Source organism: Microcebus murinus, chromosome 10 (assembly GCF_040939455.1).
Source record: "Microcebus murinus isolate Inina chromosome 10, M.murinus_Inina_mat1.0, whole genome shotgun sequence".
Classification (NCBI taxonomy): Eukaryota; Metazoa; Chordata; class Mammalia; order Primates; family Cheirogaleidae; genus Microcebus; species Microcebus murinus.
In genome coordinates this window covers 48050353-48194531 of record NC_134113.1, presented here as the reverse complement: position 1 = coordinate 48194531, position 144179 = coordinate 48050353, and positions in this window count along the sequence as shown.

The following is a 144179-nucleotide window of genomic DNA, read 5'->3' as shown; positions in this document are numbered from 1 at the left end:
ACCTGCCTCAGTTCCTCCAGGGTGTCTGATGGGAATATCAGAAGCGGGTGGCTTTCTCCTCCTTGTTCCCACACCCCAGCTTTTTGTGTCTCTGGAGAAAACAAGGAGAGAATGTGACTCCTGGGGGCAGAGGTGCTTGTACCTCTTTTTATAGTTATTTTGCTCAGCTATATAACTTGTTGAGTCCAGGGTAAAATGAAAACGAGGGACCCCTTTTTGAAAAATTATTAAGAATTTCACACCTTTCATACACAAGTGAGATTGACAGAAAAAAAAAAAAACTAAAAAAGAATTTCATGCCCTCAGACACTGCTGGTGGGAGTGCAAAATGATGCAGCCACTTTGGAAAATAGTCTGGCAGCTCCTTAAAAAGTTGGAGTTACCATACGATCCAGCAACTCTGCACCTAGGTATAGACCTGAGGAAATCGAAAACACAAAAACTCCACACAAAAACTCATACAGGGATGTTCATAACAGCATTATTCATAATAGCCAAAACGTAGAAACATCTTAAATGTCCATCCATTGGTGAATTATAAACAAAATGTGGCATGCAATGGATATATTATATACAGTATATTCATACAATGGAATATTATTCAGCAATAAAAATGAATGAAGTACTACAGAATGGATGTACTCTGAAAACATGATGCTAAGAGAGAGAAACCTGATGCAAAAGGTTAGATCGTATATAATTTCTTCTATATGAAATGCCCAGAATTGGCAAACCCATAGAAACCAATAGTAAATTACTGGTTGCCAGGGCCTAGGGAAGGGGGAATAGGGAATGACCGCTGATGGGCACAGGGTTTCCATTTGGGGTGATGAAAACGTTTTGGAATTAGAGAGTGGTGATTGCTGCACAGCCTTGTGAATATACTAAAAAAAGATGAATTGCACACTTTAAAAGGTGATTTTATGGTATATAAATTATATCTCAATAAAAACATGATGAAGAATTTCAAGACAGCAGCAGCAGGCGTAAAGCAGGCATGGAGCCCCTCTGGGTTGAGGTTTCTGTGCAGGGGTGTGGGCTGGTGCAGCCAACCCTGCCTTCGGTCTCTCAGCCCTCTCTCCCTGTGCCTCCTCCCTTGCTAACCCGTGTTGCATCTTGTCTCCCACATTGCATGCTGTGTTGGTTGTGGCATATAAAGCAGTTGAGGATAGAGTGGCCAACCTTCCTGGTTTGCCAGGCGCCGAGGGATTTCCAGGGAGCTGGGCTTTTCAATGCTGAAACTGGGAAAATCCCAGGCAAATCAGGAGGAGTTGGTCGGCCTAGTGGTACAGAAGCTTTATTTTACACTGTAATTTCTCCTAATTGAAATCCGAAACACATCTCTAGGCCTCTAATTTCTACCATTGATGACGGCCATGTGGTGCGTAGCATTGGTCCCAGGCCCCTCTAATCACCTTGGATGTTCGGTAGAAATGCAGAATCTCAAGCCCCTCCCAGGTTTATTGAATCAGAACTTGCACTGTATTAATAAGATCCCTAAGTGACTTACAAGCACTTTACAACTCTGTGCCCTGATGTAGAGGACAGATGATGGCTGAGCAGACAAGAGATCTGGGCTCTGATCCTGGAGTTGCACTAGTTGGCTGTGCAGATTCAGATAAGTTGCTTAACCTCTCTGGGCCTCAGTGTCTTCACCCGTGAAACACAGTGGACACATAAGTGTTTGTTAAATGCATCTGGGTTTGAACAACCCGGATCTACCTAACTCCCAAATCAGACTACTCTGCTTTGGTCATTTACTAGCTTGGTAACTTTAATCAAATGACTTTCAGTTTTCTCATGAGGCATGATGGTGGGGAGTAAGATAAACAGCATTTTCAAAGTCCCTGGCTCAGGGGAGACTCTCATTAAATGGTAAGCATTATATTTTGTGTTATTTAGAAGCTAAGCTTCTGATAAGACTGTGCCATTAGATACATTTTCATTTAAAAAGAGTTGGATCTGAATATCTTTTCGTAATTGCAGGAATCCTTGTGTCTGGAGTTTGAAGAGCACATAGACTCTTAGTGTTGTATGGGAGAATGTATTTAACTTCAGATTTCTTCTTATTTAGATGATTTTAGCTCAAAGCTTCCCTAAAAATTCAGTCTGCATCTACCTAACATAGATCTTGTATCTTAGGATAGAGCCATCAGTTACAAAGAAAATATCAAGAAAAATGTCTGCGAACAGGATACATCAATATGGTTTCCATGGTTAAGCAAATAAAGCTTTGATCTTTGAGAAACAATGGTGACAGAGGTTCAGAGCTTGAGGTTTTCTATGCAGGTTGGATTTTACCAGTTAGCCGAGGTATATGACAGTTCTGAGTCTCCAAGGTCTTTGTTGGATATTTTTCGTTGTTCTTTGGTCCCAGTGCTCTGTCAGATTTACATGTTGGAGATATAATTAGCCATAGACTGATTGCAAAGAATCAGCCATAATTTAAAAATATGAATTAACATAAAATGGCAAGCATTAAAAGTTAATGCTAACATGATGCTCATTTATTTTTGCATCCAAATGAGCCTTATTAAGTTAGTTAGTCCATCTAAACATCTGGATATGCTAAGTTGTGATAACAATTTCTTATATTCTAAACTCTGATAATGCTTTTGAAAAGTACAGGTCCAGTCTGCTGTTGAGAATCAGTTTTCAGTTTCTTCTGTGACTTGGTTTTAACTGACACCACTGCACAGTTTGGTATATTAAAGTCCAGAATGTTTTCTAAAGGGCTTTCTAATGGAAATTATATTTTGACTGCCAATGCCCTGTGGTTTCCTTCACTGTCAGCACGATCAATAGCTTTGGGCAGGTGGATGGAGTGTAGACGGGGATGGAATGTGTGGAAAAGCAGCAGGCCTGTGAGATGTGGCCTTAAATAAGCAAATCAAGCCAATTGGCTTAGAATTATGATGGTTGGCTTTCTAATGCATATTCAGGGAAGGCTGAAAAAATGTATGAAATTTAATTGTACCATAAAGCTGTCACCAGAAAATATATACTGAATATCAAGTAGGGTAGCACTTCTTCTTGAGAGTTAATCTGTGAACGTTAAAAAAAAAAAGTTTAAAGAATGTTATAGTTGAATAAGTAGTAGGAAGAAATAGGTGGTGCTAGGGACCAGTTTTTGGGACCAGAAAAAATATGCACAAACTCAAATATAATGGGAGAAGCATATGGGATATCTCATTGGCATTAGCAATTTCCCTATTGAATATGTAGAAAAATTTGGGAAGAAGAGGCTATCTTAACATTTTCTATGCCAAAAGTTTAAGGCAATATATCAACAATATTTAGATAACCATTAATTTTGTAATACTATATGCATTAGCATCAATGAATGGAGTTTTCTCCTTTATATTGAAAACACAGTGTTTCTATAAGTCATATTGAAAATACCTGATACTTCATCTAGTAGAAGTTGCTTCTCAAACTTTAATATGCGTATGAATCACCCTCAAGGTCTTCTTAAAATGCAGATTTTTTTTTGCATTTTTTATGGAGATAAAATTTCATATAAATTTTGTAAAATTTCATATATTTTAATTTCATATAAAATTAATCATTAACCATTTTAAAGTGTACAATTGAGTGGCATTTAATATGTTTACAATGCTGTGCAACCATCATCTCTATCTAATTCCAAGACATTTTCATCCTCAAGGAAACCCCCTACCCATTAAGCAGTCACTCCCCATTCTTCCCTTGCCCCCAGCCCCTGACGCCCACCAAAATGCTTCTGTCTCTACGGATTCTCTATCTATTCTTGAGGCTTCGTATAAATGGAGTCATACAATATGTGACCTTTTGTGTTCTGGCTTCTTTCACTACAATGCAGATTGTGATTCAGAAAGTTTGGGGGCAGAGCCTGAGATATTGCATTTCTAACTCACTCCTAGGTGATGCCCACACAGCTCGTGTCAGGATGGCTTTTGCAAGGGGCTGGGCTCCTAGGTGGCCAGGCTGTGGCCCAGTGAGGAGCCTGGAAGGCCAGAGCATTGACTTCAGCTGGGTAATGGCCTGTTGAACCACCAATAGAATCAAAGTGGACTTATTGGCTTGCTTATGCTCAGAGATACTGAGGATCTGCACTAGATCCACAGAATGTGTAAAACTTCAGAATATGAGCATTGCCATTTATGCTTTGTTACATTATTTCTGCTGTCAGTGTCTGGGTTGGCAAATGATGGCCCAGCAGGCCAAATACGGCCCACTGCCTGTTTTTGTGCAGCCCACCAGCTAAGAATAGATTTTATTTTTTAAAATGGTTGAAGAATAATCAAAAGAATAGTATTTTATGGCACATGAATATTTCATAAAATTCAAATTTCAGTGTCCATAAATAAAGTTTTATTGGAACATGGCCAACCTCATTTGTTTACATATTGTCAATGGCAGCTTTCAGGCTGTAACAGCAGAGTTGACAGAGACCATATGGCCCACAAAGCCAAAAATATTTACTGTCTGGCCCGTTTAGACCAAGTTTGCCAACCCCTGATGTATATGATGAGTTTGGACTGCAGGTACAGAATAAAGATAGCAAGATAATCTATAAAGCCTTTGCAGAGAGAAAGGCCTGTGATATTAGGTATATAAACCAGAAGTTAAACATTACCAGAAAAAAAAAAAAAAACAGCTCACAGAGATGAGTTTTACAAAGCAGAGCTTTTAAAGAAGTTCTAATTGTCTAGACAAAACAAAGAGCTAAAAATCAGGCTTCTGTTTCTGAGCAAGCATTAGAACATTTTTTCTTTTTGCATTTTTTTTTTTAAAAGGCACTCTTGGCCATGTCTTGTGAACCTCCTCACATTTCTATGGCTGTAAAGCTGTATGTGAAAATGTCAAGTGCTTTTTAAGAATGGATTTTACACTTGCCATTTTCAAGTGCAGTGGATTTACACTTCAAAAAGTCAGACACGACTTCATAATTGAATTGTACCTGATCTTTTCAAGTGCTGGGCCCCGGAACTTGCAGTCAAGGACAAGCTCAGAACTAGACTGAGTTTTTAGAGGTTGAATCTATCTTAAATTCAAGTCCTTAAAATGAATAACAAATGACTTGTGCAGGTGAAATTCAGCAAGGAGAAAAATAGTTTTGCATTCCAGCCTAAATTGTTGATGAAGATTCACAATGCTAATTTCCCGGGATGATTATTATTATTATTTTTTGAGACAGAGCCTCACTCTGTTGCCTGGGCTAGAGTGCCATGGCATCAGCCTAACTCAAAGCAACCTCAAACTCCTGGGCTCAAGCAATCCTTCTGCCTCAGCCTCCCCAGTAGCTGGGACTACAGGCATGCGCCACCATGCCTGGCTAACTTTTTCTATATATTTTTAGTTGTCCAATTAATTTCTTTCTATTTTTAGTAGAGATGGGGTCTCACTCTTGCTCAGGCTGGTTTCAAACCGCTGTCCTTGAATGATCCTCCTGCCTCGGCCTCCTAAAGTGCTAGGATTACAGGCGTGAGCCACCTCGCCTGGCCCGGGATTATTTTTTGATACTTAAAAAATAATAGGCTGGATGACCTAGGATTTATGATATACCCACATTTGACTGGCAGAGCCACTAGGGAAATCTCTAAGTTTTAGGGATTTTCTCAAGCTTTTACACTTAAAGATAAATGGACTAGAGGCTGCCATTATGAAAAGCCCAAGGCTGCCCCCCAGAAAGACTCAGTAGAAGTTGTTGGCCACCCAGGATGCCAACCATTCAGAAGACAGAAGTGCATACACATGTAAACTTTCACAAAAGTGTAGTTTTTCAAAATAGTCTTTGTGGCTGTTTTGAAAAAAATGATATGTATCTAAACCTTAATTTTCTAGGAAACCATTTTTTTTTAAGGAATAAATCAGAAAACTAAATGAAACATGTTTTTTTCCTGACTCACAAAAAAACCTGTTGGCCAAATATTTTGGCAAAATCTGTGCTTTTTACATCAAGGAAATGCACTGATATGAATACTTATTTGCTTTTGATGTAGTAGAGGACCAAAAGATTGTACTTAAATTTTTCTAAGGCAAAGCTACATGTAAAGCATGAAAATATTTGTAAATGTGCCCGAAGGCTATACCTTCTTTAGCACAGCTGTGCATCTTTGTAAAATCTGAATGTCGTATGCCCTTATTCTGTTAAACCTGGTGAGTGATGTTTGAAATCCAGAAGAACCACTGATAGAAAGAGACCCAGAGCAGGAAGTCTCACCACACATGGGGAGAAGTTCCACCAACACGCTGTCTTTTCTTCTTTCTTCTTCTAGTGCTCCCTGCATGGAGTTAGCACACGGCAAGGTCTGAGTCACAGTTCTCCATAGGACCACCCTCATTTATGATGCCAGCTGCAAGTTTGAGGGGTTCTCCAAACCATTCTCTGGTTCCATAATTCACTGGAAAGACTCACAGAACTCACTGAAACTGACAATACTCATGGTTATAGTTTATTACAGGAAAGGATACAGGTTAAAATAAGCCAAAGGAAGAGACCCATGGGGCAGAATTTGGGAGTTCCAACCACGAAGATTTTGTTGTTCTCAGCATGCATTGTCCTCGTGGTATCAGTGTGTGACACTACACATGGAGTACTGCCAACAGGGAATCTCACATGAGCTTTGGTGTCCAGAATTTTTATTGGGGCTTCCTTACATTGGCAAAATTGATTGACTGATTGCCTATGAGTTTGAAGTTAGTCACCAGGTCAACTGATACCATGTGACCCAAAACTCCCATCTTAAATAACATGGTTAGTCTTTCTTTTTTTGTTTTTTTTTTTGTTTGTTTTTCTGAGACACAGTCTCACTCTGTTGCCTGGGCTAGAGGGCTGTGGCATCAGACTAGCTCACAGCAACCTTAAACTCCTAGGCTCAAGCAATCCTTCTTCCTCAGCCTCCAGAGCAGCTGGGACCACAGGCATGTGCCACCATGCCAGGCTAATTTTTTCTATATATTTTTAGTTGTCTGACTAATTTCTTTCTATTTTTAGTAGAGATGGGGTCTCACTCTTGCTCAGGCTGGTCTCGAACACCTGAGCTCAAACGATCCTCCTGCCTCAGCCTCCCAGAGTGGTAGGATTACAGGCATGAACCACCACGCCCGGCCAAATAACATGGTTGGTCTTTCTGACAAGGCTAGCCTCCAACCTCTGAGATTGGCAGATGTGGCCATCAGGTTTGACATCAATTGCCTCCCAGAAGCTGAGACCAGACTTCTGTTTGGGTAAAACCACATTTTGTACTGCATACTTCTCTTTCAAAATAAAAATTAAAAAGTGTGGGTTTTTTTGGTGGGAGAGAGCCAGCAATCTCAAAGTGTTACCAGCCTTTGGAATTATTGCTCTCCTATACTTCCTTAGGCACTTTGTTTTATATTTGAAATTAGCAGGTGAATGGAGAAGAATAAGAGATCTTCTATCCCTCATTAAGACCCTCATCCATATACCAAAGACAGAATTTTTGTTATTTATTTAGAGAATGGTAAGTCCTTTTATTCTAGGTAGAGAGTTTCAAAGACAAAACAAATCACTGTAAAAAATGTAGAGATCATCTATTGTTCTAAATCCATTAGGATTATGTGTTCAGAAGAAGATACAAATTAAGCTTTTATCCTTTTCATTACTTACAACTTTTTGAGACTAATTTCACTGTTTGAAATGGTAACACATGCTCATTGTAAAAACTTCAGAGGATATTAAAAAAGAATAAAGAAAAACTCATTAGATATTTTATTACCCAGAGATAACCATGTTAATTTAATTCTTTCCTATCAATTTTTAACAAACTTTTTTTCTATTTGTTTTCTCATCTGTTTTCTTCACTAGACCATCAGATTTTTGAGGGCAGGAACCAAATCTCTTTTGTTTACTATTGAATCACTGGTCATAGTGTCTAGCACAATCTCCAAAGATTTGCTTAATAAATGATTGGCGAACACCCATCTAGTCACATTATTTATAGATACACATAGATAATTCGATAGCTATAGAATGTAAGATTCATTGGGTCAGAGCTTTTGGTATGTTTTGTTTCACTTGTATATTCCAATAGAACAGAACAGTGGTCAGCAAACTAAAAGCCAGGAGCCAAATGCATCTAGCAGCCTATATTTTTGTAAATAAAGTTTAGTTAGAACATAGCTACACTCATTTATTTATGTATTGCCTGTGGCTGTTTCATGCAATGGCAGAATTGAGCAGCGGCACAGGGGCCATGTGGCCTGCACAGCCTAACATACTTACTATACATGCACCTTTACAGAGAACGTCTGCTAACCTCTGCTGTAGAACAATGTCTGCCACTTAGTGTTTGTTTAATCTTTGTTGAATGAATGAATTTTATATCAATTCTATATACTAGACAACATGTTTCTTATTTAGCAATATTTTAAATATCCTATACTATTATGTTAAATAGTTGTTTTAAATTTTATTTGCATACCATAATATATTTGACTAGTTGCCTTTCATTTATTTATTTATTGAGACAAAGTCTTGCTCTGTCGCCTCAGGAAGAGTGTAGTGGTGTCATGGTAGCTTACTGCGACCTCAAACTTCTGGGTTCAAGTGATCCTCCTGCCTCAGCCTCCCAAGTAGCTGGGATTATAGGTATGTGCCAAGATGCCCAACTAATTTTTCTATTTTTAGTAGAGATGGGGTCTCTCTCTTGCTCAGGTTGTTCTCACACTACTGAGCACAAGCGATCCTCTCCCGTAGGCCTTCCAGAGTGCTAGGATTACAGGTGTGAGTGACCTCGCCTGGCCAGCTGCCTTTTATTAATATTAAATATTTAATTTTCTTTCTTTCTTTCTTTCTTTCTTTCTTTCTTTCTTTCTTTCTTTCTTTCTTTCTTTCTTTCTTTCTTTCTTTCTTTCTTTCTTTCTTCTTCTTCTTCTCTTCCTTCTTTTCTTTTCTTTTCTTTTCTTTTCTTTTCTTTTCTTTTCTTTTCTTTTCTTTTCTTTTCTTTTCTTTTCTTTTCTTTTCTTTTCTTTTCTTTTCTTTTCTTTCTTGTTTGTAAACTGCAACACGATGAGTGTTTTCTATGAGTGCCACTTTACCAGAGTAAATTTAGAGAAGTGGGAGTTCTAGGTCAAAGGATATTCACATTTTTACATTTCTGTTCTATTTTGGCAAATTGTCTCCCAGAAAGGTAGAACCAACTTACACTCTTAACAACATAACTGTACTGATTCCTGACAGTAAGAGCAGGATTTTTATCCTGGCAAGGCACAAACATGGAAAAAGACAGTCAGATGGCAATCACACTACTTCTAAGCTCTTTTGATAATAAAACTGACTTGGCCTGCCACAACGATGGGAGATATAAGTGGTTTTTACTCGCCAAATTAAAAGCATGGTGGTGCCCTTGATTACATTTACATTTACCACTAATTCCCTGAGCTCCAGAACACAGGGGAAAAATCATTATGATAATGAAGGCAGCTATTTTTAAACAAATATATGCATGTACATTTTAGAAATAGAAACGGTATGTTCTTTAAAGACTGAAAGAGGCTTATACAAAATTCATTTGTTCATGGCAAAACAATATCCACAATAAAATAGAACTAAGCTTTTTTTTTTTTTTTTAAAGGGCTCGTTTTTTCACCTTTAGAAAAGAGTAAGGCGGCAGTCCAATTTCTGGGTTCCTCATTGGCAGGCTCAAAGTGTGTACTGACAGTGATGTATTTGGAAATTACTCTGATTCAGGAGTCCACAAACCCAGGGCTGGGGTGCCTGCTGCAGTGGTGCGTTTCACCCCCTCAGCTTGCTCCTCAGTCTTGTTTGGAGGTGCAGAGAAGGCCTAGCTATGAGGTGTGGGGGAGGGTGGAGCGAGAGGGGGGGAGCCGTTCTGTCCTCATCAGCTCTTTTGAAAAGCCAGCCGGAAACTGAATCCAGCTCCATTAGAAGTGCGCGGGGAGGGCACGGAGGAAGGTTAAGTTCCTAGACCTGAATGCTAAGCTTCTTATGTTTTAAATCTTCTGTCAAGAAGATTACTGACCTTCCCTTTGATGCAATGCAAAAGTTAGCAGGTTGAGCAGTAAAATTTCAGACCTCTTAGTCACAGATAAAACTAGGCATTCAGAAGGGAGAGAAGCTCGCCTGCGAGCGGAGCTGGGGGAGCGGATAACTTCATTGTGCAGGTGAGGGCGCTCCCTCCCTCCTGCTGAATGACCAAAGGGGCCCATGCAAATAGACGACTGGCACGTCCTGGAATTTAGGTGGCACGGGAAGCAGGGAGGGGGACCGCGAAGGAGTCGAACGCCTGGCTGGGTGTCCTCAGTACGTGGTTCTGGGGCACCCAGCTATTCTGTGCTCCGCTGGATCGACTCTGCATAAAATGAGGTGGAGGGTTGGAAATTAACCGGTGAACAAGGCGATGAAGGAATTGCCACAGCCCAGCAACCGCCGCCGCCGCGCCCCCCCCCCCCCCCCCCCCCCCCCCCCCCCCCCGCCTTCGCCCCCCACGTAGATGTTAGTGCCCCAGCTTTCCTGAGGTGAAAGTTTTATAGGAGTTGTCACCTCCTGGAAAAGCACAGCTAATGCACAGAAAAGACTGTTTGCCTCGCTTGGACTTTCCAGCCCACTCTTCTTAGTCATACTCTGCAGATATTTCAACTATCTATTAAGGGGGGAGAAAATAATGGCTTAAATAATTAAAACTAACTATAGCTCTATTGATGAGATTCTGAATGCACGTGACAATTGTCACTACCAGCAGTGTGCTTTGCAGACTGGTGCCATAGAACATCTTCATTTCAAGTTTACTTATGGTTGTCTGTACAATAGAACGTGAAAAAGAATGTTAGCAATCACCTGGAAACTTTGTCAGTGGAAGTAGAAAATGTTCTGAACCGTCTAAAGGGTGTGCCACCACATACAAACCCCAGATTAGTTGCATAATTGCCATCTTTGTTTCTAACTTCCTCCCTTTTTCTTTTACAAATTACAATTGACAACTAGAACTTAGCCAGAAAAGAAAATCCATATGATTACTGATTAGATCACTCAGGAATAGGGAATATTTATTTGTTAAATGACTTCCAAAGGTTACTTGCCGAGAGATAGCTGCTATTCTGGAACTTCTAAATCAGGATTATTGACCTAACTCTTAGGCTCAGTCCATTAGAAAAACAAGTCAGCATTATAAACTAGTGGATAATTATATTAGACATAGACTAGATGGTGGATATGTGGAAATATCTCATTTTAATGAGATGCAGGTTGTGGGCAATTATTCAGTTACTTTAAAAATTAATCCTTCAAATAATTTATCATGGCAGATTTACCTGAAAGTGGGAAAGAGTTCAGTTAATTTTTCCATAGATGTTTTATTGTGATTGATTTTTTGGTAACGACAGCCTTTTTTCAGTTTCTGATTTTTTCACGCTAAAATTGCAGCGATCCAATTTTTTGAGTAGAATATTTTTACCTCAGTACAGGCATTCACGAAACAGAGAAGATTCAAGATTCCTTTCAAAGGAGAATTTTGTTTTGCCCCAAAATGTTCCCTTCACTCACTGTCAAGTGGAGGTGAAATCACCTTTCTGTGCTTTCAGGCTTTTCACTTAAGAATGTTAACTCTATCCCTAGCTCAACTGCCTGCTGGCGTATAAGGATTTTTACTGAAGTGACAGCATAAAATAGTCGTCCTTCAGTTAGTTTTTGAGCAAAATGCAACATTAAACTCACTGCTGTATGCATCGTCTCTCAAAAGCTCAGGGGGGATCAACAATATTCATGAAGGGTTGTGTGGAGGCCATGCAGTTTAAACACCCCTCTAGATAACCTACGATTACCCTTGGGTTAGGCCAGACTGGCAGAAATCTGTGTACCTGGGCTGATTCATATTGTTCCCCTGCAGACTTGCTTTTTACTGACTTGGAGATTGGAGTTGTACCATTGCCAGAGTGACCAACTGTGCTAGCCAGTTGCCTGGACAGTCCTGGTTTTAGAACTCAAAGTCCCATGTCCCAGGAAACTTTCTGTCCTGGACAAACTCGGATGGTTGGTCACCCTACCAGCCAGCCATCTATCCCCATGAAACTCACCCGTGCATCTAGGATGAGACTGTGAAGATCTTTATATGAACTTTCAGGAGGCAATTCTCTCTCTGGTCTTGGTTTCTCCTGAGCATCTTGGACTTTAACTAAACATCTTCAAGTTACTACGAATTGTAGGACTGATGCATTTAGTCTGTCTTGCCTTGGGAATAAAGAGCTAGATTTCCAGCCCAGCTAAAGGATTCATTTTTGGGTTAGCCACATGCCTGGCTCCAATTTATGTCTTTTACTTTGTTTTTCTTTATTTTTTATTTCTTTATTCTTTCTCTGCTACCTTTAAGGTGCTAACTGGTTGCATTTTACATAGCTGTGAAAACTACTTTTGATGCTTTCTTGTTAAAGAGGAGGAGGCATACATAAAAATTGCTATGTTTCATCACAAAACTAATATCGTAGGTCAGGTTTTCCAAGAAGCAGACTCTGATAGGGAAATTTGCTTTCAGGATCCATGAGGTGGAGGTGAGGGAAGAAGTAGGACAGGCAGACGCCAAGTTGGAGTTTGAACAAGGAAGGTGACCCTTACATTCCTTTTGCGGGATGAGTTATAGAATGTGGGCTGTCCCAGGAAGGGGTCCACTGTGGGAATGGGCTCTCTTCAGCTGAGGGTGAATCTCAGTGAGGTCTGATGGTGACAGCTGGCAGGCAGCATCAGTCCTAGAAGCTCCAAGGCTATGTCCCCCAGTCATCACAGTGTCTTCCACAACCAGCATTTCTGTCTCTCCATGATGATCCACTCAATCGAATGGCTGTGTGGAGTGGTAGAAGGAGCAGGGAAGTGTCACCTCTTTATCTGTAAAATAAGGATAGCAATATGTTCACTGCAGAATTTTTGTGAAGACTTGTCAGATCACGTATAGAAAGCACTTATCACAGAGTGTGGCATGTAGTAGATAAATAAATGGTAACCACTGTCATTTATCTCTCTTTTGACACTGAATCAATGTATGCTGAATAGATCCTTTGACTGAATGATTTGACTTTGTATGAAGGTAGGGGTAGCAAAAACCAATTTGGAATATGCATATCCTAATACTAGTAGTTATAACACAGTAGACTTTCTGAAATCAATAGCAAATGACATAAAACATTTTAGGTAGATTATTTGAAGGTACCTAATATGGGATTTCTTATGAGTCTCTTGAGCCTTTGGGATGAGGAATTAGGAGAAGCCAGAGGAGAGGTACAAAGGGGGCTGGGCAGCTTAAATACTTCTCTGGTTGTATTATGGGTTCTTTCCATTTTGAGCATTGCTATGACCCACTTTTTTTTTTTTTTTAAATCAGGCACTGTGAAAGCAAGAGACCAAAAATAGTAAGGCAAGAGATGAGAATAATGATGGATAAACAAAATGAAAGAACTTAAAGAAGGCAAGACAGTCTTAAAGCTACAAGGTTTAAATATAAGAGAAAGTAGTTACCTTATCACTGTGATACATTTTTAAATAAAATATTTTTAAAGAGCTAAGTGTAAAAAGATTAATGGGAAACTAAACCCATGAGGTTTAAAACCAATGAAATAATGCCAAGTTAAAAATAAATAAGAAATAACATTTGCAATGAGATAAACTAACAATACAGCACAGAAATACATGAAGTTCTTTTTGACTATTAGGACATAACATTTCATACATGTATGACCAGAAGAGTTGTTTTATAAATTTAAGATTAAAGACATGTAAATTAAGACCCAAAATCATCTATTTAAATTTAAGACCATAAAGAAGAAATTTAGGCCAGACACGGTGGCTCACGTCTGTAATCCTAGCACTCTGGGAGGCCAACACGGGAGGATTGCTGGAGCTCAGGAGTTCGAGACCAGCCTGAGCAAGAGTGAGACCCCATCTCTATGAAAAAAACTAAAAAATAAAAAATCAGCCAGGCCTGGTGGCGCATGCCTGTAGTCCCAGCTACTCAGGAAGCTGAAGCAGGAGGATTGCTTAAACACAGGAGTTGGAGGCTGCAGTGAGCTGTGATGATACTCCTGCATTCTAGCCCAGGAGACAGAGCAAGACCCTGCCTCAAAACAAAACAAAACAAAACACACATGTAAATATGTTCACTTTATTAAATAATTTCAAATTGAATGTCTGGTTCTTTAAGGAGTCATTTGATAACATTTACTTACAATGTGAATTTACCTAGGAAATACGAAGGACGGGTAGCTGAAGGTAGGCAGAGTAACAGGTTCAGTTTTCTCAAAAGATATTTGAGAGCTGAGAGGGCAGTTAGAAAATATAACTCGTCTCTACCACTGTTTTCTACCCCGCCCCCTCCAACACAGATTTAGAAAAGCAGAAGTTTGTGGCCCTAAAGAAGTGTTTAAATACCATGTGCAGATTATTTGTGGATCACTAGGGTGCTTGTTAAAGGCACTTTTTCTTAGATTCCTCTCCAGTTTACCAGATCAGAATTGCTAAAACTTGGGCCTGGGAATATGCATTCTAACAAATGTGCCAGGCAATGCTGATGTCCACTACGGTTTGAGAACCACTGTTTCAAATGACAGGACTAATAATCTGGCTGGGGAGTCGAGAATTCCTGATGACACCCTGTCAAGCAGAGCAACTGAGAGGCAGCGAAAAGGTCTTTAACACTTTACATTTGAAAAATCAGCTGTCGCCAAGCTGAAATTGACATAGAAAAGAGACAATCATATAAAGGAGGCTTATCAAATTTGTAGACAACTCAATAGAAGGAAGGGTTAACATGATAGATGATAGCATTAAAACTCAAAAGGGTCTTGACAGGCTGTGAAATAGGATTGGAATTAAGACGTTGAAATGGAACAGGGATAAATGCAAAATCCTATATTTGGGTTGACAAAAGAAAAAAAAATCCACTGCACAAGGTCAAGATGGAAGAAAGCAACTTAGTAAGAATTCATAAATGAGGACCCGGGAAATGTTATTGACTCCACCAGAGTGAAAAGACTGCTAACAAAGCTAAGATAATGTGAGGCGGGAGCAGGAGAGAGAGATGGAGCGATGAGAAGCCATCTCGAGTTGCTCCATGCTGGGCAGGGTTGTGAATGAAACAGTTCAAGGAGAACATTGAAGAACCAAAGTTCAGCCAGAGGAAGTGACCGGGATGAGAAGGATGGCAAAATCATGCTACTGAGAGATAGATAACTGAGATTTAATGTAGAAAAGGCAGGTCTCTCAAATATTTGAAGTTATCTGTCATTTACAATAGGGAACACCTCAAAGAACAGACGAGATGGTGAGAGCTTCAGGAAGCTAAAGGGTGGGATATGGAAGGATTCAGTAGAACCAAATAGAGCAGAGAGTTCTGGGACAATAAGGACTAACAAAAGGGAGATTTGATTTAGTATGAAGACAATCAGTTCAGATGAATGGTGGCTGCAGAAAATTAATTGATCGGAGATTAGGAAGGAAGCAGGTGGTGAAAACACGTGGAGGCTATGTTTGCAGACAGCTCACTCTAGAGTTTGGCAGAGAAGAAAGGGGAAGAAGTTGGGTTAGTCTCTAGAAAAAGCACTAAACTTAGTTTTGTTTTAAGATAGGGGAGTCCTGTGGATATTTGATCTGGTGACGGGATCTAGGTTTGCAAATTTATGTCTGTTGTTCCTTGGTATTATTAATATCGCATCCATTTTCAGCCTCAGAAATATCGTGGTGTTGACAAATCTCACGGTGCCACAGCATTTGGAGGCGGAGGGAGGTGAGCCAGTGGGGACAGAATGAGATGGAAGGTTTGGTGGTGGAGCAGGCAGAACGAGGGAACAAGCGCTGCCAGGTCCTGACTGGGGAGCGACAGGCTGGGCTCACCGGGGGGCCATGCTGGAGATGCAGTTGGATGGAAGAGGCTTTGGCAGGTGCTGCAAACCCAATGGCGGGAGGCCAAGTCCGAAACTCTGCTGGAACCAGCAGGGCTCCACGTGGAACCAGCAGGGCTCCACGTTCCGTTTGGCAGTAACGAAGACTTTTGCATTTCAATAGAGGATTTCGAGATGGGAAGCCTTCCAGGATCCCATGGAAAGGTCAGAGAGACACTCTGGAGCAGTGTCTGCCGGAGCCTCTGCACCAGAACATTCAAAGGCCCGTTACAAAGTCTGCTGGTGTTCAAAGGCCGCCTGCCAGCAGCTCCACGAGATGCTCTTCCGCTTTGATTTCTCTCTCCCCAGTGGAATGGGAAAGACTTGCTTCATTAGCAATAGACAAAACGTAGAGACCTATTAAACCAGAGTGAGTTGTGTAAGTCCAAACCTCAAAACCATGATAAATGTACCATCAATGAGGGCTTCAGACGTCGGGGCCTTTCTGTGAGTGCACATTTAATAGGACTCATGGATTTTCATGTCCCGTGGAATTCCCACTTCTAAAAGGGAGACTAAATGCCCTGGGCTTTTCAAATGCAAGGGGACCCTGGATTGTCAGCTGTCCTTTTAACTGTGTGTGTGTGTTTTTTTTAAATGAACTTCTGTATTTTTTTTTCCAACATGAAGCAGAGATGTGAACATTACAGTCTCATCTGTGGTTTAGAGCAAAGGTGTTGCAGTTAGAGAACTCTGGCTGGAAGCTCTTTCCATTACTGACCATTTGTTGTTTGCCTTTGGGCAAATGACTTCATGTATCTGAGCCTCAGTTTTCTCATATGTGAAATGGGGATAATGACAGTAAGTACTTCGTAAGTTTGTTGTGGGGATTAAATGAGCTAATGAATGTAATGTGATTAGCATGTTTAGCTTATTACATAGTGCTAATAAATAGTATCTTTACTATTTTTATTGTTCTTATCATGCTCGGTGAGGTGTTTGAGGAAAGCTCCAGATATAGTGAGGGAGTGCTTTGGTTTAAGTCTATTTAACAAATACGTACTGAGCAATTCATGGGTATGTGAAATACTGTGCTGTTTAGGAAAGTTACTTCTCCATAAAGAGCTTTGTTTTGTGCTAGCCTGGTGGGTACTGTCTGTGCACTTTGAGTGAGCCAGTCTCTCCATGATGTGGCTGTGGGTTATTGACTAATATTTAACAACAACAACAACACCTTACAGTTGTATATTGGCCGGCACGGTGGCTCACGCTGTAATCCTAGCACTCTGGGAGGCCAAGGCGGGAGGATTGCTTAAGCTCAGGAGTTTGAGACCAGCCTGAGCAAGAGCAAGACCCCATCTCTACTATAAATAGAAAGAAATTAGTCACACAACTAAAAATAGAGAAAAAAATTAGCTGGGCATGGTGGCACATGCCTATAGTCCCAGCTATTTGGGAGACTGAGACAGGAGGATCGCTTGAACCCAGGAGTTTGAGGCTGCTGTGAGCTAGGCTGACACCATGGCACTCTACCCTGGGAGACACAGTGAGACTCTGTCTCAAAAAAATAAAATAAAAAAAATAATAAAAAAAATAAAGTTGTATAGTGCACAGCCCCAGGGCAGGCCCCTAGTGACTTCCCTGAGTGTTATAACTCATGTGGACAGTGATTTACAGTTAACCAGTGTCTTCAAACAAGTGTGTGTGTGTGTGTGTGTGTGTGTAAAGGTTATTACCTCATTATAGTAGCCACATTGTGTGCGGAGGGCAGGTTTTGTTTTTCTGATTCTTTTGGTTGAACATGATTAGGTTTGTATAAGTGCTTTTGAAAAAGAGGGTGGATTGAGCAGCTTTTATGAGAATAGGCAAGATTACATCATGCTTTGTAAGCTTTAGTAATTTCCTCCCTCCAGGGGGTTACGAGTTCAAGTTTGGTGGCAAATTTAATCCATACTGCATGTCAGGACTGCAGATTAGTTAAAAATGATTAAGCCCAACAATGTTGGAGTTAGCAATTTCTTTCTACTCTTCAGGGCTAGAAGTGATGCGCTGGCCACAATCAGCATTGACTAATACCACCTTTTCCTTCCACCCTTTTCCCCCTTCCCCTTTTCTCCTTCTCTCCTGCCCTCCCTGCCTTTCTCAGACACTTATTTGGCTTCTATTGTGTGCAACTAAGAATTTGAATGTGCAGATCAATGTGTTTTAAAAATATACTTTAATTGAAAATATTTTTGTGTATAGTCATTTATCTTTCTAACTAGCCTGATTTCTTTTTCTCTAAGGGTTTAGTCTGTGAGTCTGGAGCCAATTTATGTAACTGATTAAAACGAGCCTAGATAGTTTGTGACCCATTTTCGTTAGAAGTTTTTCTCTCCCTCATCTACGACCACAGCCATTAAGATAGTTTACCCTAGCCTGGCTAATGATTCTCAGATTTGAGTCTCAGAGAACTGTGGGCATGAGGTCTTCAGAAATGCTTAGAATCAGTGAGTCTGAGGTCTCTCATCTGCGAAATGATGGCATTAACATTCTCCTGAAACACGAGAATTGAAATGTACTTTCTAATTCTCGGTTGATGGGTTTTTATGGTCCAAACTTTAGCCTATGTAATTCGCCTTAAAAGCCAAGTATGACTGACTTGATAACAAAGATTTCTAGAACCATCACTGACATTCCTTAATACTGGTAATGCTAGTGATGTCAGTGCTGGCAATAGAAAAAGATAGATGGAAAAAGACTTATAACTGTAACGGCATGGTAATTGACATGTCACCAGCAGTCGTTTGGCATTACAGCTTCAGGTAATAATGAAAATGTCATTTCAAGTTATTCTATCATTTATTAAGACGACGTAAATGAAGTCCTCAAAATACAGGTTAAGATCAATGGGTGTTCTTTGAGTCATTAGCTGCAGGGTCATTTTGACTTTAGTTTGGCACAGAGACCGTCTTGTGACTGTCTTTCCTGTCCCCACACACTTTGCAGGACAGTATGTCACAGTAAACTGGGCATGGGCTTTGGACTCAGTCATCCTGGGGTTTACATCTAGGGTGGTTTACTTATAAATCGTGTGACATACTTAGCTGTTATGAGTCTGCTCTCTAAAATGTAACAATGAGAATAATTATTCCTTCCTCAGTGTGGTTGTGAAGATTAAATGTGACAATGCTGAGAAATTCTTAGCACATAAATTGGCCACATTTATCAAGTACCTGCTCCATGCTTTTTACATACATTATTTTTAATCTTTACTCAACTCTGCTGGGTTGAAACTCTTATTTCCATTTTATAGATGAGAAATCAGAGTGGTTATGTGATTTGCTGATGCTCCATAGCGAAGAACTGAAGTTGGCTTCAAATCTGGATCTGTAATTTCTGCAATGTGGGCCTTTCTCCTGTTCCTTCCCATATGGTAAGTCTTCAGCAGTGGTGGTTATGCTCCTTTCGTGAAGGTTTTGTTTTTTTTTTTTTTTGAGACAGAGTCTCGCTTTGTTGCCCAGGCTAGAGTGAGTGCCGTGGCATCAGCCTAGCTCACAGCAACCTCAAACTCCTGGGCTCAAGCAATCCTTCTGCCTCAGCCTCCCTGGTAGCTGGGACTACAGGCATGCGCCACCATGCCCGGCTAATTTTTTTAATATATATATCAGTTGGCCAATTGATTTCTTTCTATTTATAGTAGAGACGGGGTCTCGCTCTTGCTCAGGCTGGTTTTGAACTCCTGACCTTGAGCAATCCGCCCGCCTCGGCCTCCCAAGAGCTAGGATTACAGGCGTGAGCCACAGCGCCCGGCCTCATGAAGGTTTTTGACTGAGGGTCTGAAATAAATACTTTCTTCTTGTTAAGATTGTAGATATATGACTTTCAGTGAAAATACAACCTTCTATACTGGCACTCTATGAGTTCAAGCTAGGGATTATGGATGCCATTAGACACATAATCCTACTGGCATTGCTCAGAATTGAAGGTTCTTGCTACATCCTTAAATATTCTTTTTATTTTCTTTTTAAAAAAACCCTTTTATTTTGATATAATTTAAACTTACAGAAAATATGCAAGAATAAACTCCTATGTACTATAAACTCCTATATATACACAAATAAACTCCTATATATACAAAAAACTCCTATATACCCTTTATCTAGATTCACCAGTTCTATACATACCTATTTTGTTCCACTTGCCTTATCATTTTGTTTGTGTATGTATATGTGTGTGTGAAATATACATATATAATTTTTTTTCTGAACCACTTTTGAGTAAGTTGAAGACACTAAATATGTCATGATCTTTTACTACTGTGTGTTCCTCTCAACAAGGAAACCTGTTACATAACCACAGTGTAATAATCAAAATCAAGAATTGTAACATTGACACAGTAGAATGACCTAATCCACAATCCATATTCATATATTATCAATTCTCCAAGACTAGCCCAGGATCACCCATTGTTTTTACTCAACATGTCTCTTTACTCTGATTCAGACTGAAACAGTTCTTCAGCCTTTATTTTGTGTTTCTTGACTTTGAAATTTTGATAGCACAGGCTGGTTGTTTTGTAGAATATCCCTTAATTGGCTTGTCTGATATTTCTTCATGATTAGATTTGGGTTACACACTTTTGGCAAGAAAACTACAGAGCTGATGTAATGTCTTTCTCAGTGAATGTCATCAGAAGGCACATGATGTTAGCTTGTGCCAGTATTGGTGATGTTAAGTTTTATCACTGGGTCAAGATGGTGTCCGTCAGGTTTTTCCACTAAGCGCTATTATTTTCCCTTTATAATTAATAAGTAGTTTGTGGGGAGATTCTTTGAGGTTTTGTATATATCTCACTCCTCATCAAATGTTCACTAACCAATTTTAGCATTCATTACTGATTTTCTAACACTTATCCTTTCTTTTATATACATTAGTTAGCATCTTCCTGTAGGGAAGTGTTTTCCCTTGTCCTCCATTAATGAATTAATTTATGTCAGTATGGACTCATGGATTCTTAGTCAACGATTCATAATTCATACTATCATTATTTAATTTGATACTTAAATTGTCTTGTGGTTGGTTGGTAGAAGATTCTTAAGATGGCTACTCTGTCTTTTTGGCATGTCCCGATTGTTTTTTGAACACTTCCTTCCTTTCTGGCACAAGATGTTCCAGGCTCATTTTTTATTTCCTCTGCCCAGTGGAATCAATCTTTTTCTTTAAGGAGTTTTGGTTCTTTGTAGGGGAGAGTGCTATGTAGAAACCTACAGCTGGCAGTCATTGATACCAGAGTGCTATTTACTTCTAGTTTAAACAGTTTTCATGTATAGAGTCAGGAAACACACACATACACACACACACACGCATTTACATTTATTTCTTATCTATCTATTTATATTTACCTATCTATCTACCTATATTTTAAAAATGATGAATTAATTCTGATACCAATTCCAGCTCAACACCACAGGGTTTCTATTATAGCCTCCCCCTTTCCATGTTTGCAATGTCCTTCTCCAACAGTAAGGAACTTGGCTCCTATTATCCCAAGATATTTACTAATTTATTCAGACTTAGAATACACAGAAATTAGTTTTAGAATTGTTAACCCATACCACTGCCAAAAGCAAACCTATGCACTAGAGTGCAATATTTATTTATAGTTTTCTGAGGATAAAACTGATATACAATGATAGGCATAAATCTTGAGTTCAATTTGCTGAGTTTTGACAAATGCATACACACTTGTGTATCCTGCATTCCTATGAAGATATAGACATTTTTATCATTCAGGAAGGTTCCCTTGTGCCCCATTCTAGGCAATCTTCCCTAGAATAGACCAATTTACAGATTTGTTTCATTATAGATGAGTTTGCCTTATAAGTGGAATCATAAAGTATGCATTTTTTTGTATTTCATTTTAAATTCCTCTAGAATTTTAGCTGTACTTCTTTTAGCATTTTTAATAGTGTGAATCTGCATGATTATTCTAAATCTTAATGCTTATCTTATATTTCAATGGAACTCTGCTCCTATTTAGCAGGATTGCTAAAGCAATTATAGCAAGACAAATTGTGGAATTGTGAGACAAAGAGTGGAATCCTACTGATTTTAAACTGAAAACTCTTGGAATTAATTTTTACAAGACCCCGTATAAAACTGATTGCACACATGAGCTTATAATGGTACCATTGAGCTACTGACCATTATTCAGATTCCTCAAAATCCACATCAATTCATTAGATATGCATTCATTTATTCTGGAATTCATTCACTCACTCAAAAATATTTTTTTTTTTTTTTTTTTTTTGAGACAGAGTCTCACTTTGTTGTCCAGGCTAGAGTGAGTGCCGTGGCGTCAGCCTAGCTCACAGCAACCTCAAACTCCTGGGCTCGAGTGATCCTTCTGCCTCAGCCTCCCGAGTAGCTGGGACTACAGGCATGTGCCACTATGCCCGGCTAATTTTTTTATATATATATATATATCAGTTGGCCAATTAATTTCTTTCTGTTTATAGTAGAGACGGGGTCTCGCTCTTGCTCAGGCTGGTTTTGAACTCCTGACCTTGAGCAATCCGCCCGCCTCGGCCTCCCAAGAGCTAGGATTACAGGCGTGAGCCACCGCGCCCGGCCTATCAAAAATATTTATTGAGCACATTCCTGATAGTTTTTCAAATGTTGGAGAACTAGCAGTAAAAAACAAAACAAAATCAATCAATCAAACAAACAAACAAACAAACTGGGTAAATCTATCAGAGCTTTATGTATGTATTCATTTCCAGTGCTCTTTTGTTTTTGTTTTTGGTTTAGCTCCAAGTTTCAATCTGATATTTTTATGGACTGAATGTTTGTGTTCTCCTTAAATTCATGTCTTGAAGCCCTAACCCCCAGTGTGATGATATTTGGGGATGGGGTCTCTGGGAGGTAATTAGGTCATGAGGGTGAGGCCCTGGTCTGATGTGATTATTATGCTCATAAAAAGAGACACCAGAGAGCTTGCTTTCTTCTCTTTACCATGTGAGGACACTGCGAGAAGGCAGCCATCTGCAAGCCAGGAAGATAGCCCTCTCCAGATCCTGAATATGTCCTAACCTCCAGAACTTTGAGAAAATAAATCTCCGTTGTTTATGCCACCCAATCTATGGTATTTTGTTATGGCAGCCTGAACAGACTAAAACAGCTATTATATTTCTTTTGTCTGAAGAACTTTCTTCAATAATCCTTATAGAGTAGGCAATGTTTTTCCCCAGTTTTTATTTATCTGAGAAGTCTTTCTTTCGCCTTCATTTTTGAAAGATACTTTTGCTGGGTATAGAATTCTCGTTGGCACTTTTTGTCTTCCAGCACTTTAAAGATGTCACTTCCTGGTCTTCTGGTTTGTGTGATTTCTGATGAGAAGTTGGCTGTAATTCTCATCTTTGGTCCTTTTAATGTACTGTGTCTTTTTTCTTTAGCTGCCTTCAAGATTTTTGCCTTTTTTTTTCTTTTCAGCAATTTGAATGTGATATACTTCTGAATAGTGCAAAAGGGAAATAGAAGCCATCTTCCTTGTATGTGGCAAGCAGATTTCACCAAGAAGTTGCCTGTTGTCTGACCCATGTTGATCCCTTGTCTATTTTCCTTATCTTAACCTCTAGTCCCCACCAAATACTATTCAGACATAAGAAACTAGTTCAAATTCTGTCTCTGTGAAGCCTTCATGGCTGATAGGTACCACACTGTACTTTCTTGATGTCCAAGCTTTCTCTTCTTTGGCCTAGACACATTTTAGACTAAATCCATTTTTTTATCCTATGAAATGATTCCAAGATGCTTCACCATCCATAATCTTTCCTTAGACATACTCTCCTTACTTCTAAAAATTAGCCCACGATTTAAGCAGGCTTTTTATTTTTGTTTGTTTTTTAGTACATTGTCAAGTAAAATCTTTCAGATCTTTCTTCTATTGGTATAATTAATGTCTTCAACTCACATGATTAATTATGTTTTTTCCATTTTTTTGTTTTGTTTTGAGACAAGGTCTTGTTCTGTCTCCTGGGCTTGAGTGCAGTGGCGTCGTCATAGCTCACTGGAACATCCAACTCTTGGTCTTAACTGATCCTCTTGCCTCAGCCTCCCAAATTTCTGTGACTATAGGCACACTCCACTGTGTCTGGCTAAGTTTTGTATTTTTTTTTTTTTTTTGTAGAGACAGAGTTTCGCTATGTTACTCAAGCTGATCTCAAACTCCTAGCCTCAAGTGATTCTCCCACCTCGCCCTCCCAAAGTGCTGGGATTACAGGCACGAGCCACCATGCCTGGCCTGTTTTCCTGTTTTGATAGGTGACTGGGAAGGTGAGGAAAAATAGACAGGTATGGACAGGGTGGCTTCATCGGTGTAGCCTGTGCAGTCACATGGGACCCACGCTAAGGAAAAATCCCACGCTTGATTTTATGCTGTGCTGTTGCCATCTTGAAATTCTTAATACATTTGAACAAAGGTCCCCACATTTTCATTTTACATTGGGTGGCCCTGAATATCATGTAGCTGGGTCTTAGGTATGTGATTGGAATCTCACTTGGGACTTTGGGCAGTCAGAAGGTGGTGTAATGTGCTTGTCTTGGACAGATAGGAAAGAGAATACAAGGAGGCAAAGCCACTCCAAGCCAACAATCCCAAAATATTGTTCATCAGGGCATTTCATTTATGTGTTATTTGTGAAAAGGCATTAGTAGTCAAATAAATTTCCAAAATATATTGAGAAAAGTTAGATATGTTTTATTAGAAAAGAAATTCTCACTCATTAATTTGATGACTGTTTTCCTCCAAAGACACAACAAAAACAGTTTTTAAAAGTTACAGTGATCATGAAATAAAAATAAAATTATAAGAATATTAGCACAAGATCTAGGCCACGTGCAGTGGCTCACCCCTGTAATTCTAGCACTTTCAAGGAGGCCGAGGCAGGAGGATAGTTTGAGGTGAGGGCTTCGAGACCAGCCTGAGCAAGAGCAAGACCCCATCTCTACAAAAAATGGAAAGAAATTAGCCGGACAACTAAAAATATATAGAAAAAATTAGCCGGGCATGGTGGCACATGCCTATAGTCCCAGCTATTCAGGAGGCTGAGGCAGGAGGATCACTTCAGCCCAAGAGCTTGAGGTTGCAGTGAGCTAGAATGGTGTCACTGCACTCTAGCCGGGGTCACAGACTGAGACCTTGTCTCCCATGCCACAAAAAAGAATATTAACACAAGATCTCAATCTCAGAGGAGGGTAATGGGTTCTTTTGTCACCAAAAAATTCTATACAAAGGAGAAGCTCTGTTAAAAAATAAAAAAAGAGGAATGTGAAAAATTTTTTCAGATTACTTTAATGTCTTCCATTTCTCAGGTCAGACACCGATTCTGAAGTGTGTTTTTCATACTTTTTGTCTAAAGTTTGCTCTATTGCCTATATCAGCTTTTCAACATTTAGTTCTCAGAGTCACTGGAAATATTTGTTGAAAATTCATATTCTTCTGCCTAACCCATATCGACTGAATCAAAAATGTAGGATAATTTTTTCTTATTTTTTAAAAATTTTCATTTGTAATTGGGCCAGAATTGAGAACCATGGCTTGAAACTGCATCATTATTAGATATTAAATATGCTCTGAAAGCAGAAAGCAATGGGCTCATAATAAAGACTCACTGGCAATCTACCCACTAACTCGTGCCAACTTCTGAACAGCTCCTGGTGTGTGTTCCCTCGTCTCTCTCCCTCCTCTTCACTAACACACTTCTTAGTGGTCTCCTGTGTGCTGGGCACAAGCTCCTTAAGTGCAGGCTCATTTTCAAGCTGATTTATAGAGCAAGGCTGATGGCTACATTAGAGGGCAATACAGGATCACTTACGGTGTTATTTCTACAGCTCCCAGACAGGGCTGGTATAACGAGATATGCAGAGCATGCTGTCCACGGGAATCTCCAAAGAGGAAGGGCCCCAGACTCTGGTCACTGCCTCCTTTTTTTCCTCCCATTTATTTGATGGTTGTATATATTCATGGGGTACAAGTGCTGTTTGGGTTCATTGATATATTGCGCTGTGATGAAGTCAGGGCCTCCAGTGCATCCCTCACTGAAGCACGCGCATCGTACCCACCAAGCAACCTCACATCGTCATTCAACCCGCACCCACGCCCACACCTCCGAGTCGCCATTGTCCTCATTCTATGCTCTGCTTCCTTGTTAACTCATTATTTAGCTCCTACTTACAAGTGAGAACATGCAGGATTGGCCTTTCTGTGCCTGGATTGTTTCACTTCAGACAATGGCTTCCAGTTCTATCCATGTCCCAGCAAAAGACATGATTTCATTATTTTTTACAGCTGAATAGTATTTCATTGTGTGTATATACCATATTTTCTTTATTTAATCCTCCACTGATGGACATGCAGGTTGATTCCATATCTTTGCTGTTGTGAATAGTGTTGCAATAAACATATGAATGCAGATAACTTTACCTCGCCCAGCTTCAGTTTTTATTAGGAGGCAAGCTTCCTAGGAGCAAGGGCAATGGTTGTAAAATTTTTGATTGCTTTATGCCTAGCATGGTGCTTCAAATATAGTAGATGACTAATAAATGTTGCCTTCCTCTATCCCTGCCTTCTTCTTTCCTTGATATACTGTCCCTCTTCAGATTGGATTCCCTCCAAATGGCTGGGAAACATTTCTAATAAATTCACTAGCCATGTGACTAACTCTTCTTTGGCTCAGGTTTCTTATGTGTTAAACGGGAATAATGAGGTTGGCCTGGTTATGCCATACATATTGCAAGGATAAAGTAAGATCACACATGTGGATGATATCAGGAAATGCTAGATGATTGCTAATACACATATGAAACGGATGTTCTGCCACTCCCGGTAAATGGCAGTAACAGACGCGCCACCATTCTGGTGTGCGTTTAATGTCAATTAACTCCACTTGAGGGTTCTCTGCCAGCCGAGGAATTCCTACATGTGGTAATACAAAGATGACCTTACTTGAGGGATATAAAGATCTATTAAATGTCCAACATGCATTTAAAAGGAGCGGGGTGCAGTGGCTCATGCCTGTATTCCTAGTGCTTTGGGAGGCTGAGGCAGGAGGATCACTTGAGGCTAGGAGTTTGAGAGCAGCCTGGGCAACATAGTGAGACACTATCTCTACAAAAAGCAATAATAAAAAAAATTGGCCAGCTGAATGCGGTGGTGCGTGCCTGCAGTCCCAGCTACTTGGGAAGCTGAGACACGGGATCTCTTCTTGAGCCCAGGAGTTCAAGGCTGCAGTGAGCTATGATTGTGCCACTGTACTCTAGCCTGGATGACAGAGTGAGATTCTGTTTCAAAAACAAAGATAAAAACAAACCCACTCCCCCCAAATGTATTTGAAAGAAAGCTTATTGATATGAAATGATATGGAAATATACTTTAACATGTATTGACTTAAACATAAACTGCCTACAGTGTAAGTAGTAGTTGAAAAATTAAAAGTATGTGTATGTGTGCAGGAAAGTAGATTTTATTTCTGCTTCAAATGTGTTTTAAATTAGAATTTATTATTTTTTCTGTAATTATATTTGAAATCAGAAGGTATTCTTACATTTCCTTCTTTTCTAATACTTTTTCTGTAACTTCAAGTTGGTGAATTTTTTTTCTTTGGGTGGGTAAGAGTTGAGTTTGAACATCAGGGTCTTATCTCATATGACCTTTTTGAAGGCATTTTATTAAATATACACAATTATAACTAATGCACAGGTTTTTTAAAATTTCAAACTATTAAGGGGGTACAAATGTTTTAGATTATGTGGATTGCTGTTGTAAGACTTGAGTCCTGGCTATAGGTGTGCCCATCATCCAAACAGTGTTCATAGTACCCGTGAGATAGGTTTCACCCCTCCCCTCTCCCCCTCCCCATTAGTTGATTTCTACTGAGTTTTACTTCGCTCTGTGTACATGTGAGTTCCTCGGTTAGTTCCAGTTTAATAGTGAGTACATATGGTGTTTGTTTTTCCATTCTTTAGATAGTTCACTTAGAATAATTGTCTCCAGTCTATCCAAATTGCTGCAAAAGGTATTAATTTTCATTAAAAGACACCTGCACTCGAATGTTTATTGCAGCACAACTCACAATTGCAAAGATGTGGAATCAACCCAAGTGCCCATCAATTCATGAGTGGATTAATAAAACGTGGTATATGTATACCATGGAGTATAGCCATAAAAAATGAATTAATAACTTTTGTAAACAGTTTTAAAAAAATGTTTGTAGCTAAGATTTCTGAATGCCTAACAAGATTGAATTCCATGAAGACATTAGGTGGGAAGTTTTGAAATCTTATGTTTTATCTTAAAAAGTCAGATGGATATTTGCTTTTTATAATATTTCTCTTGGCTTTGAGAAAAAGATAATATAAAAGTTGCTTATGCAGCTACTTGGAAGGTTGAGGTGAGAGGATTGCTTGAGCCCAGGATTTCAAGATCAGCCTGGGCAATATAGTGAAATCCCATCTCAAAAAAAAAAAAAAATTGCTTATGATCTGAGGAAAGATTTGCAAAAAAAAAAAGTTATCCTAGTATTTTTGACATCAGATGAAAAAAGATGAGTATAATTTAAAAATTTAATGGGGAAAAACATGTATATAATATATCAGGGTTTGTTCTGAATGGTATCATTTCTCCAGATACTTGATATAAAAGTCATGTATTATAACTTCTAAAGTTATACATGTGAGTTCTAAATTGTGGACTTAAAAGTTGGCTTGCAGATATTTTTAATCAGTATTATTTGGAAAATAATGTATATCTAACCACATAAAACATTTCTTATGAATTTAATATAAAGGTAATTAAAACGGTACTTATGAGTTAAATTGGTTCCCCTTTCCCCAAACCTACTAAGGTAGCTAGTCCAGGAAGAAACACCATGTTCATTTACACTGTGGCCGTATTTCCTGGAAGTACATGCATCCTTGCAGGAAAAGCACAGGATGGAATAGAATTCACGATTGTGTTCATTCTACTGGATTTTTTTATTCAACAACATTTATCATGCTTTTATTAGCAAATCATTACACTGTGCACTAATGATATAATCATGAATGTTTTAATGTGTCTAGTTCATTCCCTATATTAAACCCTTTAGATGTATTATCTCATTTTATCCTTTTACAAACCTTATTATGCATTATCTCATTTTTACTCACCCTTTTAGATATGAGGAAAGTGAGGTTTGAGTAAGCAAAGGAGCTTGTTTGTGTTCACACAGCTTGCAAGCTGAGGGGAGAGCATTCCAGCACAGGCGGTCCGACTCTCAGCCCACACTCAGAATTGTTAGTGGACAGAGAGCCAGTCATTTCATCTCATTATTCCAAACATTATGGCAATTTGGTTAATTTGGAAGGAGGGAAAGCTAGCCACATGCATGCCGGGCAGATGGAGCACAGTGTTTTTTTCCAAGGCTCATGTCTTCCCTCTATTCTGTACCGTAAAACTTCGAGCAGGTCAGCATGGCCTGAGTTTGGCTGGCTGTCCTTTGGGCTGGAGGGCCGTGTGGTCCCCAATGCTTAGAGGGTAAATGATTTTTCCTGTCTCACAGCTCTGACCAAGAACATGGGCTCTAGGATTTATGACTTGAGGTGGGCAAGGAAGGCCCCAGAAAAAGAGTTGTTTTTTTATTGCAAAGTTTTTCTTCCATTTAGATCTCACCAAAGATGCTCTTGTGAGAAACATTTTTAACTTAATAGTTAATATTTATTTGTTTAAATCATTTACAGCCATATTTTAAAAGGCATTGCCAAGTAGAGATGGATATCTACTTTGGTTAACATCAAGCTTTATTTTTCTAAGAAGTTTCAGATATATTGATTAGAATGAGGCTGTGATACTTGATTCATCTTAATGCTTTAAAAACTTCTTCTTAAAATCCTACACGAATTCCCTGTTGAATACTGTATTGGATTGATGCATCTCCATTTGACTTTCTAGATATCTTGCACTACTCTGGCTATCCAGCCTTTGAGGACCCATCACTCACCCAAGTAAATCTTGTATTTACTAGGACCAGTTTCCTCACTCTCCTATAATGGATCTGTTCTTTCCTGCCTCCTTACTCAATGTTTGTCCTGCCAGCCCTTTCCCTAGGCTTATTCAGAATAAGCCATTCCAGTTCTTGTCCCACCACCTCTTTTTATTTTTTGAGACAGAGTCTTACTTTGTCATCCTGGCTAAAGTGCAGTGGCGTCGTCATAGCTTACTGCAACCTCAAACTCCTGGGCTCAAGTGATCCTCAGCCTCCTGGGCAGTTGGGACAACAGGCATGTACCACCATACCTGGCTAAGTTTTCTATTTTTTGTAGAGATGGGGTCTCGCTCTTGCTCAGGCTGGTCTCTAACTCCCGAGCTTAAGTGATCCTCTCATGTTGGCCTCCCAGAGTGCCAGGATTATAGGTGTGAGCCATCACACCCGGCCCCCTACCTCCTCTTTGAACCTTTCCCTGGTACAATAGTGGTTAAGAAGGCGATCCCTGCATTTAGATATACTTGTGCTCAAAACCTGGCCAATTTATTTTACCTCTCTTAGTTCATTTTCACTCGTGAAGTGAGGATAACAGTAGCATAATAAATAGACTTTTAAGGTGGCTCCTATGGTCCCTGCTTTTGGTGTTCATGCCCCGATGTGTCATTTCCCTCCCTTTGGGTGAGGTGGGACCTGTGACTTGCTCCTAACCAACAGAATATGGCAAAGGTAACAGAACATACATGATTGCACTTACATGATTATGTTGCATGTGATTGTAACATCTGTTTTGATAAGAAACTCTCTCCCTCGCTGGCTTTGAAGAAGCAGGCTGCCAGGTTGTGGGCTGCCATAAGAGGAGGGCCACATGGCAAGGAACTGAGAGCAGCTGACAGTCACAGGAGACTGGGGGCCCTCTGGCAGCCTGCAAGGAACTGAATGCTGCCAATAGTCATGTGAGCTCGGACACCAATCCTTCTGCAATCGAGCCTCAGGTGAGAGCCCAGGCCTGGCCCACATCTTGATTGCAGCCTAACAGAGGCCCTGGCTAAGCCACACCTGGACCCCTGACCCACAAAACCATGAGAAGATCAAGTGTGTTGTTGTAAGCTTCTATGTTTGTGGTAATGCTGTTATGCAGAAATAAATAACTAATACAGATAGTATTAATATCTCCCTTATACGGTTGTTTTGAGACTTGAATGAAATAATGCATGTAAAAGCTTCATACTGTCCTTGGTGCACAGTAGACACTCAATAATTAAAAGCTTTGACCTCTGCCTTCCAGTTTTCATGGATACACCTATAGCTGGATCTCTGTAGCACTAAGCAATGTTGGAAAAGATGTTTATGTTTATTTAGTCTCACCTTCCAGCTGGCATTTACATTCTGCTACAGATTTCCTTTTTGTCTAGTCTTTACTTAACTAGCTCCAGGGACACACAGCTCCCTCTTGGGGCTTCCCCTTTTACAAGTCATGGCTTCAGCGTCCTTTGCTAATCAGGACCTACATAGACTCTCCTAGGCCCACAAGGTTGTCAGACTCACATCTCGATCACTTGAAACCTCTCCCTCTTCAAACATATATGCTGGAGCTTTATTACAAAGGAGTATATTCAAATAGCCAACGAGCGTTTTAAAAAGAGTTCGTAAGCTTCTACCTACACCCTGAAGGTTCAGTGCCATCTTAACCACCTGCCCAAGGAAAAGGTATTCTCTGGAAGGAAAAATGCTCCCTTTCTTAGAATCTCGTGCTAATTTTCTCTGTGATACTCAGAGCATGCTAGATAGGGGAAACTTCCCTGCAGCCACCCAAAATGTAAATGATACTTCTCTTTAATATGGATAGTTAAGGTGTTCTCAGTCTTGTAAAAAATACGAACAAAAGCATCTCAAACATTAAAAAACCGGTGTTCACCATCATTGCTCATTAAGAAAATGCAAATCAAAACCACAATCCCTCATCACTATAGCTACAATTAAAAGACTAAGAATACCAAATGTTGGCAAGTATGTGGGGAATGTGAAACTCCATCTCTGGTAGGTGTGTAGTTTGGCACAATTACTTGAAAAAACTGGCAGTATCTGCCAAAGCTAAACATATGCCTACTTAGCAATTCCAATTGTGAGTGTATGCCTAATAGAAATGTCCACTGAAATATATATGCAGAATGTATATGTATCTTTATAGCAGATTTATTCATATTGGTTCAAAATGGAAAATTTCCCCAGATGCCCATCAGAGGAGAATGGATAAACAATAGTATATTTGTACAATGGAATACTATACTGCAATAAAAAATACAAATTACTACTAATATACAACCTGGATGAATCTCTCAGACGTAATGCTGAGTGAAAGAAGCCAGACGTCAAAGAGTCTCTCTGATCTCATTTATATGAATTTCAACAATAGGCAAAACAAATCTGTTGAGGTAGAAGTCAAAACGATGGTTTCCTTGACTGCAAGAACATTTGGGAGTGCTAGAAATTTCTCAGTCTTGATCTACATGGTAGTTACATGGGTATACACTATGTAAGTGAAAAAATTCACTTAGCTGTACCACTGAAATTTTTGTATGTTACAGTGTGTAAGGTATATTTCAATAAAAAGGATATTTATTTATTTCGGCATCTTATGGGGGTACAAATGTTAAGGTTACGTATATTGCCCTTGCCCTCCACCTTGAGTCAGAGCTTAAAGGGTGTCCATCCCCCAGTTGGTGCGCGTTGCACTCGTTATGTATGTATATACCCATCCCCTCCATAAAAAGTATCTTTGAAGTGTCTGTTAGGTGCTAATCACCTGAATTTTTCTATTCACTAATCTAAAAAATAATAGATTATCATTAAAGGAAGGGTAGGTAACTGCAGGGAAAAAAATGAATTAGCTTCAGAATGCAGGTCTTTAGCTTTTATATAGTCTCTTGTAAGTCCCTAATTAGCGCAGGCATATAATCTTTTCTGCATTATTAACAAGTCAGGGATCATCTACAAAATATTTGTATAGCCCAAAGCACTTAGCAAAGAGCAGGGCACACATAGACTCAACATGGATTTCCTGAGAGGGATGCTAAGGCAAGGCACATTGTGGCTTGACTTATTTATAATCCGTTGCTCAGCAATCACTTTGTGGGGTACAGGAGTCTTTATCTCTCTGAAAACACTTGTATTTTTTTTTTGGTATAATTTTTCCTTAAAATTGATTTAATATGAAAATATGAATTGAGTTTCTATTTATTTAATTCTCAAACATCCCCTGCCTGATTATCACATTGTTTATTTAAACGGAATCAAAGAAGTTAGAGATAATAAGTAAACTCAGATTCCTTTTCAGGCTATGTGGAACATTTGATCTCGGAAACCCTCTCAGAAACAAATGGAGGGAGAACTAAACCAAAGCAAAGTACAGACAGAGAAAGCGGGGTAAGACCTCCTATCAGTTGATTCCTGTACACTGTGGGCTCTTTGTTTGTTTTGGTTCCCGAGACACAGCCCTAAAACTGGAGGCATAACTGCCACCCACAGAACACACGCCGCCAGGGTGGCTGTGACAGAAGCCGTTAGTCCCACTCTGCTCCCTCAGCAAATGTATGAGCTGGGATCTGAATGTCTGTCTTTACCGATAATCTTTTCAACAAGGAAAAGAAAACAATATCTATTTCTTGGAGGCTTGTGCAAATCCATCAGGGACTCCTTTAGGATAATATGAGTTTCCAAGTGTCTATTTCCTTGCAGCCTTAAAGTACCACAACGTAGTATTTAATGGATAAAGGGACTTTTCTTTTCAACTGAGCAGTAAGCAGACATGAGTGCAGAAACCCTCCCAGGGCTCCTAAGGCATGGAATTCCTTTTCTTGCTGTTACTGTTGGCTTTCTAACTCCCAGATTTACTGCCAGCGTGGATAAAAATGCCTCTGGTGCCTGGTGTCACCGTTCCATTAGCAGGTTTTGCACATTTTATTGCTAAGCAACAATTAGCAGTGTGAATCCTGCCTTCTGTGATTTCAATTTGGGCTTCGCACATGAAATTTTGCTTTCATCTTTGCAACACAGCAACAGTGTTCGCTGTTCAGCTAAAGCTGTTTTAGGAGAACCTGAGAGAAAAGATTGAGGAAGTAACAGCAGGTATTCAGCTATTCAGTGGCACAGTTTTGAAATGTTATTTATGAAAGAACCTTCTCTAATTAGATATCCAATCATTTGAAATTAATGCTAAAGGTTGGAGATAAACTCAAAGCAATTCAATTTGGCCTTAAGGGGGAAATGATAACAGTCGAATAATTATGAGAATCCTGAAAGAGAGAGCAAAGTAAAGGTCCACAGGAAAAAGAAAAAAATCTTTTACCAAAAAAAAATTTCTCATGATAATAATGAAAGGAAATGCTTTTCTTCCAGCCTCATACCATGCAGAATTCTTTTCATTGAGTTAATGGGATATGATGAAAATTTAATGGGAACAATAGATATAGAAGAAGAAGTAAGTAAACGAGTAGAGGAAACAGGAAAAAAAAAAACAGGAAAAAGCCTCCATTAAATTAAATGTAACCTAGTTCTTCTCTACTCATAAGAGAAGAAAAATGACCATGTTTCAGCTTAAATATTGGTTTTATCAAAGTGTAGTTTTTGTGAAATATTCTTGTTAGTGAAGCAAAATTATTAACAATTAAGCATTTGGTGGACATAAAAGCATGCTTATTTTTCTACATATATAAGAATATTGTTTAAAAATATTCTACTGGGTAACCATGTTTGCCTTCCCCCACTGAAGAAGAGAGGAAACTAAACCATTTAAGGAAAATAGGATCTAGACATTTTGCTCTTTTCATAATGAGAGGTCTATTTTCTAGTTTCCTCTTAGAATCTTTTTTTTTTTTTTTGAGACAGAGTCTCACTCTGTTACCCAGGCTAGAGTGAGTGCCGTGGTGTCAGCCTAGCTCACAGCAACCTCAAACTCCTGGGCTCAGGCAATCCTGCTGCCTCAGCCTCCTGAGTAGCTGGGACTACAGGCATGCGCCACCATGCCCGGCTAATTTTTTCTATATATATTAGTTGGCCAATTAATTTCTTTCTATTTTTTTATATAGTAGAGACGGGGTCTCGCTCTTGCTCAGGCTGGTTTCGAACTCCTGACCTCGAGCAATCCGCCTGCCTCGGCCTCCCAGAGTGTTAGGATTACAGGCGTGAGCCACCGCGCCCGGCCCCTCTTAGAATCTTGAAGAAAGACCCAGGGAGAAACATAATAGAGAAGAGCCATCACTGAAGACAGAGAGAAAGTTATATTTTTGGATTCTCTCTTGTAGCTTCTGGAGACACGCAAAAAATGTTTTAAGTGAAAAAAAAAGATTTAAAGAATATTAAAATTTTTTAATTAAGAGAATATTGGTTATGGATTTCTCACAATGAAAGAAACTCTTTGACTAAAAACCTTTGATTAAAGACTCTTTGACATAAAATATAGTTAACTCACAAGCATTTAGTTCTACTTTGAACAGTGGTTTCTTAAATCTTTGACTTTGGATTTAGTGAACAAAATTTATATCCCTTTAACTTCACTTCTATTTGGTTTTACAAACATTTATTGAATTTACTATGGAGTCTTCGTGTATTTATCTGAATAAATGAAAGTCTTCTTGTCTTCAAAGAACACACAGTCTGATGGGCAAGACAGGCAAATTAGCAGATAAGGTCAGTTTCGTTTAAGAGCAAGGTTAGAGAATGAACTAGTGCTCTAATGGCACAAAAGTAGCTACCTGAGCTCATGTGGAGGGCAGAAGATCAAGGAAGGGTTTCTGGAGGTCATGCCATGTGGACTGCTTGGTTTTTATATGAAGCTGCAAATAATTCAAATAATGAATCTATGAATGGACATACCTGGAATTGTTATTATGAACTACTCTGGAGGAGGAGAGATGGAGAGATGGAGAGATGGAGAGATGAAGAGGTTTGAAGAGGGACTATCATGGTTTGTTTATTCTATGTCCTCCTATAGTTTTTAGAATGCATCACAGTGAGAATATATTCATACCTAATAAAAAGCATACAAAGATTTTAAAAAGAGAGCATTTCTTCTCCCTTAGAATGGCCTTTCAAATATTTGAAGATGGATCTCCTGCTCCAGGCTAAACCTCAGCTCTCAGAATGGAACGGCATAAAGTATGTGAGGCACCTGGCAAAGTGCTTGTCATAGGGCTTAAATAAATGTTTGCTTCAACCCTCTTCTCTCTACCTCCTTCTGTCACCAGAAGAATAGGTCTGTCCTAGTCTTTCTCTTTGGGTTATGCTTTTGTTTTTTCACAATCCCTTTTAAGATGGAACCTATTTCTTCGGGGTGTCGATGGAACAGGTTTGACCACCGAAAGAGTATAGTTAGTAAATATGTAATCAGCTGAATAGAGCTCATTGTAAGGCTTCTAGGGATGCGCATTGGTTTTATTTGGCTAGGTAAAGTAGAAGAAACAAGAGAGATCCTAAAATGAGTTAAAGAACATAGAAGCTTGTTTCCCTTTCATGCAGTAGTCAGAAGTGAACATTCTAGTTGGTGGGGCATGCTTCCCACGTGGTCATTCAGCGGCTCAGGTGTCTTCCAGTGTGTTGTTTTACCATTCCCTAAGGCCTTGGAATTATCTTGATCAAAGCTGGGTAGCAGCCATGGATGGGCTCTAGCTACAAAGTTGGGAAAGACAGCGGGGAGAAGGCAGACCCACCCTGAGCCCAGAAGTGGCACAATCCCTTCCGGTTGGGTTCCACTGGCAAAAACTTCGTCATGTGACTACACCTGCTACAAAGGGTGAGGGGCTGGAAAATATAGTTTAGTTTTACTTTATAGATCATATATTTCAGAAATGTTTGAATTTTATACTTGACTCCCATTTATTTATCCATTCATTCAATTACTCATTACAAAATTTAGTGAGAGATTAGGTATGCTCGGTAAGCAAGTCAGATATAGTCCATTCCCTCACGGAACTTAGTGCTTAGTGGCCAGAAAGTAGAGCCTGGTGGGCAAATGTAAGAGTTCTGGAATCAGAGCGCTTGGATCCAAATTCCAGTCCATCACTAGTTATTTGAAGTTCTTTAACCACTCTGTTCTTCAGTTTCTTCATTTATTAATATAAAATGGGGATAATCACTGAACTTCCTCACCTCCATGCTTGACTGGGTTGTTATGAGGCTTTAATGGAAAATCAGTACATAAAACATTTGATGTAGTGCGTAGAATACAGTTTTTATTGTGTCTTAGTAAAGGAAACAGACATTAATTACATGTTCATACAAGTAAATGTAAAGTGGTAATTGTGGCAGGCACTTCACAGAGCGGTGTGGGGTGCCAAAGAGAGGACAAGAAACTGCAGATGGGAGACCTGATTGGGTCAGGGAGGTATTTCTAAGGAAGTGATGAGTGAACTATGAGTTATTTATGAGAAAAGACAATAAAGCTGTTGAAATCCCTTCTACAAAATCCCTGAAAAAGATAGGCAGTGAGCAAGGCTGGATAGGAGGTTGTTTGATTGATTGCCACTTTGCTAATATCTGCTGGTTGTCTGAGCTTTTATGCAGAGTGGTCCTTAGTGGATGCTATGAGGGACGTGAGATAGAGAACATGGCTCAGGAGAAAGGGTCAGAGGGAATAAAGTGAGGGGACGGGGACTCCAGTCTGTCGGTTGCAATAAGGTGGGTTCCATTCCCATGTGGGCAGGCTGGACACCCGTCATGAGCTTTGATGCAGAGGCTACAGCTTGATGCTCTCAGGGGCCCTTGTGTCCTAATTCCAACATCAGGATATTAGATAATAATAATCTACACAGAAGCTGCAGACTATTTCTAGGTCAAATGTGTTATTGGGGAAGAAGCTACATTAGAATGTCCTCAAAGAGTAACAAAGTATGCGCCAAGATAATAAATATATTGCATTTAACAGGAGTTTTTAAAAAAAAGTTTTTATAAAAGGGTTTATAAAATATGGCCAAATTTATGCAAGTATGTTTATTGTAAGCATTTTCAAAACCTTTAATATGCTAATGGGTATTATGAATCTCCTAGTGAGAGTTTCTCAAATTTAAAATATGGGTCCTGGGCCTGGCGCGGTGACTCACGCCTGTAATCCTAGCACTCTGGGAGGCCGAGGTAGGATGGAATCCTCAAGGTCAGGAGTTTGAAACCAGCCTGAGCAAGAGCGAGACCTCGTCTCTACTAAAAATAGAAAGACATTAATTGGACAACTAAAAATATATAGAAAAAATTAGCCGGGCATGGTGGCGCATGCCTGTAGTCCCAGCTACTTGGGAGGCTGAGGCAGGAGGATTGCCTGAGCCCAGGAGTTTGAGGTTGGTGTGAGCTAGGCTGATGCCACAGCACTCACTCTAGCCTGGGCAACAGAGTGAGACTCCGTCTCAAAATAAAATATGAATCTCCTTGGTCATGGACTGTGTGGAGTGTCTTGCAGCTCTCATGATGGGAAATATCCTCATATGTGATCAGGACTGACTCTCAGTGGCCCATGGACAAACACGTCTATGGCACGGAGAATGAGCCTGGAAGGACCTCATGGGTCAGGTGGGGCCAACTGGACCATTGCTAAGACCAGACAAGGCCAGAAGAGGGCATCTGTGAGGACAGGGCTGGGGGTAGGGGGGCATCCGGAAAGAAAAGTTGGCTGCAAGAAAAACAGGGAACATATGCCCCAACTCCCAGACGCCATCAATTATAAGCAGACTGCACTTAGACCCAGGGAGCACCGTGCTGGAGTCTGTGAGGGCCCCTGCATCTTGTTCTATGAGGTTTTGGAAATGGTCATGACCAAGGCAAAGCTCACATGTAGCTGAGTGATGGGCAGAATAAAGCTAAACCCGCTCATTTTCTATTACTTTTTCCAAGTTTTCAAACCTATCAAAATCAAGAGTTGCCCTGAGATAGAGTGCCCAAGGGTTTACGATTCCCATTATTTTGAAAACCAGAGTTTTCTGGCCTCTTACTTAATGTTTACGAGTCCTTAGGTGTTACTGATGCTCGCTCCCTCATTGCCAACTCCTGGATCTGGACTCTTGGCCTCGTTTAATGCTGGCTTGAAGCTGCTTTACACTAGCTTCGAGTTCCTAGGGCTCCTATGTTTGCCTTTCTTTTTAGTTTTCTACTTCTCTTTCCTGCTTATAAAAGTAACAAATGTTCATTGTTTGAAAGTTCATAAAAATATAACATTGAGCCAAAAAACACCCACAATTTTACCAATAATCAACACCCACCTGTGTTGGCAGATGGCCATCTGGTATTTTCTTGTCTGATTTTATTTTTTCATAAATCAAGATTATTTGTGATTCAATTTTGTGTCCTGCTATTCCCCTACTTAATCTTATGTCATGCTTTTTTTTTTCATGTCATTAAAAACTCTTTAGAAGCATAATTTTTAGTGGCTGCCTAATATGTTAAAGATGGAAATCTTGTAATTTACTTAGCTGTTCAATTTCCTCTTAACTGTATTTGTTCTTCTTTTCCCCATCTGAATGTCTTTCTTTTTGGTGAAGACAGGGGCTGTTAAGGGCTTTTGTTCTCTTCTTTCTCAGCCATTTATTACTATTACACAGTCTTTCTCCAGAAGTGAGCTTAATCCTTCCATTTTCATTGATTTATTGAGCATGGTTAACCTTTGTGTTGTCTTAGCATTTTCTCTTAAGCTTTAGCTCACCGTGCTATTTAACTTTCCTGTCCTAATCTTACAGATGCTACTCACTCGCCCTTCTTTCTATCTTTGGTACATGCCCTTTCAAAACATCAATCTCTTAGAAGTTTCCCTGTACATATGCTTTGGCTGGTTCTAGTTGGTGATGAGAAACATACTTCCTTGAACAGTTCTGGGTAACTAGCTAAAACTTTCAGCCATTTGATATGTAACATATGCTTTCATCCGTAAAGAAGAGGGCCCCTAGACAAATCATCATATGGAAAGTTTGAATTTGCAGGGATTAGGTTATTTTTGTTTCCCAAGAAAATGTACATACATTTCAACAGAGAGAGGTATATTAGTCTGTTTGGGTTGCTGTAACAAAATACCACAGACTGGGTGGTTTAAATAACAGATTTAGTTTCTCACAGCTTAGGAGGCCGGAAGTCTAAGATCCAGGTGCTGGAAAGTTCAGTTTTTGGTGAGGCCTCTTTTCCTGGGTTATAGACAGTCACACTGGGGCTAGAGCTTCAATATACGAATTTTTGGGAACATAATTCAGTCCATAACAATAGGCAACGCAATATTGTGATGCTCTGCAGTTTTCGTATTTTGCTGTAGGTCAAGAGAAGTTTTGCTTGCTTGCTACTTAGAATAATTTTTTTATAAAAGAGAGGAATCTCACTTCTTATCACCCCAAAAGGAAGGATATTGTTGTCAATGGAATGTCAGCACTTTCAATCCTCTCAAGGATAAAAGAACCAACCTTCACCATAACTCTAACAAGTCTAGTGAGCTTGACCATGGAAAAACCTCCTTTTCTTCACTCTTTCTAACTGGGAACGAGGGTAGGGATATTATATTATATTTAGAGATGGGGTCTCACTTTGTTGCACAGGCTGGAGTGCAGCTGTGCAAGAATAGGTGAACTATATCTTTGCATGCTGTCGGGGGATTGGTTCTAGGACCTCCCTTGGATACCCAAATCCATGGATGCTAACGTTTCTTATATAAAATCGTATACTATTTACATATACCCTATGCATATCTCCTGTATACTTTATTTATTATTTTTTCGATATTTATTTATTTTTTAAAGACAGGACCTTGCTCTGTTGCCCAGGCTGGAGTACAGTGGTGCCGTCATAGCTCACTGCAGCCCGAAACTCCTGTGCTCAAGCCATCCTCCTGCCTCAGCCTCCTGAGTGGCTAGGACCATGCCACCACGACTGGCTAATTAAAAAATTTTTGTAGAGACAGGCTGTGGCTATGTTGCCTAGGCTGGTCTCAAACTCCTGGCCTTAAGCAATCCTCCCACCTCAGCCTCACAAAGTACTGGGATTATAGGCATAAACTATCATGCTCAGAGAGGGTAGAGATTTTAAATGCTTGGTTATATGAAGTATTTAAAGAAAAATCTTCACTACTAGAGGGTTGAGAAATCAATGTGGGTTTTCTTGAATATTTAATCAACAGATACTTATTGAGGGCTTAGTCTGTGATACAGGCACTGTTCCACACACTCGGGATACAGAGGTGAATAAACAAAATCACTGGTCTCACTGTGCTAATACTCTAGTGAGAAAATAGGTAATAAACAGATAAATAAATAAATATATAACATGTAGGTGGATAAATGCTATAAAAAATAAAAATAAATGAAGATGGACTTGTTGATAAAATGTTTCTGATGTTTGACTCTTAGAAATCTTTATCGTTCACCGATTGCATATAAATAGAATCTATTATTAAATCTAGGATCTTCCTAGATCTTTGGCCAAGAATTCCCTCCAGACAAGGTCCTGCTCCAGTTTTCTGGTAAGGACATGAGCTTTGGGCTTTTTCTTCAGGAAAGGCTTGTGGTGTTTGCAAAGGACAAACATCTTTAGGTACTTATTAAAATTTAATTGTTATTATCTTTGAGGCAGGGTCTTGCCAGCACACCACTGTGCCCAGCTTACAGAAGATTCTTTAATTAACGTTTAGAACTTTTGCACTAAATCAATATAAAGCCTAATACCATCCCAATGAAATACAAATATAACATCGCTAGCAATTCTTTATTTCTAGTTGGCAGCAGGCAAGTGATGAGTAGCTTTTGCTAAACCACTCCTCCAAGCATCATAAACACCACTCGTCAGAGGGACCCACTGTCTGCAAGGTGAAATATAGTCCTGTTCTCATATTACAGTTTTACTCACAGCCCTGTCCAATATTCTTTGCCCACAAAAGACTCCCCATATGGCTTCTTTGTTAAACTTTATTCATGCTTTCTTGAGTTCTAATGCTATTCCTTTTCACATCATTGGTTGGTGTTTCTTCTGTTAGATCTGTTGGTGTCTTGTCCTGCAGAACCTGAGGCTAGAGCCACCCCAAAAGCAGTGTCAGGAAAGCTCCTACAATAGATAGCTCCAAATCTTCCTGAGATGTGGTTGTTTGGGACTCCAAAGAAAGAAGCACTTAACTCTAGTGTGATCAGTCCAAAGCACTTACTGGCCGTGACACATGTATAGAGAGATCTGCGGCGGTGTTCACAATGGACAGCAAGACAAGGGATGTTCTACCCAGGCGTGTCCATAATGAAGGGGTCAGTATAGAGTTTACAAGCAGGTTTAGGCAATTTGGCTCAATACCAGAGCCGTTTCTTTCAGTGCTGAGAGCAACAACTTAAACACCTGTATCAGTGCCTGGGAATGTGCAAGGCCCAAGCTTGGGTTCAAGCCTGCGGAGGAAAACCTGCAGCTGGCTGGTTACAGAGCCAGCAAGGCACTTGTATATTTCTTGGGCAGTACAGAGAAAAAAGTAGCCGGGAAACTGGGGCACTGTATGGGAGCATACTCCAACAGTAAGATCCATGAGTTCATCCTCTTTGTTCCATTCTTGGGAGACGCTAACACTCTGTGGAATTTTAGCAGCAAAAGTGAGTGTGCTTGATGCCTGGGCCTCCTTCCCAGCCCTCCCACATACTGCCCTGAAAGCTCCGGGTAGCTTCACACAGGGGCAGCAAATCCCTGTGGGACTTCAAAATTATTTGGCTGCCATTTTATAGAGCACGTGTAGGGATTAACTGAGTAAATGGTAGTTTTTATTAGCATTACCTCTCTAAGTCAGATTATAAGATTTTGTTTTTTATTGTTCAAGTGGAAAATCCTTTTAACCGATGAAAACTCCTTCTCTTTGAAGAGTGTCTTTAAAATGTATTCCTTTCCCTCCATTTTCAGTAGTTTTCTATTATTTCATGTCTATCCTTTATTGTACCATAAGATCTTGAGTAAATAAGTTGATATTACTTAAATAACAGTTGTGATGGGATTTAGTGAAAAAGAGAGCCTTGGGTAAAATTGTAAAGGTGGTGAAGTGTTTGTCTTTTTCTTCCTCATTTTTCTTTCTTTTTGAAAACTAACAGGTCCTTTCCTCAGGCAGCCACCTCAACTTTAGTGGCTGAGATGTGTCAGTCAGTCCTGGTCTTTCCCAACCTCATCTTCTGTCTCCACTAATCAATGTTTTTTTCCCCCACAACTTCACTGATTTAAAGTGTAACGTAGATGAACTAAAGTTACTGGTGATCCACTACTGCTGTGCACAGGCTCTTTCATCCTTTACCCAATAGATATCCATTTATTTGATCCTGGGCTTACCATCAGATTTTATCCTTTTTCTTTAGCTTAGCCTTATTTTCAAATATCACTTTTTTTTCCATGAATATTTTTATTTTATTTGCAGACCTTGAAACTAAATGTTTAGAAATTCAGATTATAAGGATCATTGATGCTTTTAACATTTTTTTTTTTTTTTACTTTTTCAAAATGGGTCCTTTTATATGAGTTAGGAACACATTTAGCTGTGAGCTTTAAAGACCTAAACAATAATGGATTTAATCAAAAGGCATGTTACTTCTCTGCAATGTAAAAGAATCTTAGAAGTGGGTGTTCCAGGACTTGGGAAGTGGTTCAATGTTCAGAGACCCAGGCTCCTTCTCTCCTGTTCTGCCATGCATTGTTTCCATTCTTAAAGAAGAGTGCTCCCTTCTAAAAGCACTATCTATACAACCTCCTTCTCGGCCAGAACCATGTCACATGTTCACACTAAACTGAACAAGAGGCTACCACTTCTGCTAGTTGGCCAGTAATGTGCTCACCTAAAATATTGGGGTTCTTTTATCAAGGAAGAAGAGGTGACTAGATATTGGAAGGCAACTAGTAGCCTCTGCCATAATTTCATTTTTGTAATTATGAAAGTAATATGCACTTATAGTGTAAACATACAGAAAACATGGGAAAGTAGAGAGAAGAAAGTACTTTCAGAGATAAGCTCTCTCAACATTTTGGTGTACTCTTTCAGTCTTTCAGTCTGTCTTTCTCTTCACTATACTTACATAACTTCAATTTTTATAGAATTACGAGAAAATTTGGATCAATATATAATTGATATAAAGTGGGCACATATAAACAAAGTGGGCCAGTGCTATATAAAGCTGTTTCTTTAAAATTAATTTTTTTCTATATTGGCTCTAATACATATTTTTCTGCCTATCCATCAATGTGCTTTGTCTTTTGAATAGTTTTAAAGTTGCAGATACTAGTAACATAAGCCATAAACACTGTAACATACAGATCATAAACTAGGGTTAAATATGTATTTTGTTTTTCTTTTTTTTTACAAAGGTGAAATTAAATACAGTGAAATGCACATGCTCCAAATTTAATGACTTTACATAACATTTTTAATCTTGTTTTTTTCCAGTAAAGATATCTTTTTTTATTTCAGCATATTATGGGGGTACAAATGTTAAGGTTACATTTATTGCCCATACCCCTCGCCCCCCTCGAGTCAGAGCTTCTAGCATGTCCATTCCCCAAACGTTGCATATCTTACTCGTTGTGGTTGTATATACCCATCACTTCCTCCCCCTCCCACCCTCCCGACACCTGATAAATGTTACTCCTATATGTCCACTTAGGTGTTGATCTGTTAATACCAATTTTCTGGTGAGTACATGTGGTGCTTGTTTTTCCATTCTTGAGATACTTCACTTAGTACAATGGGTTCCAGCTCTATCTAGGAAAATACAAGAGGTGCTATATCACCATTGTTTCTTAAAGCTGAATAGTACTCCATGGTATACATATACCACATTTTATTAGTCCACTCATGAATTAATGGGCACTTGGGTTGTTTCCACAACTTTGCAATTGTGAGTTGTGCTGCTATAAACATTCGAGTGCAGGTGTCTTTTTCATAAAGAGACTTTTGATCTTTTGGGTAGATTCCCAGTAGTGGAATTGCTGGATCAAATGGTAGATCTACTTGTACTGCTTTAAGGTATCTCCATGTGGGGCGCGGTGGCAACGCCATTCCTAGATGGCGCCCGCTTCCTGGTCACACCCTACTGTGCGTCTGACAAACAGATGTTCAGCGCATGTGCAAAGCCTTGCCTCCTCTCCTGTTCTGTGTTGACCAATCAGGTTATGCCCCGTGTACTTACTGTCTATATAAGCAGCCGCCGAGAACGCCTCGGCGTCTTCCGCATGTAACTAGCTAAGCAATCCCCATTAAAGCGCTGTCAGAAGAACTCCAGTTGCCGCGTCTTCCTTGCTGGCGAGGGGGGCGCGACATCTCCATATTGTATTCCACAGAGGTTGAACTACTTTGCAGTCCCACCAGCAGTGTAGGAGTGTTCCTATCTCTCCGTATCCACACCAACATTTATTGTTTGAGGACTTTTTGATAAAGGCCATTCTTACTGGAGATAGGTGATATCTCATTGCAGTTTTGATTTGCATTTCCCTGATGATTAGAGATGATGAGCATTTTTTGATATGTTTTTTGGTCATTATTCTGTTTTCTTTATTGTGATTAGTAGATGAAATCTTTGAATGTGAATAATGTAGAACAAAATAATTATTTTAAGAATTAGCATATATATTTAACCAATTCTTTATTGTAGGACATTTTGGTTGTAAGTTTTTACTATTTTAAATAACAAACAATAGTGTATTAAACATCATTTTGTATGTGTGTGTATTAAAACATATATAAAATTTCCATAGGCTAAATTCATACATGTAGAATTTGGGTTTTAAAGTATGTGGAGATGTTTATTTAGGGCAGTGGATCTTTATTGCCAAATTGCATTCCAGAATCATTATATTATTTTACTCTCCCTGTAGCAGGGTATGTGATTGATTTCCTCTAATTCTTTTTGTCTATAGCTTTAAGAGATTATCCAGAGAATTTCATATAATAGGCAATCTTATTATATTTACCAGCCTTCCTGGTAGTGGTTTATAAAAACCTCCTTTACTGTATATTTCATAGCCAATTATTTATTTATTTTGTTGGACAATTCATATCTTTTTTCCTGTCCAAATTTTTATGCATAACAACTTAAACCACTGTCAGATTTGTCTGCCTTACTCTCATCCAAACAGAAAGCTGTGTACTTATATCGTTAGATCAAATTGTCAATGAATAATTCAGAGTTACCATGTTTGAATTTCTTTTTGCTAAAGAAAATTTTATCTTTAGGTACCAGGTACTATAAAAAGGCTACATTCTAAGAGCTTTGTATCAGTTTTTTCCCAAACATGTTAATGACTTCAGGAGATTCCTTTTCTTGTTACGTAACAGGTAATAAAATTGTGACTTTGCCTTTATTCTTTTTTTTTGACAGGGTCTCATTCTGTCATCCCAGCTAGAGTACAGTAGCATCAGCCTAGCTCATAGCAACCTCAAATTTCCTGGGCTCAAGTGATCCTCCTTCCTCAGCCTCTGGAGTCGCTGGTATTACAGGCACGCATCACCACGCTCAACTAATTTTTTCTATTTTTAGTAGAGATAGGTCTCACTCTTGCTCAGGCTGGTCTGGAACTCCTGAGCTTAAACGATCCTTCCCGCCTCGGCCTCCCAGAGTGTTAGGATAACAGGCATGAGCCACTGCGCCCAGCCAAGAACTTTGCCTTTATTCTTAAAGCATTTGCTTTGGTAGCATCTGAAACCCTAATTTTTTTTCCCATTTAATAAGTTTTTCCTTTCTTTCAAAGTAGCACATTTTTTGGAATTCATCCTGTTTTCTTTTATTACAGGCTCACTATTGTGCACTGCCACAGCAGCAGGGACTAAGATAGTGTGGCCCAACAGCTCACTCTAGAGATGAGGAAACCAAAACCCAGAGAGGGTAAATAAGAGTCTTGTTCAAACGTATAGGATAATTCTGACCCAATGTTAAACAAACCTGGGTTTAGAGTATTCAAAATCTGTTTATCTGATGAAGTGATAATCCTTAGATAAAGAGTGCTAAAATAAGTCTCATTTGGTTTAATTTCTCAACCTCCCAGAAAAGGGAGGGCTATACTACTCACTATGTAGTGTAGTCCAACACAAGGGAAAAATTAATCAAACCAGGCAACATTTATTTTCTTTAGAATATGAAAGGGAGAAGAAAGACTTTTGCAATAAAAATTAGACAAGTAAAAAATTTGCTCAGCTTTAAGACACTTAAGGATGTAATCCAATGGTGAACACGCTCACAGTCCCTGCTCTCATGAAGCTTATTTACTATGAGTAGGGAGATAAATATTACTCAAATAATCATATCCATAAAAGTATAATTACAAAGCAAGATATGTGTTCTGAGAAGCAGAAACCTAATTTTATGAGAATTTACTGAAAATGAACCCATCTTGGATGCTAGATGGGGCATCAGAATTTTTCTCAAGCAAGTGATGAGTGAGTTGAGAGAGTAGCAAACACTCAGTGTCAGAACTGGAGATATAATTTGTGGGGCTCAATGCGACATGAAAATGCAGGCCTCTTATTCAAAACCTATTAAGAATTTCAGTATGTGACTGCAGAGCATTAAACCTTAATCTCAGGACCCTTCCAAGTGTTGGAGCTACACAACTACACAGGTCGCAGCCCCACGAAGCCAGCCCTGGTGAGCATTTTCCTGTGCCAAGCCCTGTTCTAGGTGCTTTATGTTGGCCAGCTCATTTACTTATCACAACAACCCTTGGACTCAGGTACTATTGGTTATCTCCATTTTTTTTTTTGATTGTAGATCACATTTTCCTGATTGTCTCATATTTTTAAAAACTTATTTGGTACCAAAGTAACCTACAGAGTCAATGCAATCCCTATTAAAATACCATCATCATTTTTCACAGATATAGAAAAAATAGTTTTACACTTCGTATGGAACCAGAGAAGACCCCGTATAGCAAAATCAATCCTAGGCAATAAAAACAAAATAAGAGGTATCAATTTACCAGATTTCAAACTATATTACAAGGCTATAGTAATTAAAATAGCTTGATATTGGCACAAGAACAGAGACATTGACCAGTGGAACAGAACAGAGAACCCAGAAATAAAACCATCCTCATATAGCCAACTAATCTTCGACAAACCAGACAAAAACATACACTGGGGAAAAGAATCCTTATTCAATAAATGGTGCTGGGAAGACTGGATAGCCACAAGCAGAAGACTAAAACAGGACCCACACATTTCACCTCTCACAAAAATCAACTCATGCTGGGTAACAGACTTGAACCTTAGGTGTGAAACTATTAGAATTCTAGAGGAATATGTTGGAAATACTCTTCTAGACATCAGCCCAGGCAAAGAATTTATGAAGAAGACCCCAAAGGCGATCACAACAGCAACAAAAATAAACAAATGGGATCTGATCAAATTAAAAAGCTTCTGCACAGCCAAAGAAACTGTCAAGAGAGCAAACAGACAACCCACAGAATGGTAGACAATTTTCTCAAGCTACGCATCTGATAAAGGGCTGATAACTAGAATCTATTTGGAACTCAGGAAAATCAGCAAGAAAAAATCAAACAACACTATAAAAAAATGGGCAAAGAACATGAACAGAAACTTCTCAAAAGAAGACAGAAGAATGGCCAACAAACATATGAAAAAATGCTCAACATCTCTAACCATCAGGGAAATGCAAATCAAAACCACAATGAGATATCACTTAACTCCAGTGAGAATGGCCTTTATCAAAAAGTCCCCAAACAATAAATGTTGGCGTGGATGCGGAGAGATAGGAACACTCCTACACTGATGGTGGGACTGCAAAGTAGTTCAACTTCTGTGGAAAACAATATGGAGATACCTTAAAGCAGTACAAGTAGATCTACCATTTGATCCAGCAATTCCACTACTGGGAATCTATCCAAAAGATCAAAAGTCTCTGTATGAAAAAGACACCTGCACTCGAATGTTTATAGCAGCGCAACTCACAATTGTAAAATTGTGGAAACAACCCAAGTGCCCATCAATTCATGAGTGGACTAATAAAATGTGGTATATGTATACCATGGAGTACTATTCAACTTAAAGAAGCAATGGTGGTATAGCACCTCTTGTATTTTCCTGGATAGATCTCGAACCCATTGTACTAAGTGAAGTATCTCAAGAATGGAAAAACAAGCACCACATGTACTCACCAGCAAATTGGTATTAATGGATCAACATGTAAGTGGACATATAGGAAAAACATTTATCGGGTGTCGGGCAGGTGGGAGGGGGGAGGAGGGGGATGGGTATACACAAACATAATGAGTAAGATGTGCAATGTTTGGGGGATGGTCACGCTTGAAGCTCTGACTCGAAGGGGGAGGGGGGATGTGCAATATACGTAACCTTAACATTTGTACCCCTTAATATGCTGAAATAAAAAAAAATTAAAAAGAAAAGACTGAAACATCAGCCATCAGATGGTCAGATTGGTGGGAAAGATAATGAAAGGATAACACATGTTTTTTTTTTTTTTTTTTTTTTTTTTTTGAAACAGAGTCTCACTTTGTTGCCCAGGCTAGAGTGAGTGCCATGGCGTCAGCCTCGCTCACAGCAACCTCAATCTCCTGGGCTCAAGCGATCCTCCTGCCTCAGCCTCCCGAGTAGCTGGGACTACAGGCATGCGCCACCATGCCCGGTCAATTTTTTGTATATATATTTTTAGTTGGTCAATTAATATCTTTCTATTTTTGGTAGAGACGGGGTCTCGCTCAGGCTGGTTTCGAACTCCTGACCTTGAGCAATCCGCCCGCCTCGGCCTCCCAAAGTGCTAGGATTACAGGCGTGAGCCACCGCGCCCGGCAACACATGTTTTAAATGCTTGTTCTTTGATAACTATTTCTAATAGACATCCGTTATGCAAAAATAAAGGCTAATGCAAACTTTAAAATAAAAACTTATTTGCTGGACATACGGTATAACCAGGAGAGACTGAAGTAGGTAATGTTTGCTCCAAAGAGCAATGACTCCTGTTCCTCCAGAATGAGGGGTGATCCCTGCGATGGGCTCTGGAGCTGAGACGCTCTGGAGCTGAGACACACCTGGCTAATCTTTTTACTTTTTGTAGAGATGGGATCTCATTATGTTGCATGGGCTGGTCTTGAACTCCTGGCCTCAAGCACTCCTCCTGCCTCAGCCTCCCAAAGTGCTGGAATTGCAGGTGTGAGCTACTGTGCCTGGCTATACTACAGTTTCTTTACTAATTTATCTGTTGCTGGACATTTAGATTGTTTCCATATCTTGGCTATTGTGAATAGTGCTGCAATGAACATGGGAGTCCAGGTATCTTTACAAGGTGGTAATTTCATCTCCCCTGGGTGCACAGTATACTCAGGAGAGGGATTGCTGGGTCATATGGCAGTTCTATTTTTAATATCTATAGAAACTTATAGAAAAAATTTTCCATAGAGGGCTGCATCAACCTACATTCTCACCAAAAGTATACAAGGGTTCCCTTTTCTCTACACCCTCGCCAACATTTGTTATCTCTTGACTTTTTGATAATAACCACGCTAGGAGGTCTGAGTTGGTATCTCATAATGATTTTGATTTGCATTTCCCTGATGATTAATTATGTTGAGCACTTTTTCATGTAACTTTTGGCCATTTTTATGTCTTCTTTGGAGAGATGGCTATTAAGGTCTTTTGCCTATTTAAAAACTTGGATTATTTGTTTTTCTGCTATTGAGTTGTATGAGTTTTTTATAAATTTTGGATATTAACTCCTTATCAGATATATGACTTGCAAATATTTTTTCTAGCCCATAGCTTACCATTTCATTTTGTTGATTGTTTTCTTTGCTGTGCAGAAGCTATTTATTTTTGCTTTTGTGGCCTGAGCTTTTGGAATGATATATATAAAAAAATCATTGCTGAGATCAATGTCAAAGAGCATTTCCCATATGCTATCTTCTAGGAGATTTATGGTTTCAGGCTATTGCAAAAGGGGAGAAATTGAACTCAATTTCTCTGAAACAAAATGCGGGAGAGTTATTGGGTGTCAGAGTGAGCTACTGGAAAATTATTGGGGAGGGGAGAGAAGTTGTCAATATGATTAGGCCACTTGTGTTTGCTAATTGTCCTGTACTAAAGGTGGGTTCCTACCTTTCCACAGAGACTGGTGGATAGGGGCACTATCTTTCTTAATGATTACATTCCAAAAGAATGCCTCCCAGGTCCTTGAGAAAGGCATTCCTGGGTTGTGAAACTGGCAAGAGTCTGGGAGATTTACCTCTATAGGGGGGCAGAGAAGGAATTTATAATTGCAAATTTTCTAAAATAAATGCTCTTAGGAAAGTGAGGTCAAGGGCCTATAGTCAGGAAGAAGCCTCTGTAAAGTTTAATCAAGCTGAAGGGAATGTTAAGGCCATCTTGGTCAGTGTGTGTGTGTGTGTGTGTGTGTGTGTGTGTGTGTGTGTGTGTGTATCTGAGAGAGTGAGAGAGAGATTCTTTTCTAACAGAGGCCTTCCCACTCCAGGCCTTACCTTCTGCAGTTCTGGGGCTCTGTGGGATGTTAGAGGGTGTGCTGATGGCCTCCTGGGGCAGGTGGGAGGCAGCAAGGCGAGGAGGTGCTTGGCTGATGGGGACAGAGGGCAGGGGAAAGCCTCCCAGATAGGGAAGGCATTTCGGATCATTTGTAATTACAAATAACAAAAACAAATAAAATAATTAAACAATAAATGAAAGATGCAAAAAAAAGCATCCCCTTCCAAAACCTCTGCATGTGAATTTAAAAATCAGTTGCACACAGGTATACACCCCCTCCTCCATCACAAGCACAGTGTTGAAAATATTTAGGAGACCTGGCAAGGAATAAAATCTTGCCAGACAAACAACAAAAAGCTTCTGCCGGTGGGAACCTGCCGTCCCAAAGCACAAATGAACCAGGCAGGGACAGATGCAAACAGAACCCATTGAATCTGGGCAAAGGTGCGGCGCGCGGGGGCATGCCAGGTGGGCGTGATGTCGGCCAGGAGCCCGCAATGGCTGTAGTTAAATTGGGGAAGTGATGAAGGCTAATTAAAAAGCACTTAGACTTGGAAAACAGGAAGCGGAACGCCGCGGGGAGGCGACAGCGTGGCTGGGCCAGGCGCCAGCAAGGAGGACAAGCTGGGCGGGTGCCGGCATCGAAGAGAAGCGCAGGGGTGGCAAGTGGGGGTGGGGGTGGGGGTGGGGGTGGCAGGTAGGGGGGGGCGGGGGTGGGAGGTGGGGGTGGGAGCTGGGGTGGCAGGTGGGGGTGGGGGCGCTTGGCCCAGGCCTGCGCACAGCCCGGCCCCTGCAGCCTGCGGAGCGCTCAGTTCCTCCCCATTTCAGATGGCGTTCAAAGGCGGTGCTAATTGCGAGGATAAACAAAAGTCAGGTCAGGCCGAGGAGTTTGAAGGTTCAGGAAATCCTTTTCCAAGTTCACCCTTAAAATGGAATAAACGGTTTGTGGTGCGGTACAATTAGGGACGAAGAGGTGCTGGTGGTGGTGGTGGCAGCGGCTGTGGAAGCGAGGAAATCACAAAATCCTGACACCTTAGTTCTGAGAGCTTGGTTACTATGCCAGGTTTTTTTTTTTTTTTTCCAGATTTGATTAGTAGCTGAGGTGTGTAGCTACCAATTTCCAGATACTGACTGACAGGTTTCCAGTAGCCGTTTAGTGGTTTAGGGTGCTGCGTTCTGAACTATGGTGATAGTGGGATGCTCTGTTCTTGGGCGCCTTGGAAAATGCTCTCCCTGCGACTGCTACACGATCAGGGGACCTGCTTGACCAAATCCTCCCTACAAGGCTCAGTCCAACCCATTTTTATTCTTGGTTTTATACATGCACTAGTGAATTTTTAAGGTTAATCTTGTTAAACAGACCCCCCAAAATCAGCATGTATTTTTTTGAGTATTAACTACCTTTCTTTACTAAAACCTCTGAAACGGAATATAAGCAACTCTTGATTTTCCACTGGAAAAGCAGTTTGGATATTTATCATTTACATTCATGTAGCATTGTGTTGGATAAAGATATAAATCTTAACCTGCCCTTGAAAATCCGATAATATTGTAAAAATGCTGTAAAGAAGATGCAGAGATGTTCATTATAACCATTATATACACAAATTCAGTAAGTAAAGTTTAACTGTAAATTATGAGGCAGATTGTTAATTGTATATTCCAGTAGTCTACATGAGGGCAGGGTTTTTTGTCCATTGTGTTCCTGGCTGTATCCCTACTTGGTCTGGAACAATGCCTGGTGCACAGAAGGACTTCAATAAACATTCGCTGGATAAGTGGATGGAATATCTGCTTATCTCCAGAATAGTTACTTAAGATGCAAGTGACTTATTTCAATGATGCTGTTATTGCTCAAACTATTTTTTTTGGAAGGAACTTTTCTTTGGGAATTTCCTTTAAGACTAGTCCCATTCCTTTACAGCCATACTTTAATGTCTCAATCTAATCAATACACTCTGAATGACTGAGTTTATGTATGTTATTTATCAGGCATAGAACCAAATAACTTTCTCCGTTTATTCTCAGAGGCTGAATTTACCATCCTGGAGGTTATTAAAAGAAAGCCACAGGCACTGAAAGCAATTCTCCAAGAGGCATGCCAAAATGTTTGCCTTAATAAAAGCTTCATTGCAAAAAGTGTCTAACTTCCTGAGATGAATACCTTGAAGGGAATAGAGCTCGTCTGATTTACTCTTGTAGGTTTGAAAAAAAAATCAATTCCATTACTCATATTTATATTATACTCCTGGAAGGAGCTTAAGTGCTTGTGACTGAGTAAAGAGAGAGGCATAAGAATTGTTTGTTCTTTCTTACTACTCTTCCAAAGATTTCAAGCTAGCTAAGAACAGGAAAGCCTTTTCCAAATTCACCCTTCATTTTATCCACTTCTATTCACTTCCAGAAATTTTGAAGTCTTTCATTTCTCCATGTTTTATGTCTATTATATAGATTTGTCTATTTGATATCTAAAAATTACTTTATAGTTTATTTAGAATAAAGATGGCTGATACAACATATAGCCACAACCAAAATTCTACTTCCATAAAAATAAAGATATTCCCCACAAGCATTTCTATCTTGAAATATGTCTCACTAATGAAAACATGCTTAAAACATAAGTGTAAAAATTTAATGAATTATTATGAAATAAATGTCATGTAATGATCATCTAAATTGGCAAAATGAACACTGTTAGTATCCTAGAAGTTTCCTTGGGTGACCAGTCCTAATGAATGCCCTCTGGCTCTCCACTAAAGATAACCCATATCTTCTTGTTTTTTTTTTATGGTAATCACTTTATAGTTTTTCTTATACTTCGCCATCTCCATAGGCATCTATAAACACCATGGATTACTTTTGCTTATTTTTGAGCTTTACTTAATTATGTATAATGTATATCTGATCCTTTTCAGTAAACATTATGCTTATGTGATTTATCCATGCCATTTATCTTCATTGCTTAGAATTTCACTATATAAATCTATCACAATGTATCACCTCTATTGCTGATGAACATTTGGGTGATTTCCAGTTTTTGGTTATTATGATGATTCCTGCTATGAACATTTTGTTGCCTGCTTCCTGGTGGACATGTTAGTATATAGCTAGGAGTGGAATTGTTGGCTCATAGGGTATGCACTTTAGACTCCTGATAACATCACAAGGGATTTTCTCTTGCTCTATACACTTGACAATAGTGGGTATTTTCAATCTTTGAAATTTTTGTATTCTGGTGGATCCTCCAAATTTGGTCTTCCTTTTCAAAGTTGTTTTGGTTCTTCAGGTCATTTGCATTTCTATATGAATTTTAGAATCGCCTGTCAACGTATGCAAAAATATCCTGCTGGAATTTTGAGTGGGAATGCACTGAATCTATAGACAAATTTGGGAAAGAATTAACATCTATTGCTGCTGTGTATTTTTCTCTTACATATGTTATAAACTCCATTATCCATTGTTATTAGTTTTGTTTACTCAGTCAATTACTAAAATATTTATTATTTATTTGCATTGAGATATAATTTACATACCATGAAATTCATCTTAAAGTATATAATTCAGTGGTGTCTAGTATAGTCATAAGGTTGCATAGCCATCACCACTCCAGAACATTTTCATCATCCCCAAAAGAAACCCCATCCCTATTAGGAGTCACAGATTATCTTTTAAAAAGAAACAAATAATAAGAAATGTTATATTTACTAATATAGGGTTCTCTTTGAGTGCTGTTCTTTGGTGTAAATCCATAATTCCACCTGGTATGATTTACCTTCTGCATGAAGCAAGTCCTTGAAAATTTCTTGTAATGTGGGTCTGCTCATGATAAATTTACTCAGCTATTTTGCTTTTATTTTTGAAAGCTATTTTCATTTGGTATAGAATTCTAGGTTAATAATTTTTTCTTTTAGTATTTTTTAAGGTGTTGATCCACTGTCTTCTTGTTTACATTGTTACCAGGGAAAAATGTGTAGTCGTTCTTAGCTTTGCACTCTGTATATAACACGTCTTTTAAAAAATCTGGCTGCTTTAAAGATATTGTCTTGATCACTGGTTTAAAGCAATTTGATTATGATGTGCTTTGGCATAGTTTCTTCATGTTTCTTGCATCTGTGTTTCTTTGAGTTTCTTGGATCTATGGGTTTCTAATTTCCATCAAATTTAAAAAATATTCAATCATTATTTCTTCAAATATTTTTTCTTTCCTCTCTCTCTCATTTTCTTTGGGGACTTCAATTATGTGTTTTTAGGCTGCTTAAAGCTGCCTTATAGCACATAGTTCTGTTCTTTTCTTTCTTTCTTTCTTTCTTTCTTTCTTTCTTTCTTTCTTTCTTTCTTTCTTTCTTTCTTTTTCTTTCCTTTTTTTTCTCTGTGTGTGTTTCATTTTGGAATGCTTCTGTTAGGATGCCTTTGAATTAACTAATCTTTTTCTACCTTATCTAATCTTTCTACTAGATTCCATCAAGTGTAGAATTATTTTTTCTAGAACTGTAAAATGTGACATTGGTATTTTAATGTGGATTACATTGAATCTGTAAATCACTTTGGGTAATATGGACATTTTAACAATGTTGACTCTATTGATCCATGAGCATGAGATGTTTTTACATTTGTTTGTGTCATCTGCAATTTCTTTCATCAGTGTTTTGTAGTTCTTTTTGTAGAGATCTTTCACCTTCTTGGCTAAGTATACTCCTAAGTATTTCATTTTCTTTGTAGCTATTCTGAATGGTTTTGAGTCTTTCATTTGACTCTCAGTTTGACTATTATTGATATATGGTAATGCTCCAGATTTGTGTACATTGATTTTGTAAGCTAACACTTTGCTGAATTTATTTATCAATTCCAGGAATCTCTTGGTGGAGTCTTTGGGGTTTTCTAGATACAAGATCATATCATCAATGAAAAGTGATAGTTTGACCTCCTTTTTCCTGATTTAGATACTCTTTGTTTCTTTCTCTTGCCTGATTGGTCTTGTTTGGACTTTCAGCACTATATTGAATAGAAGTGGTGACAGTGGGTACACTTGTCTTGTTCTAGTTCTTAGTGGGAATGCTTTCAACTTTTCCTCATTCTGTATGATGTTGGCTGTGTGTTTGTCATGTATAGCTTTTATAATCTTGGGATATGTTCCTTCTATGCCTAGTTTGTTAAGGGTTTTTATCATGAAAGGATGCTGAATTTTGTGGAATGCTTTTTCTACATCTATTGAAATGATTATATGGTCTTTGGTTTTGCTTCTGTCTACGTGGCAAATTACATTATTGATTTACATATGTTGAACCATCCTTGCATTCCTGGGATGAAGCCCACTTGGTCATGGTGGATGTGCTGTTGAATTTGGTTTGCTAGTATTTTCTTGAGGATTTTAGCATCTATATTCATAAAGAATATTGGTCTGTAGTTTTCTTTTTTGTTGTGTCCTTTCCTGGTTTTGGTATCAAGGTGTTACTGGTTTTGTAGAATGAGTTGGGGAGGAGTCCCTCCTTGAAGTTATGGAATAATTTCTGCAGTATGGGTACTAGGTCGTATTTGTAGGTTTGGTAAAGGCTGTGAATCAATCCATCTAGTCTGGGTTTTCTTTTTCATTGGAAGATTTTTTTTTATATCACTGCTTCAATTGTTGCTCGTTATTTGTCTATTCAGGAGTTCTATTTCTTTGTGATTGAGTCTTGGGAGGTTTTGTGTTTCTAGGAATTTGTCCATTTCCTCTACCTTTTCAAGTTTATGTGCATAGAGATTTTCATAACATTCACAGATGATATTTTGCATTTCTGTGGTATCAGTTGTAATATCTCTTTTTTCATTTTTCCCATCCAAGTACTAACCAGGTCCGACCCTGCTTAGCTTCTGAGATCAGACAAGATTGGGTGCGTTCAGGGTGGCATGGCTGTAAACTGTCCTTTTTCATTTCTGACATATACTCATTTATTTCTACTTTTTCTTTAATATACTAACATTAACTTTCCTTTATTTTATTTTATTTATTTATTTTAAAGACAGGGTCTTGTCACCCAGGCTGGAGTGCAGTGGCATAATCACAACTCACAGCAACCTCAAGCTCCCAGCTTCTAGTGATCCTCCTGCTTCAGCCTCTCAAGTAGCTGGGACTACAGGTATGTGCCACCATGCTCAGCTAATTTTTTATGTTTTGTAGAAGCAAGGTCTTACTTATGTTGCCCAGGCTGGTCAGCTGGTCTCAAACTTCTGGCTATAAACAATCTTCCTGCCTCGGCCAGCCTCCCAGAGTACTGGTGTTATAGGCATGAGCTACTGTGCCCAGCCCAACATCAACTTTGTTTGGATTAGTTTTTTGCGTTGTATTTATTTCATATTCTTTTACTTTTACCCTTTTTGTGGTTGTGCCATTTATATATGTTTTATTTATTGCGTATAATTTGTTTTTTAAAAATTCAAATCTGAAAATATTCATATTTAATTAGAGAAGTTATTTCATGGATATTGAATGTAATTATTGATGTACTTGGGTTAAAAAATACCTTAATATGTGCTTTGTATTCCTCTTCTGTGTTCCTTTTTTCTCTTTTCTTGTTTTCTTTTAAATTCATATTCTTCCCCAACTTGGAAGCTACAAATTATTTTATTATTCTTTTAGTGTTTACCCTATGTATTATAACATACAAGCTTAGATTGTAAAAATCTAATGATAATTTGCACTCTTACTCTTCTCAGATAATACAAGAAGTTTAGGACACATCAACTTTAATTGTCTCTTCACTTATCTGCAATTGTCATGAATTAATGATGCATATATTTTTAAGCACAGAAGACATTACTCTTGTTTACAATATTGGTTTTATAGTCAGTATTTACTTAGACTTGTAAGTATATTTATCATTTTTCTAGTTTGCTATTTATCTTTTAACATTTGTATAGTATTTTTTAATCCTAGAAATATTTAATTTTGTTACTTTTGAATCTATCAGTCATTTTCTTTAGGCCCTGGGTCTTGTCTGGGAAGGCCTTCACACACCAAGTTTATAAAAATGTTGCCTGTATTTTTATTTTTAATATTTAGACTCTTCATTCATCCAGATTTGTTGTTCTATATTATGTAAAGGTGAGGATCTGACTTAATTTTTTTTCCAAGTGGTTAGCAAATTGACTCACCACTAGTTACTGAATATCTATTCTCTTCCTCTGATTTGAAATGCAACCTTATTTTGTAATTGTTTCCTCTTAAATATGAGTCTTCTATCTTCTTGCCCAAATTATTTTAATTACTATAATGTGCAATAATTAATATGGAACTGCAGTGTGACAAAAGCATTGCCTTGTATTCTATAATGATGGATCACCACAATTGGGTAGGAACCTGATGGTTCTGGCTATTTTAATCACCAAACATATATCCTGATAAGAGATAGACATCAGGGCTCTCTGGACAAAACTGTGAGGTGGGTGCTCCTTCTGAATAGCCTTCCCAGATGTCTGGGGTTCCAGGGTCTTTAGGTAATCCTGGGCTACCCAGGGTTCTCCACTAGACCTGTTCTCTTGGGGAAATATCTTTTTGTCTAAACATATATTTTTTTTTACCATCTCTGCAAAATTCTACTCACATATAGTCTATACTGGAAATATTCTGAGAAAATAATTTATACTAAGGCATGGATGGCTGATACAGGTTTAATGCAGTATGGCAAATGTGTGGCATGACAACAATGCATGTCCCTGCCCCTGAAATAAGCAGTCTGTGGTGTAGTTTTTCACTAATCCTGCACTTGGCCCAAGAACCCTCCTAAACACAGCACTCCAGGAGTCCCTAACCCTACATTGGAATTATCATGTGGGTTAGAATTAGTTTTCAACCCCTGGAATAATGTTTTCTTTTCCCAGAAGAAACAGGCATTGAAGAAATAGAGCCACGATGGTGTCTGTTAGTTTCCCAGGGCTGCTGCAACCAAGTGCCAAAGACTGGATGGCTCTATTTATTGTCTGTGTTCTGGAGGCCAGGAATCCCAAGATGAAGGTGTCTGCAGGGCCATGCTCCTCTGACAGCTCTAGGGAACAATCCTTCTTTGGCTCATCCAGTGTCTGGTGTTTGCTGGCAATCCTTGCTGTGTCTTGACTTGTAGATGTGGCACTGCAGTCACGTGGCTGTCTTCTCTCTGTGTGTCTTCACATCACCTTCCCTCCATGTGTGTCTGTATTGGTCTCCAAATTTTACCTTTTTATAAGGACACTAGTCATATTAGATTAAGGCCCATTTTAATGACCTCATTTTGATGTAATTACCTCTGTTTACAGAGGTTCTGTATTTCCAAATATGGTCGCATTCTAAGGTACTGGGGGTTAGCACTTCAACATATGAAGCTTTTTGGCAGGGGGGGGACACAATTCAATCCGTCACATTGACACTCTAACAAAGTTGTAGGTGGAAACCTATTCATCTATGTGTAAGAGCAGCTCTGTCAGTCAGTCTTGTACAGAAAACATAACATTGCCTGATAGTGGAAAACCATTGAAAATAGTTATTATTATTTCTGTGGTTAAAGAGATTCCGGGCTAAGAGTCACAACCAAGAATTAAGACGCTCGCAATTTCCTGAGGATTTACTGAGAATATTCATCTTTGCTCTTATTTAGTTCTATTTTAAAAAGATTTGAGGCAATGTGCATGCTTCATTACATTTTCCTCATGTCTTTCACTATAAAGACAGCAATGCCAACAAGATCTAGTTCCAAACATGTCACATTTCTAGAACAAGTGTGTGTTTGTTTGTTTGTTTTTAATGAACCTGACAAGTTTTTGAACTTATGAAGGAAGAATCCAGTGCTGCTCTATTGACTTTTTGGTCTCACAAATTATAGGTCAACTGAAATTTATGAGCACAGACTCAACATGCTTCATGTGTGATTTGAGTTCATCTATGGGAAATGAACAAAGGCAGGAAGTAAATTATGAGGTAAGGAATAGTATTCACTAGGCATTTGTGAGATTTTTTTTTTTTTTTTGGTCAGCATATTAGTTGACTTGTGGTTAAAAAAAGAATTTGTTGGACTGTGCTTTATGAAGGATTAGCTTCTTATTGTTTATGTGAAATAGTTATAATCTAAGTTTATTAGTAGTGTAGAACAAATGTGCTGAATCTTGAAAGGTGTGCTCACCCAGGAATGGATGAAAACTGTTCCCTGAAGTTGAATTCATTGGATGCTGTTTGAGAAAATATTTCAGGTGATTAGCAGACACCTGGGTGATGCCATCCAGCTACTTGCTGTTTCTTTAGGCATTAAAAATAAATTAAATATTGTTTCTCTATTAAGGAAATCATGGCAGAAGGGCTGCTCTGAGCTAGTTGCACTAACAAAGTTGAAAATGATAGCAGAACACAAGTATTGAGCTCTCATTAGATGCTAGGTGCTTTGTAAAGAGCTTTACATGGCTTATTTTATTTAATCCTCAAAATTGGCATCTGTTATTCCCATTTACAGAGAAAATAAGAAATTTCACTAAGGTCACAGTTGGTAAATTGTGGACTCATACTACAGTCTCTCAACCACCATAGTACATCGATGTCTCTTATTCTGTAGCTGGCTTGCTGTGGACAATTAACTCAGAAAGTTTTTGGTTTGTAGCACTTAGGGAGACTATAGGGCATAGGGGAGTACACGCACTTTCGATTTATACAATTGTAAGTCCAAATTTCAGTGTCATCTCTGTGTTCTCCTGAGCAAAATTCTTAATCTAGCTGAACCTCATATTTCTTTTTAAAATGAGGGTAATGATATCTCTCGTAGTATTGTGAGGATTAAATCAGATTATAATTGTAAAGTGTTAAAAAATTGCAACAAAATGTTTCCTATTCTTTCTCTCAAATTCCTCCCTTTTTTGGTTACATGATCATGTGATCTGATTTCCATTGTTTTAAACTAAAACCCAGCTCCAGCTGAAAGAAAAGTTGGTGAGGCTATTCTCTTTTCTGCCTTTTCACTCTGTGAAGAAGGAACTGTCAAGACAGTTCAGCATTTTAAATAAAACCACCTTTTTGAAGGTGAAGAGATTAGTGTAGGGTACACTAAAAGAAAGGACATAAATATTCTAAAAGCAAACGATCAGGTGCAGAGCTCTTGTTCTAGGGAGTACATTAGGTTTTTAAAAGTAATTTGGAATGGGAGGAGCTATCATATGATTTACTTCTTTTTGCCTTATTCTGTACATATTTCATTTTTGACCTTTTGGGGATACTCTTTGCACTTTTAGAGAGAAATTAAGTTTGGCCTTGTTTGCTAACCTGTGGATAGCCAGGATGACAGGAAAAAAGAGCCTACTGGTCCTTTCTTTAATTTTAGAAAACTTTGTAGTTCTGCTTAGATATTCGAATTGACAATAGGGAAGGTTTAAACATGATTTTAGATTTTCTGGTGTTCAAAGTTTTATTGAAGCCATCTATTCTGAAAAAAGAAATCTTGCAATGCAAAATACCAAGCTTGTCTACGGCCTTTAAAAATAAACTTTGCATGGCTTGCAAATTTTGTTTTAACAGCATCAAAATTAGCGGATTGCCTTATAAATGGCTATCATGTAGTATTCTGTGATTTTTTTCCTCTGTCGAGTTGTTGTGTATGCATGCTTGCTAGTTCCATTGTTTGACTCGCAAATATCTATCTTTGGTTTCAAACTGTGTGTGTGTGTGTGTGTGTGTGTGTGTGTGTGTGTGTGTGTATAAGCATTGCTGGGTGGTGCTAACCATCTGTAATTTTCCTCATTTCTTAATAAAGAAATGGCATTGAATGGTCATCAATTAATTGCTTAGCAACATAGGATTTTCAAGCAAGCTGCTGCTTTTCAGGATCAGGGAAGGAAAAACGTATCCATGTATTAATACTTGGTCTATGATTGGGGCAGAATTTTGCTACTCATAGCTCTTCTTAAGAGCGATGGATGCCAGCAGGTTTATGACTCCATCTCTAGAGTTATTACCCCAAGAAATAATGTTTCAATTTTAGCCATCTCTGTGAGATATCTCTATAAAGATTCTCTTTTTCTTTGTGCTTTGAAATATATACTGTTAACATACCAACTCTTCCCATGACCAATGCTGTCAGTTATGTAGATTGCAGAGGTATAGGTCTATCAGTGAAGATTTTAAAACATTGAAATATTGAATGAGAACAGTAAGCTCTACTGTAAAGCACACCAATACCCAGTGCTTCAATATTTTCCAATATCTATGTATTGCCAGAAAATAAGAAATATTTGAGATAATCTATAGTATATTTTGGTTTGGTAGGATTTTTCTTTTTACCCAAAGACAGTAATATAATGCCAAACATTCTCTAAGTTTGGTCTTAAGATCTATGAAAGTCTTAACTTAGACATGTTGTACAAACAAGTGCTATCTTCTCCAACACACATTGCTTGAGACGTGCATTTTAAGAACAAGTGTGGTACAAACTGACACATCAGAGTAACATGTGAAAATGATATATGTGGCAGAGAGTTAAAGCTTTACCCTGCTCAGCACTTGACATATACTTTTCAGTAAAGTCATCTTCAGTGACTAATCTGTGATGTTTCTTTCTTTTATTTTTTTGGTTTTTTTTGAGACAGAGTCTCGCTTTGTTGCCCAGGCTAGAGTGAATGCCGTGGCGTCAGCCTAGCTCACAGCAACCTCAAACTCCTGGGCTCAAGGAATCCTGCTGCCTCAGCCTCCTGAGTAGCTGGGACTACAGGAATGCGCCACCATGCCCGGCTAATTTTTTCTATATATATTAGTTGGCCAATTAATTTCTTTCTATTTATAGTAGAGACGGGGGGTGGGGGAGGGTGTCTCGCTCTTGCTCAGGCTGGTTTCGAACTCCTGACCTCGAGCAATCTGCCTGCCTCGGCCTCCCAGAGTGCTAGGATTACGGGCGTGAGCCACCGCGCCCCAGCCTGTGATGTTTCTTAACAAGGTCCACTAATCTGAATCTTCTTTTGAGTGCCTGGGAGTTTTAGGTGATTGTTTTGGACACTTGGAGTTACTGCCGACTTTTCTGAAGCTTGTGTGAAGAGGGGCTGGCTTTCCTAATTCCTAATGCAGCAGAATAAGAACAATATTTAGCATTTAGGAGGCTCCCATTCTCAGTTTCAAAGCACTTTACAAATACCAATTAATTGCTTTGAATGGGGAGCTCTGCAGCTGCTGAGAGAGAAAAAGAGCACACAGTGATTGGCTCATTATCATTTACAGCTGTTGAAAAATGTTCTTCAAAGAAATAATTACAGATCTTCATATATATTTAAAGAAAAAAGGAGCAGGCGGGAGGCTACTAAGGGTCTCCTTTAACAAACGACTCTTGTCTTTGCATTCTGTTTTGAGAGTAGCAGCTTTATTGCAAATAATTATCCTCCCCTGGACGAAAAGAAGAAAAACGCTACAACACCCCCTTCCCCAAGAAAATGCAAGATAGTAAATCCTCTTTTGGAAAATAATCTTCATCTCACCATGTTTCAGTTTTGATCTGTTTTTAAAATTTTTGTTTATCAGTGGTGGGACTGCTGCTGGACTTTGATACCGCCTTATTTGATGTCTGATCCAATGTTGGTTTTGTCCAGCTTTAATTATGCATGAAAACCGAACAAGTAGACAATAATGGATGGCGCTTCTTCTTTGTTTTCGACAGAGCTTTATCACCATAAAGGGGCCAAAAGAAACTATCTGAACTGTCTTCCTGTCACCAAGAAGAAATACAGGCAGCCCTGGCCATAGAAACAGATTTCTTTTCTTTTTCATTCTTTTTTTTTCTTTCATTTCTTCTTCCTTTCTCTTCTTTTTCGTAATGTAAATCTCCTGGTCCAGCAGATAAGGTGCTAATTCTATTAATTTCCTTATCAAAATCAGCAAGGGAAGCGAAGCTTCCAATTTAGTGATTTATTATCCTGAGCAAGCTGTGCGGAGTGTGCCTTTCATATTCTGTAATTGGCACTAGAGGGGAAGAGACTTTCAAGGGAGATGCACTCAGCTAACCGTTTCTATTTCAATTGACTATTGAGCAAACAAATGGAGTGTCCTTTCATTGGCTTAAATCATTTAAAATGGTAGAGCTAGCGATTCTGCATTTGAATATATGCCAGGGGATATCTGTGTGTGAGATGCTGACCCTAAGACATTAAAGTATGAGCATAATAACATCCCTGTATAGGACTTACTATCGATAAAACATCCAAGTACTATGTGTTAATTGACATGCAAAAGGCCAAAATTGATCACACATGTGATCTGACCCTTATTATTACGCTATCCCCAAAGCCCCTGGAAATAAACATCTTTCCTTTGCATATTGAGTACCGGAGTCTTTTTTATATGAAAGTTGGCTGCATAAGCAGTGGACTCCAGTATTTAAACATTGAAGAAAAGAAAAACCGGTATCAAAGGCAGAGACATCGTCAGTTGGAAGGGAGAGAGAGTGGTGACAAGCTGGATGCCGGCAGTGAGTGGGACTGATTGAGATACAGATATCGAAGGGAGACAAGTTTCAGATGGGAAAAAAGCTACTGTTTAGTGTCTCTTCAAAAGCTAGGGAAGTCTCCTCTGCCCCAAATATTACTCTCAGTAAAATAGGTACTTGAATTATAGGTCTCCATTTCTTTGTTTATGACCATAATCTTTTTTCAAGAGTAAATTTTATATAATAATTGCTATCAACTAGTTTAATGGTTGCAAATAATACTACTTACGTTGCTCTATGTAAATCTAAGAGCAAGGCACTAATACTGCCATTATGCAGATGATGCTTAGACAGGCTTGAGAGACTGTCATATGTAACACTGAGATACTTGAGAGGTTAAGTAACTTGTCTTATTTTACTTTGTTAGAAAGTGTTTAAGCTGGGATTTGAATTCAGAACCATGGGATATGAAACTGTGTTTTCTAATCACTGTATTATTCTTCCTGTAGACCTGTATTTCTGGAAGAAATAATATCCTAGACTCTTAAATCTTAAATAATAAATCACACCTTGAGTTACACCATACCTAAACCCTTGAATTAGTTTTTGGCACTTAAAACTTCAAAGAGAACTCATATTAAAAATCAAATCACTTTTTCCCATGATATATTTCATGAGAATGATGTTATTTTGACAATTTGGAACTTCCCTCCTAATTTCTTGGGACTTTTTTTTCCCCCTTTACATTTCCTGGGTGGAATAAGCCAGGGGATGATTTTCTCTTGTCGGGTGCTGTCCATGGTGCCAATGGCGGGGAAATGTACTGCGGGAGTGAACATGGTGATTTAGACATTTGTTTGGGCTTTTAATCTTTTCTCATCTACACGCACCACCAAAATAAAAACCAGTGAAGTATGTACCCTATAAATCTGCTTGTTCTCTCACTCCCCAGAAATATTTCAGAAAGAACTTGACACTTGTAATCAGAACTGGGCTTAGATGCCGCCTCTGTTTGAGTCAGCGATCCTTCCTCCCTTCCTTCCCCATTTTAAACAGCACAAAAAGTACTAGAGGCCAGGAGGGCACGAGATGGGAAGTGCTGCTGTCTGGAGGATGTAAAAATCTACTTATGTGAGATGAATTTCCTCCGACTTCAAGTGTGTAGATTATGGAGTCAAGAGAAGAACATGTTGAGAGGGCTGTTAGCAAGTGTTGCAAATTAAACAGCTGGGGAGAAGTCACTGGGCTTCACATGGACAAAGAGGGAGGTGAACAATGACAGGGACATAGCACAAAAGTTTTTTGAGAATATAATTGCAAAGGCCTTTGGAGATTATTTACAAACAGAAGAGATTTGACAGGAATTAGATTTCAGCCTAAACAAAGACTGTGAAAAGAGGAAGAGTAGGTGATAATTATTATGACATAATTCCTAGAATGTTGTTGGGAGATGTGTAATATGTGAGAGTAAAATCCAATAGCCCAGCTTGGGGAGGGAAAATAGGGAAAAGTGAACTAAAGAAAGGGGGAATAAGACAAAACTGTATTTGTGATAATTGTTGCTATTTATGAAACACTGTGTCATGCATTGTGCTGTGTTGTGTGCTTTCCATGTATTGCCTCATAAGAATGTTTCAATTTTATGCATGAAGAAATTGTCTAGTTCTCATTCTATGCTGTATATTGTTTAATAATTCTTAAGGACACAATAAATGGGATGACTTCTAGAATTTTTGTGTATTTATTATTAGTGGAATATAAGCTATGAAAGCATAAATACTGTGGATTAAAAAGAAAAAGAAAGTACATATGGAACAAAAAGTTTGAGAACACCTGATTCAGTGGTTTGAATAATGAACCAAGATGTTATAAACCCTGATTACTAACAATATAGTTTCAGTCAAGCCAGAGAAATTCTCTTATCTTCGGTGTCAGATGGAATAAAATATCTTCTGTCCACTTTACAAAAATATTTTGAAAGTAAATTAAAACAAGTAAATAAAGACAAAGCCTAATTGTGAAAAAGGTATTTTCTAAGACAAGTTATTCATAATTTTAAAGCGACCACATATATTTTTTCCAAGGGTGGATATTGCTTTATAAAGTCAGCTAGGATAAAACTAGAACTCTGTTCTTCATTAGCTTCCAAGTTTCCATCTGTATCTTCTGTGTACAAAGGTGACTTTGACTTCAAAGGGCAATGGGAATTGGATCTGGTATGAAAATAGGATTAGGAAATATATGGTCTTTCAGGAAAAGGTCATTACGTACTGTACAGAAGCTCAACTTTTATTTTGATTAAATACTTTTTTCAGTGGGATTTACTAGCTAATTACTTCCTCAGCTTTGTGGCTTGGCAAGACTTACCTGATCTATAATGTCTACGGGAGGACTTAGAAGCCTCAAGGTTTGTGTGCTTTTATGTAAAATTATTAATATTAATAATAATTAACCATAAATGGTAAGTAGGGTGGGCCAGATGCCCTTTCCTTCTATCAAAACCTTCTTTATGTTCTTAGTTATTCAGGAGGTAAAGGTGATATGCAAAGACATGAGTAACATTTTAAATTAAAGTATTAATCTTGGAGTGAAGTTTAAATAATTCACTCAACAAAGGGACTGCCTTTCGCTTATATCAAACTAGAAGCTCCAAATACCATCTGCTTATTTCAAAGGAAAACTTTTTGTCTGCAGTCACGCTGAGTTTGGGGCTCCTGTTGGCCTCATTTTTAAGACCCTCACCCATTAATCACTGGTATTAGTTGGTATCACTGGTAATTAGTCTTTTAAGTTGCATCCAGATGGAATGTATAAATTATTAGAAGTTTCCTGCCAGGCACAATTGTAGATGATTCATGGACCTATGGCATTTTCCTGTGCATTGTCCCTGATAGGGAAATGTAGAGAGAATGCAATTGGAAGGACTAACCTTCGCACTTTGTCTTGATTTCAACAATTGCTGACTCTGCTGTTGTACCTGGAAACACAGCAGGCTGAGTTCTTTTTAATTTTTTTTATACTTATTTTACATTCTTTAATTATCTCTCACCTCTTTTGGTTCCCTATTCTATTCTTTCTTGTTTAATACCAGTGGCATGCCACTCCAGAAGCAGGCTTGTCTGCAGCGGATGCGGTATTGCCAGGAATCTCCTTGCCTTGGTCAGTGATAGGGAAGCTGGGAGTGGAGGGGTGACCAGATTTCTCAGTGGAGACTTAACCTTGAATATATGTGTCACCTCGTTGTAATCCTAACCTCAAGCACATGAGATCTGGCATTTAGGTTAAAGGGAGGAAAGTTGGTCATGAGGCTCATGCTCATGTACCTTTTCCTTACTGTTTGCTTTCATGGCAAAAACCCTTCCCCTAACTAAGCCCTAGTAGTCATCTATGTTTTTCCATACCAATATTCAAGCAGTGAAGCATTTCTGGAGAAAGTGAGATGACATATTGGCGGGACTGCAAATTTACAATTTTTACGCAATTTTGAATGTATAAGCTAGACAGAAATCCAACTGATGCTGTCTTAGGCAAAACCAGAAATTTACTGGTTTATATAAATGCAAAGCTAAAGGCGTGGTCAAGCTTCAGGCATAGCTGGATCTAGATGTTCAAATAGCATCATTAGGGCTCTGCTGTTCCTGACAGTAATTAGCTAGTCAATCTGCAGCTTGCTGACAAGATGACATCTAGCAGCCTCAACTAAGCTTACACTGTCTTTATAGTTTTAATAGCTGTGAGAGGGAAAGCATATCTTTCATGATAATGGTAGTGACATTTTCAGGCTGGACTAGCTTGGGTCACATGTTCATCCTTGGACCAAAGACTTAAGACTCAGTGCTACATCTGTGTGTGTGGTCACAGTCCAGGCTAGATCCCCTTACATCTCGTGGGCTGAGCAGGCATATGGTAGGGTAGGGTAGAGAGGAAACATACCCACGTCAATATTAAAGCTCAAAAGTGTTCTCAAAAATGCTTGGCACTTCTACTAAAAACTTCTGGTCTGAGTTGCACTTCCATTTTAACAACAAATATTTTAAACCATCTCTACTACTATCAAACCTCTGATCTCCCCCCACCTCAATCTAACTTTTTCTTTGACTCTCAAGAGACGTGAATATTACGGAGAAAGTTGAAGTGAGCTGCTGGAAAGCCCCGCTGTCAATCTCCTGCTACCTGACAATTATGCAATTGCAAAGGCTTGCATTTGCTGTCATCCTCTTCCCTTCTGTTACATTGGAACAGGGGCTCCTCTTTCTATTCATGGCCAGTGTCATCATCTGTGCTTTTTCATGCTGCCTTTTTAAAAATTTATTTAATTTTTTTGAGGCAGAGTCTTTTTCTGTTGCTTAGCATAGAGTGCAGTGGTATCATCTTAGCTCACTGCAACCTCAAACTCCCTGCCTCCTGAGTGGCCAGGACTACAGGCACATAGCACCATGCCCAGTTAATTTCTTTCTTAAATTTTTTTGTAGAGACCAAGTCTTGCTATGTTGCTCAGGCTGGTCTTGAACTCCTGGCCTTAAGCAATCCTCCTGCCTCAGTCCCCCAAAGGGCTGGATTACAGGCTGGATTACACTGCGCCTGGCCCATTCCCTGCCCTCTAACTCCCAAATCCTATCATCATATTTCTTTCTTGGACATCCTATTGCATTCTCCTACCAGGAACTTTCCCATTTTCATCACTGCCTGACAAGGTCTGTCTGAACCTACCAGACCACTTGGAAAGGGGACTTTGTCCTCTGTGATAAGGCTGAACACGGCCTCTCCCAGGACCACGCCAGGCTGCAGCGCACTCAGTGGCTGGAGCTCGAGGGTCGCCTTCTGCCCAGATGCTGTCTGGGCAGCGTCCAGCACCACAGGGGCCTAGATGGGCTGGGCGTAGGCTTCCCCGCATGCTCTGTGGCTTTTTGGTCTTCATCTATCCCTTGCTGTCAGGGAGACTGGTCAATCCATGCAGGAATCCCAGGCATTGTTGCTCCTGTTGCCCAGGCTCTGGTCGGGCAGTGCCCAGCGCTGCAGCACGAGAAAAGCCCACCAGGCCCCCTCCCCATTCCTCTTTCATGTTATTGGCATCGCCCTGTTCTGACAAAGGTTGGGATTGCGGGCAGCTGTCCTGTTAACCTTCTCTGCTCAGACATAGGCACTGAGGTCTTGCTGGGAGACCTTAGGGTTCTGGCCAGTATTGGGGTAAAGCGGAGGGTACACATTCCCCAGAACACGCCGGGAGCAGCCATCCTGGACATCCATCTTTTCAGCTGATTTAGCCTGTTGGTCACTGTCACGTTCAAGAATGTTCCTCTCCAGTATCAGTTCACAGCCGGCGAAGCACTATCTCCAGGTTTTATAGGGAGACTTTGTTCTTGCAATGGGTGAGGGCTCCTAAGAATAGGTGTGGGCAGCTGCAATATCTTCCTTTTTTCCAGCACAGCTCACCCAGTTGGCTCCAGGCTTCCTCCAGCTCCGGCTCCAGCTTTGTAGCCTTTGACAGAAGCTCCTCGGCTTCAGGGCTGGAGTCAGGAGTCACATCCTGTGCCACCTTCTGTGCCTTCCCAGTGAGCATCAGCACCTGCCCTGGCCCTGGCCAGAGCCCCTGATGTTCCCCAACTGCTGCAGAGCCTTCTCCACCCCGTCCTGCATGCCCTGTTGCTTCCTCCAGAATCCTCAACTCTGTGTGTCTTGAAATGACAGTCTTGAGATGAATAGAGCTGATCCACCAGTTCCTGCAGTTTCTGTAAGACCTGCCTGCCTTCTTTCCTTTCATTAGTTGTCATTTCCCAGCTGCCATCATTAATTAATTAATATACAGTCTGATAAATGCAGTGATTGGAAATGGATTTTCTGTGAGGTTAATGAAGCTTAAGCTTCAGAGCTCTTGCTTGGTGGGCCTGTTTCAAAGCCCTGGCAAAGTGTTCACAGGGTTGTATATTTTTGTAAAATTTGCAAATGTCAGCTATTTTAACCACATTCAGGTAAGAGTGCATTATACTCTCTCTCAACTATGTGTTAAATTGTATAACACTAGCAGCAGGCATCTTTTTGGATTTGGATAAGGATAAGGGGAAATCGAATTGAGACATTTTGTTTGGACTTAGTGGGATATACGTATGTGTTTTTCAGTCATTTCCATGTACATTTAGGCTATTTTTCATTACCTTGGTGTAGAAATGGCTTCTAGGAATGCTTGTAGTGCCCACTATGCCAACTCTCCTGGCATTATGACATGAAGGTGCAGAGCCAGAGTTTGTGACATGAAATGAATACATCCCATAATTCTAGCATAAAAAGAATGTGGGTGGAGACAAAACAAGATTTGAAATGTATGGGGCCAGAAGCTAGTCCTTGGAAAGTTCTTCCAGTCCTTCAATGTGTAAAACTGTAAGCAAAGGCTTTGGTTCTCACTGATGTTTAGTTTAAATGGATGCTCTTTTATATATAATTATAAACAATTGTATGTTATTTTTGAAGGGAATCATGTGAAATAGAACTTATTAAAAATTGTGTTTGTAGCAATACAGAAATTTTGCCTGTGTATAACGTAGCATATTTTATAAAGCCCAACTATCAATAATAAGCAAATTTTGATCAGCTGTGGCAAAGGAAAGACTAAATTCTATTTCTTCTCTATGGAAAATAAGATTACAAAATCATTGTCCTAGGAAGAAGTGATAAAAAGGATGCAACCAGGCCGGGCGCTGTGGCTCACGCCTGTAATCCTAGCTCTTGGGAGGCCGAGGCGGGCGGATTGCTCAAGGTCAGGAGTTCAAAACCAGCCTGAGCGAGACCCCGTCTCTACTATAAATAGAAAGAAATTAATTGGCCAACTGATATATATATAAAAAATTAGCCGGGCATGGTGGCGCATGCCTGTAGTCCCAGCTACTTGGGAGGCTGAGGCAGAAGGATCACTCGAGCCCAGGAGTTTGAGGTTGCTGTGAGCTAGGCTGATGCCACGGCACTCACTCTAGCCTGGGCAACAAAGCGAGACTCTGTCTCAAAAAAAAAAAAAAAAAAAAGGATGCAACCAACAAATAGGAAAACAAGTAGGAAAGGTATTCTAGAGGATCGATGCAAAAATATAGTGTTATTTTTTTCTGTTTTTTTATAGATGGTATATTTTCTAGCCTTTTAAAATTTGTAATTTGAGTAATTTTTCTTATTATAAATAATATGTCTTTTGCATTTTAATTTTGTAGTCTTTTGTTTAAAGCTGGTCTTGATAATTGTTCTAGCTTCAGGCCTCCCAAACCTGGGCTACATCCTGTGGCAACAGCGGTAGGCACTAGGTCTGGAGGGCGTGTACAGTTTTGCATGACGGTGGTGAGGGCAAGGCCATGCCAGATACCTCCTTAAAGAGGAAACCATTAAGCTGAGGACCAGAGGGTGAGTTGGAGGCTTCTACATTCTAAATCATGGATTACTTTTCGGTTTTGTACTCATAATAGGGCACATTTGGTTTCCTGCTTCCTACAGGATGTTTGTTCCCATTGTTATGCACAATCTTTATTTTATAACAGGTTGTGGTGAAAGGACATTTAGTATGGAGTCTACAGGGTCCTGTGAATTGATTTTGAGCTGCCTGGGGAGAGAAGTAGCCAGGATCTGGTGGAACGCCAAGGATGTTTGGGATTGCAGGCTCAGACAGAACTGCTCCAGAGCTTAGATGACCATTTCCCTTCATCCACGTGGAACCCAACTGTATTCTGGATTCAGCCCTTTGGCATGGATGAGATGTGACATTGATAGCGGGTGGTAGCCAGGATGTTTCTCTGAGTGGCTGAGCAGGCTGCAGAGATGGGTATGTAGGAACCAGAGCCAGAGAGAAAGCACAGGTGGCCCTCTAGCCGTATGGTGACTTCAGCTGGCACATTAGTTTGTGGGCTCATTTATTTAGTTGATAAATATTTATCGAGTGCCTACTATGTGCCAGATCTTATTCTGGGCTCTGGAACTACCATAGAAAGTAACACATGTAAAACTCCTGGCTTCTATGGAATACATTGGAGATATTTCTTGAGAATGACAAGAAATAAGAAATGGAACTTTCTTGAACAAGGAGAGTGAAGGGGGAGGGGTTGAAGTTATGTTGCCATGCAGGTGTAAGACAGTGGACTTTTGATTTCCAAGTGTTATAATTAAGATCAATATAAATTTTGCATTGTACTCTATTATACAACAGTGCTTGTTTTCATATGAAAATGAAATTTGCCCTTCCAACTCTTTGAGAAAAACTGACAGTCCAGGAAAGTGTGTTGTGTGTGTCTTGGTACATAAGCCCCCAGTGTGTGAACTTTATGGTTAACTGGAGAGAAACTATTGGAAGGCTTTCAAACAAGGGAATCATAGAGTCAGATTTGTGTTTATACGCATCACTCTTCTCTGTGGGGGCTTGAAGGAAGGATGCAGGGAGGCCATCGAGGGGGCCACACTTCAGACTGGAGGTGATGAGGGCAGTCAAATAACACTTGGGGAGTCTAATCAGCTGAATTTGGAAGCTGATTACATGGGAATGGAGGCAGGAGTTAGAGAAGTCGAGGAATATTCCTAGGGTTTTAGAGTGGATGGTGAGGCCACCAACTGAGACAGGAATGCAAAGGCGGAGGAACACTTTAGGGATGAACTAATGGATTCAGTGCTGGACACATGGGGTGTGAGATGCCCATGGATGTCTGACAGAAGTGACCATTAGAAAGTTGGATTTTCAGGTCTGCTGGGGAAAGCACTGTGGGTTAGGAGTAAATACTGGCAATTGTTGGAATACAGGTGGTGTTTCAGGCAGGGGTAAGGGACAGATTACTGAAAAGCAGTGAGGAGAGAGAAGTGACAAGCGTCATCGCCCGAGGACGGGGCACTGAGGCTACCCTATATAACCTGTGTAGGGCGGACCGGGGAATAGGGACCTTCATAGTGTCTTGGGAGGGGCCCGGAGAAGTACAAGGAGCTTTTCCTTTATTCTCTTCTGGAGTGAGCAAATGAGGAGTTGCTGAGCCTCGTTTATTCATTCAAGAAATATTTATTAACCATCCCTGGATATGTTGCAACATTTCCCACTAATTACTTGGTGACTGGTGTCAGATGCCCAGATGGTTGCATTGTTGAAAACACATATGATTAACTCCTTGGTGGGAAGAAATGGCTCTAAATAAGGCCCGGTGGCCCATAGCAGGGAGGCCCAAGACGTTGAGCATGAAGTCAGCAAAGCTGTTGTGGAGAACGGCCAGATGGGGACAGGGGGTGAGGGGCGTGCGGGCAAGCAGGCTGGCCTGCGGGAACGCCACGTGTTGGACGCTGGAGGCATGCTGTGTCGCTTCTGTCACGGAGCCACCAGCGTGGCTGGCGCTTTGCTGGCAAGCGCGGCCCCCTGCAAGAGCGCCCGAATCCCTCCGTAAGCCATGAGGCTGAGACTTGCTGGTTTCCTTCCCCAAAGCAGCCTTCACAATCTGTTCAGTGCTTTCTCTGTGCCTGGGAGGAGGCGGAGGAACTTTGATTCGCCGTCTGTGAGGGTATAGCAAGGAAAGAAGGAATAATGGCCTACTTTTGCAAGACTATAAAAGAGAATATCCTCATTGTTTTACAGGGGGAGTTTAATTCATGTACTAGATAAGAGGACACCTAACCTCTGGCAATGCTCATTAATTTCATCCATCAAATATGTTGGTAGAAATCCTAAGGTTGATAAAATTCTCAAACACAAAATGTTAAGAGATCTAAAAAAATATTATAATGGCCTTAGCTTATAGGGCCTAAATTATGAAGAATAGTCTCAAAGGAATACAGAACATCAGAGAAAAGTTATGGACATTTTTGTCTGTGAGAAAAGAAAATCTTAAGACAAAGATTGCTTTAAAAAAGTTTTCTTTTTTAAACTGACAAGTGAACAGTTGTTGACTCAATTGCAAGTACCCTTCTGTTCTTATTTCCTGCACAGGATTCCTTTTAAAAACTTTGTAGAGCAAGTGGCCATGTGTCAGCTGCTATAAAATATATTCCTCTGATCCCTAAACATTTGTGATATCAGCATTATTATCTCTGTTTTACAGACTGGAAAACAGACGCTCAGAGAAGTGATGTACTGTGTGCTCTTTTGTCAAAGCTGCCACGTGGCAGAACCAGGATCTGAACCCACAGAGTAGAGCTCGGGCTCAGTCTCCGCATCCTTCTGTCCCAGCTTCGCTTGTTGGGGCTCCCTACTTTCCACTCTGGACATGACTACATATATATTTTTGGATTTGGGGGCCACGCCAAATCCTGATTAATTTGACATCTGAATTGAGAACTGGGTTATGGGTGTGTTATAAAATAGGGTGGTCTGAACACCCTGCTGGCCTTGCATGATGCCTCTGCCGGGGTACAAAGTGGGAGGGGAGAGAGGACATCGTTTATGTCTCATCCCCTTCCTGTTTCTCTCCACTGTTAAAGGTCCACCTTCGCAGGGCGAGTCGGGCGGGATAGAGGGGAGAGAGGGGGGCAGGCCCCCACTGTCAGCTGGCTCAGGCCCCAGGCCAGCACCACCGGGTGGCACAGGGACAGGACCAGGGAGACAGGCACAGGGCCACGTTGTGCTATGCTCCTTAGGGTAAATAGGTCAAGGCCTATTTTCAGCCTTCAAGTGGAATTGTAGGATGTAAGAAGGCATGTAACTTCATTTCAGCATTCATTTCATTTCAGCTTTCATTTCAGCATTCAGTTTAAGTAGAGCTCATTCCCACTGGAAAAGAGAGTTTTACTGACAGCTTACGGCGTGTTGCTAATGAAATTCCGTCACCTGCTTCCCCTATTAGTGGAGGGATGAGGGCATGGGGAGATTTCTCTGAGTTGATTGATCTTTGATTGTTATGTTGTCTTGTCCTCCCTCCCTCTTTTTTTGCAGTGTGGTTACAGAAAGACACATTGTGAATGGAGCTCACCTCGATTCCTGATGAAGGTGTATCATGAAACCTCAAATAAAGGTATGAGCTAAGTCCATGTAGCTGCTAAGTACATGGAGTTTACTTCATAACAAAAAACTAAGTGTAAAATCTGCTGATTGCTAAAGGTTCAGTTTAGAAAGCCATTATCCCATGAGCAGCATCTTCAAGATATACAGTACTTGTTTCCAATGTTAAGCTTGTGGCATAGATTTCCTATTGACATATGGAAGTTACCTTACTACAGGTTGCTTGATCTAGTTGAGTCTTGATACATTCCGGGTGGATAATTAAGTCTTCATTTCACTCTTTTTACTGCCCTTCTGACCCTTCAGGCTCTTGAAAAAAATATATAGTCTGGTAAATGTTTTTCTTTTGTTTCCATTTGCAAGACTGAATATATAATGGGGTTTTACAGATCCGATGGCAAGAGATTGGCTCGCTTCCATACTCATTTACAAACCACCATTGTTGCCTCTGCTGGAGGGGTTTTCAATTCACCATCTCTAATCTGCCCTTCTGAAAGATTTAGTGACCAGATGTCCAGGATCAGTGAGGAAGATCTTGCCTGCCAGAGTCAATATTTTTTCCCTATCTTCCTGCTGGCCCAGGGATTCGAAAATCCCCATCAAGAGCAGCTAGCTATGGATGTCTATGGTAGAAGTTTTGCTAACCGAATTCTAGGTTACCAGACTAACCCAGTTCTAATATTTGTAAACCATTTTTACATTTTATCTTTATCAATTATCTTTTAAAATCAGATTTCATTAACTACCTTTTCTATTCCTTATTGCAAACCTGTTTATGTCTCTTCTTAATCTTTGACTTTGTTTCTTCCCACTCACAGAGATATGTCTACCATGATTCCATGTTGCTATCACTTTCTCTTCTTGCTCGATATGATCTTGCCAAATAAGTGGCCTTGCCATAGTACTTAGAGTGTGGTCCTCGGACCACCAGCATCAGCTTCGCCTGTGAACCTGTTAGAAATGCAGGATCTCAGCCCACACTTCAGACATGATTCAGAATCTGTGTTTTCACAAGATCCGCAGGTAAAATGAATATGTGTTAAAGTTTGAGACGTTCTACTCCAATGTGTGGCCTTGAAAATTCAGTTCTTCCTAGCAACCTGGACATGGAGGGAACAGTTACTGAATATTTTTCACTCTGCTGATGGCCTGTGATGACCAATGACACTTGCAACAGGGGAGTGGAGTGCCAGAGGAGAAAGTTGCTCAGCTGGGTTGGAACTCGTATTCCTGAGGCACGTGGTCCTGCCACGGCTACGGATAAGTGGATTGTCTGCTGATTTTCATTATCTGCACCAATCTGGTACCCTCCTCTCTCATGCTTGTGCAACAAGGAAATGAAGCCACTGCAGTATGAAGATGTATTTCAAATGACAAAAAAAGTGTCACTTTAGAGCAAGAGTCCACAGGATGGTGGGGAGACAAACAGATGTCTCAATTTCAACTGCATGTGCTAAGTGACACATTTCACAAGGCAACCAGATGCCTCCATTTCATACGTGTAACGGTTATTCCCCAGGAGGCGGTAGGTGGGTGAGCAAGTGCCACAGCTCTGGGACTGGCGGGTGTTTCAATGTGACAGCTTCGTCACAGGAAGCACAAGGTTCATAACTGAGTTTTCGAGTTAACATAACAGTTTCAACAGTTAGAGATCCACAGTTCTCACGAACTACAGAAGTTCAACAGAAATTTACTATGGCAGTGCACCTCAAACTTAAATATGAAGTTTAAAGGCAGATGGATCTCCTGGGGATTTTTTTTTTAATTTCAGAATATTACGGGGGTACGAATGTTTTGATTACATGTTTTGCTTTTGTGCAGTTGGAGTCAAAGTTATAAGTGTGCCCGTCACCTAGGGAGCATGCGGGGATGTTGTTAAAAATGCAGATTCTGATTCCGTGGGTTTGGGAGGGGACCCGAGGTTCTGCGTGTTTAATAGGCTCTCAGGTGACCCTGATGCTGGAACTATGGCAAACTCTTGCCTCCTCTTCCCCAGACTGTGTGATTTCAAACCGAGGAACAATTAGCATTTTCTAGTGCAGCACCACTTGGGCTACTTTTCCGTTTCAGAATGAGTTCAGGTAGTTTATTAAGATTTAGGAGAGTAATTGTGGTGGGGCATTTCCTTTTTTTTTAAATTAAACTCCATATCTCTTGCTACCCTACATGCATCGGGCAGAGGAAAGACAAAATGCATCAGCCTTCAGGCTCTTTTGCCTCCAATCCATCCAGCAGACTGTCACCCACATAATCTTCCTGAAACACTGCTGTCACCATGTCACTTCCCTGCTCAAGAATTTACGGTCGATTCCTATTTCCTATTGGACCAAGTCTAAATTCATCTGCCAGGCTTTCAAGGACCCTCATAACTTGGCTCACTCTATTTATTCCATCTTATTTTCTTCCACTCCTGAGCCAGAAGTCTCCCTGTCAGTCAGGCCCGCCTCTGTGCAGCGTGCCTTCCATTGCCGGTCGGGCCGGGCTGCAGCCTCCGCGAATCTCGCTCAGCTGCCCCAGCAGACTTCAAAGCCTAACTCCCCCGTGATGTTGTCTCTCACTTCTTTAGCTCCTGTGATCCCATCTTGCTCTGAATTCCTATGGCTGAACAACTCAGCACTTAAGTTAGATTTAAAATTGCTTTGGGCAGTAGGTGGAGTAGTGTCTCTCCCATCGTCATGTCTACCTGGAACCTGTTCATAAAAATGTGGTCTTGTTTGTAAGTAGGGTCTCGGCAGATGTAACTAGTTAAAATGAGGTCATAACAGCATTAGGGTGAGCCCTAAACCCGATGACCAGTGTCCTGATAAGAAAAGGAGAGGGCACAGAGAGAGACACACACACAGGGAAGAAGGCCACATGAAGACAGAGGCAGGGATTGGAGAGACGCTGCCACAAGCCAAGGAACACCAGGAGCTACCCGGAAAAGGCACAGAAGGACCCTATTTGGAGCCTTCCGTAGGAGTGTGGCCCTGCCGACACCTTTACTTTGAACTTCTGGCCTTCAGAACTGTGGGAGAATAAATCCCTGTCATTTTAAGCTACCAAGTTTGTGGTTATTTATTACACTGTTAAGGTAGTCCTACAATATATACTACAATATACAATACCGTGTTTCCCCCAAAATAAGACCTACCCATAAAATAAGCCCTAGCAGGATTTCTAAGCATTTGCACAATATAAGCCCTACGCCGAAAATAAGACCTAGTGACGGGCGTGGCTATGCAGCATGTCTGTACAACCGATGCATTTTGTCTTGGAGCGGTAAAGAAGATGAGCAGCCCTTCTCATCTGCCCCATCGTGACAGTTACTATCCCAGAGGTGACCGGAGAGATGCAGGCAGCCCCACCAACAAGGTTGGCTCCCCTGTCAGGTCCTGGCCATCCTGTGCGTGCTGCAAGCTGAGGCTTTGAGGGGAAAATAACACATCCCCTGAAAATAAGCCGTAGGGTGTCTTCTTGAGGAAAAAGAAATACAAGGCCCTGTCTTATTTTCAGGGAAACACGGTAGTGGTATATTAGTATTAAGGTAGTCCTATAATATATACTACAATACTACTACAATATACTTTGTTGTTGCTTTTTCTTTTTTTTAAGACACAGGGTCTGGCTCTGTTGCCCAGGCTGAAGTGCAGTGGGGCCTTCATAACTCACCTTGAACTCCTGGGCTCGAGTGATTGTCCTGCCTCTAGCCTCCCGAGTACAGGTGTGTGCCACCATGCCTGGCTAATATTTTAAGTTTTTTGTAGAGATGGGATCTCACTATGTTGCCCAGGCAGGTCTCAAACTCCTGGCCTCAGGCCATCCTTCCACCTTGTCTCCCAAAGTGCTGGGATTACAGGTGTGAGCCACCACTCCCTGCCTTACAATACACTTTGTATTAATTTTTATTTAATGTATGTTTGTTAGTTTTAGCTCTTTACACCCTAAGACTCTAGAGAATAGGGACCCCATGCTCTACTAATATTCCCTAGTATGCTTTATGTAGCACTAAAACAGTAATGTAAAAAATATCAGGTTTTTTTTGCATTTTACTTTTTTTTTTGGTTGAAATATATCACATATACAAAGTGTAAAATTTTAAGTGTACAGCTTAACTTAAGAAAAGCACTGCAATCTTGGAATCACTAACCAGATCCATGTAGAGGACGTTCACAGCACCCCAGAATCCTGCCTTGTACCTCCTCCCAGTTAGAACCACTGGTTGAACTTCAATCACCACATATTAGTTTTGCCTGGTTTTGAACCTTATAGGAATAGGATCATCCAGAGACCTCTTTCCATCAACACTGTGCTGGGTGACTCATTCACACTGTTGCATGTAACAATTTATACTTTTTAAACATTAAAACAACTTTTATTATAAACTGACAGTTTATAATTGTATGTATTTATGGGGTGAAAAGTGATGTTATGGTTTATGAATATGGTGTGTAATAATTAAGTCAAGATAATTAATGTTTTTATCACTTCAAATACTTATTATTTTTTGTGGTGAGAACATTTGAAATTTACTCTTAGCAATTTTGAAATGCTAAGAATTATTAATGATATTCATCACATTGTGCAATAGATCTCAAACAAAAAAAACCACCTATTCCTCCAGTCTGAGGTTTTGTACCCTTTGACCATCAATCATCTCCCCATTCTCTCCACCCGAAGCTTCTGTAAACACCATTCTTCTTTCTGCTTCTATGAATTTGATTAAGATTCTACATGTAAGTGAGAGCGTGTGGTATTTGTCTTTCTGTGCTTGGTTTATTTCACTTAGCGTAATGTTCTTTAATTCCATCCATGCTGTTGAAAATGACAGAATTTCATTCTTTTTAAATGCTGAATAGTATTCCATTGTGTGTGTGTATATATATACATATATATATATATATTATATATTCATCCCTTGATGGGCACTTAGGTTGAGTCCATAACTTGAGTATTATACATAGTGCTGTAATGAACATGAGAGTGCAGATATCTCTTTGGCAAAAAGACTTTAAATCTTTTGGTACAAAATACCCAGAAGTGGGATAGCTGGATCATATGGTAGTTCTGTTTTTAATTTTTCTAGGAACCTCCATACGGTTTTCCATGATGGCTGTACTAATTTACATTCCCACTAACAGTGTATAAGAGTTCCCTTTTCTCCATATCCTCACCAACTTTTCTTTCATCTTTTTGATAATAGCCATTCTAACAGGTATGAAATGATATCCCATTGTGTTTTTGATTTGTATTTCTCTGATGATTAGTGATGTTGAAATTTCTTTCATGTATCTGTTGGCCATTTGTATGTCTTCTTTTGAGAAATGTCTATTCGGGTCCCTTGCTTAGTTTTTAATTGTTATTTGTTTTCTTGCTATTGCATTGAGTTCATTAAATATTTTGAATGGCTTACAAATATATTTTCTCCCAATCCATAGACTGTCTCTTCACACTGTTAATTGTTTCCCTTGCTATGCAGAAGCTTTTTAGGTTGATATATCCCATCTATCTGTTTTGGCTTTTGTTGCCTGTGTTTTGGGGGTCAAATGCAAAAAAATCATTGCCCAGACTAATGTTGTATAGTTTCCCCCCATATTTTCTTCTAGTGGTTTTATAGTTTATGTCTTATGTTTAAGTCTTTAATACATTTTGATTTGATTTTTGTATATAGTGTGAGATAAGGGTCCAATTTCATTCTTCTGCATGTGGATATCCAGTTTCCCCCAAACCATTTATTGAAGATACTATCCTTTTCCCATTGTGTATTCTTGGCACTTTTGTCAAAAATAAATTGACTGAAAAAAAAAAAAAGAAAAAAATCAATTGACTGTACATGCATGGGTTCATTTCTGGGCTTTCATTTTTTAGTAGTGTCTTTCAAAGAGTAAAAGTTTTTAATTTTGATGAAGCCCAATTTATCATTTTTTCTTTTATGATTGATGTTTTTTTGTGTTCTGTATTAGAAATCTTTACCTACCTTGAGGTTGTAAAGATTTTATCCTATCTTTTCTTCTAGAAAGTTTTATTTTTTATGTTTATTTCTATGATCCATTTTGAATTTATCTATGGCATGTGTATGGCAGAAGGTAAGAACTGATGTTTATTTTTCTACCTATCTATCATCATCTATCTATTCAGTTGTTCCAGCAACATTTATTGAGAAGACTTCTTTTCTTTAATAAATTATCTTGGAATCTTTGTTGAAAATTCAACTAACTATACACATGTGGGCCTATTTCTGGAGTCTTTATTTCATTCCACTGGTCTATTTATCTATTCCCGTGCAAATACCATATCCTCTTTATGACTATAGCTTTATAATAAGTCTTGAAATCAGGTAGTGTAAGTCTTTCTTTTTCAAGATAATTTTGGCTATCTTAACCTATAAATTTCCATATAAATTTTAGAATCAGATTGTCAATTTTTATAAAAAAGCCCACTGGGATTTTGATTGGGATTGCATTGAAAGTATAGATTAATTTGCATAGAATTGACATCTTAACAATGTCTTCCATTCCCCAGAATATATCTCTATACGCACTTAGACTTTAAAACATTTACCTCTGTAATGTTTTGTAGTTTGCAGTGTAAAGCTATTGCCCCTTTTAAAAATTAAAATTCTCACTTCTAAGTATTCTTATTTTTTGATGCTACTGCTAGCAGTATTTGTTAAATTTTATTTTTCAACTATCTGTTGCTCTTATATAAAAAATTAATTTTTCTACAAATAGATATTGTGTCTTGCAACTTTGCTAAATTAACTTGTTAGTAAGATATATGTATTATAGATTCCTCAGGATTTTCTACATATACAATCAAGTTATCTGACAATACACACAGCTTTCTTTCTTTGCAATTTTAATGCTTTTTATATCTTGTTTTACTTCACAATCCAGAATTTCTTATCTAGGAATAGAAGTGGTAAGAGCAGACATCCGTGATATGTTTTCTGTTATAGAGAAAAAGCATTCATTTTTCACCATTACATATAAATGGGTGTTGATTTTTGTCAAATGGCTTTTCTGCATATGTTGTGATGGTCATATATTTTAAAATTCTAGTAATATAATGAATTGTATTGATTGATGAATGAACCTTGCATTAATAGGATCAACTCATTGGTCAGCTGTATTCTATTTTTTATATATTGCTGGATTTGATTTGCAACAGTATTGTTGAAGAATTTTGTATTTTTGATCTTGAGGTATATTGGTATTCTTGTAATGCCTTTATCAGTTTTGGCATCAGCATTATGCTGAACTTATAAAATGAATTGGGAGTGTTTACTCTTCTTCTGTTTTGTGAAAGAGTTGGTTTAAGTTTAGTATTATTTCAGTATTAAATGTTTGATAGAGTTCATCAGTGAGGCCATATGGCCTTGGGCCTTGAGTTTTCTTTGTGATAAGGTTTTAAATGACAACTTTAATTTCTTTAGTAAATATCAGGTTATTCAGAGTTTGTATTTCTTCTTGTTTGATTTTAGGAAGTTGTGTTTATCAAAAATTGTACATTTCATTTAATTTGGCAAATTTATTAACATAATATTATTCTTAACTTTATCTTTTTAATGTCTGCAGGATGGTGTAGTAAAGTATTATTATTCTTGATATTGGTAATTTATAGTTTCTCTATGAATCTTCCTAACGATTATCATTTTCATTAAAAATCTATAGGAATAAAGTGGTAGGAAATTTCAGGAGAGATCTGGAAACTCTAAAAAAGAACCTGGCTGGGTGAAATGGCTCATGCCTATAATCTTGGCAATTTGGGAGGCTGAGGTGGGAGGATCACTTGAGGCCAGGAGTTTGAGACCAGCCTGAACAACACAGTGAAACCCTGTCTCTACAAAAAATAGAAATATTAGCCAGGTATGGTGGCAGGCACCTGTAGTTCTAGCTACTTAGGAAGCTGAGGGGGAAGGATTGTTCTAGCCTGGGAATTTGAGGTTGTGGTGAGCTATGATAGTGCCACTGCAATATAGTCTTGTGACAGAGTACGACCCTGTCTCAAAAAACCAAAAAACTAAAAATCAAATAAATCAAAAACCAAAAACCAAAAGACAAAAAAGCCATGAAAATCCTAGGACTGACAAATATAATCACTGAAAAAAAATATCACTGCCTGGGATTAGTAGCAGGTTGAACACAACAGAAGATAGGATTAATTTGGAGACAGGGCAATAGAAATTATTTAAACTAAAGTACACAGAGAAAAAAATATTTAAAAAATAAACAAAACTTTAATAACCTGGGGAAAATCATCAAGCAATCTATCATATATGTAATTATAATCTTAAAGGAAATAGAGAATTAGTCATAAAAAAATATATATATACTTTTTAATTTTAAAGAGATTTATTCTGAGCCAAATTTGAGGACCATGACCCGGAGCCACTGCCAAGAGGCCTTGGGCAAGTGGACTCGCTGTGGCTGGGTTACTGTTTGGTTTTTATACATTTTAGAGACAAGGGTTATGGGTAAAGCCATCAATCAATGTGTGGGAGGCATACATTGGTTTGGCCCAAAAAGGAGGGCCATCTCGAAGGGGGGGGGGCTTACAGGTTATAGGTGGGTTTAAAGATTCTTTAGATTGTAATTGGCTAAAGACATGAAGCTTTGTCTAAAGATGTGGAATGTTTTAACATAAACTGTTTACCAGAGATAAGCCACCATTTGTTGCAAATTGAAGGCCTGCAGGTTTGTCTTGCATACCCTTAGGCCTGTTAATGGGTTACAAAGAAAGTCTCCAAGAAGGGAGGGGGGCATGATAAGGCCTGTCTGACCTCCCTCCTCCTGGCAGGCAACTTTGCCCTTGAATATTCCTCTGGCCACGAGGGGGTCCATTGAGTCAGCGGGTAGGGGTTGAGCATTTTAGTTCACAATTCCCCCCGTCATAAAAATATTTAAAAAATATTGACCACCCAATTTGATTAAAAGCGCAACCTGCATGTCAAAGAATTCCAATAAAACCAAAACAGGATAAAAAATACAATCCTTGCCTAAGCATATCATAGTTAAACTGCTGAAAATGAAAGAAACGGGAAAAAATCTGAAAAGCACACAGAGAGAAAAAGATATATTATGTACTGGAGGACATTAATAACAGTGTTCTCTGCCTCTGTGGAGCTTACATTCTAACATGGGGATACAAACAATAAGCAGAGAACACAATAAGTTAGTAAATTATTGAGCGTGTTGAGAGGCGGTGAATGCTATGGGGAAAAGAAGATGTGGAGCAGGATGAGGTGGATCAGAAATGCCAGAGGCCAGTGCTGCAGTGTTACCTAGTGTGGTCAAGGAAGGCCTCGCTGGGACTTGGGTGCTCTGTTAGAGCAAAGCCTTGATGTAAATGGGGGAGTTGGTCATGCAGACACCTGGGGAAAAGTCTTGGCAGAGGAGATAGCTGATGCAAATGCCCTAAGACAGGAACAGCGAGGTGGGGGTGTGGAGTGAGAGAGAGTGCTATGGTCTGAATGTGTGTGACCCCCTAAAATTCATATGCTGAACCTTGAACCCCAGTGGAATTAGTATTAAGAGGTTGGGCATTTAGGAGATGATTAGGTCAGAAACCCTTTTTGCCCTTCCATCACGCCCTTCCACCTAGAAGGTGCCATCCGTGAGGAGCAGGCCCTCATTAGACACTGAATCTACTGGCGCCTTGATCTTGCAATCCCTAGCTTCCAAACTGTGAGAAATAAATTTCTATCATTTGGAAACTGCTCATTCTAAGGTTTTTTTTTTTTTTTTTTCATAACAGTCTGAACAGACAAGAGAATAGTCAAAAATGAGCAAAAATGAGGTCATCATTGTTGCATATCTCTCTGCGATGTCCCTATATACTACACATATGTTTCCCTTTGGAGTTTTTTTTCCTCAGGCCGTTGAATGAATATTTCTCTCCTCTAATAACACTGAAATCATGGAACAAGGATTGTATATTAGTGCCCTTAAATACACACTATACACGAACCAGATGGTGCTTGTTGAATAAATTAATGAATTTTCAAATGCCCCTGCTGCAATTCTCGCATGCATATTCTGCATATAGGCAAAGCAGTAGCTATCTGTTGTGTTGTCCGCTTGCTCAGTCTACCTAGACTGTAAACTGTATAACATTGGAAACGATGGCCGTCTTGTTCACTGATCTTTCCCAGAGTCTATCATGGTGCCTGGCACATGGTGCCCAATGAAAGTCTGTGGAATGAATGACTAAAGCCACAATTTCCTGGCCAATGAATCGTGTACATATGTATCTATATAATATGTGTATATGTAATTAAAAAAATAAATTTCAAAAGTTAAATTGACTTTATCTTCTATTAACTGAGATTATAACATCAGCAGAGACATGTCCCCATTCTGTTAAGGCCTGCAGCCACTCTACTACTCCTGTGATTATACTGCCACTACCTCGACAGTCTCAACCCCAGTGTGACATCATGTAGGTTAGCAGCTATGAAGACCTGCCCTCACCTTATATGCCTGCAAACCAGAGGGTAAAAACATAAATAGTGTCAATGGTATAGTCATTATATCACCATAGTACAATATTCCTTATAAGGACAGAAGTGTGTTTATTGCCACACGAGATAGACCTTTGCCCTGAGAAATGTTATTAGTGTCCAGAGTCTATTGATTTTCTTACTTTCTACATTGCTTCTTGTAATTTCCAAGGTGGCATATTTACGAACACTGAATATTACATTGGGAATTGTATTTTTTCATCTATATTACATTGCATGAGAACATTGTCATAAATTTCAAATTTGTGCATCTAAAACATATTGCAAATAAGATATATGCTATTCACATACAACTTAATATATATTGCACTAGCAATGAATTAACCAATAGCACATTGGAAAATTTTGGGGGGTAATTCACCCACAAGATCAATAGTAGAGAAGGAAGCACCTCCTAGTCCAATTTAACAGCAAAGCAATGATTTTACAGTGACCTTGACAGGGCTCCCAGAGTAAATAATTACCATTTCCATCACTGCTTAAGATAGCTTGTTAGGTACAAAATATGCAGGCACTTAGACATCATGAATTACTTATTGTTGGGGACCTTCTTAGGAAGAGAGGATAATTTCTTATGCCAAAAGGTGGAGAAGGCAGAAAGAGGTGTTCAATTGTGAAGATACTGCTAATAATACAGACAGTCCCCAACTTATGATGGCCCGACTTATAGATTATGCTAGTGTAAGTGTTCTGAGCACATTTCAGGTAAGCTAGGCTAAACTATGATGTTTAGTAGGTTAGGTGTGTTAAATGCATTTTTGACTTATGATATTCTGTTTATGATGGGTTTAATGGGAGGTAACCCCAACATACAATTGAGGAGCATCTGTACACAGAAAACAAAAGGTTCCAAGGCCGGGCGCTGTGGCTCACGCCTGTAATCCTAGCTCTTGGGAGGCCGAGGCGGGCGGATTGCTCAAGGTCAGGAGTTCAAAACCAGCCTGAGCAAGAGCGAGACCCCATCTCTACTATAAATAGAAAGAAATTAATTGGCCAACTGATATATATATAAAAAAAAATTAGCCGGGCATGGTGGCGCATGCCTGTAGTCCCAGCTACCCGGGAGGCTGAGGCAGAAGGATCACTGGAGCCCAGGAGTTTGAGGTTGCTGTGAGCTAGGCTGACGCCACGGCACTCACTCTAGCCTGGGCAACAAAGCGAGACTCTGTCTCAAAAAAAAAAAAAAAAAAAAAAAAAAAAAAAAAACCCAAAAGGTTCCAGGTATAGACTGTGAGAAAAATATTGGCTGCAAAATGATTACATTTCTGGAATGAAGAAGTGTTAATGAATTGACACCTTGTAAAACCAGTTAGAACATTATTAGAGAAGTGAGTCTTGAAAGCCCAGGCAAAGGGTGATGATATAATGAAAGTGTAACTAGCTGTACCAAACGGGCAGAGTCCTGTGGGTCTTAAAAAGTGCATTAGAGGCTGAACTCATCTGGAAGATAGGGACAGAGCCTGGAGGGTCTCCCTATTTCTAGGCTGTCAGGCAAAAATGCCCCATTGCTCAATCTTTCCAGGAGGCACGAGATTCCTATATTCTGCCACTTCTATTTTAGTGAGTTTTGACAGGATTAAAAAAGTTTCCCTATTTGATACAATTTATATCATCCCAGCAGTTACTGTTGTTTGCCATGCATCTCAATACTTTTAAAGACATTCTTATTCTTACTTCTTTCCTTCCTACTAGTCTCTTTTACTGTAATAGTTTTTCCTTCCTCCACACACTTGTAATATATGGTTGTTCCCCGTGGCTTGTCTCCACCTTGTTTCCTGGATTATATTTTTTCACCCTTGGGCTGCCTCATTCAATCCTATGGCTTTGAATGACAGTCTTTTTCTTGGCCATTTTCAAAACCACAGTTACAATTCTGATTTCTTTCATTAATAAAGCCAAATTTCCGGCTGCTTACTAGATCGGCCATGTCGATGTTTGCCTTTTCTCCTGTCAGTTCCCCTGGCTGCTTTCCTAGTTCAAATCTCATCACAACTTGGTGACATATTCGAAGGGCTTCCTTACTGCCCTCTGTTCATCCACTGATGCATTACTTCAGCAAATCTTTATCGAATGCCTATTACGTACCAGGTGCTATTCTAGGCACTTGAGATTTAGCTGTGAAAAGAACAGACAAAAAAGTATCTCTCTCATTAAAGAGCTTATGCCACAGTGAATAGGGGAAGCAATAAAAAAAGACAAGGAAATTCATAATGTCTTAAGAAATGATGAGCAATATGGAGAAAAATAAAGCAAGGCAAGGTGGGGAAGGAGTGTCTGGGACCCCCCAGACATTTTATTTATGCTCACTGAAAACTTTATTGATGAGGTAGATTTTGAGCAGAGACCTGAAAGGAAGTGAGCGAATAAATCGTGCATGTGTTGGGGTCAGTAGCAGAGGTGGGAGTAGGCCTGGTGTGCTCACTGTTCAGCTCCCTCTTCCAAAGCAGGCCGGCCGAGTTGGCTGGAGTAAAGGAGAGGTGAGAGAAGAAAGGGCTTACGTGTTTGTTCTGAGCAAGATAGGATGCCACCTTGTTTATCAAATAATCATATAATGCCAGGCCCTGCTATATGTGTCATATACATACAAACTCATTTAAATCTCATAACAAATCTAGGAGGTAGCTATGGTAATTACCCCCATTTTACAGATGAGAAAACTGAGGCATGGGGACACTATGAGGAAGCTGAAATTTGACCCAAAGCTGCCTACTCTCTGCATCTATACTCTTAGCCAGTGCACTATGCTGTTGGAGGCATTTAAGCATAGAAATCATAGAAAGGATGTGCTCTAACTTAAAAAAAAATCTACTCTGGATGCTTTGTGGACCAGAGATTGTAAGGCACAAAGGTAGAGGCAAGGGTACTATTAGGGTATTATTCCAATAATTAAAGTAAATGGTGGTGGCTAGAGCTAGGGTGATAAGTAGACATTGGAGAAGGGTTAATTTGGGATATACTTTGAAGGTAGAGCTGATTGGACTCTTTTTTTTTTTTTTCAGGACTTTCAGTGTGCCAATAACCTGAATAGTGTTCATTATACCCAATAGGTAGGGTTTTTTTTTTTAACCTATTCCCTCATCCCTCACTCCTCCCTTCTTGATTTGCAATGTCGTTTACATCACTTTATGCCTGTATGTGCCCATCTATTAGCTCCCAGTTATTACAGAGTACATGTGGTGTTTGTTTTTCCATTCCTCAGATACGGCACTTAGGATAATGACTTAGGTCATTATCCTGAAGACTTAGGTCTTCAGTGTCATCCTTGTTGCTGCAAGAGACATTATTTCGTTCCTTTTTATGGCTGAGTAATACTCCTTGCTCTGTGTGTGTGTGTGTGTGTGTGTGTGTGTGTGTGTGTGTGTACACACACCACATTTTCTTAATGCACTGATGAATTGATGGGCACTTAGGTTGATGACACATCTTTGAGATTATGAATTGTGCTGCAAAAAACATTTGAGTGCAGGTGTCTTTTGGATAAAATGACTTCTTTTCCTTTAGATAGATACTCAGTAGTGGGATTGCTGGATCAAATGGTAAGTCTACATTTATTTCTCTGAGGAATCTCCAAACTAATTTTCATAGAGATTATATTAGTTTGCAGTCCCACCACTAGTTTATAAGTGTTCCTTTCTCTCTGCATCCATGCCAGCAACAATTGTTTTTTGACTTTTTTGCATTAGCCATTCTGATGGAGGTAAGGTGATACCTCATTGTGGTTATAATGTGCATTTATTTCTCTGATGTTTAGTGATGTTGAGCATTTCTTCATGTTTCTTGGCCATTTGTTAATCTTCTTTTGAAAAACTTGTGTTCATGTCTTTTTCCCACTTTTAATGGGATTGTTTTTTTCTTGCTGACTTGTTTGAATTCTTTGTAGATTCTGGATATTAGCCCTTTATCAGATGTCTAGTTTGCAAATATTCTCCTATTCTGTAGGTTATCTATTTGCTTTGTTGATTATTTTATTTTGCTGTGTAGAAGGTTTTTAATTTAATCAAATCCCATTTAATTTTTTTTTTGTTTATTATATTTGCATTTGGGGTCTTAATTATAAATTCTTTGCCTAGGTGAATGTCTGGAAGAATTTTCCTAAATTTTCTTCTAGAATTTTTATGGTTTCATGCCTTACATTTAAGTCTTGTATCCATCTTGAATTAAATTTTGTATATGGTGAGAGATGGCTATTCTGTTTCATTCTTCTGTATGTGGCTATGCAGTTTTGTCAGCACCATTTATGGAATAGGTCTTCTTTTCCCCAGTGTATGTTTTCATCTGCTTTGTCAAAGATCAGTTGGTTGTAGGTAGATGGTTTTATATCTGGGCTCTTTGTTCTGTTCCATTGGACTATGTCTCTACTTTTAGACCAGTCCAATGCTGTTTTGGTTACTATAGCCTTGTAGTATAATTTGAAATCTGGTAACGTGCTGCCTCTGGATTTATTCTTTTTGCTTAAGATTGCTTTGGCTATTTGGACTCTTTTTTGGTTACAAACACAGTGTAGAATTATTTATTCTAGATCTGAGAAATATGGTGGCAGTACTTTGATGGGGATTATGTTGAATCTATAGATCACTTTTGACAGTATGGACATTTTTAACAATGTTGATTCTACCAATCCATGGGCGTGAGATGCTTTTCCATTTGTTTGTGTCATCTGTGATTTCTTTCATCAGTGTTTCATAGTTCTTCTTGTAGAGACCTTTCACCTTCTTGGTTAAGTATATTCCTAAGTATTTTATTTTCTTTGTATAGCTATTGTAAATGGTGTTGAGTCCTTGATTTTACTCTCTGCTTGACTGTTACTGGTATATAGAAATGCTACTAATTTGTGTAAATTGATTTTGTAACCTGAGTATTTGCTCAAATTATTTATCAATTCTAGAAATCTTTTGGTGGAGTCTTTAGGATTTTCTCGATGCAAGATCATATCAATGGCAAACGAGCATAGTTTGACCTTCTCTTTTCTTATTTGGGTGCCTTTTATTTCCTTTCTCTTGCCTGACTGCTATGGCTAGGATTTCCATCATGATGTTGAATATAAATGGTGACAGTAGGCATCCTTGTCTTGTTCAATTTCTTAAGGGGAATGCTTTCAACCTTTTTCCTATTCAGTATGACATTGGCTGTGGATTTGTCATATATGGTATTTTATAATTTTGAGTTATATTCCTTCTATGCCTAGTTTGTTGAGGGTTTTTATTATGAAATGGTGCTGGACTTTTTCAAATGCTTTTTCCGCATCTATTGAGATGATCATATGGTCTTTGTTTTTGCTTCTTTTTATGAGGTGAATCACGTTTATTGATTTATGTATGTTGAGCTATCCTTGCATCCCTGGGATGAAACCCACTTGATCATGGTGAATTATTTCTTTGATGTGCTGTTGAATTTGGTTTGCTAGTGTTTTGCTGAGAATTTTTGCATCTATATTCATAAAGGATGTTGGTCCTTAGTTTTCTTTTTTCCTTCCCCTCTTCGTTCTTTTTCTTCTTGTCTTTCAGCTCAACTTCTATCACGTGCCTCTTGTACTCTTTTTCTCACCATTATTAAAAGACTTATTCTTTGTACTTGCCACACTATTTATAGCTTCCATGCCTTTTTTGGATGTGCTTGCTCTCCTAAAAATATTCATGAAGTCACCTTGCTCTTTCTTCTGCTAGTTGTGCTCCTCATTCAAAATGTTACTGAGGTATCTTTCTATTCCTTCCCTGTCTACTTGCAGGGTCACTCATTTCTTGCCCTGCACTTTACCTTAGTTCTTGTATTTAATATTCTTTCTGTAAAGCATTCACTCACTCAATAGTTTTATTTCAAGTACACTCCTAGTTTCTGTATCACATATCAATATAGTATAATGTGTTGTTTACTTGTTTAAATATTCTGTCTTATCAACTATAATGGAAACTCCTGGACTTGCAAAAGCCATGTCTATCATTGCATCCTCAATGCCTGTGCAGTGCATGGGGCAGTATGTAGCCCATTTCGTACCAGACACTTTGATGGGCACTTTCACCTGTGCTCCTAAGCTGCACCTAAGCTTTTGGTTACTATCTACCTTAAGGTAGTGCTATTTTATTTGCAGGTTTTTCTTTGGAGTAAAATATTAGAAATAACTAATCTAAAATTTTCTTAACTCCCAATTCAGAAAAGAATATATTCAGATTTTAGCAAAGTGTGTAGTAGAGTGGGAGAACTTGATTAAGCATAATTGAGAAATGTAAATTGGATAAAAATACAGTGTAATAAATAGCTACAAAGAGATTTCTATCAATATTTCTTATCATCAGTAATAATAGATAAAACCAGGTTGTTTTTAAATATGAGAGCACTTTTTCTCCCTTTCAGTGATTGCAGCATGATTGTTGAAGATAGCAGCTAAGAGAATTTGCTGACATTAGGCCAGTGGACTCATGATACCTGGATCCTCTATTAGCTACAAGTCCCTAAATTGCGATATGACAGTGTAAGGAAAGAAGAGTTAAATAAGACAAAACATTTTTTTTTAATGTCCTGTGGCTTTGGCTCTAAACCTCAGGTAGAACTTGAGCAGCTACATAAAGCTAAGCTAGATCCCATGGAAAATGCCTTCTGCCTTCACAAAGTTGGTCTCAGAGGCCAAAACTAACATAAGCCAAGACTGCATAAGAGAAGAATATATCTCCACTAGCTCAGCTTAGATCCCCAAGACTTTCTGGGAATGAGGAGAGAGGTGGCAGAAAACCAGAAAAAAGTCACAGAGCTTTATCCACTTTACCTTGTGAAGTGCGAAAATGGAAAGAGAGAGAGAGAGGGAGACAGAACAGAAAGAAAGAGAAGAGAGGTTTACTGAGAGGAGAAGGGGGAGTCATAATAATGGCCAGCAATTATTGAGAGTGTTATGTTCTCAATGCTTTATGTATTAATTCTTTCAATACTTGATTAATTTTAAATCTCTTTTGATTAATTTTTCTGTTTAAATTTTTTATTAACTTTTAATCCTGTGAGATAGGTACTATTATTAATCTTATTCTGCATATAAGAAAACTGAGGTACAAAATGATTAAGTTGCTTGTTCAAGGTCACCCAACAAATCAACATCAAAGAACTTAACCGATGGTAAAGGAGCTTCTTCTTCTTGGGGCAGGGGATGGAAAAAGATGGGGAGGAACCTTGACACTTGTTCTGAAATTATTATCCACTGGAGAAGTTCAGAAAGGAGAATGAGCCGCACAATTGATAATACACCTTTATAGAATATAACTTGTAAGAAAATGGAGAGAAGAAGAATACAGTTCATTTTAGTGCATTTTTTTTTTTTTTTGAGAATTTCCTGTGTGCAAGGGACTGTACTAGGTGCTGGAAGTATAAAGAAGAACGGAACATTATCCCTGCTATAGGAAAGCTGGTGGGAGAGACACATGCATGAGGGGGTCATCTCTGTCTAATGCAAGTGGAATGCAGGAGCAGGGAAGCCTTCCTGGGGGTTCAGGAAGGGCTTCCAGTGAATAATTTTAACTGAGCCAACTTGTAAAGGGTAAATAAGAGTCACTCAGGTAAAGGAGGGCAGGACATTCCAGGAAAAGGAAACAAAAGTAATAAAGCTGTGTTCTAGAGTTGTGTCTGTTTGGAATGATCTGCATTTGGTTTTATTAAAGTCTCAAAGGCAAAGAACTAGATGAAGGGAGAGAAGGCTAGAGAAATAAATGAGACTCATATTTAAAGATTTGTTTATATTTTGCTAAAGACTTAGGTGTTGGGCATGTCCTATGGAGATTAAAACATATGGTAAAAGCTAATCAAAATAGCATGGTAGACTGTGGTAGAAATCAGTACAATAGAGAGACCAGAAGAGATCCATGTATTATCTGCAGAAATTGAGGTTATAATAAAGGTGGTATTTCAAATCCATGGGGGAAAGCATAACCTATGTAATAAGTAGTGTTAGGAAAATTAGTTATTCATAAAAATAAACTTCTGGTGAGTTAAACAGCTGAATATGAAAGAAATTTAAAAGTGTTTGGTGATTATATTGGAGCACATTTTCATAAAATTGGAGATGGAAAAGACCTGTTTAAATAAGACTTACATACCATAAGCCATAAAAGAAAATGTTTGGCAGATAAAAATCTCATAAAAATTAAAAATCATCTCTGCTCAATGAAAGGTATGATAAAGTAAAAAGCCAAGTAACATGCTGAGAAAACTCTTTCTAGCATATTTAATGGATGACTGGTTATTGTGTAAAATGTACATAGAGCTTCTATAAATCATTCAAAAATAGAGATATGGAGAGAGATTGTGAATAGGCAGTTTACAGGAAATACCAAAGGCCAATAAAAGATGCTCATTAAAAATGCTCATCAATACTAAATTAAGTAAATATGAATAAAATATAAATAATAGCAAAATTGGGGGAGGGTATTGAGAAACCACTTTCACACATGGTTGGTGGTAGTGTAAATTAGTGCAGTCTTTTTGGAAGGCAACTTGATATTGATCCATCCAAATAAATAATGTACTCTGCTGGACATCTATATCAACTGTCTGCGATTTCTGTTTTGGAATCAAAGCACTTCCAGGTAAGCTGGCTTTACCTGCAGCTTCAAGGGGAGAGGCATGTGACTTAAGATGGGCTATTCTATATCTCTGGCCATAAATGATTGATGGTGCACGAGTGGACATATAATCTAAGTTAATCAAATCAGAGAGAATCTCAGGACTGTTCCTTAGAATTTAGGATCAAAACACTCTCTTTTCTTGGCGGATGTATTTATAGATGGGGAAACATGTTACCCCAGGAAGCTGTTGGGAGCTAACTAGGATCCTGTAATCAAGGAAATGAATTATCTTTAGGAGGCAGTGAATATTAGGGAAGGCAGAAAGATCAAATCCTTCCTAAAGCAAGTTCCTCCCCTGAGTTTGAGTCAAACTAGTCTACAATTTCCCTTTTTGCTTACTCTGGTCTGGATTGAGTTTTCTGTCACTTTCAGGCCATAGATTACTGATTGATATAAGCACATGTGTTTTCACTGACTGATTTAATTTCTGTGAATCTACTGTAAGGAAAAACTTGGACATGTGCACAACAATGTTCACGGCAGCATTATTTGTAATAAGTGAAAAATTGGAAACAACCTAAATATCTATTGACTGAAGAGTCATTAAATAAATTATCAGAGATCCATATATGGAACATCATACAGTCATTAAACAGAATGAGGTAGACCTTTGTTTACTTTTCGTATACACATATTATAAGCATATATGGGAACAGGTATGGATCTAAGTAAATAGGGGATTGAATGGGTGGTCACCAAATAGTCACATCAGTTACCTCGAGGGAGAGAAATGAGAGGTTGCAAAGGGGAACTCCCATTGTTTACTCTGTGTAGTCTGCATTATATACTATAAATATGTATATTTATAAATACTTGGGTATATATTTACATATGTATTTTAAAAATGGAATACTATGCTGCATCTAAAAGATGTTACAGCTTTATCCTATAGGCTAGTGGTTCCAAAACTTGAGTCAGCATGATGATCCTCCATAGTGTAAAAATGAACCCTCCCGGGGCCTCCCCTCAATGCACCTGAACTGGTGGAGTGGAACCTCAGTAACAGGGCTTGAATTTTCAAAGCCCAGCTTCGATGCTATGCTGAGTGGAGTAGAGATTTAAGTGGGACAGAGCCAAGGTGTGAGACACATTAGGAGGCTACTGTAACAGTTTAGGTGAAAGCTGAGGGCTTGGACAGAGGTGGTCTAGTGGCATAATGAGATAAGCCAGCTATAGAACTTAGAACATTATCTGGTACCTAGCAGGCACTCATTAAAATAAAACAAAATGGCAGCCTCCACCATCCGCACCACCACTAGTATTACTTCTATTACTACTACTACAAAGTATTCTAAAAAACATTTGAAAATAAAAATCAGCAAGTAAGAACATAGGAGGCCTTAATAAGAGATTAAGTGGACCTAATTAACATATACATATTAATATCAATATTAATGTTCTTATGTTTTATATCTGTATGTACGTTTGTGAAAAATTCTGTAACGTGAAAATAGAGAACATACTTTATTTCAAATGCTTACAAACGTGTCAAAAATTGACAAAGACAATCATGATAAACTAAAAAGGAAAAATTATACAACATTCTTTGATCACAATATAGAAAACTAGAAAAAAAGCAGACAACAGAAGTCTTTACCTCACAGAAGCTAAGGTATTATTTTCTAAACAATCCTTGGCTCAAAGAAAAGATATAAATTAAATTGCAGAACATCCAAAAACTAATAATGAACACTTTGTGTATTAGAAGCTATGAGGGATAGCTAGGCAGTGCTTAAGGGAGATAATAGCCTTAAATGCCTACATAAAAAGCCAAAATGAAACAAAATTGAATTATGCATTCAAGAAGTTTTAAAAGGACAACAAAACAAATGAAAAGAAAGTGCACCCCCAAATTCATAAAGATACAAGAATAAATTAGTTAGTTAGAAAATAGAAAAATAGCAACTAATGAATAAAATCAAAAGATTATTCTTTAAAATAAATAATAATTGAGAACTGAACTAATTGAACAAAGAGAAAAGGGAGCGAGTGCACATATAAAAAATGAGAAATGATTAAGGGGCAAATAAGCATAAAAACAAAGTAAATTGAAGGGCAAGAAAATACTTTGCTCAAATCTCTGCAAATTGGAAAATTAAATAAAAAGGACAAATTTCTAGAAAAATGTAATTAACCTATAATCCCAGAAAAGACTGAAACTCTTAACAGACTAATTTTCTTAGAAAATATAAAGTTATGAAAGAGCTCTCCTTTGGAGAAACATCCAGGGAAGTCTACTTCACCCTTAAAATGCAGGTAATTCCAGAGCTATTTAAGCTGTTCCAGGTCATAGAAAACACCAAAACAAGTGTAACAAATTCTGGCAAATAATGCACAAAAATAAGACTTTGGATTAACTGCACTCACAAATATTGAGGCAAAATCCTAAGTTAAATATCGGCAAGAAGAGTTCCATAGAACATTAAGGTGATGGAGTTTCTTCTAGGAAAGTCAAAAGTGGTTCAATAGAGGAGAAAAATCATACAGTGATCTCCACCTATGCTGAAAAGGTATTTGACAAAATTCAACATCCATTCTTGATTAAAACACTCAAAAATGGGAAATAAAATAGAAATTCCAGAAATAGATCCAAGTATACAAATGCTAATAATATATGCTAAATGTGGCATCTCAAATCAGAGAGGCATAATACATGGTGTTGAGACCACTGGAACAGTGGTACTGAGTTTTTATTTATAATTACGATTGAAAATTTACATATCTACTTTATACGTATATATCTATGTATGATATATTCACAATAAAATAACATGCAATGGTGACAATACTGCTTTAGCAAGCTAACAGACTTTTTGGCCATTAGAAAGATTCCTTCATCTATGAAAACATGAGCTTGTTACCTAATATACAAGCAACTCCTGCAATTGGTGAGAAAAACACTGGAAATCCAATAGAAAACTAAGCAAGACACAAATAGGCAATTCATAGAAGGGAAGATATGGATGGGTATTAAATGTATAAAGAAATGCTTGTCCTCACCATTAATCAGAGAAATTAAAACCACAAAGGAATATTGGCTTATACTTACCTGCTTGGCAAAACTTAGGAAGCTGAAAAATAGCAAGGGTTGATGGAAGATGTGAGGAGACAAGTTTCCTGAGCACAGGGACATTGCCAGTTTGTTCATCCTTGAACCTCCAGGATAATTGAGTTTTGCAGTTGTGGATGCCAATCTGTTTACACCTCCCAGTGTGTATGTGCTTGGGTGGTCCCCTTCCACACTGGCTCTGGGCTTGGGCATGTGACTTGGTTTGGCTGTTAGGAAAACAACAAATGTGATTCAATTAGAGATTGGTAGTGTTTTGTGCTTTGGGGCTTAACCTCTCTTGCTGCTCTTTGGACCTTGAGACTGCTGTGTGACGAAGCCCATGCTAGCCTCCTGGATGATGAGAGACCCCATGGAGCAGAGATGAGCTGTCCCAGCCCAGGCCCCAGTGATATGAGAGAGCCAGCCCTAGCTGACCTGGAAGCTGATGCATGGCAGAGGATGGGAGAGCCCAGCAGAGAGCACCTAAGATTAGTGGAAAACTGCTCAGCTGGTCACAGCTTAAAATACTTATTTACATAACTATGAGCTAAATAAATAGTCATTTTTATGCCACTAAATTTTGGTGCAGTTCATTACGTAGCAAAAGCTAACTGCTATACCAGCATATAGGACTGTACCTGAAGATAAAAAGCTGCTTAGTAATATTTTGTTAAATGAATGAATGAAAACATCTCTCAAGAATATATACACAACTAAAAATATATTTGTGTATATTTGTGTTACATATATTTGTGTAAAAATGTAGAGCAAGAAAACACAGGAATTGGGAGGGAGAATTATAGAGAAAAAGTGTTCAGAATTTGGAAGGTTGTAGTGTCTATTCACAGAAAGAGGGCAGGCTCACAGATTCAGAGGGAAGATGCTTTGCATTTTGTACACCTTGAGATTGATTGAAGTCAGCAGAAAATCTAGGTAGAGAGGAAGGTACCAGCAGAGCTGTAATATTTATTAGAATTTATAGTTTTTAAATCTGTGATTTAAAACCAATGGGGCATGAAAATAAGAACAGGGCATTTCTTACCTTTAGTTTTTTACTAATTGTAAAACTACACAACAGTTTGTCTAGTCCCAGGTCGCCCAGCTGTAAATATGGATTCCACTCATGTGAACAAGGATTTGCAACCACTGAAAAAATTCAAACCACTGGCTTCCCCATATGCAAGTTTGTTCATTCAGCACAGATAGTTGTCACTGGCTAAGTATCAACCTCATTTGATGAGGAGTTTAAATGAAGAGGAGAATAATGAACAAAGAAACTAGTGGGAAAAATTGAATTTCTAACTTGGGCCTTTGGCTCTAGTGAACATGCTCATAACTAAAGTGCTCGTTCTAAGAATGTCCCTTGTGATGAAAGGAATGCTGAAGAATATTTGTTTCATAAAAGAGATGACATTGTAATAAATGTTCCCAGGCCTGCATTCCCTTTGGGTAGAAATGCTCTGTTAGGCAGAGCCCGTGGAGAGAGTCACTGTTTGGTGATGATATATCAAAAGCTAGCTCTTTATACACAACTATAAAAGACTCCATCTTGAGGTTGTTTTATGTGTAAAATTAGTTGCTTTAACTCTTCAGTCACCTATGCTAGCGTTTTTGTCGCTGAAAGCATAGTTCATGTTATCTACTCTCACCTGGAGAAGGAGTCCTTTTAGCAGTATCACTGCTGGGCTTCATCTAGCCTCAGTTTAACAATCCCAGCAATGGGAGGCTCAACACTTTCCGAGGCAGTTCTCTGAAGGCATTCTCCTTTGGGTATTGCTTAAAATAAGCACTCGTGTTTGTTTGTTTGTTTGTTTTTGGTCTTAATTCTATCCTCTGGGGCATGGCAGAATATGCCTACTTTCTCTCGCTGGCTTAAATGTAGGGTTTACAGAAGAGCAGATATCCTTTGTGGGTATTTCATTTCTCTCCATGACCATTACTTCTCCTTCCCTTTTCTGTTCCCCTGATGACAATCACAAATCATGATTTGACTATATATATATTTTTGCTTCCCCTAAGTTCTGTACCCCCTGCCAACTCTCTCCTCAGACTTCTCCCATGGTTACCACCTGAAGTTGGAAACACTTTAAATAATATTTCCGCTTCCCCTTCCTACAAGTTTCTCTAGGGTCTTCACACTTTGGCCAGTGTATTTAAGATGTATATCAAATATATTCAGATTTTTACTGAAGACGTGATAAATGATAAATATTTGCATATTTTCATTATTATGAAACATAATAATGCATATTTTCATTATTATGAATCATACCAAAACATTGGTATGATTCCAGGGGTACTAGCTGAAGGAGATCAAATCAGCTCTTAAAGACCTGTAGGCCCCTGGGGAGTAGAATCTCTATGGCTTACATGCTTCTTTTACCACCTACTAAGTGCTCAATTAATGCTGAATGAATAAATGAACAAAAATCAGGAAAAAGAAAATTTCTACACAAGTACTTGTGTGCATGAGGACAAGAACAATGCTTTCAACACCTTGAACACAGCAGGCATTTGCTGGGCTGATGAGGAAGCAGCAGGACCTGTAGATGCTAACCAGGAAGGAGAAGTCTTGATGAGGCGAGTGCAGTTCTGTAACATAGCATTTAGATGCACTGGAGGTATAGCTAAGGGAGATTTGAACTGAATGCTTCTTTGTTGGGCCTGTCTGCCAATTAAGAGAAAAAAAATTATTAGAAATGAGGTCATATGGTAAGAACAAAAAATCCCAATGATAGGGTGCTAGTCGGCTCAGCTGACTATGCTCTGTGATTATTTCTCTGAAGGTGAACAAGAGTCCATTTCTGGTCACTGTTAACCTCTCTCTCCACTCATTTTGAGATCTCTGATTCTCTGTGGTCAGGGCCTCTAATTGTTGTCTTTGCCGTACTCCACTAAATTTGCTCTATTTAATAAAACTTTCACTCCTTGAGTGTGCTGGTCAGCAGAGAAATCAGTGGGGTGTGAGGAAGGGCAGGAGCTAGAGCACCTGCAGAGTGCTGGGTGTGTTCCCTAAACAGGGCTCCCCACCTTCTGGATTTCTTGAGCTAGTAAAAAACAAAAACACACGGTCTCCAACTTTGTACTTTGCCAACTAATGAAATTAAAATTCTATTCAAGGTACCATCGTCATTCATCATTACCTCATTAAGAACTGGAAAATTTGGGGAGTTGAAATGCTAGTGTAAGACATAATTATTTTAACAAAGACAAATTCTTTAAGCAGAATAAAGTCAGCTTTATGAAAATGTCACTTTCCCCCCATTTCACTGCAGCAACATTCTGGCACAGACTAGAAAGGACAGGGCAACCACTTCTGTTCTGAACCACATGGCTGGAGGGCACAGTTGTGGCAGGAGGGCTGCTGCCCTAGCCCTGGTTCTGGGGCTCACAGGACATCACTTGGAAGAGGGATCTGGCTAGTCAGCTGGCTATCAAACTAACAGGAATTTGTATATATTTGTGGATTTGATGACTTGTGCAACACTTCTCTTGGTTAATGATATTCTGATCAGAGGTGTTATTCCAATGACCCTGCTAAGGGCAGGTAAAGTCAGGGACAAATGGTTCAGCCTGGAGAAATAGTTATGACCTCACAATTCAACTGGTGGGATAATTCTGTGATTGTCTCTATAAGGCTGTGGTTTTGAACCACATTTAAATTGCCCCTTTTCAAAACATTCTATTATTGGTGTTTTATTTTTCTGCTTATGAGGAAGATCGTATTTCAAGTGTAATTCTGGTAACCCAATGAACAGCTTACCAATTAAGATTTGTGGTTGGAAACAATAGAAACCAGCTGTGTTAAGTAGATAAGGACATTTAAAAATTATTTATTTTTAATTGGCAAGAATTATATATATTTATGGTATACAACATGATGTTTTGATATATGTATACATTGTGGAATGTGTAAACCAAGCTAAGTAACATATGCATTACTTCACATACTTTTTTTGTGGTGAGAACACTTAAAATCTACTCCCTTGGCAATTTTCAAATGTACAATGCATTGTTACTATCATCACCATGTTGTACAATAGATCTCTTGAACTTAATCTTCCTGCATAACTGACATTTTATATCCTTAGACCAACATCTCCCCATTCCCCCCACTTTGCAGGTTCTGGTAACTGCCAATCCTTCCTACTCTCTGCTTCTATGAATTTGCCTTTTCTGAAAAAGATTTTTCTTTGATTTTTGTTTATTAACAGATCTACATACACTTGCTACCAAATGTTCGTCACCTGTTCCTGAGGCCACATCAGAAGAATGAGGACAAGTGGTTTGAGGAAGGAAAAAGAAGTTTATTAATTTGCTGGTGAATGAGGAGGTTGGCAGACTTCTATCTCAAAGTACCAATGTCCTTGAGCTTGCCTTTTTAAGATTCCAGATATAAGTAAGACAATGGTCTTTCTGTGTATTACTTATTTCTAGCATAATGTCCTCCAGGGCCATACATGTTGTTGCAAATGACAAGATTTTCTTATTTTTAAAGGCTAAATATTTCGTTATGTGTGTGTGTGTGTATGTATATATATATATATATCACATTTTCTTTATTTATTCATCTGTTGATGGACACTTAGGCTGATTCTATATCTTTGCTGTTGTGAATAGTGCTCAATAAACATGGGGGTGTAGGTATCCCTTTGATATGCTGATTTCCTTTCCCTTGGATAACTACCTAGTAGTGGGATTGCTGGATCCTATGTATGGTAGTTCTATTTTTAGTTCTTTGAGAAATCACCATACTGTTTTCCATGATGGCTGTTCTACTTTATATTCCTACCAACAATGTATAAGGATTATCTTTTCTCCTTGCCAACATTTATCTTTTATCTTTTTGAATATAGCCATTCTACCAGGCGTGAGGTGGTATCTTATGGTGATTTAAATTAGCATTTCCCTGATGAGCATTTTTTTCATATACTTCTTGGCCATTTGTATGCCTTATTTTGAGAAATGTCTATTCAGGTCCTTTGCCCATTTTTAAATTGTTTTTTCCCTTTACTATTGAGTTTTTTGAGTTCCTTAGATATTTTGAATATTAACCCCTTATCACATGTATGATTTGCAAATATTTTCCCTTTTTGGTAAGGATATTTTTTTGAAGGACATTGGGTAGGGCTCAGAGATGACAGAAAGTCTAGAGATCCAGGATTGGGAAAAGGGGGGAATATAGGACTGTAGCCAGAATCACGCCCTGGAACAGGTTGCTGAAGACTCTGTTGCTGCCAGCACCAGCAGTCGGCTCCCAGCATACTGTGTGTAGCTGGTGCCTCTCCCAATGAATCTTTCCTGTTTTGCTTCTTTGTATCAGCAGATTAAGAGTTACAGATCAGTTGTGAGATTGGTTTCACTGACCAACACCTAAGTGGACATATAGGAATAACATTTATCAGGTGTTGGGCAGGTGGGGTGGAGGGGATGGATATATACATACATAATGAGTACGCTGTGCACCATCTGGGGGATGGACACACTTGAAGCTCTGACTTGAGGGGGGAGGGGGGAAAGAGCAATATACTTAACCTTAACATTTGTACCCCTATAATATGCTGAAATAATAATTTTAAAAAAGAGTTACAGATCAGGGCAGTTAGCCTGGCTGAAGTGGCACACAGTTTGGCACTAGAGTTTTGGGGTAGGTAAGGTGCTATGTTTTTAGAATAAGGAAGGCAAGTATTTGGGCTTGCAGCTCATAGGAATCCCTCAAACACCAGAAATGGGACCAGGCAACCGAAAAGGTAGTATCTTTTTACAATTTTACTTTTTTTTTTTTTTTTTGAGACAGAGTCTCGCTTTGTTGCCCAGGCTAGAGTGAGTGCCGTGGCGTCAGCCTAGCTCACAGCAACCTCAAACTCCTGGGCTCGAGTGATCCTTCTGCCTCAGCCTCCCGGGTAGCTGGGACTACAGGCATGCGCCACCATGCCCGGCTAATTTTTTTTATATATATATCAATTGGCCAATTAATTTCTTTCTATTTATAGTAGAGACGGGGTCTCGCTCTTGCTCAGGCTGGTTTTGAACTCCTGACCTTGAGCAATCCGCCCGCCTCGGCCTCCCAAGAGCTAGGATTACAGGCGTGAGCCACAGCGCCCGGCCTACAATTTTACTTTTTACATGATTAAAGAATAAGGTCGTGTTGATATTTTATGCCCAAATCCTTAGGGTAAAAGTCCCGATCTTGGTTGTTTGCAAGAAATCAAGCCTTTTACCAGAATTTTCAACCCACCTCTCCCTGGAAATGCTCAGGGCACCTGTCCCCTTTCCTCAGAGCCTTCTGATTCTTTCTTGCCCCCGCAGCCTGTGGTCTGGCTCTAGGTCTTCCCTTCTTTCTTCAAAAGATCATACCTCTCACAACGATGGTTGAGATGAAGCTGCAAAATTAAAGAGATTTTCTGAATATTTAACACTAATTAAAATGATCGTCATTGAGGAAATCTAAATGCATCCCAGATGTGGCTGTTGCTTGAATGAATCCCCATCTGTAGGCTCCTACCTATGACATTGTCCTTGAGCCTGGACCACCAACCTGTTGACTACGTCTTTTCACCTCCATGCCTTTGAGCTTATTTCTCCTTCTTTCCTAAAAGAAAATAATCTGTGAGATGAGACTTGGCCAACAGAGAATAACAGTCTAGTAGAGAGAACCCTTTCTAGGTTCTGTCCCAAGCCTCTTATATATCAATTCACATTATCCTCAGGTTGTCTTATGAGGAGGATTGCCATCCAGTTCTACAGATGAGAAAACCAAGGCACAAGGGATTAGTAAATTGTAACAAAGTAAGAAAGCTGGGGACTGCAAGAGGCAGCGTAACTCCACTATCTGAGTGTGTAACCATCAAGTTATGCTCCTTCCTCTGAAGACACTCATCACATGACCAGCCAGAGCAGTTCAGCGGCACCAGGTCTATAGCAACCTCTATTTCAGAATAAGATCTTTGCTCTATTCAAGATCGTTCACATAACTAAAAAGTTAATTGAAAGGGTTTTTTTTTTCCCCCAAATCATAGGAACAGTTTGCCTGCAAAGAAGAATTTCAGTCTTGCTCACCAGAAAAGCAGAAAAACTATTCATAGACTTAAAAACAACAGCTTCCCCTACCTTCAAGCCAACAATGCTTCACCCACAAAGAATATCATGGTCTCTAGTCAAAGTCAAATCACCCTGTTAAGCAAAGTGGGCATTTCTTAAAATGTGAAATGCAAAAACCTAGAAGATGGACAGCAGCCATTAGGCAGCAGTAAGTTAAGAAAGAAATAAGACATGGCCTATTTCACTAAATATTCTTTTATTTATTTGAAGGACACAAATTTCAGCCCATGACATTTTTCTTTTGTGGATAGTACTGAGTGCTGGAAGTTTCATGCTAAAGTCCACTCATGCTCTTGCATTAAAATAGTGCCTGCTTTAGCGATTTAATACATTCATATACCAATACGTGCATACGATTTAGCAATTTGAAATCACCATGCTGTCTTTTGAGTGTGACATGTAGCTTCACTGTCAAAGTGCTGCTAGCAAAAATGGTCTCTGAGCTGTGAGAAAAAAATTAGGGAATCTGGATGGGCAAATTTGCTTTTAATCTTTTTATCTTTATCCTTTGGTTAATAAACACTGAGTTGCCTGTGAGGCTGTTTAAGATTCACCATTCTGTTTAAATTTTGAGAACAGGCCTTTATACTTGTTTTTAAAAGCTCTCCTTTCTTGGATGGGTTCCTTGGATCGACTCTTGCTTTGGTGTGAAGAGTGGTGTTGGCCTCTTTGCAATCCTTTGATCATATTAATGTTCAAGTGGGCCCATAAATGAAAGGATTTCAGAGGGGACGGTGGCTTCTCATTAATCCCACACAGCATCTATCCCATCTCAACCGTCAGAGACAATTCATAGAGGAAGCCTGGCATTAAGAGGGGACATAAGCACACCACTCACACTTGATAAAGATCTATATTAACTGTATAAAAAATGTGCTGGGCACCATGGTGATGACTCTGACATTGTAGTGGCAATAAAACAGATGATTAAAGATGAAGAAGAATGTCACCCTTTAGTAACTGGGAACAGAGCTCTTAATCTTTGTGGTCATGTACGCATTTGTCTTGAGATATTAAGGTTGAAAGCCATTATTTGATGGTGCTTTGGTAGTTCTTGGGATTTGCTTTATGGGGAGGCACTGAGTCTATTTCTGTGTTTGGAGCTAGGCTCAATCTGTCATTAATTGCTCAATACATGTCTGATTATTGCAGTTATTTGGAGGACTGCGAAGTCGGTGGAAGATGGCAGGATACTCAGCTAGTCTTCTGGTTCCGTGTTGTGAGGTTCTGCCTGGGTGAGAGCAGGAATAGAAGTGGCAGCTCTGAAATAGCCCTATTCATGAGCCCTTAGGATCTGTTGAGTCCTGGTCCAATAGAGCCTCAGGGCTCCTGGATTTCTTGCTTGTTGTCTTATGTTGTGGGAGCCAACTCCTCCCCTTCCTTCCCAGAACTTCTTATTTATTTATTATTTATTCATTATGTTTGTAATCATTCAACAAACATTTAGTGGGTGAATTTTCTAACCCAGGCACTGTTGGTGGAGGTTGACCATTCAGTGATGAAGAAATAGACATACTTCTTGTCTTCATGGAGCTTACATTTTCTCCTAGTTGAGTCAGAGCCAAGGAGGATTATCAACCACCCATGCTGTGGAATCAGGTCATTTGGAACAGCATTTAAGCCTGGATAGCTGTCTCACATTTAGATATGTTAATGGAGATAATTTAGAACACCACAGAATTACCTATTGTTCTTTCATTTTTAGATAGTAGATTTGTTTTTGCCTCACATTCAAGTTCATCAAAGACAACCATGACAACCAAAGACAACCATGAAAGTGAGGCAGAGGATAATTACAAGATGATTTCCCAGGATGATACAGTATATGACAATAATGCTGTCTCCAGCAGCCTTCAAGCCTTGAGCCGCGGGTATGGGGTGGGACAGGGACACAAGAAAACTCAGGAGTTAAGACTTCTTTCCTCACCAGAGTTCTGCCAGTTTGCGAAAATTAGTTTATAGCATCATTGAGAATCCCAAGACATAATACTACATTAGGAAATAATGCTTGCCCTGCCCCACCTGATGGCCAAAACCCGAGTGGGCTGAAAAAACTACTCTGCTTGCTTCCATCCCAAAGTTGGCCTTTTGCCACTCCAATGTATGGAAGAACCACCCTAAATATCCCCTAGCTGAGAGAAGAGCACAGGGACACTTGTGAGAAAATTTTCTAAAGCCCTGGGGAAGGATCCCTCCCAAGGGGAAGCTCTTCTCTTACATAGCCCTGTGCTCAATGACTCCATCCTTTAAGGACATTCGACTCACTAGACCAAGTCCTAATGCCATGTCCTGGAATTAGATCAACCCAGAGAAGGATTCTCCTTCCTAGGGGAGTAGTGGGGTAAGAATAAGAGGGCACGAGCCTTGAGCTTTCCCTAGAGGTCAATCCACTAGGTCATCTAAACACTGGGTAAAGATAATCACTGAATTTTAATACAATTTCTGTAAAGTTCTGACATAGTCTGGTCCAGTGGTTTCAAAACTGTAGGATGCAAACTATTTGTGGGGTCATGAAATCAATTTAGTGGGTCACTGCTTGCAATCAGAAGTAAAGTAGAAAGTAAGAAATACTGGGTCAAGATATAAAATAAATCTTTCCTGGTTGTTTGTCAAGACAGTTTGAAAAGCACAGCTTTGATATATGTGGGCAACTGATAAAAGTGATGATATCAAGCAAGAGTCAGAGCATGTGAATTAACTCTGGTTGTGCTTCCTTTTTTCCCATTTCTTCTTTGTATGAATGCCATTTGGTCAACTCCAGAGTTACTTAATTTGTTATTGACAAAAGGAAAATGGAAGCTTTCTGATGTTGTTTGACTGGGACCAATTATTTCCAGCTTGGCCATTATCTACAATCATTTCCACTTGACTTTTTTTCATTATATTGATAGTCTTGAAGAAAACTCCTGCCAGCCATAGTCAAGTACCTTATTGAATCCCTCCCCCAAACTACTGGCACAACAAATCAACAGCAGCTTGGACTTTGTCTTGGACTAAAAACCAAAAGAAAAGTGAACACCACCACTGCCCCCTCTCACTATCTTCCTACTAGGTGATTTAGGTATCAGGTTCATACAAACTAAATAATAAAATATGTGGCCCCTGCCTTTGAAACACTTACTCTCAAATTATAATTTAGAAATGTGGAAAGAATTGTGTGAATCAAACTTTATTGAAACAATTTCTGGGATAATTTATTTCCAGTTCTGCTTTTCTGTGTCATTTTTACTTTCTTCATGTTATGGGTGAGGAAACTGGGATGCAGATGGAATGAGCAAGGCAGGGGAGGAAGACCCCCTGTGTCAGCCTTGGCCCCTGGACTTGTCAGATCATTTAGGGAGTTCTGGGAGAAACTGGCTTTGGCGTCTCAAAGTGAAGATTGACAGAAAGCCTTACCCTGAAGGGTGGAGACACAGGAGGTGGGGCTAGGATACTGGGCTGCTGGGCAGAGAACTTGGGAAGATAATAGGCACTGAATATAGATACAACCAGTGCTCTTGTGGTACCGATGTCCCATTGTTTTCTAATGAAAACAATTTCCTGAATACATAGAGTAATTCCTGAAAGCATTTTTATGTTGTGCTTCCACGGTGGTTGATACAATTTCAAGTTGCCAATCAGACTTGCAAGACACAAAAAGCTTTAGTCTAATACTACGTTTATTTAGCTTTATAGAGGGGTGCAGGAGGGGACACAGCAGTAGAGCATCTTCAATTCATCGGAAGGCCCAGCAGTACTCAGGCACAGCATCTCTTCTGTCCCCTCACCCACATGGAGTGCGTATGTATGCTGCAGGTGACTTCCCAACATCCTTACCACTCTACACATCTGAAAGAGGAGGGTCATTTTGCGAAGTGTCATCAGATGCCTGGGAATTCCTGCTTTTCTAGATTGTCAGGTTCGTTGAGGTAGGGCCTCATCATTTATTTTTGGAATCTGCAGAATGGAAAGGGATATTTCATATGTGCACCGATCCACAACCTGCTGTAGGGTGGCATTCAGAATTACTGGCTGGGGTGAGAGTAATGCCCCTGAGGAATGTGTGAAGGCTGGAGTGAGGGAGAGCCTGGGCCAAGGCAGGGATCATCCCAGTCCCCTCACCAGCAGTGAAATGGAGCATCTCTGGGGACACGGGGACATGTTACCAGCGGTAGCAGCCCTGGTCTAGCTATGAGAAAAGTCAGACTTGAGCTGCACCAGATGGTATTCCACTGGGCTCGGGCAGCATCTCCTGCGTGGGCTCCAAAGTGGCCCTCCCACTGGGATGGAAGAAGAGTAGATAAGACTGATGGTAGATTTATTTTTGCAGCTGCCAAGCAAAATCTGGACTATTTAGAAGAAAGCAAATGGCCAGGGGAAAAACAATTTTTGGAATAGAGGAAAAAAGGGAAGGAAGAATCACTTAGAACTGTTTAGGTAGCTGTAAAGACATGGGGTGAAGTGGGAGGTAATTGACAGGACTCCTATGAAAGACTTATTGACAGGTTATCAGAGGCTGGAAGAAATTGAATCTAGCAGCAACAGCTGCCACCACTAAGAAATTCTGTCAGATGCATGGCTTTACACAAATTGGTAAAAATTTAAGTTCAGTGATGCCAGAAGGAATGGGGATACAAAGTGCTGGCCCAGGTGTTAAATTTTCTCCTCTGTTAAAGCGGTTGAACCCAAAGCAGATTGACTTGAAGGCCAAGATCTCCCTGCCCAACCTCCATACACTGTGGTAAAAATCAAATAGCCAGGGGTTGGAGAAGGAAGCTCTTTGAGATTGCTGGATATTGCTGCACTGTCTGTAATGCATGCTGGAAAGAGAGGTGACATTAAGGGCTCAAGAGTGAAGCTTGTGGGGGGGGGGGGGCTCGACAATGCCGTGGTAGAAGGTGCAGAGATCACAGTAAACTGCAGATAGGAAAAGGAGAATGCACAAAATTTGCTGTAGTGGCATCACCTTTACCTGAATGTTTGAGTACAATGGTTATGATGTATGAATGAAGAGTCTTGTCATTACTAGCATGTAGCTAAAATAGGGCACAGCATGTATCAGTTCTGTATGCCCTAAGGGAGCAGTGTGTATTATGTGATATTGGGATAGCAGGAACGTTCCTTTGTCTCTCTCATTGATATACTGATTCCAGATATTTATTCTTTTGGTGTTTAGAACAGAGTGTTTTCCTTAAAAAGGGAACAATAAATAGTCATTGACTCATGTTCCAGAATGGTATGTTATAAGCTTATAAAATAATGCTGACAGCCTCTACCAATCATTTATATCTTTAAGTAAATGTCTGTTTTAGGAAGGTTTTATGTTTATAAGCAGCAAAATACCCAATTAGTAATATACATAATTTTAATAACTAGTATTTATTGATCATTTAACTATGGTTTAGGAAATATACTAAGTTCACATGTATTAACTAATTTAATCGTCACAACAACCCTGTGAGGTAAGTATTATTATTATTATTGACCTTTTTGTTGAATGAAGAAATAGATGCCAAAGGTAGAATAATTTGCTCAAGGTCACGCAGCTGGTAAATGGCAGAGCCAGAATCCAAGTGGCTTAAATTATAGAGACTGTTATTTCACACGAGAAATCTCGAAAGTGGTAAATCTGCGGTTGATTCATTCAGGAGCTCTGTCGTGTTGGAACATTGGGTTGGTGTCTCTAATATTTTCCTGACTCCTTCCTCATGCTCACAGTATAGCTGCTATAATTTCAAGCATCATATCCCCACACAACTGTGTCCCATGCAGGGGTTGGGGGAAGGTGGGAGAAGGTGCCAATAAAGAAGGAAAAGACTTAGAATGGAGAGGTGGTTCACTTAAAAGAAATGCTCCCAATTTTATGCCTATTAAAAATAGGTGACTGCAGTTAGCAGCCTGCCCATGCACAGACACTAAGCACCAACATGCAATGCAAAGGTAACAGAGAGTCCAGGCGGGAATGCAGGCTCTCAACATATCACTTTATATAGCACTGGTATAGCCACTATTTAGTCATTTATACGCCTGGTGTCTCCAGCCACACTATGCACTTCATATGGATGGAGACTGAGATTTGGTCACCTTTTATAGCTCCAGACATATGGTGGGCTCTGTTCTGTTCCTTTGAAGGGGCTCCTTCAGGGACAGTGGGCTTTGTCTTTTCAACCACCGACTTCTGGAGTTTGCCTTATTCTGTTCTCTGTACTGAGTGCAGTGATGATTCCTTTTTATTGTGGATAATAAAAGTCACAACCTACCTGCTTGGGCTTTAAAATAAAAATATTTCATTCCCTTTAGCGTTAGGGTAACATATTAATCTTAGTACATTCTGAATACTCTCAACACAGTGTTGCATTAAAAAAGGCTAATATCCAAAATAATCCCCAGAAAAGCCATTTAGCCTTCACTGATGTCTCTCAATGAGGATCCTAATGGAAATCCCTTTCCATACAGCAAAACTAACATCCTCTGTTCATTTCTCTCCCAGCATCTTGCATATCACAGTATGGCAGCCACCCCTAATTTCTTCCCTTCTCTCCCTCAAAATTCTTTAAAAATTCAACTTGTGCTAGCTTCTCTTTCTCTCAGGTTCTGTTTCCACACACCCTCTGCCCCCTTCTTTGCCTGTTTTCATATGAATGGAATCTCTCTGAGATTCTTTCAGATTTCCTCAGGAACACTATCCAGGAAACAAATGACCTTTCCTCTCTTGAATCTGGGAAGAAAAATACTCTTGCATAAATAGTTTTTATCTTCATCACAATGGAAAAGGATACAAGACTGCGGAAACATGACTTGACAATCAAAGAAATGTCCCAAATTTGCTGTGCAGGCTTCTCAAATATTTTCTTCCTGGTCACATTCTGTAACCTCTCTTTGTTTCAAGGTTTTCATCCATTAAATGGGCCTCATAAGGTTATTGTGAGGGTTAAAAAGAATTGATATATCTATATCTATCTATCTATCTATCTATCTATCTATCTATCTATCTATCTATCTATCTATCACTATATGTAAAGAATAGTCCCAGGTAAAAAGTAAGCACTGAAAATATGTTACAAATGCAGCCAGAAAGGGAACTAGAGATGAGCTCTTGGTTGGTTAGAAAACATTTGCAGCTTAGGCCTCTGGCTGGGCAACTTCAAGGCAGTTTTCCCATAAATCCAAGGTTTATAGTTCCTGCCATGTTTACAGCTTCCATTCAGGGTGATTTATATACTGAGTGGTGTGCTGGAACAGGCTTACACTGGCTTGAGAGAGCAACTGTGCTGGTCTCTCCCCAGCTCTGCAGGCAGTGACCCCACACTGGTGGCCTGAAATTGGCCATGGTGGAAGTATTTACACTAAAGAAATCGGCATGTGTTACAAGACTTTCCACCCCAGAGAGCCAGTTGTTTAACATTTACTAGTACACTACTATCTATAACTCATACTTTGGTAGGACTGGACTAGGGGTTGGCAAACCTTTTCTGTAAAGGGCTGGATAGTAAATATTTTAGGCTTCATGGACCATACTACCTGCCATACAACTACCCAACTCTGACGTTGCAGGATGAAAGTAATCATAATCATCGCCAATAAGTAAATGGGCATTGCCATGTTCTAATAAGTTTAATTTATAAAGATAGGCAGGGGGCTGGCTGGTGGGATATGGTTTGCCAACCTTTGATCTAGACAGTTGCTGAAGTTCCTTCTTCAGTTGCTATGGGCTGGAGAGTGAATAACAGAGTCACCTGTAAAGTAAATGAGGAGGAGGTAGCAAAGTGAGAAGATATTTCCTCACTGATGCCACTTACCAACTCACCTGCCTAACTGACTCCCTTACTGACTGGTGCCCATGGCGTGTTGAATGCTGAAAGCTAGTAGGCACTCAGCAGATGGTTTCTTAGGACAGTCAGTTTTGCTTGTTTTAAAACTTGTTTTGTGTCCATTATGCTTGTTATTAGAAATATGTTTTTTATTTAAATATTAAAAAAATTTTATGATACAAAAATATTGAAAAAAATTATGAGAGTGTTATTGTTGGATAACTTAATGCAGATGAAAGATTTAAAAATGAATCAATATGAAAAACCATCTATTGAATAAGATGTAGGTAAAATCTTATAAGGGGTTTCATTGTACTCAGGAGCTTTGCAAGTATCTTGATGTTCTTGCTACACTTTCAATAAAGCAAAACTCTCAGTGATTGACATGTATGCTAGATGTGGTTTGTTTAGGAGTGATGCAGAGTTGTAACAATATTAATCTCATTTGACCAGATAAGATAGCTTCTATCACATTCAACTGAGCACGGGTGGCCTACGGGACAAGGTAACACACAATGGACCTTTTTTATTATCTTATACAATGAATCTTCCCTATTTTTATGGTGAAGGGAATTAAAATTACTGTTTCTGGCCATTGGGTGGCCATTTACAGGGTGCGGTGACCAGTGTATATCCATGCCATGCAGCAGAGAGAAGTTACCTTTCTCTTTAACCACTGAGTTCTAACTAAATGTTGGTTGAATGAATTAAGGCTGTAGAAACAGGGAAATTTGTTCATGGTAAGGCCCACTTCCTACACTGAACTACAGTTATTTCCAGTAGAATGCATTTTACAGGTATTGGGAGATAGACGTTGAGGATGCATGAGTTGGCCACCTTCAGCTGCAGGTCCCTGGGAGGCGGGCTGCAGAATGGGTTGGAGGCAGTCTGGGTTATGGTGTGATTTATTTTTGTCCTTTAAAGGTGACAGAAAAACACTTCCCAGGCAAGTGGATATTATGAAGCATTACCATTGGCAGTGATCAGCCCTGACTCCTGGGCCACCATGAGGTGCCAAGCGATGACGGTTTCTGAACCAGCCTGTTAGATGTCAAATAGTTGCCAAAAAATAGTCTCATGGAAGAACTTCCAGGAAAATATACAGCCTAAAATTAAAATCACCTATGATTTCACTATCTGGAATGACAATCGTTAAATGTTGATATTGGTCCTTACAATCCTTTCCCCCATGTTCAGCCCATCTACTGGTCATTTCTATAACGATTTCCTAACTTATGGGAGCCAGGTTTTATTCATCTTAGCTATATCCTGCTTCAGGGATGTAGCATTGTTTTCCTACCCCTAAGCCTCATGCCTACTCTTTGCAGTCTGTGACACCCAAATGGCTTTCTTCCCACAGCCCCTACACTCCTGCACACGGCCCATCTGTCTGTTCCTTGCATTACTTTCACCATCTAGGTTCTAAAATGCCTTTTTTCATCCCACATATTTTGGATCATTAAATTGATTTATTCTTCTTAACATCTGAGTTGTATTCTGTCCTTCCTATACCCCTTGTTAAGACCTTTAGAGATGAGATTGCCACCACTGTTTTCTCTTATATTTTCCTCTGTTCCAAGCAGCTGACAATAGAAGCATAAAGTCCCATTGTGCTTCTCAGCAAAGAAGCTAGGAAGTCAGGGGTGGTGGATGCTGATATCGAAGGAGGGGGCATGTTGTAGTCATGGTTGGAAAGATTGTGACGTTGAAGACATAACTGGACACACACAACTTGAACTTGCTCTCATACAGTTTTGAGTGTTATATTCAGTTCATTTTTCCACCTTATACTATTCATATTTTATGTTGTCTTCTATAAGGGAATGTTTAAGGGATATGTTCATGGGAATGGGAGATCACCACAGTTGTATTAGTTATTTGGTTTTAAGTCACAGAAAATAATGCTGGATATTTTAAGCAAAAATGGTATTCCTTAGAAAGTGACATGGGCTCTTAAGAGATTGACAGGAAAAATGAAGAGCCGGGCCTGGGAGGAGCAGGCATAGGCAAGCCCCACTGGGTCTCCTTGGTGGGAGCCATTCAGCAATTTCTCCCCATGGAATCTGGAATAAATTGACTCCACTGGTTTCTCTGGTGTTTGAGGCCCTTTGGAAATTCAGATCCCTAGAAGAGAGAGATGGACTGAGTTGAGCTTTGCCCAGGGCTGTCCCCTGACTGTCCTGGGAAGAAAGATGGAAGAACTCCCAGGGACTCTTGGCTGCAGTAATGCAAAAGCTGACGTGCTGTTAAAAAGGAGGAAATGAAGCCTGGGCATCCAAAGCATGCGTCGGTAATTTTCTTAATTGAGCAGTGGATAAGATGAAAAACATTAGCTTGGATTTGGCCCCCTGCATGAGGCAGCCTTTGGTGGGGAAAACAGCTGCCAACGTAAGGTCATAATAGGAGCTAAAAACAAAGGTGTTGGAGTCAGAAAGATCTGGTGAAAATCCAGATCTATCGCCCGTGCGCTGTGTGAGCAGAAGCAAGTTATTTGGCCCATCTAAGCCTCAGCTTCTTAGTTTGTAAAGTTGAAAATTAATGCCTACTTCATAGATTCGTGGTCAAGATTCAATGAAATAATAATGTTTATAAGGTACTTAGCCAAGAGCCTGATGTAGCCTCCATGAGTGCCAGCCCCTGTGATTAAACCTTTGTCAGATTGTCAGCTCTGCAATCTACTGCCATCTCCTATTGTCTGTTTCCTTATCTATAAAATGAGCAGGATGGACAACAAGCTCTCTGAACGGTCGCCCAGTTGACACTATACACATGGACACATTTGTTTCTAGAATAGCTTCACTAATGACCCCTCTATGAATAAGTGCGCAATTCATCTACTGCACAGATTCTATGTCATTTTAGGAAACACTTATTAGTACACAGCAGTCCCTGAATGAGTGCCTTAAGGCTTTTCTTAGAAGCTCGCAGTCTGTTGCCATGGAGTAGCTTTTTGAAGGTTGGAAGACTAGAAATGACACGTTCCACGGTGGAAATGAAGTTGGGGCTTAGGGGCACACCACAGTACCATGTGAAAGGAAATGCACATAATCGTAATTAGCTTTCTACCTAAGGATGTTAGAGCCAGTTATAGCTTAGCTTAGTAACGCACGAGTTAAGACACACCACCATTTAAATCATATCTCTGGATATACAGCAATAACACATAGTGAAACCTTGTTAGAAGGTTGCAATACCTTTCCTAACTGGATTTCCTGCCTCTGGTCTTCATTTTAAGCAATTTCAAGGACAGACACTAGCTTTTCTTCATCTCTTTTTATCACAAACTTTCAATTGCTGGCAAATTGCTATAGAATAAGTTCCATTTATCCATTTATCCCTTCAGTCAACATTTATTAAGCGCCTACCCTGTTTCAGGGCACTAAGTGCCAGGGCTATAAAGGTGGCCAGAATACAGTCCCTCCCTCCAAGGAGTATATAGGTTAGTTGGGGAACGTACCTGGAAAAAAAAAAGCATGCCATCGTGAAAGCATTTTAATTTATGGTCAGTGTCTTTGGGAGCAAAGAAGAGAAAACATTTGTTTCTGAAGAGGGCAGAGGAGGCTTCCAGTCTAGGAAAAGAAGAAAGAAGAGGAAGGCAAGGAGGGTGTGTGTGTGAAGATTTTCTAGGAAATAGAAGGTGCAGGCACAGAACGCCAAGGCACAGGACTGAACAAAAGCAGGGAGCATGGTGCCTGCAGGGACCCGCAGGAGTGTGCTGAGGCTGACACTTGGGGAGCGCGGGAGGAGAGTGGCGGGAATGAGATCGGGCAAGGGTCCCTGCAGGGAGTTTATATGGCAAGCCAATGAGCTTGGATTTTGTTTTTAGAGATGATAAAGCGTAGAAGGAGTGGTTGGACATGATTTTTGTGAAGAAAAATTATTCTGGTGGCAGGGGGAAGAGTCACTTGGAAGCACAGTAGACCAACAGAGAGATCAGTCAGGGCAAACTTGATGTACGCACGTGCCTGTGGTGACAACTACTAGAAAAGATTATTCTGGAAAAACATAGGTGCTGGTAAAACCTTGTGAAAGCTTTCATTGTACTCAGGGGCTTTGCATTCAGAGCAGAAAGAGATTATACTGGAAAAACATAAACGTCCATTAACAGGCACAGAATACATACACTGTAGTATAATCATAAGATAGAATATTACACAGCAGGCAAAAATAGGTGAATGGATAAACTTCAAAAACATTAGGAAAAAGCAAGCAAGTTGAAAATGGATCTACAGAGTTAGACACCATTTATTTAATTTAGAAATATATGTGAAATTCTATGTGTTATTTATATATCTATCTATCTCTCTATAGTAAAAACATGAAAATAACCATATAAAAGGTACATACAAAACTTCAGATGATGGTTATCTCTGAGAGGGAGGGGGTACTGGGCGTCAGTAAGTACAATTTATTGTATCTGCACTATTTTATTTATTTAAAAATACCCAATGATTTGAAATAAATATAGTAAAATAAAGTATATTAAAACTGAACATTGGGTACACAGGTGCCATTGTATTTATACCTTTTTATGTTTGTAAATCTTTATTCTCCAAAGAAGTTAATCTTTTTAAACTTATTTATTAATTTTTTTGTGGAGACAGGATTCTCTCTGTCACCCAGGCTGGGGTGCAGTGGCACGATCATAGCTCAGTTTAGGCTCATTCTCCTGGGCTCCAGTGATCCTCCTGCCTCAGCCTCCCCGGTGGTTGGGACTACAGGATTGAAGACACTGAGCCCAGCTTAAGAAGTTAATCTTCACAACATCTCTGTGAAGTAGATCCTGTTACTGCCCTCATTTTATAGATGGGGCACAGAGTGGTTAACTATGTTGGCCATTGTCCCACAGCTAGCAAGTGGCAGAGTTGAGATTTGAACTTGTGTTTTGGCTCTGATGCCTACAGTTTTGACCAATGCTGTCTATATTGCTTTTCTTATTATTAAAGGCAATACCAGGTACATTGTGAAAAAAATGAATCAGAACCTTTTAGAAGACTATAAAATGATAAACCAAATTCTCTTTACTCAACCACCATATTATGACTTCTCATAAGCGTTTTATTTTTTGAGATGAGTGTCTTGTGCTGTTGCCCAGGATGGATGGAGTACAGTGGTAATCATAACTCACTATAGCCTTGAACTCCTGGGCTCAAGCAATCCTCCCACCTCAGCCTCCCAAAGTACTGGGATTACAGGTGTAAGCCAATGTACTTGGTCTCATGACCATTTTTGATCTTAGTTTTATTACTTAATCACTCAATTTTAAGAGTCATTACACTTTCACTAAGAAAGATGATGTGACACTTATCATACCCATGTCTTTCTTCTCTTTCCTTCCCCTTATAGCTCTTCATTATTTATGACCTACTTTCTGATATATTAAGATATCTTAATTATTTTATATTATCAAATTTATAGCATTTACTTTGTTATGTAATTATATATTTTTCATGTTTTAATCAGTTATTGTAAAACTAGAAAATGAATTAAGAGCATTACATTAGTATGATATGTAAATATTATTCTGTATAGAACTAAAAATGTTTGAATCATAGAGAAGAAAATATATGCTATTTTACTAAACATGTGCAGCTAGAAGAAAAATGTCAAGAGAATTAATGGCAATCAATTTTTCCATATTCCATCAAAGCCACCCCCAAACTTAAGTCAAATTGGATCAATGGAGGGTGGGGCTCTTATTTTCTGTTGTCAGAACTGACCTTAGGTAATCTGCTGATAAAAATGAGAAAAAAGGCTGGGTGTGGTAGCTCACACCTGTAAGCCTAGCACTGTGGGAGGCTGAGGCAGGAGGATCCTTTGAGGCCAGGAGTTTGAGACCAGCTTGTGCAAAAACAAGGCCTCTCATCTTTACAAAAAAAAAAAAAAAAAAAAGAAAAAATTAGGTGGACATGGTGGCATGCAACTGTAGTCCCAGTTATTCGGGAGGTTGAGGCAGGAGATCACTTGAGCCCAGGACTTTGAGGTTGCTGTGAGCTATGATGACACCACTGCACTGTAGCCTGAGCAATGGAGTGAGACCCTGTCACAAAGAAAAAAAAAAAAAAGAATGAGGGAAAAAAATCCCTCTTTTCAGGCAACAAGACAGGATTTTACTAAAATCATCAACGAGTCCAAGTCACCAATATGGTTAAAACATATAAATGGTGATGTTTGGTGATTTATTTCTTTACACTTTTTTCTGCCAAGTGAGGGAGAGCCTAGAAAAAAATCTGGATCATTATCTTAATTGTAAAACTATACAGTCAATGTAATCAATAATCACGTGCAACCGTATCACAACAAAAATTATTTTGAATTCTAAATCATGAACTTTTATTAAACTATCCCTATTAAGTTTATATGCTTACACAGCATCATAAATTCAGCTCATTATAACCATGCACATGAAATCCATCCTCTATTTGTCTCTTATCCATGAAGCCAATTATATTTATGAGTTTGCCTTGGAGTTTTATATGCAGTCTCATCCTTTCCTCAGTTCTGATCTTGGGGCATTATTTCCCTCGTTTACCCTTGTTCCCACTCTACAATGTGTGAGCCTTTGGCTTTCATCTGAATCCTGCTTTAATTGCTCTCTCCACAGAAGCCACGATGGGCAAGATACACTCAGCTTTTCCTGCTTGGGTCCCCTGCTGACCTCAGGATCCAGGACTTTTATCCAGTTGACCTCTGCTTGTCATTGACAACTCTCCTATAACACCTTCCACTATACTAGTGAATAAATTTGTCCCTTGTGAAATTAGAGAGCATGAATTTATTAATTAAATCAATTGCTCATGTACTTAGTCATCCTCTATTAAGAAAATACTCTGCTCTGTACTGTGTTAAGGTCTAAGGATAAAAGAGTAAAAAGTAAGACATAGTTTCCACCTACAGTGGGCTGAATGGTGGCCCAAAAGGTAAGTCCACCTGGAACTTCAGAATGTGATTTTACTTGGAATAAGGGCCTTCTCAGATGTAATTAAGGTAAGGATCTTGAGATGAGATCATCCTGGATAGACTGGGCCCTATATCCAATGACAAGCGTCCTTATAAGGGACAGAAAACAAGGAGGCACAGAGACACAGAGGAGAATAATACCAGGTGAAGACAGAAGCAGAGATTGGAGTGATGTTGCCACAAGCCAAGGAACAAACCAGGAACCACAGAAGCTGGCAGAGGCAAGGAAGGATTGTCTACTGGAGCCGTAAGAAGAAGTGTGGCCTGATGGCACTTTGATATCAGACTTCTGGCATCCTCCAGAACTGTTAGAGAATAAATTTCTATCAATTTAAGCCACCATGTTCGTGTTAATTTGTTACGGCAATCTTAGGAAACTAATATACTACCTATGTCTTATTTGTAGCCTATGAGAGAAGATGTAACTGTAACTAACAAACATGATAAAGGTGTAAGAGCTACATTCATTCATTCAACAAATATTTATTGAAAATCTACTATGTGCCAGGCAGTGAGGACACAGTATTGATCAATACAGATGACTATTCCTATTCTCAGGGAGCTTATATTCTAATGCAAAGGACACACACACACACAAACCCACACCAACCAACCAACCAAACAAGCAAGTAATATGGCAAATTAAAAGGTGGTAAGTTATAGGAGAAAAAATGAAGCAGAACAAGAGAAGTCCTGAGGGGGGTTTTTTGCCATTTTAAAACAAGTAGTCAGAAAATTTTTCATCAAAAATAGAACATTTGCATGAAGACCTAAAGGACAGAAGGGAATCAGCCATTTGAACATTTGTCGGGTGCAGGAACAGTGAGGACAGGAAAAGCAATGGCCCTGAGGCAGCAACAGCAAGGGGACGCGTGTGGTTAGCGTGCAGAGAGCAAGGGAGAAAGTAGTAGGAGGTGAGATCAGACGTGGGCTTTGGGCACCACGAAAGGCCTTGATGCCACAGCAGGGACTTTGACTTTTACTCTTCAATTTGATGGGAAGTTATGAGAGGGTTTTGAATGGAGAAGTCACATGATATGACCTACATATTTATTTTGCAAATTTTTCATTGGATGCCATATATATGAGTGCATAAGTTATATATCTCATATATAAAAGTATACAACACATAAATATATTAAATATAAATATAGTACATATAAATACGTGTTCATAAGTACACAGCTCAAGGAGTTTTTGCAAAGTGAAAACCCTGTGTAATCAGTATCCAGCTTAAGAAACAGAACGTTATCAGCACCCTAGAAACTCTCTTGGGCCTCCTTTCTTGTCACTAGCCTTTCCTCCTCTACAAGGGTAACTTCTACCGTGATGTCTAACATCAAAAATTAGTTTTGGAATCAAAGAGTATGTCCTATTTTGTGTCTGGCTCCTTTCATTCAACATTGTGAGATTCGTGTAAGTTGCAGTTTGCTCATTCTCATTGCTACACAGTATTGGATTATGTGACTACTCTGTACAATCAAATACCATGGAGTTTATCCATTCTATTGCAGAAGAACCTATGGGTTTTTCTGGGTTTTGGTATTATATATCAGACTGTCAGAATATTCTTGTGTAAGCTTTTATTTAAATGTACGTATATAGTTTGGTTAGATAATATTTCTAGGAGTGGGATTCCTGGGCCATAGGGCACATTCACCTTTGGCAGATAGATATTGACACATAGTTTTCCAAAGTGATCGTACTCATCAGAATATGAGAGTTTCAGTTGCTCCCCATGCTTGCTGACACTTGGTATTGTCTGCTTTTTCTTTTTCTATGTCGTGGTGGTTATGTAGCAGTATTGCATATTGATTTTATTTTGTACTTCCCTAATGAGTACTGATGTTGACTACTCCTTCATATGCACATTGATCATCTGGATATATTCTTTTGTGAGTGTAGTATATTTGGAAAAACATTGGTACAGCAACTGTGTTAAAAATAGACTCTACTGGGACAAGTGTGAAAGCAGGGAGACTAGTTAGGAGGCCACTCTAACAATCCAGGTGAGATACAGTGATGGCTGGGGTGGGGTAGTGGTGGCGGAGGTGGTAAAAAATGGTCATATTCTGGAAATAATTTGAAAGTAGACCGGACCACTAACCTTGATGATAGTCATGACTTGCCATGGCCTGGGAATAATATAAGGATTATGATAATGACGTTGATAACTCAGGAAAAGAAAACCAAACCCAGCACCGCCGCTTAATCTCTGCATAATTTTGAGCAAGTTGTCTAGCGTCTCTGCGCTTCCATAATAGCACGCACCTCATAGGGTTGATGCGGAGATTGAATAAGAAGTCTTCAGAAGGAAGCTCAGCACATCTTAATAAAAGTTAGTTATTATTATGACTTGCACTACGTTTGGCTAAAATAGCTAGTCCTGCTGCTGTACATCCACAGATAACCACAACCCAGCCAACTCACAAGGCCATCTTCAGGCTACTCACACGCCATCTCCTCCCACTCTGACTACTCTGTTTTCTTTGTCCTTACTCTAGGTGCTCTGTTCTGGAACCTTCTCCCAGTTACACACACCCAGTTTCCTTTCTGCCACATTTTCTGTCCCTGGGCATGGAAGTTGGTGTTATCTTTTCCTGTACTCCCAATTCCTTGTTACATCGATGTGGTTTTATCATTTGTAAGCATTAATGTTTTGTCATTGTTGCCCTCTGTTCCTGCCCTGCCCTTGTCTTTAGGAGGCCGATGGCTTATCCATCAGGCATGGGGGTGCCCTTGGCTTTAACCATGCTCCGTAAGCCTACTTATTCTGTGGTTGGGGTCTGACCAATCAACATCCTGATGTGGGTTTCTTTGTGATTGGATTTTTTTGGTTTGTAGCCCATCAAGTAAAATGTACAGATTCAGGCACATAATCTTTGTATAAAATTTAGGGTTCTCCAAATACAATCTCTAGACTTGATGATCTTTCCAGAACTTGATGAGTCTTGGGTAAACTGAGGGCCTGAACATGTACCACTAATGGCCAAATCTTGGTACACCTGTAGGCTGTCCCCTGAGAGCCCATTGCCTCCAAGCTCAGCCTGTTTGGAAAGGCAGCTGGTATACCTCTCCCCCTTCGCTGTCTCCCTGTCTCCTTCCATTCCTCCTTTCCTCCTCTCTCCCTCTGCTATTAATTAAAATAACAATTTCACAGCTCATCACAGCCTGTTTCATGACAACTCCTGCACTGTTGTTTTATAATATTAAATAATACATATAATCTTAATTATAGCTCAATAGAAAACATAAAGCACTCACTATTTACCAGAAAATATTTTGGAGATTCACAAGTGATTAAGATACAATTTTTAAAAATTTATTTATTTTTAATTATCATGAGCACATAATATGAATAGTTGTATATCTTTATAGGGTACATGTGATGTTTTGCTACAGGCATACAATGTGAATTAATCAAATGGGGTAATTGGGGTATTGTATTCATCTCCTCAGGCATTTATCATTTCTTTATGTTTGAAACATTCCAATTCCAGTCTTTTAGTTATTCTAAAGTCTACCCTAATTTATTGTATTTTTTATTTTTATTTTATTTTTTTTTGAGACAGAGTCTTGCTTTGTTGCCTAGGCTAGAGTGAGTGCCATGGCATCAGCCTAGCTCACAGCAACCTCAAACTCCTGGGCTCAAGCAATCCTGCTGCCTCAGACTCCCAAGTAGCTGGGACTACAGGCATGTGCCACCATGCCTGGCTAATTTTTTCTATATATATTAGTTGGCCAATTAATTTCTTTCTATTTTTAGTAGAGACGGGGTCTCACTCTTGCTCAGTCTGGTTTCGAACTCCTGACCTCGAGCAATCTGCCCGTCTTGGCCTCCCAGAGTGCTAGAATTACAGGCGTGAGCCACCGTGCGCAGCCCTAATTTATTGTTGATTATAGTCATTTTGTTGTGCTATCAAATATTATTCATTCTACCTAATTATCTAACTATATTTTTGCACCTAACCCTAACTACATTAAGGGTTATTAAATTTTATACATGTTTCACTTTCCTACCACTAAAAAAAGTTCTTCAAGGACAATGTACAGATTGAGTATCCCTTATCCAAAATGCTTGGGACCAGAAGTTCAGGTTTCAAATATTTTTTTGGATTTTTGAATATTTGCATATGTATAATGAGATATCTTGGAGATGGGACCCAAGTCTAAATACAAAATTCATTGATGTTTCATATACACCTTAAATATACAGGCTGAAGGTAATTTTATACAATATTTTAAATAATTTTAACACCCATCACGTGAGGTCAGGTGTGGAATTTTCTACTTGTGGTATCATGTTGGTGTTCAAAAAGTTTTTCTTTTTGGAGCATTTTGGAGTTCATATTTTCATATTAATGCTGCTCAACCCATAGCTTATTCCACTGTCTCTAACAGTACAATGCCTTGCACACTGTAGGTATTTAGTAAATACTTTTAATCAATAACCCATATAACTATGAGATAGGTTGTTTACATTTTTATCCTGAATACCAGTATTATTTATAAGCTTCCGAAACCAATAGATTACTGGAGGTAGAGAATGTCCTCTAATTTGACAGTATTTGTATGTTTATGGGATAATAAAATATTTAAAACCTGGCATATTAATTTCCTTTTGATGCCGTAACAAATTACCACAAATTTAGTGGCTTCAAACAACACAGATTTATTCCTTTCCAGTTCCGTAGGTCAGAGGTCTGAAATTGGTTTCACTGGGCTAAAGTCAAGATGTTGGCAGGGCTGGTTCCTTCCAGAAGCTCTGAGAGGAGAATCCATGTCTCTGTGCTTTTCAGCTTCTAGTAGCCACCTGTACTCTCTTTCTTGAGGCCCCTTCCTTGAGGCCACTTCAAAGTGCATCATTCCAATCACTGCTGCTGTCATCACGTCACCTTCTCCTCTTTGGTGTCTCTCTCTGTCTTCCTCTTATGAGGACCCCACCTGGCTAATCCGGGATAATTGCTTCACATCAAGATCCTTAATCATATGTGCACAATTGTTTTGCCATATGAGGGAATGTATTGAGAGGGTCTGGGGATTAGGATATGGACCTCTGGGAGTGAGGGTTGGCATTTTTTTATTATCACACCTGGCTAATGTCAAATCAAGCAAAAGGCAAAACTGAACGAGAAGTAACTTGAGATACAGGCTCACTCAGCTGTGCAGTACTCCCAGGGACAAATAAATCCGCAGATGAACGAGGGCTGCAGCGGGTAAATGTGTGAGGTGGTGAGCGGAGCCTGGTGGTGTATGATGATTAATTACAATCCGCAAAGGCTGTCCCAGATGTGAAGACCTCATAAAGCCAGAGACAGCGTCAACTGTTTATTAAGTTTCCACGATGGAGGCATCTTAAACAAAAGTGGCCTAATTGTCCATTTTTCATCTTTTTCTGGTTAACAACTGGGTGTTTGGGTGTATAAGTTTGGCAAACCTCTCTTTATGCAAGAGATTATTCCTTGAAAAGTTGTGTGCACATTCATTTTTAAAAAGTAAACCAAGCTGTGTTAATTCTTACTCGAACAGGAATTGTTAAATAAATCTTTCCAAAAAGTGAATTATGAAGGTTACTTAAGGAGGGCTCGTATGTATGCTCCGAATAAAAGATAGATTAGGAAAAATCTATTTCTTTGCTCAGATGAGAAGCTAAAATTTTCTAAATAGTACATTCTATGACACCCAGGTTTGTGGGACACAGTGTCCTATGGGGCAGGACTTGTCATATATTGGGTGGGCATTAAGCAGAAGAATCAATGACAATGTCATTCTTGATAATTAAGCACAGTCCTCTCCCCTTCAAAGATACTTGAGAGGCAACACATTCAGTCACCGCTGCTTTGAAAAGACAACTTCCTTCTTTTTTTTTTTTTATTTCAGCATATTATGGGGGTACAAATGTTTAGGTTACATATATTGCCCTTGCCTTCCTCCCCCCTTGAGTCAGAGCTTCAAGCGTGTCCAACCCCCAGATGGTGCACATCACACTCATTATGTATGTATATACCCATCCCCTCCTCCCCTTTCCCACTTGCCCGACCTCCAATAAATGTTATTCCTATGTGTCCACTTAGGTTTTGACCAGTGAAACCAATTTGCTGGTGAGTACATGTGGTGCTTATTTTTCCATTCTTGGGATACTTCACTTAGTAGAATGGGTTCCAGCTCTATCCAACTTCCTTCTTGACTGGAGGTGCTGGGTGTTGAAAGCCTTGAGATCTAAGGAGGAGAAAACTGCTGCAGAAGGTGGGTGTGAGTTGATACAGAAGTTGCAGGGGACTGTGTGGAAGGCGCTGGGCACTGGTTTCATGCATGGCCCAGGCGTGTGCAGGCAGCCAACTGACACTCCAGCTGGGGAGGGAGGAAGGGACCCACGAGCCTCTGTAAGTCCCCTACTATCTTGCAAGTCTGCATAACCTTAGGTTACACAGTCTGTATAAATTTAGGTTCTCAGTGGAATAATCCCCCAGAGTAATACACTTATTTATTCCCAGCTGGCAAGTAGGACTGAAGAGAAATCTCTGTACAGCTCCAGCTCATTTCCTGCCGCGTCTCCTCCGGATGAGTAATCCGTGTAGTTCTTTCTTCCCTTTTCCTCCTCATTGCTCTGTCAAAAAGCTTATTAACGTATGTATATTCCTGGCTTTTCCACCATGTGAATGATTCAGAAACAAATTAAAATGTCAAGTTCTCTACGGTTTCCTGGTAATATTAAAATCTACCAGTTCCTATTAAATTTCCATCAAATAGCATTATTCAGGGACAAAAGATCAGTGCATCCTGTTCTTCTTCTCCCCCGTCCCCCAAAAAACACGGATCACACAAGACCCAGCTATATGAGCTCTCTAATCAGTGGGCTCAATAGAGCTCTGGAATATAGGGGAAATGAGACCCAGATATAGAAACTTGAGCCATGCCCTTTTAATCAACTCCACATATTATATGAGAAAGGGAAGTTCAGAAGATTTGATTGATAGTCACTCAAGGATGCCATTTCATAAGGAAGAGGGAGTTACTTCCAGATTGGAGTGAACAGCTTTAGAAAAAAAATATATGACTTTATTTTATGTGACATAGGCTACCTTTATAGAAAGAGTAACCACCCCTTTTATAGCAGGACTAATATAAAAGAAAAAGACTTTTTCATCATTACTTCCAACTACTCCCTTGGCACTTTTACAAGGAGAGCTGGGCAGTTATTGTTTCCGTCTCAAGATAAACGTAAGGAGAAGTATCAATAAAAAAGTAATTATCATAATAATAATTATAATAACCCCAACCAAAATAATAACAATGGAAGTAATAATCATAAAAAACATTATTACATCTTTCTTCTTTAGGTCTTTCACCCACTGAATCTTTTTAATGTGTAGGAGCTATGGGTTTTCATCCATTCTGCCTAAAGCAGTAATTGCATTTGATTCGGCCTGCACAATTTTACCCATAATATTAGAAATAGAAGAGAGCCGTGCGGTGTGCTTATTATTGGTTATTATTAAAGATGGGGATCAGTGCCTTATCATGGGGAGCCATCGGACTGTCACAAACAACTTCCTTTCACTCACTTTCAGACTGCTGTGATATTCAATCCCACTCTGATTTAAACCTCATGTCTGGCTATTTGTAACAGAGAAAACCACTTACTCGTCTCTCCTTCTTAGCTTCTGATTTTGGCTTCTTTTGTGACTTATTCTGTTAGTTTTACCCCCTGCATTCTGTGAGTTTTATAATCAGAGCAGAAACTCTGCCATATCCAAAAGGAAATGTATCTTTTTAATAGATATCAACAATTTTCCTTTCTCTGGATTGGGCCCGGTGTGCAAGGGTGTCTGTGTTCTGGAACGCTGGCCCTACGGCCCTTGCTGATTGGTTTTGGGGGTAGGCAGCTGAAAGAAGTGTTACCAGTCACTGTAACTCCGTGGATTCTTATGTGGTGACCATGGGGAGAGCCCCCCTCTGGCTGCGCGAACTGCAGAGGTTCCCGTGTGCAACGTGGGGGATGCCAGTCTCGGGGGAGAGGGAAGCAGACATGAAATACACAAATGAGGAGTGCAGGCAGCTTTCACCCTTCCTGCATTCCTATGAGATTCTCCCATACAATTTCAACAAATTTCCTTTTCCTCACAAGTTAGTTTATTCGGATTTTGCCATTTTTAAGCTGATGAATCTCCATGAATTGAGTCTTACTCTGCATAGGAATTGTGTCATAAGAATGTAACATACACAGCAACCACAAGGCCTGACTGTGTAGTCGGTAGGAACTAACACTTGTGAATATTTTGCTATTTTAGTAGATTAGAGGATGGTCAAAGTTATATTTATAACATCATTTATACTTTCAATACATTCTAACGTGTTTTCCTGAGTGAGAGAGAAGGGGTGGAGTTGCAGCTTGTGCCCTGGGAGTTATGGGACCCTGTGAGATGTGTCGGTCATCAGGAAGACGTGGCCTTGTTGAACGGGAGATCACTAGCCATTGCCTAAGGTTGCTGAGGACGGCAGCCTGCTGAGTCCTAAAATCTTCATCTCATTTGTCCATTGGATACACCTGCTTCAGCCATCCAGCTCTAGAACTGTGTGAAATGTCCTTTAAGCTCTGAGGTTTATAAAGCCAACAATATATGATGCAATGTTTTGGGGGGAGCTTCTCTGAGTATAAGTGTGTTTATTTTGGGGAATCAGATGTATCTAGGTTTGTCTAATGAACTAGAGGGAAGAGCTCATCAGGAGTGTGTTTGCAACAGGGCCAGAGACCGTGCTAGGGAAAGCAACAGTCAGGCTGAGCCAATAACAAAGCGTCAGTGGTCTGAGAGCAGGGGCTGAGCTCCACACAGTGTGGTGGTCTCATCCCCATGGCCTCTTGTCCTACTGAGTGGTCCTGCACATAAAAAAGAGTAAAAAGATCATAAAAAAAGAAATTCCTCCAATACCCCAAGATTTTAGAGTTGTTTTTTTTTTTGTTTTTTTGTTTTTTCAAAAACTCTGTAAGGTATTCTTTTGTAGGACAGGGTTCCTTTGATTTCCTTCTAAAATCCCAAAGGGGAAGGCATTCTCCTCTCTTGTTATGAAAGATAGCCTGGCCGCAGTACTTTGAGGATTCCAGAGGATTGTGATGCTTCGGCATTTAAAAAGCTTCCCTATTTCTTAGCCTGTGTTCAGGGGGTTGATGGGACCCAGCACGTGGCAGCAAATCTTAAATATCCTTTGCAGACTACAGGAGATAGTTGGGAAAGATCTTGAGGAAGGTTGGAGGTCTTGCAAGGTGGGTGAGTCAACCACCAAGTGTGGGAAAATAGCTAACACTTTCCCGAATGCTTGTCATTCACCCAAGCGATGTATGGGTTTCATGCCTTCTCATCCTCCCAAATGCAAATTCAGGCTTTAGGGAGTTGGCAATTCTCTCCTGTCCTCTGCCCAGCCCGTGTTCTCAAACAAAGGTGGGCCAAAGTTCTTTTCCTCTTCAAGAAGAGAAGGAAAGTGGAGGAGAGGGTGGTACCCAGTTAGGAAGTGGAAGACAATCTTGGCTCAGGGAGCAGGAATGCAGAGACCTTAGCACTCTTCCAGCCCAGTCTCTCCATGGATGACAGAATGGGTCCCAGTTAACTCTGTCAGTGGAGATTTTGGCTATGCATAGAACCGAGAATTACCACTATTCATATTTAAGCCAAAGTAGACATTTGCCATGAAGTGCTAACAATGAATCTTCATACTGCCTTCTTTCAGATTATAAAGATTAGTGAAAGAAAGATGCACAACACCAGAATTGAACTTGGATCAAAAATAAAAAAAAAATCAATGCTTCTTTCAGGCTTAGGCATAATTTAAAATTGTTCTGCTTTCAGCCAGACATTATGATGGTTCCTTTTTTTATGATGGGCCTCAGATATTGATATATTAATTGGCATAATAATATAAAACACCCTTTCTTTTATGGGCAGGGAAATCTGAGAAAATTTCGGCCAATGACATATAAGTGAGAGTATAATGTGAAATTTCTCAGAGGTCTTCTTTCAAAGGGAAGCCCATTATGCTTGGCTAGAACCTTGGGTGTGATGGCTGAAGAACAAGCAGCTATCTTGTTACCATGAAGATGTAAGCAAGATCTCAGAGAGGTGGCATGGAGAGTTAGAAAAAGCCTGGGTTCTAACCATACCAGTTCAGGACTGCTACCTCCTGACTTCCTTCCTGTGATAAAGAAATAAATCTTTACCCTGGAAAAGCCACTTCTTTAGGTTTTCAGTTATATGAAGTTTATCTTAATGGATATACTATTGTAATATGTGCTTATACTGTGCTATCTCTGAAAATAATTTTTTTTTTAGTAGGTGTGGGTCTGTGTGTGTGTTCATGTACATACTTGGTCCAATACTTACCTACCACAAGACTATAAGGAGAATAATGTAAATATAAACATGTTTCACTGGCAGATAGATCTTGAACGGTGCTAGACTTGAGGTAACAAAACTTATTTGGACTGTTTGGCTGAAGCCTTCCATGATGTTATTAGCAAGTAATTTACTTAGGCTTGGGGAAAGATAGTGCTGATGTGTATTTTTGCCTTGGGATGTCCTTTAGGGAAGAGAGAGAAGATACTAAAACATGTCTATCTCCTCTGAGCAAAAGATTAAGTTTTCTATATGCAGCAATGAATGGAGATTTGCACTGGAAAAAGTGGAGAATGGATCTGTCTCAGACAGGAGGAGAGGAGGTTGATTCTTGAGATCTTGGTGCAAGTGTGTCCACTATGGCAGCCAAGGAAGGTTCTGGCTTTTTGCCTATTTTAATTTGCATTTTTTTTGGATTGTGGGAATGATGAAGTTTGAAGTTTTTTGTTCTGCTTTGCAATTTCTCTGGTTGCCATAGGTTGTCACTACCTAAAACTTGTTATGCAAAGCCTCATGTTGTAGTTGAAGTGAGTTAAGGAATTAGACCACAAAGGAAAGGGTGGGACTTTCTCAAATCAGCCACCCCCCCACGTGAGGTCAGCACGATCCCAGAAATGGGTACTTTGAAGAATCAAGGTATGAGCATCATGAAGTCAGCAGATGCCCAAGGAGGAGCTGAGGAAGATGGAAAAGAGCAGCTACTTAGCCAATGACTTGGGTGGATATGAGACAAGTGTCATTTTCCCCCAGATTTGCCCAAGCTGTGGACTTTCTTTCTCTTAATTTACAAAAGAGAGTGAAACCTGTTACCCATCCAAATCTTCCTCTGATGTTCTTCTTGGAGCATTGCCCTTGGGTGTGTGAACTTGTAGGTCGGACAAAGGAACAATTTGAAATGTTGGTGTAGGTCTTGGGAAAGTGGACATCTTAATGGCTGATAACACAACTTTTTGTAAGATGATATCTAATTGTTTGTTTCCAAAACATTGAATGACAGCCTATATGAAATGTCCACTGATAATTATTAAAATCAATTTTGTGTGATCTATCACTGTGTTATTTTTGGCCAATATCTGGTGAGGAGTTTAAAAGGAAGTTGATGTAAGCTAATTCCTTTCATTCTCTTCTACTTAGTTTGATGAATATCTTAGCCTGAGTCCTCATGAAAACAAAGCCTAAAACAAAGCTTAGGTGCTGATATTTTATTTGGGTGGGTGAATTCCAGGTCATTGAGAGTGAGGGGCAAAGAGAGGTGCGGTGGTGAAGGATGAAAAGCAAACACCAGACGATGCATTATTACACCAGCCACAGTTGCATAAGAGACCTGGTTGGTTGCTCAGTTACATGGGACATTTCTGCATTTCTGGAGAGACTGTTTGGAGCCAACATGTCTCAGAACCGTCTGTTTGGAAGATGAAGGGCAAGGAATGTCTTTATGAGTTCCTAACCATACTCTGCTTTTCGAGTGAGCCTTAACCCTGCACACTCTGAATTATGTACCCAGTCCCTTTGGTCAGTTGTTAGAGGAGCCAGAGCCTCTGTGAAGTGGACAGGGTGGGGATGGGGACAGGAACTAGGCTGTAGCTGCTGGAATGGGCATGATAAAGGTAATGCTTAGGCTTGGCTTGTGCCTGGAAGAGACTGAGGCCCCAGTGGTATTAATTGATACAGTGAGTATATTGTCTGGGACTCTCCAACTGAGAATTTATTAGGCTCATATTGCCTCTTGTAAAGGGCAATGGAGGAAGGTTCTCCATGTGCAATTGCTATGAATGAAATTTCTCAGCAATTCTATTTATGATCCATTTATTTCTTGAAAGAATAGATTATTCATCCATGAGTACATAAACTAATTGGAGAAAGAAGGAACATAGCCAATCCAACTCAGAGAGCACTTCTACTAAAACTTTATTTTTTAAATTTAATGTTTATAAAATTTATGATACATTTATGTTGTTTTGATCAACTGGGTACCACTGTTGAATGATAACTCAATCTAGAAGAACTTTTAACATCTAGATTCTTATGTAATATGAAATTTACATTTTAATTTATATTAATTTTTATAGGGAATTATGATGGGATAGTCAAGAAAAGGTTATAAGCAATAAATATTTTTATGTTAGGTTAAAATTCCTATGGATGAAGTAGAATGGAAATAGCTGTTAAGGAAGAGTTTATAAAATAGTATGGCAGTTCCTCAAAAAATTAAACATAATATTACAATATGATCCAGCAATTCCACTTCAAGATATGTACCCAGAAGAATGGAAAGCAAGGACTTGAACAGATATTTGTGCACCAAACATTCATAGCATTATTCACAGCAGCCAAAAGGTGGAAACAACCCAAATGGCCATCAATGAATGAATGGATAAATAAAATGCAGTATACACACACAATATCATTTTGTGTATTCAGCCTTAAAAAGGAAGGAATATATGACACATACTACAACATGATGCACCTTGAAGACATTAAACTAAGTGAAATAAGCCAGCCACAGAAAGACAAATATTAAATGATTCCACTTGCATGAGGTGCCTGGAATTGTCGAATTCATAGAGATTGAAAGTAGAATGGTGGTTACCAAGGTCTGGAAGGAGGGGAAATGGGAAATTATTGTTTGATGGGTCCAGACTTTCAGATTGGGATGATAAAAAAGTTTTGGAGATGGGTGATGGTGATGGTTGCACAACAATGTGAATGTACTTAATGCCACTGAACTTTATATTTAAAACTGGTTAAAATGGTAAATTTTATATTATGTATATTTTACCACAATAAAAAGGAAGAGTTTATTCATGTAATTTTAAAAAACAGATATCGGTGGGTATTAAATCAGAATATTCTCCTATTTTACTAAATCTAAGATACCATAATTACTTTTGTGTCACTAAGAGAAAAATTGTATAACAAACTGACATGATGCTTTTTATCACATAGAAATTTTATTCTATATTTATTGAAAGAGATCTTTTAGACTTATGTGGACATTTGTCATCAATTATGCTTGTGCATATGTGGCAATATGAACAAAACAATTTGGTTAAGGCATTACTAAAGCTTGTTAGCATTCAGACTCTTCAGTCTTTGAATGTACTTTTTGGCTCAGTTGATGTCTGAGAGGTTTTTCTGATGCTCATTTTTCCTCTGGGCTATCAAGAGTGTTGGTGCTATAGCATTTTTAAAATATAGTTTTCTCTAGAATTTTCCCAAGTCACTGACACCCACAGGCATGCCTGCCTTCTGACTAGAGCAATAATGAGAGTCATCCCAATTTCTGAGATGTTAAAATTTGAAACAACAAAGCACAACATTTGGAATCCACTGGTATATTTAAATGAATGAAGCAACCATTTTATCTAAAAATGTTAATATTTTTAACATGCTAGAAATTAGATCCTTTGCAAAAATGAAAAGTTATGATGAAATTGTTAATTTTCAACCAAATACGTTGGTGAAGGGGTACATCATTTTTTTCAAAATTCCTTCAATTTTTAAATGAGAAAAAAAAAAAAAAACAAAAAAGTGAAAAACACTCTGGTAAAAGTGACCCAGGAAATGAGGAAAGACTGATAATTGGGTTACATGGTATTTTGTTTAAATACTATTTACATATTTTGGTTATTTTTTGGCTGCTGATTATAGTTTATGATGAATTATCAGTTTGTAGGTTACATGATAAGAATTCAGATAAATTCAAATAAAGGAAATTAATATGTTCAACCAAATATTTTCTTTCCTTCCTGTATTTTTCACAAACTTCTTACTTTCTATGGGCTTTTTTTCAACTTTCATTTGTGTTTCCATAGTTGTTCTCACACCAGCATGTACCTCCCATTTTTTGAACACCTTCAATAATTATTCTGTGTTGACGGTTCTAACTTTTCTTAAGATTCAGTCACCCCATTCAAATCAGCAACTGGGCCACTACTTAATTCTCATTTGCATAATGAAAAATGCAGCATCTTAGCTATAAATAATACTTCACATTACCGACTCAGCATTACAAAGACTGCCAAGTATACCTTTGAAGATATTTTGTGGTGATTTTGACAGACTGGGATTTTAATATCCTTGGGGTATAATCACCAGGGACTAATATAGATGAGAAGATGTACAAAGATCTTCATTAAAGGGAATTTAAGTAAGTGAAACATTCCAGTTTAATATCGGGTGACTTTTAAGTAAAACTAAATGTCTGAATGCTTTGATTTTTAATATGATATTGTCTTTGAACTTCTAAGTGATCTTGTATTGAACTACAGCTTTGACTGACTTTTCAAAATTCTTGCAGCTCAGAAGACAAGGTTTCATTATTATTACTTTTTAATAGATGGTGGTGTAACAATTGATTTTTAAAGATGATGTACTCAGGCATTCAGGTAATAAAATCACTTTTACTGCTGAGCTCAAATGGAGGAAGAATTTCTATTTAAAAGATCTATTCAGCTTCTATCCTTAAAACTTGCAAGAAACTTAAAAGAGTTTCTTTAGTAATGAAATCCTGTTTGGAAATCAGATTCTGAATATTTGAATAACTTCATAAAGAAAGGGAAATGTATTCTAATTTTTATGCATGAGCATAATGCTACATAAAATATTTTTGTAAATCATATTGAGCTGTTATGATTTGGGAGGATAAACATTTATCCACCACTGGAATTAGAACTGATGAAATGTGGAAGTGCATAGTGGCAGGTGACAAGCAATTTTGTCCCTCTTCTTCCTTCCATCTCAGTCTGGCCATCTAGACTTCTTGAAACTTGGAGCATCAGAGAGGGATCTTCCACTGAGTTTGAGAGGATCACTCTTTGGGCCCTGGGTGATCTGGGTTGTCCCCTCTTGAGCATAGGCTGTTTGTGGTCCTGACTATCTGTGTCAAGTTAGTGACTGAGATTGTCCCTTTGGTCTTTGTCTTGGGCCAAAACATTTGATAAATTTCTTTGGGAAGTTTGTAAACTACAAGTAACCATAATCCTACATATTACTCAGGAAGAACTTAGAGGTATACCAGAGAATACATTGAGTTCTGGACATAGTGTGTCTCATGTACAGTGTGCAGAAGCAACCCAATTTCCTCTTGTTTATAAAGATTAACTACTCAGGCCAGTACAGTAGCACACTTTTTAAAAATTTTTGCCTGTTGGTTCAGCAATATGGAGAAGCCAAAATGGCTAAGCTGTAGTGTGGACTTCCAGTTCGTGGGGATCATTGTTGTATTCCCTTTTTGGGCATGGGGTTGAAGATTTCTAAACCAATAATGTTTAAAGTCATAGGGATGGGAAGGAAACATTTCGCTGATGAATCTGCTATTTGAGGAGGCCTTGGTGGCAAAAGCTCATCTCTTCTCTACTTGGCATCAATAGATGCCTAGCAGCTGAAGCCAGCAGTTGAGTAGGGAGACTAACCCAGCTGAGGCTGTAGCTGGGACATGGCTTTTCTGTGTGGCTTCTTGGCTTCCTTATGTTATATCCTGGTGGCTGGGTTCCAAGGGAAGCATGCAAGGGCAAGAGCAAGAGAGTAACAGGCGGAAGTTTTATCTTTTCTATGATTTAGCTGCTTCCACACTTTATCGGTTAAAATAGTCACAGGCTCCAACCCAGATTCAAGGGGAGAAAACATAGACATCTTGCAGGGCGAAGGGTTAGTCCCATTGTATTACTTACACAGATATTTTAGATTCCCTGATCTCAAAATATATTGCTGTATTTCCAAATTTCCAAATTGCTTTTTACGCAAAGATGAAGTGGGTTGGTTCCTTTCATGTCCTCTAGCAGGGCACAACAATTCCTCACTCCTGGTATTATAGCTTTTATATTTTTCTAATTTGATAGTGAGACAATATATGTTTTAATATAATTTGTCTGTCTTTGATTGCTAATTTAGGGTAATATGGGGTTACCGGTAAAAAAAACCTAAATGGGGTAATATTGTTTCCCATGTTTGTCGATTTTCTGCATTGTTTGTTGTCCACTAACCTAAAGGAGTCAGCATTTTCTAATTGTTTGCTGTGAGTTCCTTAAAATTAAGGCTATTAGCCTTTTATCAAAATGTGCTTTTTTTGGCAAATATTTTTCCAGTTTTTAAAAAATTCAATTTATGAAGTTTGGTAGTACATACAAGTTTCCAGTTTTTATGTAGTCTTATATGTTAGCCTTATCTTTATCCTTTTATGCAAGAAACTTTTACAATTTGTCTATGAGTTCATTTGTTCGTTTTCTCTAATGTTGAATTTACTTTTTTCACTTTTCATTTCTTATAACACATTGTGGCTTTCAATTGACAGTCTTTCTTCATCTTGGATTGTTCGCTTCCGCTTTGTCAATTTCACAGAGGCAGCATCTTCTTGAATATTGTAGACAACCTTAATCATATATTTAATAAAATATTCTTATAACTTATACTATTTCTGAATAAAGAAGATTTTGTGATTTCTTTTGAAGAAGGGTAGTTCCTCTTCTACTCCCCATGTTGTTTTTTTCCTTTCCAGGATCTTTTCTTATATCCCGTGACTTTACTTATTTGGCTCATTCTTTTAAAGATGGGTCTATGCTTACTCAATATTGCTTTGTAATTTGTAACATTATCTCAGAGTCAGGAGATAATGTTAACTAAATATCTCAGAGAGGTCCCTTTCCCCTTGGTGCCAGATCCAGAGTGAAGGAAAAATAAGAACAAGCTATAATGACCAAGACAGTAAAAACTACCACGAAAGCCTTGCTGGAGCTCCGTGGGCCTGGAGTTAATGGGAGGGAGCCTCTGGGATACCATTATAGATCAAATAACTATTAATGGATTCATCTGCCCCCTCCCATAAATTGGGTCTATTTCCAGGTTGGGTGTGTGGTCTTTTGCACCTAGAGCAAGCTGCAGAAGTTCAACACATTACTATGTTACTGAAGACACTCAATATTTCTGGCATGCAAAAAATAAAAATTAGCAAAGTGACCTAGATAATGTTGGATAAAAATTGACTTCATGTGGGCTTGGACTTCAAAAGATGAAGTCAACAATAATGCCTGTTGCAAACCACCACATGGTCTTTAGGAATAGTGCATGAAAAGAGAATGACAAAACCCTCGTATACATTGGCAGTTCCAGGGGTGCTCGCCTCAAATGTTAAAGACATGATAGGCAAATAGATAGGAATACACAGATGGAGGGAGATAAATATTTATGTGTTAAAAATGAGCCAGTAATATTCTTGGCTAATTCTGCCCATACTTACTTATTATTCAAAGGTTATCATAAAAGTGTGGAAATTTTTGCAAAGCTTAAAAATTATTATATATAGTTTATTCGAGCAATAATCCCCTCAGAATTGGTTATTACCACTATTAATGACTTGCTAGTTAGAGTGTTAATGGCCCATAGCAAAAAACTGCCGGTAATGACTGATTTCAAAGGGATTATTGCTTAATTAATGGTACTGCACCTATCCTTAGTCATTTTTGTAAGTATCATTTTTACTGCCTATTTCAAGACCCTGAACCTTAGTTTATTACATTTAAAAGAATGTCACCAGGGCAGATAAAATAGATAATAATTTTCTGATTGTGGTTAGCTTGGCAATCCGTGGGCATTTCATTAAATTATTTCAATATTTCTTTGTCCCTTACTAATAAAATGTCATCTGTGATATATGGGTGGGCTGCAAAAATATAACAAAAAATTGATGTATTTATATTTGGATGAAAAGAAGTCTAAGTTATTTTTGAATTGACACATTTCTACACATCTCCAATTGGGATAGGGCAATAAATGGGAAATACAAATAAGATGAAGCATTTTCTTTTGGGGACCCTCTTACCCTATGCACTGGATAGGGTGACATGTGACCTGGATTTTGGTTGCAGCTCAGCCTTGGAGTGGTTATTCAGTTTCACTTTTCTGACTTTTACTTTCATCATTTGTAAAATGACACTATTGGACGAAGTTGTGTCTTAGTTCTTCATAGCGATTAAATTCTATAATCGTAAGTCACAGTTTAAAAAGAGAGAACCATTTGCATTAGAGCTATAGAAAATGTTTTTTCAGTGAACCTTATAGAATAATCAAATTATTCCTTGTACTAATTAGGGACCTTTTGAATACTGTTGGAAGAACATGGGCCACTATCTAGAGTTTGGAAAATGAAAATGTTTTTGTTGTGACAGTGTTAAGTTTTGTGGACTTTGACCCTGCTCAGTTTTTAACTGGCTGTGTGATATGCTGTCATGTATGATATAAAGGGATGGGACTTGACATCACTTAAAATACTCTAGAGGAACAGAAAAATTCATTGACATTTATTTTCCCACAAAAACAGCTTAAATAGTTGAAATTATTAAGTCCTTAAACTACATGTTTTATGTTGCTTAATTTGGAAATGTACCTTGTAACTGTGGTCCCTAACCCCCTGTTAGGGAATCCCACTCCTCCAACCCCTCATGTGTGGAAAAATTGTCTTCCATGAAATCAGTCCCTGGTGCCAAAAAGGTTGGGACCACTGTCTTATAAGACTTGACTCCGAGAGACTTTTAGCTCTCTTCTAAGTCAGTGGTTCTCAAAGCGGAGTCTGGAGATCCAGATTCTTCCAGGGGGCTCATGTAGTCAAAACTATTTTTTATAACAATACTAAGATGTTATATGTCTTTTTCATTCTCACTCTCTGATGAGGGTACAGTAGAGATTTCCAGAGGTTTCTTGGCAAGTGACAATACTGTATAATGACATGTGTCAATATTTGGAAGATCTACACAACTCAGTGAACCAATATTTTCCAAACAACCAATGCACGACATTATAAAATTATGCATAAATATTCTTTCAAACTGCAAGACAGACCAATAGATTTTAATGTAACAGAGTATGAAAAGTTTATTGACATGGTTTCAGATTTCACTTTGCAACTAACCAGTACAAAACTACCACTTGTTGAGTTTTGGCATAGTATCAAAGAAGACTATAACAATTATCTAAAAAGACTGTTAAAATAATACTCCCTTTTAAACTATATATGTGTGAGAATCTGGGTTTTCTTCATATCTTTCTTAAAATTATATTGCAACAGATTGCAGGCAGAAGCACATGTAAAAATCTGTGTTTGAGACAAATAATAAAATGATATACTGAAAAGTTAAAATAATGCTACTCTTCTCATAAAAATTTTTTGTATGGGAAACATAGTGATTCATTTTAATAAAAATATGTTATTTGTGTTAAACGTATAATAGGTTTATATTGTTATTTTAAAATGAATTAACCAATGAATATTTTTAAAATCTCTATTTTAATTTCTACTATAATAAATATTGATAATATAATTCACATGAACAAAAACTCTTTGTGATCCTTAATAATTTTTACCTGTGTAACAGCTCCCTGATTCCCAAAATTTTGAGAATAGCTACTCTAAATCAACCGTATTTCTAAAGACCTACTTGCTATTATTGTGAACTTTAAAAAAAAAATGCACTACAGGCTGTAATGGCAATCTCTAAGAGGGACTTCTGAAAATGTTTTGTGATACGGCACATCAGTGGAATGCATGTTTCGTTTCCCAACGTACGTATTTAAGCAAGTGAAACTTACTTGGATGTAGAATTCTGGAATGTTTAATTTAAAAAATCAGCCTTGGAGTGTTTAGATTCACATCTTGTGAGTTGTCACTGAAAGTATGTAGAATAAAAACAAACTGGCTTACCTGAAAATGGAGGAAACAGATAATTAAATGTGCTGTGACTTTGTTACTTTCAGAAACCTGTATGGTAAGTCCTGAGACCTGACTCTTGTGCTTCAGGAGTCTTGGGTCACTCCTGAGTCCTTAGCCCTGAAGCTGTACTGTTGGCGGAAGAGATTCCTGATCCTCCATTTAGAGGGGAAGTGATTTTGCAAATGGACCGTGGCAGTCTCAATGTGGCATTATTTTCACTATACTTTAGCCTTCATCTCTTTCAGAGCAGAGCAGGCACAAGGGGACACCCACAGCAGCGAGCCACGACACTCACTTGTTTCCTCATCCCTTCCAAATGCTGAATTTTCAGTACAACTGCATATTGGAGACTCGCTCCAAATTGAGCTCATATAGATACAAGGCAACCTCCACAAAGAGCCTCACGACCTTGATATTAAAATCAGTTTCTGGAAAGAGAAAAAAGGACGGAGCTCTAAGTTCCATGTTTGCTTTCTGCTCGTGTGTAATGGCAGTTGATTAAAGAGAAGATCAAACTCATACCCTTCCTCACCCGGAACATCCATAGCTGGAAGGTTTAACCTTTTCCTTTTCTGTGCTTTGGCATTTAAACAGGACAAGAATGTGATTAGACAATGCTAGAAGTTGACGCTAAGATATTAATTACATATGCGTGTTACCCTTCTGTAGAGTGTTTGCATTTTAACTAGAGCAATCAGTCTGGAAAAGATTTTTGAATAAAGCAATGAATAACTGTAAAGTGCTAGGCAAAGATTGAGTACTGCTCTTCCAAAGTTACTCACATAACATGTTATGAGGAAAAGCCTAGTAATAAAACAATAATAAAATAAAAAATGAAATAAATATTTTTAAAGGGTGACTAATAGACTCTGCAGCCCTCCCCTACCTGGTCATAGCTAATTCTAAATTATCCTCTGATTTTGCAGGTATTTTCTTTGATGCTCTAATCCAGTGCTAAAACCTGGCTATACATCAGAACTAGAGCATTTAATTTTTTTTTATTAGAAATAATACATTTTCATGGTAAAAAATGTTCACATGGTTCAGAATAGCATTAAACAAAATGTAAAATTCTGCCATCCTTGTTCTATTCCTCAGGGATATCTACATTTACTTATGCTTGCCTTTTTTTTCCTTCTTTCCTCCCTCCTTCCACCCTTCCTCCCTTCTTTCCTTGCTTCCTTCCTTCTCTTCTTCAAATATTTATTAGGCACCTACTGTATACCAGACACTGTTCAAATTGAGGGGCACAGTGAACAGAACAGAAAAGATTCTTGCCTAATGGGGCTTACTATAACTTTGGAAATAAACAAATAAAAATATATCAGATAGAAAGTATCAAGAATTACAGAAAAAAAGAGCATAATGGACAAGAGCTGATTGTGGGATGGAGGGAGCTAATTAAGCCAGAAACTTGAAAAGTTTCAGTTTTAGTTTTTCCTAAGTAGTATGCTTGTAAGTCTAGTTCTTGTCATGTCAGCTTTAGTCATTATCTATGGATTCTTCACTACGAAAATTAAGGTACTTAGTTCTCTTATAATGGTTCCTTATTTTACCCCATGACTCCCTAGTGTTGTTAGTTATATTATGTGTTATTCCTTTTACTGTTCATCGTAGCAACTTGAACCTCCATTCTTATTTGGTCAACTTGGACGGTATTGTTTGACTGTGGGGAGCATTATATAAACTCATATTCCTGGACTGGACTGTAGATGTTCGAAATAAATTTCTCTGGGGTGGGACTTGGTATCTATATTTGAAAATGAAAGCTTCCAATCTAGCCTCTCTGTCTCCTCTTCCTGTAGAAATTGAGGATGTCGATCCATGCTCTGATCCAGTGTCTCTTCAGATTTCTGCACCTCATACAGATAATAGATATGCAACTGAGGTCAATATTTAAAATGTATTTTTGCTTTAAATGAAGATATTACTGTATGCTTTCGTGGTAGAGTAACTCTGAGACAAGTTACTTGTGGTCTTGTGCAGGGTGTGGCACTTTTTGTGGCACAAAGGAAAATATATGAAACAATGTTTTGGACAGTTGGGGGAGGTAAAGAGCTAACATCTGTAGCAATGCTGTTGGGGTTTTTAGTTCATGCACAGGACTAATTTTGAGCAGAAAAGGAATTGGCTAGATAGATTTGGGGCAGCTTATCCAATCACTGGAAGGCTGGACAATGAGGTCTTAGGCTGGGCAGGGCCCGGGAATGGCGTCCTGAACCATCAGCAGGCAGGTCCCGTCAGGACAGAGCCCTGATACTGCAGCTCATACTGTGGGCCCAGCTGACATCCGGCCCTCCTCAGTGCTGTTGACACTGATGCCATTTGCTACCCCAGGAACCCTCTGTTACCACCTGCAGTGCCACCACTTCCAGAGAAGTCCCTCCAGTTCTGTCTTGCTTGGGTCACTAGCTACAGATTTAGTCCAGGCAGGTGTGTCTGTCTAGCAGAACTTAGGTCTCTTACCACACCAAGCTGTAAGGAAGGCTGGGAAGGCAACTACCTGTCCCTATCAGCTTCTCTAGTGGGATCTGTAAGGTGGGCAATTCTCCAAACATGAGAAGTTTTAGATGCGGGGTAGTCAGATGTCTGCTATAATGACTCGGTGTACCTCGAACCCAGAAGTTGAGAACCACTAATTTAAACCTGTGTATGTAGCCTAACCTTCTCCATAACCTTGGGCTCTAACTAGAAGCACCTGAAAGTAGGGACCCTATCATGTCTTTCTTGGTCTGTTGCAATACTCTCATGGCATTTGTCAGAAAAACTACCGTGTTGTTGGGTATTTTGTGTGTGTAGGAATAGGTGAGGGGTGGTGGGGTGGAGAAAATTTGGGGGCTATACATGTGTTTTCTCTAAAGAATAGGCCAAAAGACCTGGTAGGAAAAGCTCATGTCTTATCCAGAAGATGTATTAGTTTGCTAGCACTGCTGTAACAAAATTACTGCAGACTGGATGCTTAAACACCAGAAATTGATTTTCTCACGGGTCTGGTGGCTGGAAGGCCAACACTGGTATGTCAGAAGATTTGGTTTCTCCCAAGGCCTTTCTCTTTGAGTTGCAGATGGCCTCCACCTCCCTGTGTCCTCACGTGGTCTTTTCTCTGGGCACACACACCCCTGTTGTCTCTCCGTGTGTCCTAATGTCCTTTGCTCACAAGGACACCAGTCATATTGGATCAGGACCCACCTATAGGACCTCATTTAATATCAATCACCTCTTTAAAGGCCCCATCTCCAATACAGTCACATTTTGAGTCAAGGGGGGGGAGTTAGGGCCTCCACATTTGAATTTTGGGGAGACACAATTCAGTCCATAACAGAAGAGCAGCACTAGAAGGGATCGCTGAGATTATCTAGTCTGAACTTTTCATTTTGACAAGTCAGCATTTCTTCACCCCTCCTTCCACAACAGCAGCTGGGGTTTTCTCTGCATAACCAGCTCTGCCTGATGCTCCTCAAGGGAGTTGTTATCGCCCCTACATTCACACATGTGCATCACATTCTCCTAGATGCAAAGAGACACATTTGGATATCAGGAAAGGGACAGGTGCTCTTTCTGCTGGGACTGTAACAGTGGAAGGAGGCCTAACATAACTAGCGCCATTTTGCTTCTGACCTCCTGTGGTAATATCCTTTAAGGTTAAAAGCTTCTGCTTAGCTCTGCACATAGGCTAGAAAAAAGATGATAATGGTCACTTTCCCAAAACTAACTCCTGGGGAAATAAGGAAAGTATGCACACAAGTAACAATGCTATGTTAAAGATTTGTTGGAACATCATGACCTGACTTTCATCCTCCAAAGTTAACTGACCAAGGATAGAGAAGTTTTACAACCTCCTGGGACCCTTGCTGATGCCCAGGTGTCTGTGGTCCTCAGTTATCTCTTGCAAGCCTCCTTCCCCACTTAAATAAAAAGGAGCCTCAAGTCCATACTAACTTAAGATGGTTCTTTAGGACATGAGTGCAACATCATCTTGGTTTGCTGGCTCTCAAATAAAAGTTGCCTTTCTTGCTCCAACACCTTGTCTCTTAATGTATTATCTATCCTGTGGTTAGTGGTAGGAGCTTGGACTTGGTCATAGGACTGCAAGCAGTAAGGACTCTGTGAGCCAGACCAGGATCACCATGTGGTCCCTGAGGATGGAGCTAACACAGTGCAAGGCAAAGCTCAAAAGTACAGAGTCTTGGAGACATAGTTCAAGTTCTTGGATAAAATTGAACCTGATGTCAGAATGATGTCTGGCCTTCTCAATGAGCTTCCTTTTCTGTGTTAGCCTGTTTGAATTGGTTTTTTGTCATTCCCAAGGCTTCTAAAGCATGTGCATCCTGTTAATACACAAACGTGTTTGTTTTTAGAGAAGAATAAAGAGAGCTGTGATGAGATTTGAATATCCAATGACCCACAGTGGGGAAACCTGGACTCTAAATCATTTGCTCTTCCCATACCTTTGAGTACCACGTAGCACAGCTGCTTGCTCATTAATA